Genomic DNA, 115,202 nt, shown 5'->3' with positions numbered 1-115,202 from the left:
CCTTGCGCCCCTCAGTACCATCACCTTGACCTTCAGTTCATGGAACTTTACATGGTCATTCTGGCTCAGGACCTTTGCACAGGCTGTTCCCGCTGCGTGAAATCCTCTTCCCCCCCCCCCCGCCCCCCTTTCCCTACCTAACTGGACATAAACTTTTGCTACCTTCTCAAATGTTGCTTTCTCAGAGAGGCCTTCCTTTCACCCCAGCGTGCATCAGTCTGCTGTTATAAACTCATTCCACCCTTTTCCTCCCTATACTTATCCATTTATAATTACACATTTATTTTTATGATTTAAAGGATTAGGAGCTCTCGTAACTGATACCCTCTCAACAGATTCACTGGATTAAAGAAAGCTCTCCTTTCTAACTAGAAAACTGACAGCTACCCACAACATGCAAGGCCCGCTTCTTCTCCCGACAGTTCATCATTCATTCAACAAATACTCAATTCTAGATACTGAGGATACAGTACTGACAAGACAAAGCCATGCCCTCGTGGAGCATACATCCTGGTGGAGGGCAGACAGTAAGCAAATAAACGAGCTCTGTAGTGCTGAATGACACGCGACATGGACAAGACCGGAGCGGAGCAGGGAAGCAGGGAACGCAGGGAACAGGGGGGTGGGTTTTGTGCTTTCAGAGAGAGCCCTAGGGAAAGTCTCCCGTGAGGAAAAGCGTTGAGGCAGTGAGCTTTGTAAGTATCCGGAGGTACCTGGGAGCAGGGCAGTCCCGGGGAGGCACTGAGGCCGCGAGGAGGACCTGTCTGCCTTGCTCCAGGAAGAGAAGGTAGACTGTGCCTGGGGCTGAGCAGGCAGAGGCCACAGAACGTGCAGTGGGCCCGAGGCAGACTGCCCAGGACCTGTTTCGTGCCTTTTTGCTGAGTAAGATGGGTGGCCATTGGTAGATTTCGAACAAAGCAGTGACATGATCTGGCATTTTTAACATGCTCACTCTGGCTGATGCGCTGCAAATACACTAAATGAAGTGGGGAGACCAATTAGGAGACTTCCAAACTAGGAGGACAGGTAATGGGGGTTTGGAACAAGGGAATAGCTGTGAAGATAGCTGAGAAACACTAGGCACATTTCCCCGCCCCCTTGGTTCATTTCTTTAAAAGTAGAACTGGTAGGATTTTGGTAACGTTGAATATAAGGTGTGTGGAAAAGAAGATTTCGGCCTGAGGGATCTGGAAGGATAAGGCTGTCATTTCCTGGGATAAGAAAGGTTGGGAGGAGGAGACTGAGGCAGGTGTGGTAAGGAGCTGTTTTGAACATGCTAAGTTTGAGGACATTATTAGAAATCCAAGATCTGCCAATTTGCATAAACATCCCTTACATACTTATCATGAATCCATCGGTTTTGTTCTCAAACTTGATTATATCTATCAGTTGCATGTTACTGAAATTATATCAAGTAAACATTAGAAAAAGAAATATAAAAGCAAAGAGTTAGAGTGGGTACAAAATTATTAAAATCAAGGGGGAATCGGCACTCATTGCTTTCGAGCAAAATTTTTCTACTTTAAAAGGGAAACTGGAAATTCCAGATGATGATTTACAGATGCAGTTTGTGCAGCAGATACATCTCAGAAAACCAAGTGGATCCATAGTCCAAGTAAAGACCTTGACCCTACCTCAAAAGATTAGCCAAAGAATGCGCAGTTATTCCTTTAAAATTAAAATGTCTACACTATGTATAATTTATTATGATTCCTTGCTGTGGTATCCAGCCACCAAGATGACCTTGCCTCCTGGTATTAACACCCTTGTGTAATCTCCTCTCACCCTGTCAGGGCTGGTCTGTGTGACTAATAGAATATGGCACGAGTGACGGTATGTCCCTTCCAAGTCTACGCTATAAAATATACTGTCTCTTGCCTGAATATCTCTTGGGTTATTCACTCTGGGGAAAATCCGGCCGTCGTATTTTACAGATACTTAGGCAGCTCTGTTAAGAAGCTCACGTGGCAAGGACCTAAATCTCCCTGACAACAGCCACTGGAGTGAGCACATCTTGGAAACAAATCCTTCAGCCCTAGTCAAATTTTCAAATAATTTCAATCTCAGGAGAGACTCTAAGTTAGAACCACCAAACCCAGCCATTTCTGGATTCACAACCCTCAGAAACTGTGAGATGGTTTGTTTCAAGCTGCTAAATTTGGGGATAACTTGTTATGCAGCAATAGATGACGAACACACCTGCTTTAACCTATTTTTAAAATTATCCATCTTCTATCACATTAAGCACTCAGTCCTCTTTAGAGTCCCTGGGCCTATTATCTCAGAAAATGTTACTAAGTAAAATAATTAGCAAAGTTGTGAAAGTCATATACTTCAAGTGCTTTCAAATGTCAGAGTGCTTCTCTAGAGTCAAGTATTATTTCAAATACAGCAAATTATAAAAGTTCTAGAATTTCCTAAATATAAACGTCCATTGTGAAAGGCTTTGCGACACACATGAGACAGTTCAAAGCAAAACACTGAGGTGGTTTTTGATGTACCAGTTGCTTTGCTGTGGCTTTCAAGTAAAAAATAAAAAGTGTCATACATAGAAGAAAAGTTTGCTTTTTTTTTTTATGTACTGAAATCAAGTCCTTTCCTGCTCAAATGATGAAGGATACCTAAGGGTTTTCACTGTTTGGGTGTAGAAAAAAAAAAAAAAGAACCTCAGCAAAAGAGCTGTGCAGCCTGATCAAAGACATCAGTAGCATAAGGAGAGAAAGAGATTAAAGCAGAAGTGGCAGGGTAAAGTATTACAGAATACAGGGTATAGGAAGAAACACTGCGTAAAAAATAGAAGTCAAAAGTGGCATAAGAACAGTAAGAACGACAGTGGATAAACCAAGTGAGTTCAGAAAGATTTCCAGCAAAGCCCTACAAATAGTATAACAATAGGACACTGAGATGCTTGTAGAGAAGTATTTTAAACATACAGAGAGAGATGTTTAAAGTGCAAAATATTAAGTTCATGTCATGGAATCAAAGAGGATGGCATGAAACAACAGAGTATGGCAGATCACAAAAAACAAAACAAACGCCCAGAAGACGAGATTGCGATTCTGATCTGGCATCTTGTTCTATCTCCAGCCCTATGTCCTAGCTAGGAAGAGATTCCACTAATATTTGTATGGTTTCCTTATTATATACTTCAGTTTGTTTAATGTAATAGTTTAAAAAATATAACTATATGCATTTATCTATACTGTACATATTTAATTATCCTAAAATAAACCTCTTTTTAAAAATATGTTTTTTACTGATTTTAGAGAGAGGAAGGGAGAGGGAGAAAGAGAGAGAGAAACACCTATGAGAGAGAGAAACATTGTATTCCCTCCCCTTGGCTAAACATGTCTGAATACTAACCAAGATGTGCTGGGAAAGGGAGAAGTCTGAGTAGGGACGGACGCATGTAACATCATCAATAGGATAAATTTATACTGTGTTGGATGGCATTATTAATCGAAATACTTTGAATTATTAATTAAAATGCCAAGTACTTTGACTTTATTCATTATAAAGCTGTCTTTTCTCCCAGTTAGTACATAAAGAAAACTTTTACACTTGATTTCAATGTTTCTACTGTTGTCTGTGTTCTCTATGCCTGTATATGCGAGGTCTTATGGAAACTGAAGTGTGACCTTGTAAATACATAAGCATTGTATAAAATATTCAATACACCGGCAAGATATACCATCATTTTTTATTTGGCAATAGTAGAAATACATCCACGTTATAGTGCTTATTTTGGCTAAAGATCCAGTGCTATTTTTTTCTGCTACTGTAGTGTTTCACTTCTACATAAATTAGTCACTGCAGTCCTTACATTTAGCAAATAGACACATTTACTGATATTAGCCAAGTAAAGCTAATACAAGGTTGTTCTCAAACTAAGCAAAACAATAACACAATCATTAGGAACAAAAAAAAGATACCCTTATTTCTGTTAATCACAGATTATACAAATTCCTACATCTCACATACAGAGAAATTTCTAAATTTGATTAATCCAAGCAAATAACCAATAATTTGAATTCAGCCTAACTCATATAATCACTTTGAAATGTATAATCCAAATAATTTCCTAATGTGTTCATATTACAATAAAAGCAAATTGTGTTATGAACATAATTTAAAATTTCCAATTATGAAAGATCACAGAGAAGTATATTAAATGTTACTTTGGCATTCCTATTTCATTTGTTTAAAGGAAAGATAGTTTTCTTTTATAATGCAAATAATCATTCCTTCAGTAAGCATTTAAGTAGAAAATGTTACATCTTAAGGCAAGAAAAAGTTTGTGTTTTTTTTATCAAGTCAGTTAATTCAACAAATTATTCTAATCATAGTAAATGGGTGCAAATAAAGAATATCACTTTACGAGAGAAAGTTCTTTGTAGCTGACTATAACAGTATGAAAAACATCTTCTTTCTAAAAAGATCTCATTTTGACATTTAATAAACATATTGTAAGTCTTAGAGAAAAAATAACCAGCCTTTTAGTTTAACAAAAATGTAGAAACCAAAATATAAAAAAAAAGTATAAGTCACCTGAACACATCATTTTTCTTCCAGAAAAGAGAAGGGAAAAGAATTCATTTTCTTAGGAAAATTCAAGGTCCTCTTATAATTTACATGGGGTAGTGGGTAGTAGGGCTCATGTGGCAGTGGCAATTTTCTGATAACACTACCACAGGATTCATCCTAAAAGGTTTCAAACTAGTTTAAGTCATCTTCATTTTTAAAAATATTACTTTAACTCTTTAACCCAATGTCAAGGCAAACTGAAATTGGTACATTATGTCTTAAGTACTCTTCTGTGGTCAAAAACATCTTTGAGATGTTTCTTTTAAAAGGTCAAGTTTCTTCTCTTACAATACAGGTTTTTCCCCTATACTTATTACCCTGAAATTCTGTTTGGTCGCTCTTGACTCTTTTGTTAAAGGCCACAAAGAAAGCATCGTACTCAAGTAGTAACTACTGAACTGACCAAACACTAATCAAACTCAAGCCCTTAATTAGACAAACCAATCTCTTGAATATGGGCAACTTTTTGTTAAAGGTGAAATATAAAAGAGAGAGAGAGAAAAAAACCTTCTTGAAAGCCATTCATATTACCTGATGAAATAAATTCCTCAGTTACCTTACGTAGTAGCAGCTTTATTAAATAGTGCAATTCTTCAAAATAGATTTCAGACAATATCTTCCTCAAATAAAAGAGTAATCAAGTTTACTTATAGCTTTGTTTATAAAACCACAGCTTAAAACATTCAGCCCCCAAAACAGGAAACTTAATATAAGCAGTAACTGCCCAGCCTACATGCTAATGAGAATGTGTGCGTGCACCTATGTGTGTACGTGTGTGAATCATTCCAGGCTAGTGGTACCTCAACAAGATAAAAATACAAGATATAAGTTTAAAAATAAAACATTACATAATGGAATGTTTAGCTTTGATACTTCTATTGATACTCCTGCCTCAATAATAAGAATTATAAATAGCCAATTCTTAAATTACAAATATATGTAAGAAAAGTCAAAGAGATATATACTCAAAAATTATGAGAGCAATATTTTGTATTGTTTAATGTTATAACCTGTACATTATGGAACACAGTACATGCAAACAGAATGAAGATGCTGGATCTCATATTTTGTAACTACTGTTACCTAAACATGGCACATACATAAATTTAAAACCTTAAAAGTTTATACTCCCCATCCCCCCACTTTTCATTTTCTATTCATTAATCAGAAACTAGGCACTTTAATCTAAAAATGCATTCTAAAAAAATATATTTAAATCCTTCTGGGTAACTCACTCCCAAAACAAATAAAGCCCACTTTAAAAGCAAAATCAGCAAATCTAATCCACTGATATACTAAGTCAGCCACTCCAAATAAGTGGTATGTGATTTAGACACAAAATTAATACAACTCTAAAAGTATCTAATATACTCTAAAGAATCTTATTTATATGAACAACCCATTTGTTCATACATTTATCATAAAGGACATGAAATATACTTCCATACCATTAAAATATTTTGTTCTATATCCACGGGGAGGGGGGGCCTTTTTTAAAACCTCACTAAGGTTCAAAGTATGTATATTTTTAAAATGTGGATATAATATGACAAAATGTGCTAAGTTCTCCGTGCACATTTTAGAAGAACTAAAAGCCAGTTTTACAGAAGGAGAAAGGAGAAATGACTTTACTGTATCAAGATTAATAACTTCAGATGTTGGGAGATAGTCTCGACACTGCACAGGAAACATTTTAATTGCCTATCATAATTAATAAATGCTATATTTTTAACAATATTCATTTAAGAGAAAAATGCTCTAATCTATAAAAGGATAAAAGAAATGTTTTTAGTCTATTGTAACCTATAGGACCAACATTAATATATTTTGGAAACTGCAGAAAATCTAATATAAACTTGTAACATAAATTTCTCAGTGTCAATTCATTTAAATGTTTTGTAATGATAGTCAGCCATTACAATTTCTTTGATTCAAATACATAAGCAAATGCACAAGCAATAGTGTAAGCAGTACATAGTAAACACCACTACTGTCTAAACTTGATTAAACAAAGGAACAACCTTACAACTGAAAATACATTTTCAGGCAAACTTAAGTTTGTGAACACTAGGAGTAATATATTCTTGTATGTATAGGCCACACAGCTCTTAGCTAAAGTGTGTGATTTCAAGGTGCAAAGCATAAAAACAGAGCTTTTGAGAATGATACTGGACATTTCAGACAACTTCAAGACGACATATCAATCAACTCCCAAGTACCGGCATCAATTCAAGCAAAATATGCTCTGTAAGATATGCAACGGTTCATGAGATAAATTATTACCTAAAGACTGTGAAAAGCTGCTTTGGATACACTACACGGGGGTTCAATGACAGAACTTGTGTGTAAGTACAGTACAGTCACTCACTCTTGACTAGATTTCTTTCCCTCCCTGAGTCCATATCTACCAATTCTGTGTAATATATGTTACAGAATCAATAGTTATCTTAAAATATTTCATAGCACACTCAAATTGTCTGATTTGGTGGTACTCATTGCACTTTGGCTTCCACCAGGCTACTGGACATAACGTGACCATGATTACTTATACAACTACTTGTATGCCTCAGCGCATCGGCTCCAAGGTAGGCCATTAGAAGTTCAGTGCGGCCAATAAGTAACTGCATGAGGTCTTCGGCCAAAGTCTCTATACTGGAATAGCGTACTTTCTCGAAGTCAAAAATGTCTTTGAGAAAGAAAAGAACCTGATTCTGGAAAATAAACACAAAATAAATTGACACATATTAGACAAAAATTATATTAAATCTAAATAGTTACTAATGTTGTAACATGCATTGAATTAGGAGTCAGAAGGCCTGAGTTCCAGTGCTAGTTTCATATCTCATTGGAAAAGGGGCATTGAACAAGTGATTAAACCTCTTTGGGGTCTCATTTTCTTTTTTTGTAAAGTAAGGGGCAATAGTTCTTGTCATATTTTACTACTCAGGGCTGATGTTATGATAAAAGTCTATAGAAAATGTCTATAAACCAAAAGCACTGCATAAAGGCTAGGGGCTATTACCAGTCCTTGTCCAATAACTGAAGTTTTCAATGTTACCTATGAGCACTGCACTGCACTGGTACTACTTTAAGAGAGAACAGCAAACTATTTCCAATAATTACAACTTTGTATATCTTTCTGTACATAAAAAGCTTAGGACACATGTAAAATAAAAATAATTTCGGGTCTCAAACCAGTGGAAGACTAAAGAATATTTCACTGCAGTAAGTTAATACTTATGCTGAAACTCATTTTAAGCAAGTTGTGTACTACTAAGTCTTAAGCCTCGGGCTGTTGTGCCATCATGAAAATAAAAGTAATTCCAAAGAGTAAAAAATGGGAATATTTAATTTCTATCCTATAGAAATCAAATGTTAAGAAGTACTAAGAAGGCACGCCTCTTAGACTCACTGGATGCTGTAACTGGAAGGGTCAACGGCGATCAACCTGTCAAACCCCCTCATTTTATCATGAAGAGGAGGGAAACGCATGATTTGCCCAGAATCAGACTGCTCACTAGTGACAGACTTAATTCCAGTCCCAATTTTCCCCACTAAACACAAACCTTAACTTACACTGGCGAGGTCAAGTAAACTAGTCAAAAAATAATGAGTTTTAAATGATAGTAAAATAAACATTTCCTAAACCATTTACATAAGCGCTACATTAACAGCATGTAAACATAATTTTATTTTTTTAATGAAGGGTATAGTGAAACATCTACACTTTCAACCATCAAAAACTTTCCACTTCATACTTGGTTATATTTACTTTTTTATTTGCTCCTTGAAACTCAGCCTAAACTGAAGGCTATTAAAATCGTGAGGCTTATCTTGGCACTGTGCCAAGCAGAAACTTCTGCAGTGAGCTGTATAACTTGTGTTTTGGCAAACTTAAACTGCTGACGTTGGGGTATGACTTTAAACTCTCATGCTATTTCTCACAACTGGGATTTTATTATTCATGTTACCTTGAACCAAAACTTCTTTCTAAATTGCCACATGAGCAATAAAGACATGTATTATTTATTTTCTAGATTTCAGAAGCATCCAGGCATGAGGAACAAACTGCCTTCAGCAATTTGACTGTAACACTGTAACTCCGTCCAAGAACATGCATCCATCACAGAGGGAACCGACAAGGCGATGGACTTGTATCTACTCCAGGATGAAGTACCGTATCTGTATAATACTGATCTACGGGCATTTAAACACTGAATTTAGGTGACTTTTATAACTTTACCTTTAACATTCTTTCTTCTACAAATGCAAAAAACAAAACAGAATATATCTTATCAGATTTTTTATTTAGAGGGAAAAAATGGTTCAATGATTGGACATACCTTAAAGAAGCAACATAAATCATAGAGAGAATTTCTAGGACCCAAAAAGCCCCAGGCTAGGACAGGGCTGATGTGCTCACAAATGGCATAGAAATGGGCAAAAAATCCATCTGGGATCTGTTGGGAAGTAAAGGTGAATCGAGTTATTTTTACCGTTTTGAATCTTTCTCTTTAGAAACTTAAATTGCTATCCATCACATGACCAGCTCTTTTGAGGGAAAAGCAAGGGTCACTAATGAGCCAGCCTCATAAGAAAACTAATAAACTTACAAGTAATTTTTAGTCACAGAATGTTTTCTGTAGATTTCATAACTGAGCCAACAGTTTCAAATATGCTGAGAAACAGTATTTCTTAAAGGCATTTTCACTTCATAAAAAAGCAATCATATCAGTGTTGTAACTGAGTAAAAACAAGAATGGCATGGTGTTCCTTAGCAGTATAATTTTTAGGATTAATGAGACCGCCATGGTTTCAGCTATTAAAAAATTCTACTCAATTACTTAATTAGGTTATCTGAAAAAGACTAAAACAAACTTTAAATGATTAAGTACAAATTTGTGCTCACTAGAATCCTAACTTTTAGTAAAGGAACCAGATATTGAAGCATTTAATTGCCTCTTCTTGTGAAACAGTAAAACATAGAGTTGTGATTTAGGAAACTCTAAGTTTATTAATAACTTTCTGAATGTCCCTGGTTAAATAAGATCCTATGGGATCTGTCACACAGCATCCACCGGGGATAACTATGCCTTAAGATTCTGTCTCCTGGAGGGGTTACTTTCTATTTTACAGGCTCTAAGACACCTTCTAAACCTCAATTTAAGAACTATAGCAGCAATTACCATTTAATGAGTACTCATTATATTCCAGATAATGTGCTAGGTTCTATTTAATTTAATAAAATGTTCCTGAAAAAGTAGGTCATGTCAACATTTTAATATGTAAAAAGTGATACTTCAGAGGGATTAAATAACCTGTCCTAAATCACACAGGGCTAGCTAGCAAAGGCCTGCAAGTTATGAGGAATGCACTGAAGTTACTACTCTAGTATAAAAGATGTTCTGCATAAACTGAAATTCTAAACCCTATACAGACTCTAACTGTATTAGGCATCCAGACAGGTAAGAAGTTAGCATGGGCTGAAGTAGAAAAGAAATGCTTCACCAAGGAATAATTGTTGAGCTGAACTCAACAGCAGGTAAGATGTATTTAAGTACAGAGAACAGAGTATGGCATTCCAGGCACAGGAAATAGTTCTCCAAGAAGTGAGTTATATAGGTTTCTGTGGATACAGAAAGAAGACTAAGGCACAAGATTCATGCTAAGAAAAAATAAAGTTAGATCTAATGATAATAATTATGGAAACTGCCACTTATTAAACTTTTTAATATTTGTTCTTCTTTAACAAAATAAATTCCTTATGGATTTTACTTATGTATTTATTTTTTAAATATGTCTCCATTGATTTCAGAGAGAGGAAGGGACAGGGAGAGAGGGAGATAGAAACATCAGTGATGACGGAGTTGTCAATGATCAGCTGCCTCCTGCACACCCCCGACTGGGGATTGAGCCCGCAACTCAGGCATGTGCCCTAACCGGGAATTGAACCTCAGTCTCCTGAATCCTAGGTCGATGCTCAACTGCTGAGCCACACCAGCCGGGCTTTAATATTTATTCTTAATTTTATGTTTAAATTAAGCTTGTTGATACTATCTCATTTCATCCTTACATCAACCCTATGAAGTAGGCATCATACAGTTGTGATTTAGGAAACAAAGTTTATTAATAACTTTCTGAATGACCCCGGTTAAATAATATCCTGTGGGATTTGTCATCTTGCAAACAGTGAAACTAGATATTGGCTGAGAGTAACTTGCCCATCATCATTCTGGCTGTGTGAGAATCAAACCCAGTCTACAAGTCTGTTCCCTAGCCCTAAACCAGTGGTTCTCAAACATTATAGTTTATAATCATCATTTAGGGAACTTGTTTAAAACACTGGGTCTCTGGAATCATCTTAAATAAGAATTACTCAAATATATGGTCTCCAGAATTATTTTTAATAAGCACCTTCTGAAGATGCTATGGGAACTGAACTTCGGAAACACTGCACTTGGCAATACCATCCCAAAGTTATGAGGGTCAGACTGAGAAATATGGATATGATAAAATACTACTGGTCAGTATGCAAATAATAATGACCAACACTTGCAAGATGCACTATGCCAAATACTGTTCTGAGCACTATACATTTACTCCTCAAAAACCCCATGTGGTAGATATTATACTCTTTTTGAGAGATGAGGAAACTAAGGCACAAAGAAGTTAAGCACCTTACTAGAAGTCATGGCTAGTAAATGGCATTTGAAACCAGGCAGTCTCACTCCAGAGTCCACGCTGTTCACCACAGTAGTGAATGGTGAGAGCAGTATGCAGTGGGTGAGATGGGCTGAAGGGTGTACAACATGCAGGCAGGATATAAACTTTGAGACTTTTTTCATGGAGCCTCTTTGAATAAAACAACTATTAGAATCAAACCATTATTTCCCAGTTGGATTACATAAAGTGGAAACCACTATATTAAACAAGTTTTTAAAATCTTAAAACATCATTAAGCAACAAAACAAAAACTGTATCAGAGCTGTTTCTAATCCTAACCCCTCTCCCACTTAGTAGAAATCCCATGCAGGCCTCAATACTTGTTGCTATACTGAACTCCACAGAAAATTAAGAAAGAGGGAGAAAGAATTCAAAAAAGGAGAAGCCAACCATGTACCAATAAGTCACTCATCTGGCTTTAGGGACAGTCCTTATGACCTGCCATTCCCACTTGAGAACACCCTCAGATTTTCTTTGACAGGAGCCTCGAATGACTTAAGAAAGAAGTCCAAGATAGTTTACCTTCATCTGCTGCCTTTTCTGTTTCAGCACCGACCAACAACTTGAAGTCACAGCCTAAATATATGCAGAGGAGAAAAAACAAGACTTAAATTTATAACTATATAAACTTTCCATTTAGAAAAAAGCAATTTTTATTAGAAATTCAAAGTTGATGGGTCAAAAATGTTCAAAACATTAACTACTACTAAGAAGCAGTTCCTTCTATTATTTGTAAATATTAATGAAAAAGCGTTTTGTTTTTATAAATTTTAGAATTAAATAAATACAAAGTCTCCAAAGAAAAAAAGGCTGAACTCTGGTACCAATGACCTTGGCAATTATAATTCAACTCTCAGAGTTCTTAAATTCTGCTCCTGTGGGAAAAGAGTGAAAATATGTATGCACAGATACAATAAATGTTTTATACATAACAATGAAGACAAAGTACTGTTTTTTTCAAGAACAGTACTGCTGGAAATAATTGTGGGTAAAGCCAACAGTTTTATTCAAATAAAGAACTAAAAAATACAACCATAATGATAGGGACAAAACACCCAAGTGGATCCTGAAGAAATCTGACCCTACTCTGGCATGTCTCAACTTTGACCAAGGTCAATTTACCAAAGTAGTTATGGAAATGGAGATAACATATACCTTTTATGGTTAAAACATACTTTGAAGGAAAAGTGGATTTATTAAAACTGTTTTAAAATTCAGTATCAGGAATTTGCAAAACAATTGTGAAATAGCCCATTGGAACATTTTTTTAAAGGCATTCAAATGTATTCTATCCTATCTACATACTTAGAGCCCAACAGAAAACAATGTCAAATACAGATTTGAGTACAAAACAACAGAAACTAAAATCATTCAAAGAATAGAATATAATTAAACCTGGTTGTGTGTTTTTTTTGGGGGGGGGGCACATATTTATTTTTTTTCTCTCCTAATTTTTTATAGTATTTAGGAACATGAATCCCTATATTTTTCTCTAAAAATATATATATTGTCTTTTGACTGTAACTGCTCTATTTCAGTTTAGTCACAGAGCCATTTCAGTTACAGACAATTTTTTGTTAGGCCTGAACTAGCCTGAAGCCTGATGTAGTTTTTCTTGTTTTTGCTTTTAGATCTAAAGAGATAATGAATATTTCAGGTCAAGGCAAGAACTGATAGAAAAGCCAGAAAGGAAATTTCATCTGAAGACGTTATATATTCACCACATCTGATCCCAAATTCAAAGGATGAACTCAGTGTCCACACTACTTATTCTATAGGAGATATACATGTAAATCTTATTAATCTTCCCAGTTCTGACCATTTTTCATTAAATTTACATGGTTAAGAAAGATAAACCACCACTTACAGTTTCTTTGAAGGATGAGTTTAGCCAGCGATTATTTACTACATTCTGTATGGACGCGGGTGGGTTTTCTAAATCTTCAAAGGAATCCATTAATATAAAATCCAGAACAACATCATAAAAATTTAGATTTTTCACCTGCATTAAATTATGAGTTAAAACAGAAATTATTATTACATAGAGCTAAAATAAAGTCTGAGCCAAGGCTCCATACTTTATAATAATTTGGTGTGTTTAGTTGAATCAGATTATTGTATGTCTAACAAAAAGAGAGGAGAGACAAATATGAAAACAACTCAACCCCAGAAATGACAATTCATGTGATAGCTGTTCCTTCCTAGGTCCCATCAGGTGAAATTAATCTTTCCCTTCACTCTATGCTAGGAGTCCTTTGTTTGTGCTTTTATTATGGTATCCACAAAGCTCGTTCTGCCCTGTCATTGAGTTACTAGTATATCTGTTTGTCTTCCTCACAACACCATGAGCCTCTTGCTCTTTCGTTCATTCATGCATACTGTATTGTCCTACACGCTGTACCAGGTGCTCAGACTTCTAGGGTAAGCAAACCAGACGCTTAGTTTAGTGGGGAAAACAGACAGCAACAATTAATCCCACAAATATAGTTACAAACTGATAAGCACAGTAAAGGAAAAAGTACATGGTACTATGAGAGCTTCTGGTGGAACTCTAGACTGGATGTCACAGACGGCTTTCTTCAGGGAGGCATCCAGGTACAGGAAGTACCTTGTCAAGGACTTTAAGGTAAGAAGGAACACAGTGATGCTGTGTCAAAGAAAACCGTGGCAAGTGTGCTGTAGCTCCCTACAGCAGAGAGCACAGAGGCAGGACAAGGAGGGGACAGTTCCTGCAGAGTTTATGACCCATGTTGATGATTTGGGGTTTTATCTTCACAGTAGTTTAGGGAGGTAGTGGTGAAAGGGAGGTGGATGATCAGATTTGTATTTTTTTTTTAAAGACTATTTGGCAGTGCCCAGCCGGCATGGCTCAGTGGTTGAGCATTGAGCTATGATCCAGGAGATCGTGATTCAATTCCTGGTCAGGGCACATGCCCAGGTTGCGGGCTCGATCCCCAGTATGGGATGCGCAGGAGGCAGCCGATCAATGACTCTCTCATCACTGATGTTTCTCTCTCTCCCTTCCTCTCTTCGAAATCAATAAAGATATATATTTAAAATATAAATATTAAAAATAATAATAATAAAGACCGTTTGGCAGCAATGTGGAGAGTGGATTGGAAAGGACTGAGAGTGAATGCCAGGAGTGGAAGAGTAGGCAGGGAATCAGGGAATGTGAAGACTCTGAGGTAGTCCAGGGAAAGACAATAGTTACTCAGACTAGAGTGGGGCTGGCAGGAATAGAGAAAAGCTGAAGAAATTGAAAGATATTTAGAAGTTAAATTGACAAACTTAAGAGAGGAATACGATAAAGTAGGTGAGGACCAGGGAGGTGCGAAGGAAGAGTCCCAGGTTTCTGGCCTGCACAGCTGAATGCACAATGGAGAACACTGAGGCAACACTGGAGAAGGAAACCTTATGCCTCTGTGTCTTGGAACTACTGTTTTCTCTGCCTAGAAAGCCTTTTAGCCCCTTGCAAACTCATTCTTTAAGCTTCTGTTAAACAAAGTGTTCCAGGCTCATTATGTACTCTCCCTATTCCAGTGCTGAAATCAGCCATTTTTCCAGGGTCCTGCTTCCTTTCAGTGGAGACTGGTGCTTAGAAGCCAAGATCTGTGTGCCCTTGAGGAGTCATTTCTTTTGAGGCGTTGCTGCTCCCAGACCCCCTCAGTGAACAGAGCTGCGGAGTACATGTATGTTTATGTACATGTAAGTTATTATATTTATTTCTATAGCTATCTATATCTATTATATACTGTGAATTCACCCTGAAAGCTCCAAATTCCATCCTAGCTTTTCTATACCTCCCTCTCCAAAAGCAAGAAGACTGGCTCCAATTATTCTCAATACATTTGTTTGTCTGATTCTGTATATACAGCCAAAATCCTGGCCCCAGTGAGCTGCCTCTCGGAAACCATCTCTGAATAGGCCATTACTGCCCTGCTGGGGTCTACTCCTGACTTTCAGAAGGAGGGAAAGAAAGAAGGAAGGGAAGGAGGGAGGAAAGAGAAAGGCTTTTTAAAAAACAATTCTTCTCAACAGTTGCCCCAATGTATAAAGCCTGTGGTTGCTATTGTTCATGACTGTCATAACCACCACCACACAATTGGTTTTACTGTCATTACAATGACAAAAAAATAGTGGCCTCAAATTATGCAAATATTATGTGTAAATATCTAAGGGGAATAATATATTGTAAAAAAATTCAAACTTACTCCTTTAGCAGCAAGTTCCATTTCAGTACTATCCCAGTGATCGGTCTGCTCTAAAAAACAGATCATTTCATCAAAAACGTCTTCAAACTTCTTTGGATTCTGCAGAAGAAAATACACTTTAATCCTAAACTCAACCTCATGACAAGGCTCAAGCCTGCAAAGTACATGAGTTATTCTTCAAGTTCATTTGCTAGATCTTCATTTGATTAGATCACTGAGTTAAAATACACTTTCAAGGTATGCCATATTCATTTGGTTTAATATTCTGTTGTTCCAACATTTTGAAGAAGCCCAGACTAAGAACGCTGTAAAATGTCATAAGCAAAGTGCCTACTACTCAAATACATATGCTTATTTAGGTAAGTCCTTAAGATGAAAACTTAGTTGCAGAAGATACCATCTGATGCTTTTAATGCAGTTCTGCTCCTTTAGGAAGGACTGTTGTTCAAACCACTGGGTTTATCTGCCATGGGAAGGCCAAGAAAGCAACATAAAATTAACATTGGGAATTGCAAGTAAATAGCACCTTTTATTTATTTTGCACTTTGTAAAAAATTTGCTTTCCCATTTATCATTTATTTAATCATAAGAACCCTCTGAAATAGTATACCATATATACTTTTATTATTCAAATGATAGGGTTGAGATTCAAATAGATTGGGTCTGAAAACCAGGTGTTCAAATGGCTCAAGGAAAGCCTGTTTTATTTTGGTTTTCCTTATCTGGACACACCGTGTACATAAAAAAGTGGCTCTTATAGTCTTAATTAAATTATTTTTATTGCTTCTGCCTCATTCAGTCCCATGAAGATGGGTAAGAGTAAGAAGGCAGCTCAATTTGTATTTCCAGATTTCTGAGATCTGTACTATTCCCTGGAGCCTTCTTACTGAACACGATTAAAGGAAGTAAGAGAAGAGGTATTAGAAATAATAATAGTGGTGATTGTTAGCAGATATAATGATAATTCTCACCATGACATTCACAGAATGACTTTATGGTAAATTGGGAATAATTTATGAGAGACAACTGGATCAAAACAGAGTGGGATTTATACACAGAAAATAGTCCAATCCAAGCAGAAATCAATGCTCTTGGGGTTATTTATATTATGTAAATCTTTTCAACTATCTACAAAAATTGTTTCTTCTATTAAAAATGTAATGTACTGTAATTTTAAGTTCAATGGAAACAACAATAAAAAAAAAACAACTTGCCAACAAAACAAGTTAGTTACCTTTCGTGCTTTCACAATTAACGCTGATAAAATTTTCCTTCCACTCTCAGCAAGGAATATCCTGTTGGCTGTTTCTGAGAGAATAACCTAAAAAAAATACCACCCCAAACAAAGAAAACAGAGCCCTGTAATAAATGTGAATGCACATTTGACTGTACAGTACATCTATGCACAAATAACCCTAATGCAGTCAATGTGTTGTATGTGGCACTATTTCAGCAGGCAGACCACAGAGAAAGTTCTAATTTACCAAAATAAAATGAGTTCTTGAAACCTATAATCAGAAAAGATTAAAGGGAGATAAATCTGAATTTAAATTCTGTTCACTTTAATATTAGAAAGTCCAAAATAAAGGATACATAGCCCAAAATATAAGAAAATAGAATTTTGTTGTATTGTTTAATGACCTTATTTCATTTTAGAAAAATCAATGACTTTACAATTGATTCAAATAAAAAACAATCTAGAACACATACTGATTGATAATAAATTAAAAAGTAGGATTTTTATTTTAAGCAGCCATTTGCATACATATCTAGCATCAAAATATCCTGTTTTGACCAAGTGTGGCGGACCTGGGAAGCCATGGGAGAGTACAAGGACAAATGAATCCAAATGAAGGGAAATGGCAGGCAGGACACATAAACTTGGTAGACTTTCTATTTGCCATTAGGAATAAGAACAGCAAGAGCAAAGAGCTGTACTGTTTATATGCAGCTGGACTCTACAGCATGAGGGTGGGGATGAATAGCCGGGTAAAGTCACTTAATGTTTAAAAAAATACCTGAAAAGCCTGTCGTATACAGTGAAGTTTGGCAAGAAAATCGCTGTCTCCTAGGCACTCCAGCATTTCAGTTCTATGTAATAAACAGGGGAGACAACTGTTACACTGCATTCAAGAGCAAGTCTACTACAAATTTGGACTCAAACAAGGCTTAATCCAGTACCTTAATATAAAACACATGTCTTTTCAATACTGACAAAACATATAAAATTTTTTTTAAGCCTAAAAATATGCTTTCCCCTATTCTCATGAACATTTTAAATAAATATCATATAAGCACAGCAATAACACCTCAGTATTTTTCATAAACGTAAGCAAAACTGAAATGGTACCTAAGCACTCTTGAGTAAATTTTTCCTTCTTCAACTAAATGCATGGCTTCTTCATAAAAAGGGCAGTGGCAAAGAGACTCCAGACTGTAAGATTGCCGGACTTCTCTGTGTTCTGCAAGCTAAGCATTACAGTGGGTTAGAACAGACTACAATGATGTAAGAAAAAAACTATAAAAGATAGAAAATCAGATCTCACTAACATCAAAATATACTCAATTTGATTAAACCATAATAACCATTCAATAGGATTTTATAGCTAGTAAGATCTGAATTCATTTTATTTCAAAATTCAGCTGTAAAAAAAGAGTAAAACTTTATTACAAGCTTAAGTTCATTTCGAATTCAACTACTTAAATCCACAGGGTGCACAAAAAGCAGTTTAATCTTACACTTCACCAACAAAAATAACTGAAGATGAAGCATTAGAGAAAAAAAAGAGGATTTTATCATTCAAAGAATGCTTAAAAGTATTTTAACTCACAATTGTAAATGAAGTAAAACTTTCTACAAAAACACTGATATAATCTCAATTTGGCTAATTCTAAGGAATTTTTCTAATGTGCAGCTTTGAGTCATCTTTATATAACTGAAAAATAGTCATGTACCTACGGCTACTGTAATAGCTCTTCTGACAGTTCATTAAAAAACAACTGCGAACACTATAGAGCAGTCAGCTAAGCAAGAAATTATTTTTCAATACCACATGATCCATTAAATGGCACACTGTAGGGTTTTAATTTTTTTTAATAACAACTTTGAGATATAATTCACATACCATAAAATTCACCCTTTTATGTGTACAATCCAGTGGTTTTTAGTACAGTAGTCTCCCCTTATCCACGGTTTCACTTTCCACGGTTTCAGTTACCTGTGATCAACTGTGGTCCAAAAATATTAAGTAGAAAATTCCAGAAACAAACATTTCATAAGTTTTAAATTGCATGCTGTTCCGAGTAGCATGATGAAATAACACTGTCCCACTCCATCATCTCCAGACTAGAATCATCCCTTTGTCCAGTGTATCCATACTGTATGAACTACCTGCCCATTAGTCACGTAGTAGCCATCGTTACCATATAGACTGTCACAGAATCTCCGCATTTACGTTCAAGCAACCATTATTTTACTTAATAATGGCCCCAAAGCATAACAGTAGTGATACTGGCAATTCAGATATGCCAAAGAGAAGCTGTAAAGTGCTTCCTTTAAGTGAACAGGTATCTATGTATGGGGAAAAAGATGGTTATATAGGTTTTGGTATTATCCATGGCTTCAGGCATCCACTGGGGGTTGGGGAGTGTCTTGAAAGATATCCCCTCCAAGTAAGGGGGACTACTGTATATTCATTGGGTTGGGTAATCTGCACCACTTTCGAATTCCAAAATATTTTTATCAGTCCAACAAAAAACCCCTACCATTAGCAGTCACTCCCCACTCCCCTTCTCCTTTCTCTCTAGCCCCTGGAAACCACTAATCTACTTTTAGTCACTATGGAATTTCCTACTTCGGAAAATTCATACAAATGGAATATGTGGTTTCTTGTGTTTGATTTCTTTCATTAGCATAATGTTTTCAGGGTTCATCTATGATGTAGCATGTATCACTTCTTCACTCTTTTTTATGGCTGAATTGTATGGATATACCACATTTTGTTTACTCCTCATTGACAAATATTTGGGTTGTTTCCACCTTTAGGCTATCATGAATAAGGCTGCTTTTAGCATTTGTGTACAACTTTTTTATGTTTTCAATTCTCTTGAGTATATACAATGGTCAGGCGTAACTCCATATTTATCTTTTTGAGGAGCTGTCAAACTGTACAGCAAAGTGGCCATACTATTTTCTATTCCTAACAACAATGTACAATGAATCAAATCTTTCCATACCATTGCCTACAATTATTGTCCATCTTTTTTATTACAGGCACCCTGGTGTATATAAAGTTGTTTAATTTCACTAAAGACTAGTCATGTTGAACATCTTTCCTCTCCTTATTGGCCTTTGTATATCTTCTTTACAGAAATGGCTATTCAAATCCTTAGCTCATTTTTAAATTGGGTTGTCTATTGTTGAGTTGTAACCATTCTTTATATATTCTGGAAATAAGTCCTTTAACAAATACACAATTTACAAATGTTTTTTCCCAATCTGCTGTCTCTTTCGCTTTCTTGTCCTCTGGTGTCCTTTGAAGCACAAAAGTTCTTACTTTGGCCAAATTTCAATTAATCATTTTTTCCTTTTGTCTCCTTAACTTTTACTTCCTGCTTGTGGACAACATCAAGACATCAAGGTCAGATGGCTTCCAATCAAGATGGCAGATAGGTGAACGTGGTACTTAATCCTCCCACAACCACATCAAAATTACAACTACACTACAGAACCACTATGACTGTTAACCACCTGAAATCTAGCTGAACAGAAGTCCTACAACTAAGGATAAAAGAAGCTACGGTGAGACTGGTAGGAGACATGGAACGAGCTGGTCCCACACCCACAACAAGGATGGACCTAGAGGGTACTATGTTGAGTGAAATAAGATAGACAGAGAAAGACAAACGACAGACAATTTCACTTATATGTGGAATCTATAAAACAAACAAGCAGAACAAATACAGAATCACAGGTACAGAGAACATTCTGACTGTTTTAAGAAGGGAGGGGGTTTGGGGGAATGGGTGTGAAAGGTGAAGGGATTTAGAAGTACAAATTGGTAGTTACAAATAGGGATGTGAAGTATAGCACAAGGAATATAGTTAATAATATTGTGATAACTATGTATGCTGTCAGATGGGTACTAGATTTATTGCGGTGATCACTTCATAAGTTATATAAATGTCTAATCACTATATTGTACACCTAAAACTAATGTAATATTGCACATCAACTATAATTTAAAAATTTTTTTGAATTATTTAAAAAGAAAAGAACATCAAGGTCAGCCCAGAAGTAAGAAGTTAGGGACTTCTAAGACTTTTCCTGCACATATGCACAGCCCTGCCATGTCTGGGGCTTTCTAGACTCCCAGGAATATGGTGGAGCCTTTCAAAGACCCCTATAAACATCTCATTGCCCCATTTTCCCTTTTAATTTTTTTTTTTTAATCCTCACCAGGGGATACTTTTTCCATTGATTTTTTTTTTTTTTTTTTTTTTTTTTTTTTTTTTTTTTAAGAGAGAGTGGAAGGGAGGGAGGGGGAAGAGAGAGAAACATGGATATGAGAGAGACACATTGATTAGTTGCCTCCTGCACTGGACTGGGGCCAGGGATCGAATCTACAACTGGGGACGGGGATCGAATCTACAACCCAGGTACGTTCCCTTGACAGGAAATCAAACCTGAGGCCCTTTGGTGCATGGGCCAACACTCTAACCACTGAGAAACACAGGCCAGGCCCCTTTTATGGTTTTTTGTCAGCCTCTTGTTAGCCCCAGCTGGTATCACCACCTCAGTCAGCAGCAATGTTAAACAATTACCACTGATTGTTTCCAACAAAGGCCCAAGGAATAGAACTCTTTGTACAGAGCAACTCTAAATCAGGTCAAATAAAGACAAGTCCTGAGAATGGAGTTTTGCAGGTGAAATAGTACAATTCTCTAGGGATGAGGCTTTTGAGAAGCTCCAAAGCTACTAAGTTTCTTTTAGTGGCTGCTGGGCCTCTGGTTTTCAAAGTTACCAGAGTTGTGAGACTGCTGGTTTTTACTATGCTATTCTGAAGTGTTTCTCCATGCTATAGTTCTGGCACTTCATATGCACTCATTGCTATGCTAAATGCTTTAACTTGATTATCTCATTTACTCTTAACAACAACTCATAAAGTATATACTATTATCATCCACATTTCACAGATAAAGAAACAGATATTTAGATTAGCAGGAACATGCCCCAAGTCCCACAACTAAGTAGTGGAAGTTAAATTAAGCCCAGGCATTTAATTTAAAGCTTATATTCTTTTATCCTGTTTAAGATTTTTTATCGATTTTTAGAGAGAGAGGAAGGGAGAGGGAGAGAGAAAAAAAACATTGATGTGGAACACTGATCAACTGCCTCTTGCATGACCCCTACTGGAAATCAAGCCCAAAATCTGGGCATGTGCCCTGACAGGGAATTGAACCAGCAACCTTTCAGTGCACTGGATGCTGCCCAACCAACTGAGCCACACCGGCCAAGGCTATACTCTTAAATATCAAATTGTACTCTCCTAACAGCCTTATCTATCCAGAGAGCCAAGGAAGAAGTTTAATCATTGGTAATATTTAATATAGTATAAATATGTCTATTAGACCAGAAGTAAAAGGAAAAAAAAGTAAATGGAAATAACAATACCTGACATCGTATATTTTCTGCTTTAAGTAGTTCCCCTCATAGTTTAAGGAAAATATATTATGCTAATGGAAAGTGTCTGAGGTTAAATAAAACCCAACCTAACAGTTTTAAAAAAATAACTTAAAATGGAAATTCTTTAGATATTAAATAGTTTAAAGTTTTGAACCATTGTCAAAACAAATAGTATCTATGTACACCTACCAGTAGGAAAAATCCTAAGGAGGAAACTGGAGCTCCAATTAAACTCTCTACATAAAATAATTTATACTAATAAGTGAACAAGTCCAACAATGAGAGATTCCAGAGTCAAGTCCTGATTTACAGGTCTACCTTGCTTATTTGTTGGTTTGGCTCTGAGGTGATCATTTAACTAGGTCTCTTAAAACAGGCTTGCAGCTGTGAAAATACATCATATTGAAGATTTGACACTGGCTAACATTATCATCAACTCTTCCTAAGAGACAATGACAACTCAGAAACATTTATTTAAATCATGAATCTTAAGTTTTTTACAGCAAAAAGCAAATCACTAAAATAATGGCTTAAATTCTCATTTTAGAATATAGTTTCTAGGAAGAATTTTTTGACAAAATTTCCCAAAACTTTTTAAAAGGTTTGAGAAAAAGATTAACATTTTATAAGAGCTGAGACGTGACTTCAGAAGCAGAGGTCAGTAACAGTAAAATCCCAACATATGAAAATGGGCAATTTACCATGAAAAAGGGTTTTCTTTTTTACCTTTTTTTTTTGCTAGCTGAAACTTTTGAAATGTCCTTTATTTCTAAACCATTCTTCCCCAAAAACCGTAGATTTCAAAAATTCATTTTAAAATTTTCAAACAGAAACGTAACACTAAATTGGTTTCCACCAAAGCACTATCCCACCTTATTAGTTATCGCCCATAGTTTACAAGTACCATAAAAATGACCAGGTAAGAAATCAAACAAGTCAATAACAACAATAGCAACAATAAAAACAGACAAAATAAGTAAAACCCAAAGGTGTACCAACCAGTAAAAACAATGTTTTGGGATTAGCTGAAAATTTCAAACATCCTAAATTACTTCTCCCTGCCTTCCATGAGGTACAAGAGGGGCTGAACCTTATCTTCCCTGGCAAGCAATGATTGCGCTGAATGTAAGGTAATATTTTTTAAAGCCTTAATTTTTTTTATATCTTTATTGATTTCAGAGAGAGGAAGGGAGAGAAAGAGGGATAGAAACATCAATGATGAGAGAGTCACTGATCAGCTGCCTCCTACATGCCCCGGACTGGGGATTGAGCCCGCAACCTGGACATGTGACCTGACTGGGAATCGAACAGCAATCTCCTGGATCCTAGGTCAATGCTCAACTGCTGAGCCACGCCTGGCCAGGCTAACACCTTAATATTTTTAAAGGCCTCTGAACTATGATGAAAGAAATGTCGAAAAAGTCTCAAAACTAATATAAGCTGGGTTATGAAATAGGCGTAGTTCCATTTTAATATGGACTATTTTTTACATGTTTACATTTTCCTTTCAGATCAACCACCTAAAATTACAAATAGAACTTACAGTTAAAGAAAGCAGACTGATTGTATACCATATTTCACTAATAGAAAAGTAATAAAAAAGGAAACCACCCTCCAAAATGGCCTGCAATGATTCTCTCTTCCTGGTAATATCTCATTCCATGCTGCACAGAACTAACATGTGTAGCCAATAGGATATTGTAGAAATAGTGGAGTGTGATTTCTGAGGCTAGATCCCAATAGTCATTGCTTCAATCTCACTCTCTTTTGGGTCACTTCTGCTGGAGGAAGCTAGGTGCCATGTTGTGAAGATACTCAAGCAGTCCTACAGAAAAGTCCATGTGGTGAGCAAGTTAGGTTTTCTGCCATAGGCTGCACCAACATGCCATTCATGAAAGTGAGATATCTTGGGAGCAGATTCTCCAGCTCCAGTCAAGCCTTCAGATGAGTGTAGCCCCAGCCAATATACTCGACTACAACTTCACTAAAGACCTCAAGCCAGAACCACTCAGATATGCCACTTACAAATTTTTGACCCTCAGAAATGGTGAGATAATAAGTGTTTATTCTTGTCATCGCTATTGTTTTTGAATGGGAATAGAACTTTTGTTTGGGGAAGTGGGTAGGTCCAGTCTCAGAACTTCTGGAACTGCTTCTTGGTGCTATTGGCCTTGGTGGCCTTGAACACAGCAAAGCTAACAGTTTTGCTCAGGGGCCAGCACTCACCAACCATGATTAATATCACCCATTGGATATCCCTGAAACAGGGGGACACGTGCATGTTTTTAATGGCACCTCTCCAAGTTGTTGTACTTTTGGATGTAGGGCAGTCCCCACAGATGACAATGGTCCTCTGCAGCTTCATCTTGGTGAACATACCAGGCAGGATCCACCATCAAATGCAAACATTACCAGTAAAGTAGCATTTCTTCTCAGTGTAGGTACCCTCAATGGCCTCCTTAGGCATCTTGAAGATTAGACCAATGTTCTTATGGTACTGTAGGAGCCTTTTCTTGACAGTTTCTCCAAGCAAGCCCCTCTTCTTACTTTGAAAGATGGTGGGCTGCTTTCGGTAGGCACATTCAGCCTAGGAGGAGTCACTCCTTATCTAATTAACATATGCGACTTCAGAATTAAATACCTAAACAACAGGGCTCCCTGGATTAGCCCTTAGGACTCAGTTCTCATAGGACTAACTGTAAGGCCCAAGATCCAGAAAACCACCCCCAAACTTACATTTTAAGACAGTTAACACCTAAAACACTTCAGCCCCCATTAAACTCCAAGCATGGGGGCCCCAGGATCTGATCTGATCTGATCTAATCTAATCTAATCTAATCTAATCTGATCTAGATTAATGCAAAGATATGTACCTCTGCTTAACAATCTCCAAACAGGGGCACAGTATCTCACTCTCAAGGACGCACCCATGAGGTCTGGGGCAGGCTCCTCAACCTCAGCACCAGCCCCAAGCCCGAAACCTGAATTTTATTATTGTTTTAAGACACTAAATTTTGGGTAATTTATTATACAGCAACAAATAACTAATAGTGGAAACCATACTAAGGGCAACAAAAAGACACATGAACTTCCCAAAACTGGAAAGCAAATGAAGTGTGTGGACAGATGAAACAGACGAGGAAGCCATAGTCCAGAATAAATTCAGGAGGGAATATATTTGTCAGAAGTACACATTTGCTAAGCAGCAGCCTTAAAAAGCCCAGGCATGGCCCAGCTGGAGTTGCTCAGTGGTTGAGCATCGACCTATGACCCAGGAGATTGATGTTCGATTCCGGGTCAGGGCACAAGCCCGGGTTGTGGGTTCAATCCCCAGTAGGGGGCATGCAGGAGGCAGCCGATCAATGACTCTCTCATCACTGATGTTTCTATCTCTCTCTCCCTCTCCCTTCCTCTCTCTGAAATCAATAAAGATATATTTAAAAGAAGAAAAAAAAGCACCAGGCCTAGAGTTGGCAGGTATGAGAGTAGGATTGAAGAAGAGGGGTTGAAAATGGGAGGTTAATGAAAGTCTGTGTCCAAACACCTATAGTAGTCCCACATCTCATTCTACTCCCTGCCCCTTTCCCTCCATCCCTGAATAGGAAGACAGCTTATAAAAGAAATAAAAATTTAAAAAGTCAACCAGAGGACAATTCTTTTTAAAAGTTATTAAAACTGCCCAAAGAGAGTAAATGGACAAGGGTGAATGATGGGCCTCCCAGAATAAGGCCCTCTTCATTCTGTATCCAGGTGTGCCCAGCCTGCTAGGCAATTTCCAGAACATTAATCCTAAAGAAAAGTCTGCCAATCAACACACCTCAAAGAAGTAAATGAGCCGAGTTTGCTCTGCTTATTACCTTTTCGTGGGAGAAAGAAACATAAAACACTGCAAACCCACACAATCCACCTAAGAAAATCAATCCAGAAACCAATTACACTTTCAAATTTGAGGGGCAAAAAATCAGCATAAGAATGAAAGTCTTAAACAGATAAAACTGACTCCAGAGGAAATAAGATAATTCAAGAAACTGACAGTTTCAATGGCAGATATAACCTTTCAGATTATGATTATTCTAAATGTTTATCCTTGTCACTTTGTATATTATTGTTAGTGTGTTGTTTTGAATTGCTATAAACAAGTGCTAGCAAGTCAGAGGTGGGATAGCAAAAGCTTTCCAAGCTTGAACAATAGTAGATGTATCTGAATAATAAAAAATAAAATTTTCTCTATAAAGAGCACCCTACAATTTATATATTAAACACATACATACCTTAAGGAGGGGTAATTCTAAGAAAAACGAAATCTAAGGCAAAAAATTGCTCTCTCTGTAATATTAGTTTCTACCTATTAAATCACAATCTCTTTAACAGATGGTAGAGTTAGGGAAGTACTTAATGCAGTGGTATCCTAACATTGAAAAGACTTTTCAGAATTTGAAAACATGCTAAGTAAAAGAATGTCAAACACAAAAGATCACATATTGTATAATTCTATTTACATGAACTGTCCAGAATAGGCTAATTCATGGAGACAGAAGGTAGATTAGTAGTTGCCAAGGGCTGGGGGGTAGGTGAGAAAAGGGAGTGATTACTAATAGTTTCTTTTTCTTTTTAGACTGATAAAAATATTCTGGAATCAGAAAGTGGTACTAGTTGTACAACTTTGTGAATACATTAAAAACCACTGAATTGTATACTTTAAAAGAGTGAATTTTATAGTATCAGAATTATATCTCAATAAAGCTATTATTAAAAAAAGACTTTTCAGAGGGAAAAAAGGCTGTTTCCAAATCAATATTTGGCAAAGCTTACATAGGAAAATCCTGTTAATCACTTTCACAAATGACTGACCTGGCTTAGAGAAAAGCCTATGCTAGGACTTGTTTTAACCTAAGAAGTCAAGAACTCTTTCTGGTAATTCTAATTTATATGCATAACCCATGGACAGGGGAAATAGGGCGGTGAAGGCCTGGGGAGGGGACGGGAGTGGGGAGGAGGGGTCAATGCAGGGGAAAAAAGGGAAGATCTGTAATACTTTCAACAATAAAGATAAATTTAAAAAAAAAAAGCTTCCAAATGATCACAAACTTTAACTTCCCTAGCAGTTCTGACCTTATTTTCTTAATAACTTTCTTCACTGAAATAGTTTTCCCTAATTTAAGAGCTTGGCCTACAGTAAAGGCAATTAAAAATAATTTAACAAACTTTTCTTAGATAAGAATTTATCTTGGCACACTCACACTCTGAGATCATATATTTATACCCTGGAAGCATTCCTAGAATTTTTCTCAGATATTGAGCCCTCCTTGTGGTATTCATGCATTTTGTTTTCCATAAGGATTTTTTAAAAATATACCAAACCTTTTGTGACTTACAACAAATTCAAAGTGAATAGAATGAACACTTGGCAGAAGACTTTTTTAAGATGCACATTATAAAGAAATGTTAGAGCAGTTAGGGTATGTTGTCCTTCACGGTGGAAAAACAGCAACGTGACTAGCAACCTTCTCCATATAAACCATCTGGGACATAAAAGCATTGACCAAACATAAAGATAGAAAGCATCTGACAAAATATAACATCCTTTTTTGATAAAAACTCTCAACAAATTGGGTGTGGAAGGAATGTACCTCAACACAATAAAAGCCACAAGGACTAGCCCACAGCTAACATCAAGACTCAATGGTGTAAACAAAAATTAAATTTTTAAAAAGAGGGCTCAATGGTGAAAGGTTGAAAGCTTTCCCCCTAAGAACAGGAACAAGACAAGGGTGTCCACTCTCACCACTCCTATTCAACATAGTAATTGGGAGTCTTAGAGGAATTAGGTAAGAACAACAAAAAAGGCGTTCAAATTAAAAAGAAAGAAGTAAAACTCTCTGTTTGCACATGATATGATCTTATATATAGAAAATCCGAAAGATTCCACCAAAAGACTGCTAGAACTAATAAGTAAATTCAGTAAAGTTGCACAATACAAAATCAATATACAAAAATCAGATGAATTTCTATACACTAACAACAATCAGAAAGAGAAATTAAGAAAACAAGCCCATTGATAATAGCATCAAAAAAGAATAAAATACTTAGAAATAAATTTAACCAAGGAGGTGGAAAATCTGTACACTGAAAAGCGTTAAGATGAAAAAACTGAAAAAGACACAGGTAAATGGAAGGGTCTCATGTGTTCATGGGTCGGAATAATTAATATTGTCAAAATATCCATATTACCTAAAGCCATCTATAAATTCACTGCAATCCTTATCAAAATTCCAATGGCATTTTTCACAGAAAGAGAAAAAATAATACTAAAATTTATATGGAGCCACAAAAGACCTCAGAGGCAAAGCATCCTGAGACAGAACAAAACTTGAGGCATCACACTTATAAGTGAGACTACTTATAGTATGTATACAATGAAATATTATTCATCCATGAAAAAGAAGAAAATCTTGCCATGTGCGAAAATATGGATGAAACATGAAGGCATTATGCTAAGTAAAATAAATGAGACAGGGAAAGACAAATATTATACAGCATCATTTACATGTGAAATGTAAAAAGGCCAGACCCATAGAAACAGAGAGTAGAATGGTGGTTGCGAGGGGCTGAGGGGTGGGGGAAATGTAGAGAGATGTTGGTCAAAGGGTATAAAACTCCAGTGAGCAGATAAATAAGTTCTGGGGATCTAACGAACAGTATGGCAACTATAGCTAATAATACTGTATTACATATATACTTAAAAGTTGCTAAAAGAGTAGATAGTTCTTAAATGTTCTCACAATATATGTGTATCAAATCATCACACTGTACACCTTACACTTGAACAATGTTATATGTCAATTATATCTCAATAAAGCTGGAAAAAACACCAAAAAAAAAAAAAAAAAAGAGCATGTAACAGATGATCATATTTCAGAGGAAAGAGGGAAGGGGGGGGTGGAGGGTGAGAAGAGATCAACCAAAGAAGTTATACGCATTAACCCATGGACACAGTTAATAATGAGGTGAAGGCCTGGGGAGGGGGAGGGAGTGAAGTGGAGGGGGTCATTTGGGGGGGGAAATGGGACACCTGTAATACTCTCAACAATAAAGATAAATTTAAAAAAAAAGAACAGAAAGATAAGCCTGTCAAATAGTAAAGGAAGAGGAAATAACTTTTCCATAAAGCAAGTTGATATATTTTGTCTATTGCGAACTTACAACTAAAAAAAAAAAAAGAAAAAATGTAAATAATTCAGGAGATGATACTGTAAGCAGCAGCTAAAATATACATATAAAAAAGAATCTCAAGAGGATGAAATATTAGGGTCAGTAGAGCTTTAAAAAAGGCAGAATCAAGGCTTAGGGCCTAGGGTATTAGAGTAGCTAAAGTTTTCCACACTACAGCATGAATTCACACATCAATTACAGATGTGTGATACTATTTATATTTTTTTAAAAAAACAGTATTAATATCCAAATTCTACTGTAAAAATGAAATTATTCTAAGATAAAATTGGCCATATGTGATATAAAAACCGGTTTTAAGTAGAACAAAATTATAAAAAGATGACCACTTTGAAAGAATTCTCTTTTGATACAAATTTAAATCTCAGTAGGAAACAAATTACCCATAAATTTATAATTCAGTGATCACCACTGTTTATACATTAGTGTATTTATATCTAGCCTTTTTCTCCGCCTAAACAATTATATACCACACACATTTTCCTTTCTTTTTCTGTTACAAAATCACAATCATACTCTCTATATAAGCTTCAGATACACTACCCTTTTCATTTAACCCATGTTCCCATGTCATTAAAAATGATTAGAAACATGTTTATGGCATTATAATATTTTAAATTATGGATGTACCATGATTTGGCATTAGACTGATTCCAGCTTTTCATTATTATTAAAGTGGTAAAATGAGTATTTTTATATATGAATCTTTGAATCTGATCACTTTGGAAGTATTTCTGAGCTAAAAAATCTGCACAATTTTAAGACTCTTGATATAAGGTCAACTGCTTTCCATTAAGATATGTATATGCCTCACCTGTAACCCACAGTATATAAAAATGCCCATTTAAAGTATGTGCTTACATGTTCACCTCCCTACAGAGACATGAGCCCCTGTGAGAACTTATATTCATGTTATATTCATCTTTGCATCCTGGTATCTACCACATGCTAAATAAATGGCTACTAAACTAAATTACAGTACAGTGGCAACTACTGTCCAGCTGAAAAAGAATGGGGAGCACTCATTAGGAACATGCATGTCCTACCTCTGCTGCTGAAGCAAAGGAATCGGTTGAGGCAATGCTCAAGGTGTCTCTCAGGCCAAAGTCGTCCACATTCCCCTTCACAGTGATATCCGTATCTTTATCTTAAAAAAAGAAAAGTTTAAAGACTGATATTCCTTGTCACTACCAAATTTTATACTCTAAATATGTTTTTCTTTTTCTTTTTTTACTCCAGTCTTTCTTTAGGTAGACTGCTGGGATCTAAAAGTAAAAGGACACAAATCAATGGGGCATAATCTGAGAAGACTCTCGAGCGTAGTCCTTGTTGAACTGAGTGCGAAACACTGCCAAGCAGAGAACAAAGTGCTATAAAGTAGTCATTTTTGCTTTAAAAAGGGATTAAACTTAATTCTGGATTTAAAAAGCTTTTGAGTATATAATAACTTAAGTTGGTATATAATAACTGGAATTAGATAATCTACCATACATGGTAAAATCAGCACATACCAAAGACAGTTTGAAACAGAGCAATTTAGTTGCAAGTGGCTTGCTCATATTGAAAGAACTTGTAGGTTCATTTAAATTAAATAAATTATTAACATAAAATGTTGTCTGGTTTATCAGTTGTGATAAGATTGCCAATTATAACAATTCAAGAAGATATCTCTTAGTTCTTCTGGTCTTTAAGGCCACCTGAAAACACTGGAAGGCCAAAAATGATGAGATCTAGGTCTCTCACACTTACTGTGCTTATCTGAGGGTCAAATATAATTGCTCCAATGATTTTAAAGGGCTTAAACACATTTGCACATAGTTAATCTGTCTTGACAGGCTTAGCAATACACAACATGTGGGTGCCAGTATCTTCACATACTATCATCAGGAATCTGTTAACATTAAATTTTCAAATACTGTATTTGCTTACAGATGTGACAACACTGTAGCATATAAATGATTTGCTTCAAAATTTATCACAAGTATGAAAAAGAAAACAACAAAATATTTTTAGATTTTTCTTATTTTGATTCTCAATCTGTTAACTTTGTCATATACTTTACCTTCTTTTAAAAAAACACCAGAACTCTCTTTGGCTTTCATTCATCCAAATTTCTATTCCATCATTTTTCCTAAAATAAAATTCATTACCTTTACTAGAAATTTCCCAAATCCTATTTAAAACCAACCCCCAAGTGCCAGAAAACACAGACATTTTGTGATTCTATACAGGAAGTGTAAAGTTTCAAAAAATCCAAACCAACCATTAATTTAGTTTAAACTCAGAAAGTTTTGCAACCAATTAATATTCCAAGATCTAAACCAATCATAAAAGCAAATAAGCCTTAATTGGTACAATGTTGATTCCTATTAAGTATCAAAAATAACCATACACATAGCATATTATTTTTACTACTTTTTATTTGATGAGACCATAGTTAACATTTTAACCATTTATATTCTAAGTTTAAATTGTTTTCAAATGAAGTTTACATCAATTCTTTTATTTTTTTATTTTTATTTTTTTAAATATATCTTTATTGATTTCAGAGAGAGGAAAGGAGAGGGAAAGACAGAGACAGGAACATCAATGATGAGAAAGTCATTGATCGAGCCCACAACCCCGGGCATATGCTCTGATAGGAAATCGAACCCTGATCGCCTGGATCCTAGGTCGAAGCTCAACCGCTGAGCCACGCCTGGCCGGGCTACAGCAATCCTTTTAAAGTAACTAACCTGTAAGGTTAAAATCCTTCTACTACTAAATGACTATTTAATGGAATAAAATCTGAGGTTAAATCATTCTGTTTTCAAAAATACATGTTCTTTTAGAAATTTAAAATTTTCATCAAACTTGGTATTTTTAGAAACTCAATTATCCAGAAAATTTTCAATCATTCTCTGTTTAGTGCATATATGATTTTTTCAAATGCACACACAAACTGAGAGATTATTTATAAAACAGAACTGGCATTTACAACTTTCAAGCCTTTATCTTCTTAATTGTTTTCTATTGTTAGTATTAACTGCAAAAAGAAATTACAATACAATTTTCTTTTTGTGAAAGCACTTTTAAAGCAGGATTAAATTACTAGTTAATTAAGTTAAACCTTGGTTCCATATGCCTTTGCTATTTTCAGAATGGAACATAGACATTTATCTCATGTCACTTTACCTTTCAGACATTACCCACAAGCCGTTAAAAGTCTGTTTTACTTCACTCAACAGAAACCAGCTACTCAGTGACATCCAGATCAGTTACCATGATTGTACTTTATTTAAAATAATAATAATAATCTAACAAAAAAAATGGCTCAGAAGAACTGGAAAGATTTATTCATTAAATCCAGCTTTGTAAACCACAGACCATACCTCTCATTTCAGTAACTGTAGTGATTCCTGGAATGACAGCTTAATAATTATGAAGAGAAATAATACAGCTGTTTTTCAGATAAGCCAATAAAAAGTATATAAGAAAGATTATTGGGCAATATCTCAAAGTAACTGCTTTCATGTATCCAATTAAAATTTAAAATACTTTTTAAACTAATACAAAATAATATTGAATGTTAACTATAATTGAAAAATAAAATTTAAAAAAAATTTACATACTTTCTAAAAAGTATCAACTCTTCATTCTGGTATTTAAAGACATGGACAGCGTGGAAAATTAGAAACAAAAGACTTCATCTTAGTCAATATTTGTAGAAATATTTTCTTACCAAATTTTTCTTAGTAGGAAAAAAAATGCTAAAGTCACAATGAGGTATCATTACACACCTATCAGAATTATTGAACTTGGAGAAAATGGCCATTTTTTTGTGAAGGATGTACAGCAATGGAAACTCTCACATGCCACTGGTAGAAATGTCAATTGGTAGAACCATGGTGTAAATTTTGTCATTATCTATTAAAGTTCAAGACTACCTTCTCTGTGACCTAGCAATTCTATCCTTGGGTGTGTTTTACAGAAAGGTATGCTTATGTGCATAAGAATGTTCATAACAGCATTTTAATAGCTCCAAAATGGAAAAAGAAACAATGTCCATATACCATAGAACACACAAACTGTGATATGTTCATACAATGAAATACCATTCAACAATAAAAGTGAATGAATTGCTGCTACATGCAAGAACATGGGTGAATCTCACATGTTGAGTGAAGAATTATAGGTATGGTTTCATTCACATTAAAATTCAGAAAGAGCTTGCCCGGGGTGGCTCAGCAGTTGAGCATGGACCTATGATCCAGGAGATGGCGATTTGATTCCTGGTCAGAGTACATGTCCAGGTTGCTGCTTGATCCCCAGTAGGGGGCATGCAGGAGGCGGCGGATCAATGACTCTCTCATCATTGCTGTTTCTTTCTCTCTCCCTCTCCCTTCCTCTATCTGAAATCAATAAAGACATATTTTTAAAAATTTCAGAAACAGCCCAGGCGAGTGTGGCTCAGTTGGTTGGAGCGTCATCCCATGCACCAAAGGGTTGTGGGTTTGATTTCCAGTCAGGGCACACACCCAGGTTTTGGGTTTGATACCGAGTCAGGGTGCTTACTGTAGGTAACCAACTGATGTTTCTTACATTAAGTTTCTCTCTCTCTCCCTTCCTCTCTCTCTCTAAAAAAATCATAAAAACATATCCTCAGGTGAAGATTTAAAAAAAAATTGGAAACAGGCAAAACTAAACAGGCCTACACACTTAGCTGGTAAAATGAAAAAGAAAAGCCAGGAAGTAATTAGCATTAGCAACAGAACAGTGGTTAATTTGGGGGATAAGTGGAAGAGGTACTGATTGGGAGGGGGTACAAGGGGACCATTTAGGAATTTGGCAATGCTTTATTTTTTTATCTATATGATAGTTACACAAGAGGGTATGATAAATCACTGTATTTTTTCATTTTGTGCACTTTCCTCTAGGGTTTAGAAGGAAAACCACCAATAAAGCTATATATTTTGGCCCCAAATGGCTGAAAGCAGAAAAGACAATGAAGTACTTTCAATATTTCGATGTTGGCGGTAAAGTTGCAAATTATTATTAGACATGAATTTTATTCCCTGGTAGAGAAAGCATCTATAATGATGCTAGGTTAAAAGTGAAAAGATCTGCCATGGCCGGTTTGGCTTAATGGTCAGAGCACCGGCCCAAGGACTGAAGGGTTGCAGGTCAATTCCCAGTTCAGGGCATGTACTTCGGTTGCAGGTTCCATCCCTAGCCCAGGCAGGGGCGTGCAAGGGAGGCAACCAGTCAGTATGTCTCTTTCACATCAATGTTTCTCTCTCCCTCTCTCTCTCCCCCTTCTCTCTCCTTTCCACTCTCTCTAAAAAAAAAAAAAAAAAAAAAAATCAATGGAAAAAATATCCTAGGGTGAGGATTTAAAAAAAAGTTGAAAAGAGCTGAGGACTCTGTTAAGTATAACAACAAATTGAAAACAATTTATCTGCCCCCTACAGGGGAATACCAGTAGTAGTAGAGTCTGATGCCACATATAGCACTCACAACCTTTTTTCTCCTAGCTTATCAATCTTTCTTTGCTATTTAGTGATTGGTTTAGAATTTTAAATGGGAATGTTTGGGTGAGGATAATCAACTATTTGCAGAAAGAAGACATGGAAAATAAGAGATGTTTGCTATTTAACAACAATAGAAGTGTGATGAAATTAATAAACATTTATTTTGCACTTACTACTTGTCAGAAACTAAGTTTTATGCTTTACATATATTACTTCATAATTCTCACAATAATCCTTTGAGGTAGGTGATATTATTTTTTTCATTTTATGTATCAAGAAGCTAAGGTATAGGAAGGTTAAGTAACTGGTCCATACTCACACAGTTAAGAAACGGAATGGCAGGATTCAAACCCAGGTCATCTGACACTAGATTCCATGCTATGACACTATCAAGCACATGAAATGTGGCTAGTCAGAACTGAGATGTGCTGTAAGTGTAAAATGCACAGTGGCTTTTGAAAACTTCATACCAAAAGATGTAAAACATCTTATTATTAAATACTGGGCTTAAGAAAATATATTATTAAAATTAATTTCACTACTTTTCATTTTACTTTTTCATGTGACTACTAGAATTTAAAGTTACATTTGTGGATCACATTGTATTTCTATTAGACAGCACTATTACAGCATTCCTTTCTCATATCTTATCTTCAGTGCAAAGAGCTTACAAGTTCTTTAGAGGATTCAGATTCAACTCATATTTTTTGAGTGACTACTATGTGCACAAGACATTCTGCTAAGTGCTTTCACAGACTATTTACTTCCTTTAATATAGGCAGTTGTTAGACTAGCCAAATTATGTACAAGAATGCCTTATTGTAACTAGAACATAAAAGGCCATTTCCTAATCAAAATCTTCAATGGCTCCTTGTCTGGTTTTCAAAGCTTTCCATAATCTCTGTCCACCCTATCTATCTAATCTTGTTTTCTACTAAGTACTAAAAGATCCCTCAGCTTTATCTGAGTACATTTATTATACTCCTACTTGCCATAGAGCAATGTAATGGTCAAAAGCTTAGGCTTTGGAGTTAGCCAGCAAACGTTTGGATTCCAATCCCAGCTTTGCTATTTACTACCTGGGTAAACTGAGGATAACAACATTGATTTCACAGAGTTGTCATAGAATTAAATGGGAGGTTTGTGGAGGCACAATCCTTACTACATATTAAGTGCTAAATAACTTTTCACTACTATTATTATTGCCATATGCATCCTTTACTCAAGCTTTTGGATCCTCCTGCACCTTCAACATACAAATTTCTCTCCTTCCGATCCTTTGCCCCATGCTACCCAGGGACACATATTGCTTTATAATTTGCAGCTCAAGTACTATCTCCTGGAAGTATCCTCCAAAAATTAGCTAATTTTTTAATTCTTTGTGAGGTAGTACAGCAAAAGTGTTAAATCATGGGTCTGGAGCCATACAGGTTAGATTCAAATTCTGATGCTACTTACTAGCTGTGTAACCTTGGGTAAGCTTATCTTTTCAGTTCCTCAGTGTCCTCATTTATAAAATGGGGGTGGGGGGGTTTCCTACCTCATAGAGTTATGTGAGGATTAAACAAGTTAATGTATGTAAAATAAGCACTCAATACCTGTTAGTTATATTCTTACGCAAAAGATAAGTATGTGCCATTTAATATACTATCTGAATTTTTATTTAACTATTGCCTGAATATACAGTCTGTCTGTCCAGCTAGACTAACACAACTTAAATGGATGAACTCTCCCAGATTCTCTTTTTTTCTTTCATTTTTTTTCCTGATGATTCCTACAGTTCTCAATAGAGCATGAAACACATTATAAACACTTAAATATTTGTTCATAAAAACTAAATAAAACGTGTTATTATAAACTGACCATCCCCAAGACATGGAAATCCCTAATTTAAAAAGCCTCTCATGTATTTCCTCTGGGTCATTTTGCCTGTTATATGGCTTTGACTTGTTTTCAGAGCCCCATTAAAATTCTTATGTTTTTAATATCTAGACCTAAATTAATTAAACTTATGCTACTATCTTCTAAACCTAAAATATGCAGCTTAAGCCTCTAATGACTCATCATTAACATTCAATTGCCTAAAAAAAGCTTTCCACATAATTGGGTGATTAAATATAAAAAATGTGCCATAAGTTACCACACTGACACTTAGCAGGGTAGCTTCCCCCCCCGCCCAAACTTTAAAAATAGTAAATCTAAAATTTTTTCAGGAACACTTACCGGTGTCAACCACCTAGAACTTTTAAAACATTCATGCCTAGACATAAACTATGTTTTTCTTTGGAAGAACACTGAAAGTATGTTTACTTTTAACTAAATAGTTAGATATTTCAGGCCAAAAATCTGACTGGATTCAAGCCTTCCTCCTTCTTTCACAATCTCCTAATTCACATATTACTTAAGTTTTTTCTGAAGCAGAATTTGCTCGAAAGTCAAAAAAAAAAAAGGAAAAGAAAAAACTAGAAGACGCTTGAACCTTGGAACTTCATGCCTAGGTCTATTTCTTTAAACCAGTGCAAGTGGGTTTTCTGCGTGCCTCACTTTGGCCATCACTGGGCACATTCTATTTTCTGTCCCTTAGAAGGCATCAGGTCTATTTTAACCTCAGCAGATTCTAGCGGAGATTCCAAAGATGCCACTCTTCTTTTAAAAGCTAGGCTGTCCACTGTGGGTTTTGTAACACCAGCAAGAAGAGGAAGCCTGCCAAATGTCTCAATATCATCTGACTTCTATGTCAGCAGCTAGTCTCCAGATGATTTTTAGCAATTTGAATATGATTTGGAACCTTGTCTTTTTGAAAAATGGAAATGTTCCTGCTGCCGACAAGATAAACTATTTTCCAAACAGAGTCTGGTACAATCTGTTAAAATAATGAACAAATCTAAAAAACTATTGCTGCCCTTGTATATTTTGCATGACTATTGCCCACCCATATTGTGGACAATTTTTTTAATTCCGATTTGTTTTAAAATGCTACAGCACAGTTTGAGAGAAAAAAAGTTGAATATAAAAATAAAAAACAACACAATTTCAGAAAGTAAAAGAGCTAAGGTATATTTTCTTGATGTCCCTCTCAATGTACCTTAATACTGAAAAGAGTAACAATGAAATCCCTGAAATAAAAGAAGTGATCAGTTCTTGACGTGTTATGACTTATACAGTTTTATGCATGTGAAATAATACCCGTAAAAAAACAGCCTGCTACTATGGCACTACTCAAAAGGAGCTTGCCACAATTTATCACAACTTTGTATATGCCATGATTGGCCAACATAACAACTATGATTCCTAACTGGGAATTACAGCTGCCAATGCAAAATGAGTAATAGAAGGAAAAAGAAAGGAATAAGAGCATGTTCTACCTTTTATAAGAAGAAAAAAGTGACAGGATAACCCAAAGTGTAGCAAAAAGTGATCAAGGTTAGGTCTGCAATTACAGAGACTATAACAGGGCTACTCGGAACAGTTGGTCACTCCATACACTACACAAAGGCCCCTGGCCAATGTGCGAAGTGGCAGCAGAAATCCCGCCCATCTCCTGGGCCTGCATCTTTCTGAAAGGTGAACCTTTTTCTTATCACAAAGGTGCCCTTCCCAAGGGGCTACATGGGCCTTTTTCTAAATCACACAAAGGCCTTGTATGGGTGAGTGAAGGTCCTGTACTTGGAAAACCAAGCTGGTAAAATGTAACTTAAATACAAAAGAGGCAAAGGCAAGCAGCAGGCTTTTCTCTTGTTTCTGACACCCTGTCAATTTTCATACTGCTTTCATCTCTGAACTTATTTTGACTTGTATGTAATACCAGTTAGACTTCACTCTGTAGTATTATTAAATACTCTGAAATTAAGATTATAAACTTTAATGCATAAGAGGAAATTACTAGGCCAAATTTCTCATGTTCTACAACTTGCACTCTGTATATTTAGAGGTCTGAGTATACAAGTTAAGCCTGTAATTCATGTCACTGCCTAAAAATAAACCCTCAGGAGTTCACCCTCTGACCACAGTGACTGTGCACCAAAGGAGAAGGACACGGTCTTACAGCGTCCACTCTGGGCTCCTGGCATCTGACTCAAGATGGCAGGAGGAGGCATTTGCTCTTGCTGCCAAGCCCTTCCAATACTGATAGATGTTCTCTCTGGCTGCTTACCAAAAAAGAGTGTCTCTCCCGGGGTCAGGAGGTCCCACTTCACAGCTTTTCCTTGTCTATGCCAGAGAATTTGTGAAATCACTACTGGACTGGAAAAATCTCTAATTTCCCTCAGATGTCTCACTATCCCTATGAAATCCTCTCCATAAAAGAACAGAAAAAAGGATGGATAAAATGTTTAAATGGCACCGGCCAACCCTTCCATGATCTCCTGGAAACACATAAATTTGATTATGACTTATAATTCTCAGTGGCTCCCTTTTGCCTAAAGGTACAAAACAAGGACCTTCATGATTTATCTCCTGCCCACCTTTCTAGATTTCTTTCCCACCACTCTCCTACATGTATTGCATTCCTAAGACATATCTGATCAATACTGTTGTAATTAGCTAGTTATTAACAACAGGAAAGGAGAAAAGGAAAGGCCAGACACTATAGGCACATTCCCTGCAAAACACTGGGGAAATGGTAATGGACAAAGGGGAGACAGACGCATGCCCAGTAAAGTTGGGATGATATAGGTAAGGTACTTGTCTATCAATCACACCTGGGGACAGGGCCACTTGGCCAGAATGGGTGTGGCCAGTGCAAGCCCAGGAAGATTTGGGATACTTAAGCTCCTAAACAAAGAAGCTCACTCTCTCATGCTCTTGGCTTTCTTGGTTCCTCTTGGCATGCTCGGCTCATGGCTCAGGCTTGGCTTCCTGGCATTCTCCTGTATGGCCATGTGGACTCCACACAAAATGGATAATGGGCTGCAACTAGCCTGATGCTCTACTAGACCTGTCTCCAACATGGAAAGGAAGCTCTGGACACTGGCTTTGCTTCTAGCTCTACTGAAACCCCAGGTACACTTCTTCTATGACTGGACTAAGGGAAATAGGACTTTAGAAACACAGGGATTTAATTCTATGCAAATAAAAACCACTTGTTCTCCTGTGTGAACCTCAGAAAATTCTTTTTCTCGGGATATCAGAAGTCTATCCCCAGCAGCACCCAGTGAGGAAGAGGACCCCACACTTTGTCTGATATCAAAACAACTTATAGTTTCCTAAACAAGCTATAGTATATACCTTCATGTGGTTCACTCTGCTTGGAATGGCCTTTTCTCAATCGTATTCCCGGTGGACCTTTCTTCAAGTGTTACACCTCTGAAGCCTTCCTTGAGCCCCCCATGAATAATCATATGCTTTTCTTTGACATTTCCATAGCACTTTCTAAACAAATTATTATAGCACTGACTCCACTGAGCTATATAACTTTTTAATGCCTATCTCCAAAACTGCTCTGCATTGCCTAAAAGCAAGGAAGAAATCGTCTTCATCCCTGTCTCCAGTGTCTATGCCAGTTTGATATATACTAGGCAATCAAATGTTTGCTAAGTTATCCAGACCCAAGAGTCTATGAATTCATTCTGTTAAAAAATAGATTATAAAGAGGCCTAAACACATATCTGAAATGTTGTTAAGCTATGAAAATTCCTGGTTTGTTTTTAAGGGCTAAATTTGTTCCTACACATCAGTATAAAAGAATTTCAGAGTCCTTTTCTTCAGCCAGAAAAATAAGATTTATTAAAGTTATGCCTTAAGAGTTTCCTACTAATACTGTTGTTTCAAATATATACTACTCTTTATAGAAAATGTAAGCATACAAACTATGAAGGCCAATTAATTTTAGAGGAAATCTAATTAAACTTTATTTGTACAAACCATAGCAACTAAATAATATCCCCAAGAAACTGTGAGCAAGCTTCATTTGTAGTTAATCAGGTTTATTTTTACACTGGTATTAAATTAAGCAACTTGGTCCTGCCCTAGTAGCCTAACCAAAGCGAGTAAAGAATAATCTTAATTTATGAATGTACTAATATTGAAATAAATTACCAAACCACGTAATGATGCATATCCTGCAGGATATAATGATAACAGACATCTTCTAGAGAATAAATCATTTCTTGGTGTTAGGTTTTAATCCATTTTTCTACCAACCTCTCACTACTGTTTATAACCAAAAAAAAAGTCTAATTTTTACCAAAATAACTCAGATAACACAAATTTCCATCTAATATGAAAAATAAATATACTTTGTATAATATTTGATATGTGCAAACATTACATATATACCATAGATGTGTATTTTGAATCACAATACTAAAACAAACATTTGTGAATCTACCACCAATTTATAGCCACCTTTCAAAGTTTACAAACTTATGTACTTAAAAGGAAAAATAATATAATCATGCAGAAAACAGTGCTTACTGTACTTATCGTCTTCTTACCTGATACCCATGATATGTGAATCTCCATACAAAGTATAAGAAGTCACAGATAGTCATATATTTCAGCAAAAAACATTAGCAGATAACCAAAGATTAGCCACGTCTCAAACCAGATCTGTTACTTTTAAGTTCTGGTCTTTTAAACAGGCTGAGGGCACTTCAGGTAGGAAGTATAGGAAAGAATGGGGGTGGGAAGGAAAGTTAAAAGGAGGATCTTCTACTTTGTGGAGGGAGCTTAGGCTCTGAGTCGCATGAGGTACATGCTAACCTATATTGCTTTCTGACTGCTTCAAAAAAGTAAGTTTTAACTGGCCAATCAGAGCAGAAGTAACCTACAGAAAGGGTTTTAGCCCTTATTTCATCACATGTAAGGCACACAGTGTGATGGGGGTAAGGAAAGAGAGTGAGGAAGCATAAAGGTTGAAAAAGAAATAAAAAATAAACATGTTACCCACAAATATGTGGTCTAGATAAAAATTCCAAAAGAACCTATGATAAATTACTGGTGGCAGAACTAATAAGCATTCAGAAGGGTTGCTAATATTCAAAACAAATATCAACATCTTAGATACCAGCAACAAAAATTACAAAATGTAAATTTTAAAAAGATACCATGACAACAAAACTATAAGGGACCTAGGAATAAAGATATGTACGACTTCCATGGAGAAAATTATAAAAAATTATGGAAGACATAAAAGATTTAAGTAAATGAAGAACCACACCATGTTCATAGATGGAAACATTAATATTATAAAAATCTAAATTCTCCCACAAGCTCACCTATAAATGCAGTATAACAGTTAAAATCCCAAGAGAGATATTCATGAAACTTGGCAAGCTGCCCTAAACTTCACATGGAAAAGCAAGGGCAGAGAAGAGCCAAGGCAATTCTTAAAAAAGAAAGCAGTGAATGAACTCACCCTGCCAGGTGTCAAGACTCATAAAACTATATAAAGCTACAGTAATTAAGACACTGCGAAGCCAATGCAGGAACAGACTAAAGATGCACATATAAGACAACTTGACATATGACAGGGCATTTCAAACCAGTGAGAACAGGACATATTATTCAATAAATAGTGCTGAGGAAACCAGTTATCTAAATGTTTTAAAAAATAGTAATAATAATATACATTTTAAAAACTAGCTCTTGGCAGATTAAAAACCTAAATATGAAAAGCAAAACTTTCTAAAGAAAATACAAAAGAATTCTCTTTATACCTTCTAAACAATACATAAAAAGAGCAAACCATAAAAGAAAGATTGATAAATGTGGTAACATTAAAATTAAAAATCTTGGTACAATCAGACAGACGTTAAACAAAATGAAGACATGAGAACGAACTCTCATACACTGCTGGTGGAAGTTTAAGTTGGTATAAGTACTTTAGAGAGTAATTTGGTGCTATCTGCTAAAGCTAAAGACAAGCATAATTGATAATCCATTAATTCCACATCTATAGCAGTGTTCACTACATGGTTCCCAGTGTACACTGGCATTCTCTCTCTCCCCTCTTCTCTCTCTCTCCTTCCAGAAAAAGGTCTAGGTCTGCAAGCCTGTCACTTTTGGGCTAGATCTCCCTCTACTGAGCTGGACAAGTGTTGGAAGTGACCATAAGGCAGGCAGAGAATCCTTATGCAACTGGCAGGATAAGTGTACTAGGAATTTGCTCTGCATTCTCTCCTCTTCTCCAAAGAATTGTTTTGAGGGTAAGGGAGAAGGTGCAGGAAGCCTTAACACATTGTCTAATACAACCATTAGTAAAAAAAGGTTGAAAATGAAGTTAATAGTATTTTATAACCAACTTCTGGCTCTTTTTGTGTTCTTAATTTATTCAGAGAGATTGATGAATCTTTAAATGCCATTATTATGGAACAGAGAAAGATATGAGAGGTTTTCTCTGTCTTGAAAAGCAAAGAATGCACAGAGGAAGTAACTTTGAAGAGAATCGTGTTCTATAAGCAAAAAAAAAAAAAGGTTCAGAGCATGTTGAATTATGCAATGAAACAGCATCAGCAAAAGAATGCAAAAAGAAACACGAGAAAAAAATTACTGAAAATTTAGTTATATAGTTGAATATATAACTAAAGTCTTAGAAAATTTCAGTTCTGGAAAGGACCTTATTTAGACTGGCTAGATTATATGGGGAAAAGTAAAACAAACAGGTCAGAAAAGTGGCCTGAGAAGCTGGCAGTAACAAGATGAGAGCTCTGTACCAAGAAGGTAACTCCAAAACAAGGTATAGATGTACCAGTGGGGAGTGAGACTGGAAGCAGGAACCCAATTAGAAGATCATTAAACCCAAGCAAAACATAATGAGGTTGCAGAGGAAAGGGAATGAATGAGAGCTAAATTATGGAGGCAGAATCAACAGAATTTGCTGAATAATTGGATGTGCTGGCAAGGAGTATACCCATTATCATTTTTGTTTTCCTCCTATCCATATTGCAAGACCAGGGGTTAAGGAAAGCCAATAATCTTAGCTACATCTAGAATAAATACTTTTACAAAGTATCTGTCCTTCAGATGATGATTTTCTTTTGTAACACAGAGAAAAGTGGATTTATAAAAAGCATCCTATTTACTTTCTTGAAAAAAAACAACTTTAAACATGGCTTAAATACTTTATTTCAGGAGATGCAAATATATCTTACTACTATAATATGAGAAAAATCAACAAACTCCCAGAAAAAAATGAATGTTTCTACAGTATATGATTAAATAATATCACTGTAAAACAAGTTATGAACATGTATCATCCACCTACCTATAATCATGCAATTTAAAAATAATCTTAGAACAGGCCTCATAAAAATTCTAGAATATAACTACAATATAGAGAACAAGTGTTTACTATATGCCAATACTAAAATAAGATACACATGTTATCTCATTTAATCTTCATAATTCTATAAAGTTGATCCTAATATGGTCCTGCATCTTATAGCTAAAGAAGCTAAGTCTAAGAAAGGTCAAGGCTTGCTTAGATTTCATACCTAGTAAGAGTGGTAGAGCCAGGATCTGAACCCATGTTTGTTTAATTCTAAAGGCCATTTCTTAACCACTATACATACTGTCTATAACTGAAATCATATTGGAGTTTTTTGGTTGAGCCTTCAAAAATTACAATAACAAAATCATAAATTAGCAATTGTAATTTAACAATTTACTGAAAAACAGAAACTACAAGTAAGCATAACACTTCTTGATACTGTTAGCTAGAAGGACTTGCACACTAATGGAAATTCACACCAACAATATGTCAAGTCTGTGTACATAACCTCCACTCTCTGTCTGAGTTACAGTAGCAGGTGTATACAAAACATGCCAGAAAAAGAGTGGTGACCTAAATTTAACCTGCAATGCTTGGAGCAGCACAGAATGGTATTTATGAGTCACAGGAATCTAATATGTAGATAAAATGTGCTGCCCTCTAGTGATTTCAACACCTCCCATTTAACACTACACAGTCTCATAAGTGAAAAAGAAAAAAATTATTATTAGAGAACTAATTCAAATCTTCATTTCATTTTATGATAAGATAAATAGAATAAATAACTATTGTTTAAGCCAAAACTAAACTTTTGGTGTGTAAGACCAAGTATAGAAATATATCTAATACTAATTACTCACTAATTCAGAATGGTTAAGGAAATACCAGTACAGAACACATGAAAGACAAATTAAAGTATACAGTGTGGTTACATTTTATGCAAGGGATTTATGCCTTAAAACACAATTCAAACCCTGCTACTTCAAAGCTTTTTTTCCTACAGGAATAAGTGTAAAGACAGATTGAAGTACATTACAAGTATTTTACTGTATTTCTTTTTCAAGGATAGTTTTAAAGCACAATAAATGACTATAATAAAATCTGTTTTTAAGAATGCTTTAAAAACATAAAGTATTTGCAGTAAGGTGTCTTCTATCACTATCACTTACTTCCCAAATATCAAAAATATTTCCTATTTTAACACAAATGATAGCTTGGTTAGAAGTGCACTAGAATGGTTGTGATTTTAGAGCCAGGATGATAGAATATTCTAAATTTAACAATAAAAGAAAAAATAACAGCAAAATAATCACCAAAACCACACGCAGAAGTTCCCATGCATGTAAACAACAGTATGGTTCACAGGATATTGACAAAGGATGCTCAGTATTTCTGGTTACCAGCTAAAGTGGTACCACCTAGAGCAACCACGGTTTATAATTCACCAGGCTTACCAGCTCTGAAACTAAGTGATTCTTGATGAATTTTTTTTTTTAATTTTTGGGATTTGCATTATTTAAAATTTTTAAATCATGAAAATTTGCTTACTTAAAATTAGCTTAACAGAAACCTACTCTATTTTTAACAGCTTTTTTTTTTTCTGGTAGAAAACATTACCTTTCACTTTGTTTTGTTTTTTTAATACCTCTACTGAAATATAATTTACATACCATAAAATTCCCTTTCATAAGTGTAAATTCAATGAGTTTTAGTATAGAGTTGTGGAACCATCCTATAATTCAGTGTTAGAATATGATTTTTAAAGTGTTATTAACTTCACCTATCCCAAATAACTTGTTATAACTAACAACTCAAGTTTTTTGACTCTGTTATTTCTTAAAATATGGTTTTATTGCCCAGCCAGGTGTGGCTCAGCGGTTGAGTATCGACCCAGCAACCAGGCGATCGGGGTTTGATTCCCGGTCAGGGCACATGCCTGGGTTTCGGGATAGGCAGCGGATCAATGACTCTCTCATCATTGATGTTTCTATCTCTCTCTCCCCCTCCTTTCCTCTCTCTGAAATCAATAAAGATATGTTTAAAAATATATTTGAAGGGAGAGAGGGGGAGATAGAGAAGAAAAAAAAGAGAGAGAGACATTGATGTGAGAGCGAAACATTGATTGGCTGCCTCCCATATGTACCCCGACCAGGAATTGCTCGGGATCTAACCCGCAACCTGGGCATGTGCCCTGACCAGAAATTGAACCAGTGACCTTTCGGTGCAAGGGACAATGCTCAACCAACTGAGCCACACCAGCCAGGGAGGCTTTGTTATTTTTTAATAAGAGAATAGATATATTCTCTTTCAATAAACACACTGTTATCTAAAAAAAGTGCTAAGACTATTTTAAACATATTAAAAGAATCATGCTGAGGAAAATTTAAACTGTCCTCCTATAATCTTGTCCGCAATGTAACTTGGTAAACTACTGTAGACAGTACAAATGTAAAATTAAGTATACTGTTTATATATATTTTTTATTGATTGATTGATATCAGGGCGAGAGGGAGAGAGGGATGGGGAGGGGGAGGGGGAAGGAGAGGGAGACAGGAGGAGAAGGAGGGGGGAGAGAGAGAAACATCGATTTGTTGTTCCACTGATTTATGCATTCATTGGTTGATTCTTGTATGTGCCATGTGCCCAACCAGGGATCGAACCTGCAACCTTGGCGTATCAGGACAATTCTCTAACCAACTGAGCTACCTGGCCAGGGCCTATACTGTTTATATTTTGAATTCCAAATTCGTGAAATAAGTTTTGCTGAGGCTCTACCCTTGTCAATAAAACCGGACCCATGTGCCTTCCAAAACTAAGATGATTGCAAGGGATTGTAAAACCAGCTATGAACACTTAGGGCAAATACCTACCTGCAAAAAAGCTCAGTACTGGCAATATTTCCAAAGAAAATGTGAATTTATATTAACCTCTTTTTCAAAAAAAAATTTACATTTTCCTAAATTACTAGTTAAGTAGATAAATATACATACATTTTAGTATGATATATAATAAAGTATCCCATGATATCTTTATGATCAAGATAAAAAAATGTGAAAGTAGAATCAGTTGAATTTATAGCTGGTTGAACAACAAAGTATCTTAATAATTCTCGGTGAAACTAATATAATATTGTTGTCAACTGTAATTGAAAATTTTTAAAAAAATTTTTAAATAATGATTCTTCAGACCTAAGGTAACTTGAAAGTGCCATGCCTCAAATATCTGACTCTGGTCCCGTCCACTTTCAGATGGATGATGTGATATAATAAATAATATATATTTATCAGGTTCCTGATACAGAGCTCCTAAAACTCTTAGAATTTCCTGAGTGATGAGGGTGACCGGAGCATCTTTTTCTATTTATAATAAGCCCCTTTCAACCATAACTGAGTTTATGCTAATTAGGGGACTTCAAGGATGGTGGCTGCTTGCCAAGGGAACCAATCATGTGACTAGAAGGTTGGAACTTTAAGCTCCAACCCTGACCCCAGAGGGGAGTGAGGCTGGAGAGTAAGTTAATTACCAATGGTAAATGGTTTAATCAATGGCGCCTACTTAGTGAAGCCTCCATAAGAATGCTAAACTACAGGGTTCAGAGAGCTTCCAGGTTGGTGAACACATCCAGGTGCTGGGAAGGTGGTGTGTCTGGAAAGGGCATGAAAGCTCCATGTGGGTTTTTTAAAATCGATTTGAGAGAGAGAGGCAGGGTGTGTGTGTGTGAGAGAGAGAGTAACATCAATTGGTTGCCTCCTATACCCACCAAGACTCAGGATTGAACTGGAAACCTAGGTAAGCGCCCTGACAGGAAACTGAACCTGTGACCTTTTGGTGTACAGGACGACACTCCAACAAATTGAGCCACATCGGCCCAGGCTTGAATTTTACATCTTAAAGGCATTAAGTTCACTTGAAAAATACAACTGAAAGAAAAAAAATAAATATGATAGAATATTTTTGCTCTTTGCTATTTCATAAAAAATATGTAACTATATTAATACACTTAAATGATTACAATATAAAAAAAGAAAATCATACATTTAATAAAAACCATGTAAAATATCCATCTTACCAACATCATTAGCAAGAGAATTAGGATCAGATGCCCCCAGCGTAGCTTCAAACTCCTCTTGGAGACGATATGCTCTTTGCAGCAGAGATTCAAGTTTATGGATAAATTCAGTACTAATAATGTCCTACAAAGAGAGAAAAAGTACACACAGCAACATTATATCCTAATGTTAAACTTCGAAACATTTTCCACTTTTAAATGAAAGGCAGAGAAGTAAGGGATATAAAAAACTACTGCTGGGTGGTGAGAGGGCTGTGACAGGAGTCAGGAGGCCTGGGTTCTAGCTGCACTTCTGGCTAAATCATCTCAGTTCTCAGGGTTTGTTTCTGTGAATCTGAGTTGGACTAGATCAGGGATTCCCTAAGTAAGGTCCCTGGACCAGCAGCATCAATATTATCTGGGAACTTGTTAGCAATGCAAATTCCCAGAACCTACCTCAGCCCCACTGAATTAAAACCCTGGGGGTGGGGTCCTTAAACCTGTGTTCTGATGCATGCCCGAATTTAAGAATCACTAGCCCAGGTGATCAGTAAGTACCAGTCCAGCTTAATTCTATGTGATTTCTATGAGTATAATAGAACTTAATTAATCCCAAAACACTAAATAGACTTTTATAAATTCCTTTAGAAATCATATCTGCTTAATTCCATACATTCTTAGAAAATCGGGAAACTTGATGATAAATTGCCAATTTGGAATTTAACAACTAACTGAAAAGAAAAGCCCAATAAGAAATAGCCCCAAATAATCCCAGGGGAGAAAATAAACAGTTCTATTAAATGCCACAGAAAGCAAGTGCACTGAATCAACACTAAAAATAGTTTGATTCCTCTGGTACTATAAAGACCACTCTCAAATCACCCTTAACTTACATCTATACTTTCTTCAGCAATGGCATCTCCTGCACCCAATTTAATGGAACTACAGGCTTCATCCTCAGCTTGTCTATTTCGAAAGGTGAGAGCTTGTTCCCATCGACGCAAAGCCTCTTCAAATAATTCCATACCTGAAAATTAAGAACAGAATAATTGTAAGTAAGCAAATCAATACCAAAATAAAATCATTTGGGGTCTGAAGTGTTTTTCATACCGTTATCATCAATGGCAAACACAGTCTGACTGTGATTTTGGCACTAAAGGATAATTTTATGCTCACATCATTTCATAGTATAATCTTAATTTCCCAATGTATTCCAGTAGTTCCAGTCAACCAAAAATCAGAGAGAAATAACTAGTGTTTCCGTTTTAAAAAAATGTAACTCAAATGCATCTAGTGCTTGGAATTTTTCTGCAACAGTACCATGAATTCATCGAAGTCCAACAATAATGGCTAATTTTTAAGTCACACAACTATCTTTCAAAATAACTCCCTAAGTCAAAATGAAAACTGTTAGGTAAATAAAAGAAACTAGTTGATAAGAAGCTATCAGGTTTATAAAGGTCCTCAGAAGGAAAGAGTAAAGTTAAGAGGGAAGATAATAGCATAGAAGTTCGAATATAGTATTTTCTATCCTGTATTCCATTCAAAGGTGTCTTAAATGAGTATGATACCAACTTGCTGATCTGGATGGAAAAATCACTGGGCCAGAGTTAAAAAAACCTGACTATGGGAAGAACCCATAAGGGATAGTTCAAGTAGGAATTTCATATCCCTGCTGATGTGGAAAAAGAGGTGAATATGTGGCCTCTTTTTCTTTATATTAAAAAAAAAAAAGGCTTGCCAAAACAAAAATTTTTCAAAACTTTAATTTTTTTAGATATTTAAAAGAAAAAGATCTTTAAAAGCTGCTTAAGAATTTGTGCAAGTCATTCTCAAGATGTAAGATTCGATAGTAAAAGAATACCTCTCCTCTGAAAACATTTCTTCAATTACCTGGAGGTCCTACAATTCTAAAAAGATAAAATGTTCTTTTAATATAATTTAGGTCTTTCCTTCTTGTTTTATTTTTTGTAGCAAAGAATCACTACCTAGACCTTCCTTCTAAAAATTTTAAGCACTTAAAAGACAATGACTGTATATCACTTTCTACTCTCGTTTCTCCAAACTACACAATTCTAATTTCTCCAGCCTTTCCTCACTTTATCCACTTTCTATCCATCTGATTACTTTGGCTGAACATAGGAAGAATTATCTATCAGCAGAGTTGTCTCTCGAGAAGTACTGGGTCTTACCTCACTGAGGAACGTGCAAAAACTATCGAATATCATCAGTTTTGTAACAGAAATTCAAACTATGTCACGAATCTTTTTTCATGTCGTCAATCTTGTAAAGGAATTGAAACAACAGGTGGGTGACCAGGTGATCCACAGAGCTCTTAACAATCCTGATTCTATGATACTCAGGCTCCTAGCAGCTTCTCTAGTTTTGCTCTATTTCTCTTCAATATTCCAAAAGAATCTGTGAGGTAGGTTTACTAGACATAGTTAGAGTAATCTAGAAGCACAGTGAACTTAATTCTCTGAAGACCTTTGGAAATGGTGGCAAAAGAACTACTCTTCCATCTCTCCCCACTGGCAGGAGTACCACTGGAGATGATCAGGCTCCAGCGATCCTAGACTGTGGGAACGCATTCAGAGGCACGCAGCCCTCTGCCGAATCATCCTCCCCTTGACTGCTCATTGTCTGGGAGCTACATCAAGGTTTTCTGAGTTTGTTTTTAACTAGTAGGAATTTCCTTTCATTAAAAGGAATATAGCCTGAAATGGAGTAGAGAAGAAAAGTGAAAAGCATCTGAAAAAGTATTTGATCTGACTCGGTGTTACGTTCTCTGGTTCGCTCTTCTGATTTCCAGTGAGACTTTCTAGACATGCTCATGGTCAAGCCAAGAGGAACACTGAGATGTAAACACAGACCTCTTTCTATTTAAAATCTTCTCTGAATATAAGAAGAAAACAAATGACAGCTAGATAAAACAGAGTAAGTAAAGTGGGTTCTGACAGATTCGTTGGATGAGCGCCAACAGATTAGGTTAGGTGAGTGTCATAAATAGACTGAATAATGGCCACCCAAAGGTATCAGGTCCTAGTCTCTGGATCTTATAAATGTTATCTTATAAGGAGAAGGGGTCTTTGCAGCTGTGATTAAATTAAGGCTTGTAATATGGAGAGAGAGATTACCTGGTGGGCACTAAATTCAATCACAACTTGTAAGAGAGAGGCAGAGGGAGATTAGATATACACAGAGGAGAAGGTTAAACAAAGAGAAAGGCAGAAACTGAAATTAGGAGGCCACAAGCCAGAAGCCACTGGAAGCTAGAAGAGGCAAGAAACCAATTCTCTACTAAGCCTCCAGAGGGAGCATGGTCCTAATGACACCTGGATTTCAACCTAGCAATAAAGATTTCAGACTTCTTGCCTCCAGAATTCTGAAAGAATAAATTTCTGCTGTTTTAAGCCACTAAGTGGAAATTTGTGACAGCATCCTTAGAAAACTAATACAGTAGGTTGAGTTATGTACACTAGATTCAGCAGATATAAGAACATTTTAAAATTATAGTAGTTTCCCTTAAAACAATCCATAATTTTCAGTTTCACATTAAATGTGAATATAAAATCTTAAAACCTTATTATGTTATTCCTACCCATCAAGTATAAGTTCTCAGGAGTAGTCACAGGAATATTAACAAGTTTAATATCATCTTCATCTGCTTTGTCCCAGGAATTAGAATTGCCACAAGCATAGCTATGACAAGAATTGACACTCTGCACCTAAAATGAAAATGGACAAAAGTTACTTCAAAATATTTTTTTATAGTATTTTTTGACCTTTTATATTTATAAATTATTTATATAAATCCTATTTCTGGTAAAAACAACTCATGTTATTTCTACCTGAAGAAATAAATTTGATTATGTTCCATCAAATTTAGGAGTCATAAGAACCTAAAAATTTTGAGCCTTAGTTGCTCAAAAATACACAAGTGAAACAGTATTTTTGAACATAAATCAGTTATTTCTATAAAAAATCAAACTATTTTTAAAAAATAGTTTACTGTTTTATTAAGTATTATAAATTTTATCCACACCTACTTTGATTTGAGGTAGTGTTAACCTAAAAATAAAAGGCTAAAGTGAAAGGCAACAAGCATTTATTTGTGATCCAGAAGAATAGCTATTCAAGCATCACTGATTCAGGCAGAAGTCCCAACAGTCCCTTTCCTGAGTAGGAAAGGAAGGCAAGGGGTATTTATGAGAAAGAGGAGGGGACCAATTACTCAATGAAGAAAGGAATTTCTGTACGTGCAGATAAATTAACATAGTGACGCTAATTCTAAAGAATGTTTTTAATTTTCAACCTGATAGTCATAAGTCTGGTAGTCATATCTGATTACTTGTTATCTTTGCATTTATTTGGGGTACAATGCTGCTTTAAAGTGGCTCCATTTACATTATTTTTAAAACTAGCTTATTTTCCTTTTAAAATTTATCACAATGCTCATTCTCTGCTAATTGATAACCAAAATTAAAAACCTCTATCATCTTCCCTTCTCTAACAAGGTCCACTGAGCCAATCATTTCAGTCACCTCTGTGCGGATAACTCCCAAACCTGTAACTCCAGTTCTGTCCTCTTTTGAGAAATCTAAACCCACATTTCCATCTGCCTATTTGGTGACTCCACCTGGCTCTTCTGCTGGCATTGCAAATAGATTATATGAAAAAAGTACAACAAAAACTCTTCTTTCTCCCAAGTTTAATAACAGTACAAACTTCCATCCCATAATTTCTCAAACTAGAAAACAAAAAGACATCTTTAACTTCTCTTCCCACACCTCTCATATCCAGTTACCAAGTTTTGTAGACCCTGTCCCCTCCATTCCACTCCTCTTGCCATGACGCTCATTTAGGCATTCATTAAAGAGCAGAAATCTGGGTTCACAGACTGGCAGTGGCCTCACTATGTCAGCTGAGACAAGTAGAGTAAAATGATTCTAAAGACAAGTTACTCACAATATTACCATGAAACTCCCCTTTTCTACCTTCTTGTCAAGAATAGTTTCAACTTCTGCTGAGAAAATTCAAAGCAGAGGCACTTCTCTGACACAGAAGAAGTCCGTATTATAGAATGGCCACACACTTCATTATCCTGCACTGTCTCACAGAGGAATCGAGAGCCTGTGGGCCTTTGACCTAGTTGTTCCTGACATAGAATAGCCTTTAAAAGTCTATTATATTTTTAGGCATTTAAGAATGGGGCAGCTATATATTCCAACAAAATACAGAACTTACAGAACAAAATATGGTGTTCTATAAACTTTTTAAAGAATGAATATACATGATGGTAGAGGGATGCATATATGTAAGAAATATACGTATTTCTGGGAAAATATACATAAGAAACGGTCAGTGTTTGTCTCAAGGAGGGGAACTGAGAGGATCAGGAACACATCTTTCACTGTACATTTTCTTGCTTCTTTATTTAGTAACAAGTGCATATCCTACCTATTTTTTAAAATAATTTTTAAACTCTATTAGATTTTTAAAAAATAGTAACTTCATTCCTCACTTGTCAATCAATAATGCTCCAAAGAAAGAGGTAGGAACTCCATACTTGGCTTTAGCAAGCCAAACATTTTTGCCTAAGCAGACTCATCGAGTGAGTTTTGTGGCCTAGTACAAAGTCTGGATGCATCTTCCAGTTTTTTGCAAAACATGTAGTTTTGAAGTAACATTTCCATATCACCACCATTTTCATAGGACCCCAAGAGCCATATCATTCACTCAAAAAACCTGGAAGCAAACTGGCTGAATATTTAGCAAAAGGATAATTTTACTTGCTTAAAGAAAATCAGATTTCTTAAGGTTCTTTCCATATTAAGAGCCACCTGTAATTGTATAACATTTAAACCAATAGGTAACAATAGATAAATAAACTTAAAAGGATAATAAATTTTGTTCTTTACTTACAGAGGCCAAACTCTGTGCAGAACCCGAGTATTTACTGAAAAGTCCTCCATTAGCATAGTTACAAGACTGAGATCCTTTGTCTTTGACAGAACTTAAAGATAATGTCAAATTCTGTCTACTACTGGAACAACTTGAACCTACCAAACAAACATATAAATATTACAAATATCAATAAGTCCAATGATAAATTCCAAGTAAAATCTCCAAGTTTATGTTATATTCATTCAGAAAGCTGATCTTAAAATGCATTTCGCTCAATTTGTAAATTATTAAATGTACACCACTATTAAAATCTATATTTCTATACAATGTTTTTAATATTGCTAATATTTGCTTCTGAAATGAAGAACAGAACATTCATCTAATTAATCAGGATGGAATTTGATGGTCTATCATAATCAGTATAAAAATACTGACAATCATGAACTGCTCTGGCCAGGTGGCTCAGTTGGTTGGAGCGCTGTCCTGTACACCAGAAGGTTGTGGGTTTGATTCCCAGTCAGGGCACATCCCTAGGCTGCGGGTTCAATCCCTGGTCAGGACATGTACAGGAGGCAACGGATCAACGTTTCTCTCTCTCTCTCTCTCCCCCTCCCTCTTTCTCTTAAAAAAAAAAAAAAATATATATATATATATATATATATATATATCAATAAAAACATATCCTCAGGTGAGGATTAAAAATCAACCACCACTGACAACTATGAGTCTTTAACTTATAAATTTAACAATATAAGCACTGCCTTTCCTGAATTACATCTAAACCTTATCCATATCACATTACATTGTAGTTATTTTTTTATACGTCTGTCTCCCTTAACCATCGATCCATTCATCTAGGGCAGACATTGTGTCTTAGTTTATCTTAATACAGCAGTTAAGACACTCGTAAATTCAAATGCTACCATTTATAAGTTACATGAGCTTTTTCCACTTATGTTTTCTGTATGTATAAAATGGGAACAATAGCATAAGTTATAATCCTAATTCACAGGATTGCTATCAAGGTTAAGTAACACAGTAAATATATAGCAGTTAGAACTGCACCTGAAATCTAATAAAATCTTAGTAGGAGCCATCATTACTGTTGTAATGTTCACTGAATTTGGTATAAAATAGTCACTCAATTATTTGCTGTGCAAATAAATCACAAAAACATATCATACACTAAATCATAAATTTAAAAATAATTTTAAAATTAGGAAAATAAGAAATCCAGCATGCTCAAGAAATTATTTTTATTGATACAATTTAGCAATATGTACTATATCACCAACAAAAACTCTATATATCCTCTAAATGTATTCTACTTCTAGAACTTTATGTACTAAGGAAAGAGTCAGAAAAGTATATGCAAAGCAAGAAAACATCCTAAAGGGAACAATAGGGAATTGATTAAATAAATTAGGGTTTATTTGTACAAAATTAACACTAAGTACATATTAAAAATGGTAGCACATATGTCAATTATTTTCAATAAAACTGAAAATTAATAAACACATAAAAATGAAAGTTACAGCATAAAGATATATTTATTGACGCGGAAGGACAGTCTTACATATTGTTAAATATTTTAAGAGCATGTTACAAGAGGTATGATCAGAATTTTACCTAAAATATAGAAATCATTTCCTTGTATATAATACAGTAGTCTCCCCTATCTGCCAGGAATACATTCCAAGATGCCCAGTGGATTCCTGAAACCACGAACAGTAGTGACCCTACGTATACTGTTTTTCGCTATACATACATACTTTATGGTTTCTCTTTGACATATCCAAATTGTCAGCTTCATTACTCTTGTGCTTTGGGGCCATTATTAAGTGAAACAAGGGTGACTTGAACACAAGCACTGTGATACCGTCACAGGCAATGTGATAACTGGAATGGCTGCCAAGTGATCAGCGGGCAGGTAGCGTACAGTGTGGATGTGCTGGACAAAGGGATGACTTCAGACCAGGCCGGATGAAACAGGGCAGCATGAGATGTCATCGCACTACTCAGATCAGCATACAATTTAAAACTTATGAATTGTTTACTTCTGGAACTTTCCATTTAATGTTTTCTGATGGTTAGCCAAAGTTAATTGAAACCACAGAAAGCAAAACCGTGTATAGGGGAGACTCCTGTATAAAATTTTGTGTCCCAATATGATCTTTAAATGGAAATAATAATGGACAGACATACGCCAAAATATTATCAGTAGTTATTTCCAGGGTAGCAAAGTTTCTAGCGATTTTCATTTTTTCTGCTTGCTCACCCGTATTTTCTAATTTTTCTAAAATTAATCTGCATTACTTGTGAGTTAAATATTAAGGAAGGAAATTTTGGAGACTAAACCACTGAAATCACTGCATTCCAGTTATGATTTACATATAAAATGTCTTTTGTAGACTTAATTTAGCTATTTCTACATACCTTTGTCTGATGCTGCTCTTTTAGTGTATTCAAGTATGATGTGCTCTGGTTCCCATGGTAATATTTTTCCTTTCTTCTTTCCACGTCTTCTTTTAAAGTGATGGGCCAGAAAAATTACAGATACGGCAGTCACTGCAGTTACCACAAACAACTTTTTAGCTACTGGAGAAAATCTGATCTGGAAAAGATGCAGTTAGATTGAAAAAAAAACATCTTTTCACTTAAAATAAAGACATAAAAACTAAAATTATTCTTAAGCTAATCTAGTGGTAAATGCTACCCAGATAATATTATTTTATTCATGCAATGCAGCTAGTTAATTTGAACCAACATCCCTCCACCCCCCAAGAAAGGAACTGTAGTAATTTATTACCCACTGCTCTAAAGTTCTCAGGTAAATAATATTACCCAAGGAATCAAGAGGAGCATAAAATAATTCAACCTCATTAATATTTGTTGAACTAATGATTAATTCGTGCAACTAAATCTTCTGTCTGAATCATAGCAAGATTTTTAATTATTGGAATGATTAAATCAGACATTCTCAATAAATCAATTTTTTTTTAACCACCTGGAAATTTGAATAAACATACATTAACTCAACTTCTAAATACCATCTGAATAAGTCCTTTTATTTGTGAATTAATCAAATTCTCAGCATCTTACAATGTACCAGGACTGTGCTATGAAAATGAAAATATGTAACTGTACCAATTATGTTCCATAAGCATTTAGGGAATGCCTTCCATTGATCAGGAAGCACTGGGAATACAGAAGATATCAATCTTGCTTGTCTCAAGCAGTGTGCTAACTAACAGTAGAGACAGATATATTAACAAATAACCATAGTATAATGTGATGAATACAGTGATATAAGCATGTATTTAGTACTAATATCAGAGCAAGAGATAATTAACTCTGTCTTGGGGGACTGACACTATTAATCACCTAAAATGCAGAAGAACTCTAAAATAAAGCTATAGGGTTGGGGGTGTATACAAGCTGTAAAGAGTGTCTCTTCCAACCTTACAACAATAAAAAAGGGAGCGGAATGGCAAGTTCTCATTTTTTCTCAAACCCATCAGAACGCTGTGGTCAGAGGGCAATCAACTGGCCCCCAAACTAAGGAGACACAGGTATTTGCAGAGAGAGGGATAAAACATGCACCCTGGCACACGGCAACAAGACACAGCATTAACATAAGTGATAAGTGTTCAGCTAGGATGGTTGGTAAATTGGTGGAGACTGAGTGTGCACTGGCAAGAGAGGGTGGAGCACCCCCTGGGGGGTAACGTGTGCTGCACACTTTTTGCAGCTTTTATCATCAGAATCCCACCAGGCACGCAGAAAAGACTACAAGAGTCCTAAGAAAGTCTCCCTAATGGTGCAGAACTGGAAAAGGGAAACAGTAGTCTCTGTGGAGGGGCATGAATTGCATCAGTTCCCTTCGTCTCTATTGCCACAAAGAAACAAAAGCCTCAACCTGTGGAATGCAGCCTTACCTTTAGAAGGAAATTTAAATGTCTATGTTAAGAAAAGAAGAAAGGCATCAAATCTGTAATTTGAGTTTCACCTTCAGAAACTAGAAAAAGAAGAGCAAACCCAACCCAAACCAAGAAGACAGGAAGGAATAAAGACGAAACAGAAATCGATGCAGTGGAAAACCAAACGGATAAAATCATGAGCTGGGTTTTTTAATCAATAAAACCTCTAGCCAGTCTGATTTTTAAAAAGACACGTTGCCAAAAGTAGAAATGGAAGATGGGCCATTACTACAGACCTCATAGTATGAAAAGGGTAAGAAAGGATGACTGTGAACAACCCTACGCCCATAAATTCAACCACTCAGATGAAATGGACCAAATTCCTTGAAAGACTGAAACCATCAAAATTTACTCACAAAGAAACAACAATTACTATCTACTAAAGAAACTGGCTATGTAGTTAAAATCTTCTAACAAAGAAAACTATAAGACAATTTCTACCAAATATTTAAGGAAGAAATATCAATTCCATTGAAAGAGGGGATGTTTCCCAAACATTTTATGAGGCCAGCATTACTATGAATATCAAAGCCAAAAAACTAGACTATGTGTTGATAGGTACTGAGGCTGGATGCCAGGTATAGGGGGATTCATTATGCTATTCTATTCTGTATATGCTTAAAATTTTTGGAAATAAAATTATTTTTATTTGAAACTCACAAAAAGCTACTAGAATAAGTGAGCTTAATAAAGTTGGTTAGAGCGTCGTCCCAATACGCCGAGGTTGCAGGTTTGATCCCCAGTCAGGGCACACACGAGAAGCCACCAATGAATGCATGGATGGGTGGAGCAGCAAATCAACATTTCTCTTTCTATTTCTCTCCCTCTCGCTAATCAATTTTTAAAAGAAAGAGAGAGACTATAGACTTTATTCTGATTTCACCAGTTTTTCCACTACTGTTCCTTACTATTCCAGGACCAAATCAGGATACCACACTGCATTTAGATAGATTTTTATTTTTAAGTGCTTAGTTAATTCTTAGACTCTCTCACTCAACACTCTGAATTTGGACAATCAACTAAACTACTTATCCCTTCATGTGGTGATTTCCAACTGAAAAATAGAGTGTGTTTGCATTAACATGATACATTGTAATATTCCAAAATAATCTTTAAGAAAACCACAGAAGCTAGAGTCAAGTATTTTGTTTAGAGTGTGTATTCATTAAATGAAAGAGAAAATACTTGGAAAATGTATTACTCCTTAAATAAATGGCACAGGGAGGGAGGGAGGGAGAAAGAGAAACATCGATGGGTTACCTCCCAAACTCGCACCAACCAGGGATCAAACCCGCAACCTAGGTATGAGCCCTGACTGGGCATCGAACCCATGACCTTCTTTGTGTACAGGATGAGAATCCACAACCAACCGAGCCACCCAGCAGGGGCAAAATGGGAAGGTTTTTTAAGGGTTATGACTGTGATAATAAAAAACACAGGAAATAAAACCAAGTAAGTTTTAAACTACTTTAATAAACATTTCTACTGGACCATTTAAAACTTCAATTAAAATTTAAACAGTGTAAACAAAGTATGCTCTGAGCAATAAACCTGTCATTCAACGTCATGTTAGTTTCATTATTTTTTTACCTGGGAGAGGGAATAGTACCAAGACAGAGGACGGTCAAACACTCTCAGTGCTGCTGTCTTCAAGGAAAAGTGTGATTCTCTTACTGTTTCTTCTGACATGACTCCTCTTCTAATCTCCATCAGATGAAACATAAAAACATATTAACCACAACGATTTCAGGATGTTACATTTGCCTGAAGAAAATAACATTCTGAGCCAAATTTACCTGAGTTAAATGTTTACTTATTAATCACCAAAGCAGCCAAAAAGAAAATGAGTTAGATTTGAACTCTGAGTTCAGATAGTAAATTTTCCTTAGAAAGCTGCAGGTTCTAGATTCTCCCTTTTCCAACTTTTACATAATACTTTAAAATCTCATTTTCCCCACTTATTTCCTTCAAATAACAGGGTGGGTGGGTGGGGGAGTACTGAAAGGAATCTGATTGGAATCACAATTCCTGGAGCTGCTCAGAATTCACTGTCCTACTAAAGATCTTCAAAAAAGCACCATATAGCCCAGCCAGTGTGGCTCAGTGGTTGAGCATTGACCTATGATCCAGGAGATTGTGGTTCAATTCCCGGTCAGGGCACATCACAGGTTTCGGGCTCAATTCCCAGTGGGGGGCATGCAGGAGGCAGCTGCTCAGTGACTCTCTTTCATCGTTGATGATTCTCTTTCTCTCTCCCTCTCCCTTCCTCTGTCTGAAATCAATAAAAACATATATATTTTTAAAAAGTGCCATATACATTTATTATATGGGCCAGGTACAGAAATCCAGGTACAGAAACCAGGGTGCAGAGACTCACCAAGAAAGCCCCGGATGCCTAGCAAGGGGCAAAACTGGGAAAACAAGAACCTTGTCCCCAGGGTAACCTATCCTCCCCCAGCATATCACTGGTCCTGTGGTTTAGATCCCCTGGGGGTTTCCTCCCCAAAGATAACACCCAGGCCTCAGTTATATTTCAGCTCCAGGCCCAGAAAAGCAGCAAAACCAGACAAGTGGTGCACTGCGGCTGCCTCAGGACCAGCTACATTGACTAATGACCCCCGGCCCTGACACCGACCAATCAGTGGAGGCTACGACCCTGAGAGAGCACCCCTGGAAAGCTGATGGATATTCTATCGAGACACTCCCTTGAGACCGCCCCTAAGATTTCCACCTGCAAGAAAGAGACAAATGCTCTCAGGACAAAGGAACCAGCACACCATCCCCACCAGGGGAGCTCGCCAGGGCCATCTCCTTCCCCCCCTTCCCTCCGAGGGGACCCCACGAGACTTGCAACCAGGGGAGCAATAGGCAGCAGCAGTTCATCCTGGGCTTACCCCTGAACCTGTCTCCAAGGCCCCCTCCTCTCTCTCTGACTTCTCAGTGAGCCAGAGCAGCCCAGCCGAGGCTCTCCTGTTACTTCCTCTATGCACCCTCCTTGTTTCACTGTCCCAAGGATATTTTTGCTGCCATCATGGACCCAATACCCTTTGACTCAGTGCTGTGTGGTCCTTCCCTTTGGGTATCTCCATCCCCCTTTCCTTAAATAAATTCAACTTTTCTTTATCCACCGTCTGAGATGGCTATTTAGCCAACCCAGGCACCACTGACGTTAACCTTTCATACATGCTATGAAATTTAGATATTGAAATTTAGATACCTATTTCTACAGAAACCAAAGAAAGAAAACTCAGATGTCAACAGATGAGGCAGCTGTCACTCACACAGACCCTAAAAGGTAGCAGGACCTTGACTAAAACAATGGTTCAGAGTCTGGGTCTATGGTTTGTAGAGACAGAAACCAGTTTTACCAGAGTACCCAGCTGGACACATACTAAACAAATTCACACAGTATTGCTGTATAAATTAATTTACAAATTTATTCATTTACAATAAGGAAATATACTATCCAGTGAAAGAACACTTATGCTATCAAAACATACCCTCTCTGAAATAAAATATTATAGGGAGCTGAGTTAACAATAAGCTAAAAAGGCTGCCTGGTAAGCACAAATTTAATGGGTCCTGAGGAATATTTCATCCAAGCCAAAAAAAGCCTGAGAACTGTCTCTGGTGCACCAGAAAGTAGGCTTCTCCAGTATGTTGATGCCTACCAAATTTAATATTCTTTTTCCTTGGATAGTACTATATAAATATTACCAAAGAGAAAAAACAAATTACCAAAACCCTATCTGTCATACTTTCTTTCAGTCCTTTATATTTCTGCATATATTTTCTCTGCTCTCTTCCTGGACTACAGCAGACTACTGCCTTCTGTTAATAACCCCCACCTCCCTTTTTAGACAAGTATCAAAATCACTGATAAGTAGTTTCCTTTCATATGAAACACAGTAATACTTTTAGGTTGGTTACTACTGCTACTACTAACATTTACCCTATTCCCCATTAGTGACACAATGTAAACTTAATCCCCCCTAATGCATATTCAAATTACAATGTTTAGGCTCAGTATAATTAGTTCTAACTGAAGTATACTACATTTATCCTAACCAAAAAACCTGATATAAACATTATAGAGAAATACAAAGGAAACCATGAACAAACAGTTAACCAAGTGGAAAACAGTCCTGAGTAATGAGACTAGGGGTATTAGGAGGGTGGACAGGGAACCACTGCTTTTCACTGCAATCTTCTACTATTTTTTAAAATAAGTGCCTACATGTATTACTTTTTAAGAATGCTACACTAAAAAGAAAGAAAAAAAAAGCACATTTATTCACCTACACCCCTACAACTGACTCTTTCTGGTAAAAGTTTTTAGTAATTAAATAGAAACTGGATCATTTAACCATCTATGCTACTGCATTAAAAAGGAAAAATACTGAGAGTAATTCACCCCACGTGGTTTTTTCCATAATAGGGGGTTCTAAATTTTTAAGCACATGGGAAAGAAAATATAAACACTTCCATTTGCTGCAGGAGCTTTCTTAAACGAATTCTGGCAAACCTGTAGTTCTGCATTCTAACTACCTCACTGCCTTTCATTTAAAATCACTGAGGAAGTGATTCCAAAGTTAATCATTAATAACTGAATAACTTTTAAAAACCAGTCACCAGTCATTTCAGTTGCTTTCATAATTATTAATTAAAATAAACATGAAGGCAGTTTCAGGATTATTCATTCACATTTGTAAAGGGGTCTAAAATATCACACACAAAATTACACTATGTAATACTACTCGCTTCTCTCCACTTTGGAGAGTTAAAAATAAGTGTCATAAATAGAGTTTGCTTCTTACACACCCTAAAATCCTATTCTACGACTTGGATTTGGAATCCGAGAAAGAAGGGAAGTGGCCTTTGGATGAGCGGCCGCTCCGTGGTTAGGGCCTCGGGCGGCGGGCCGAGGGGCCCCGGGTCGCTCGCGCCGCGGTCACGCGCGGGGCTGCAGGCTCCCCCGGCCCTCGTCAGCGTGCAGGCGGGGGCGGCCAATCCACGCGTCTCTCACACCCAGGTCTCTCTCCTCTCTCCCCCTTCCACTCTCGGAAAAGCAATGGGGGGAAAAAGGAATGACAGTCTGAAATCCCGCCCCCCCCCCCCCCCATTTTGAAGTGAAGCATAAATCTGTACAACCGAACTCTTCGGAGAAGATACACTGCAAAAATGCTTAGCGGCAATAACGACAAACTAAAAAGAAAAATAAAGATCTGTGCAAGCGCAGGAGTCGCCCTGTGTAAAATAAACGTTGAGCAACTTTAGTACAGAAGGGCCCCGACACGGCACTCCTGGGGCTGAAGCATCTCCACAGAGAGCGTCACCTTCCCAGCCAAAACCCCTCCCGGCTCGAGTCCCCGGCGCTCGGGCAGAAACTTGGACCGCACCAGCTGCCCCGCCCGCCGCGGCCGCCCCCGCCCCCGCCGGCTCCCTTCTCCCCTGACCGGTCGGACCCAGAAGGAGCTCGCCCCGGCTCCGCCGCCCTGACCCGGGTCGCAGCGAGGCAGAGCTCACGCCGAGGCAGCGCTCCCCGCCGGCCTCCCCCCGGCGCCCCGCTCCCCCACCCCGCACTGGGAGCGGAGGGCTAGGGCGGCGCTCCACCCGCACCCAGCCGCTCCGGTCCCGCGGGCGTCGCGACCCCACCCGCGTACCTGGCGCCGCAGGACAGGTGCAGCCGGCCCACGCCCGCCTCCCGCCGCCGCCGGGCGCTGAGCGGAGCAGCCTGGCCGCTGGGGCGGAGTCCTTCCGGGGTCAGGAGTGCGAAGGTGGAGAGAAGGTGCCGGCCCGCTAGCCTTTCTGCGTGAGGGGCGACGTGCGAAGCAGCTCCCGCCATTTTTGTTAAGGGAAGACCGCAGACAGACAGACACACACACACACACATATACACACACACACACCCTTTTCACCCACAACCCCCACCCCACCCCACCCACACACCCCCTTTGCCAGATGACTGTAGGACCTAGAAGAATTGCCTCCTTTTACAATGTTGTCAAGAGCTAGTCTGGTAGTTCATAACCTTTTGTGAGATCTACGACCATTCTGCCAACCTGGTGAAAACTACGGGGCTTTCCCTCAGAAAAATGCACATAGACACAAGCTTATACAGTATTAAAAGAAAAAAATATATATATAGTGTCCCTAAAATGCATACACACACTTTGAATAATTATAAAGGCAGTGTTAATTAAAATACATCTTATCTTCAAAATTGAGCTATCAGCTGTTAAAGTGTGTTTACATTTTGGGGGGACACCGTGTGTGTGTGGGGTGTGTGTGTGTGTGTGTGTGTGTAAAGCTCAGATGCCCAAAACCAACCCATAGGTCCCAGATTAAGAACGTCTACCGCCGCAGGCCCCCGGCCCCCGCGAATGGGTATCGCGAGCCAGGCTGACCCTGCACGGACAATGAAGCTCTTGATGTCAGTTCCCCTCTGCAGCCTTTCCCCACCTTTCCCCCTGAATCGGCTGCCGGGTAACGTGCGGACGTGGCCGCTAGGGGGCGCTAGGCCGCTGCTCGGCGCCCGCGGCTGTTCCCCCGCAGCGGCGGGGGGCGGGGCGGGGGGCGGGGCGGGGGGCACGGAACCGACGCCGCTCCCCGCGCGCCCGAGGCGGGACAGTGCATCTCAGCTGCAGGTGGGAGTTACCGCGGCCCCGGGCCGCAGGCCGAGTCCCCAGGAGGGGCTGCAGGAGCCGGAGGGTCAGTGAGTCTCAGCATTCACGTTCCTGTCGCTCTCTCCCTTCCTCTCTCCGAAATCAATTAAAAAAAAATTATTGGGGTGGAAAGCCAAAATAATTTTGTAAAGAGAGTTAAAACGTGAGAGCAAATGTTAACCTGGGATGAACAATTCTTTCTGTTTTCAAAATTCCCATTTAATCAAAATGGAAAGCAGGGAGCATGACAATACCAATGTGTGACGACGCTACTAGACGAATAAGTAAAAATGCACAGAGTGAGTTCTATGTGGAAATATTTCATACTTACAAAGTAGGTGGTTCTCTTGACAGATGAAGAACCTGGGATTTGTAAGTTTATTCCTCCATCCCCGCTCTTCTGCCTCCTCCCTATTTCCCACAGCTTCCCAACAGTCAGTCGGATGGAAAGAGCGGTGATAAAGAGGCCTGCCACTTAAAGCCACTTTTCTAAGAACGTACCCCCTTTAATTCCACAATAAACATTATGAGAGAGATATTACACACGGGGTGTCAATTTTACTCTTTGGCAGAATAAAAAAAAAAAAAATGCCATATTTTATTTATTTTTAAAATCAGTGTTGTTTGCTCCAAGCTTCCCTTCTCCTGGGTTGCCAGAAGATTGAATCTTAGTCATGACTGGGCATATCAGGATCCTGTTAGCTACATGCAAAAGAAAACCGAACAAACAGTGGCTTAAACCATAGGATAGAGTATTCTGCATGGATGCAGCCCCAGGTGGACACAGTCTCATATTCGAACTTGACATCTTCTGTTACCTGGCCTAGGGAAGAAAAAAAATGGGGCTTGGATTAAGTATAAAGGTTTGTCCCTCCCCCAGATAATGAAAGTCATCATGCAATGCTCACCAAACCAGGGAGTGGAGTTCATGGAGTAATATTAGTTGTTTCTACCATTCTAATACTGAGGTACTTGCTACATCAATCATTAATGAACTTGGAGGGTCCTATACGCATAGGGTCAAAACAGTGCTGTGGAGCCAGACTGCCGGAGTTTGAATCCTTTCTCTGTCACTGACCAAGTATGTGGTCTTAGGCAAGGTACTTAACTTCATTATGCCTCAGTTTCCTCATTGGGCTGTTGGGAAGAGAAATGTAATAATAATTGTAAAGCACAAAGGTGCTTATGTAAGTTTTTAACTTCTGTACCTCCACAGAAGCCAAGGATAAAACTCTACTTCTATATAATTGGTGTCCTTTGTAATCCTATATATTTTGTTTTATGCACAGAGAAACATTACTTTGAGAAGGAGGTCCATAGGCTTTACCAGAATGTCAAAGGGTTCCATGATACCAAAAAATGGTTAAGAACTTAGAACAATCCTGGCAAAGACTTTAAAGATAAATGGCATTTTAAGTGGGACTTTTTCTTGTCTTTTGGCAGAAGCTCTATAGTTGAGAAAAATAGATGCCAAGTGCCTTGAGCACTCTAAAAAAGGATGCTAGGCCATCGGCACAGGATATGCTAGGAGACTGTGAAGTCCATTTAGCAATCCTCGGTCCTCATGTACTTCCAGGAAATGAAATGGCAGAATTGATCAAAAAAGACTAGAGAGTGAAAATTCCCAGGAGGTAGTTTTCTGGAATGCTGTGCATTTTCCTTCCCCTTCCCCAAGAGTGGGGAGAGGAGAGTGCTTATCTCATCCCACCCCCACCTCAAGCCAAGTGAAGGAGGCTTAAGAAACTCAGACAACTTGACCTCTGTGTCCATTAGTTTATGTCACCTGGAAAAGTCTAAAGGTGATAGACTGTCCAAAGAGGCCTTTGATGGTATTAGCAGGTTTGCAAGGGAAGTTATCCTGTGAGCCAAATAAATGCCACCAAAGCTAGCCAGGCTTGAATTATCTTAAAAGGTTGTATTTCTAAACCCAAAGCTAAGTGGAGCATCTAAGTGGTTAGCCACAGATGATTTTTTCCCCCACTGTTAAGAAATGAAACAGAGAGGGGTCCCCAGCAAGGTGAGCAGTCATTGAGGAGCCCACAAAAAAGGCCCTGTAAGGAAAGAGCCAGCCAGCATTTTGGAGTGGGCCACAGCAGAAGGTGCCAAAGTCAGATTTAATTGCACTCATTGGGTGTATTTGATATTTTATTTAGGATATTTAGGATCACTGCTCACTACAGCTGAGACAATATATGGTCAATGTACTTCATGAATTATTGGTGGAAACAGCACTTATTAAGTAACAACATTAAGCCTGACCAAAGTCTAGCACTTTGAGACGTTAAAAACTATTACATCACCTAAGTAGATGAATTCTTTTAGGTAATTCCTATATCCAATTACTTTTTCCATTAACTGCTAAAACCTGGCAGAGTCCCCAGAAATAACGCAGAGCCTCCTTTCAAATTCACAATGCCATAGGGCTTATACTGGCTATTGTATCTCTGTTCTCATCACCCACCCACAAGTGTTTGACAGGACTACTGTAAGCCAATCAAGGCATCTAGAACTCAGAGTAGAGTTCTAGGTGCTAATTTAAAACATCTGTTCTATACACATCCAAATATTGCAGATTCAGTTCCTCAAAATGTTAAATATATGGCCAATCCCACTCCTAGATAACACCCAAAAGAAATGAGAACATACAGCTACATAAAATCTTGTACATGGATGTGCATAGTAGCATTATTCATAATAGCTAAAAAGTGAAAGCAACCCAAATGTTCATCAACTGATGAATTGATAAATAAAATGTGATATATTCATATATGGAAATTTATTTGGCCATAAAAAGGAGTGAAGTAGTGATTCATGCTACAACATGGGTGAAACTTGAAAACATACTAAGTTGAAAAGCCAGTCATAAAAGATTACATATTGTATGATTGTATTGATACATAATGTTCAGAATATGTAAATCTATAGAGATAAAAAGTAGGTTAGTGGTTGCCTCAGGCTGAAAGAGTCAGGAGGGAATGGAAGTAACTGCTAAAGAGTATGGGACTACTTTTTGGGGTGGTGAAATGTTCTAAACTTAGATTGTGGTGGTGGTTGTGCAAATCTGTGAATATGTTAAATTGTATACTTTAAATGTGCAAATTATAAAGTATGTGAATTATATCTCAATTAAGCTGTTAACCCCAAAATTATTATTGCCATTTCTTAGATCAAAAAAATCAAGGCTTAAAGAAATGATGAAAATGCTCTCCCTGCACAGTGTCAGTAGTTGTTAAAATGCTGTGTTGCTCCAATAACAGGCATGCATTCTATTGGGAGGCATTTGTATCAAAATATAAAATAAATAGTAAACAAAATACAAATGTTTTTCTAGTAAGAGCTTCGGTAAATAAATTTATTCTGAAGTTACTTTAACATAAGAACAATAACATTAAAATTAAACCACATGTAAACAAGATTTCCTATTTTGCACATTTAGAAAAAATGGTTCAAAACCATGTGCTATTTCTAAACTTAATAAAATGGAAAGAGCTGCCTGCATCTGCTGTCTATATATTTAAATGATGAACATTTTGAGACATAGAGGAAATTACTGTCTCCCCAAGTTAGAAAATATATTTTATATTTCTTTCATATTTTCATATTCACTCATCTTTTCAATAGCAGGTTTATTGATTTGTTCATTTACTACATTGTGCCATGTGCTGAATACTGGAAATACTAGGATGAGTAAGAAAAATCCCTGCCTACAATTTGGTTCAGGAGATGGAAACATGAACAAATTATTGCAATATATAATGTAGTTGGCCCTTGAACAACATGAGTTTCAACTGCAAGGTTACACTTAAATGTGGATTTTTTTTCAATACAGTTGACCCATCTCGTCCTTAGGTTTTGCATTCCCAGATTCAACCAACAGTATTTTCAGCCCACAGTTGGGAATCCATGTATGTGGAGAGACACCTATGTGCATTGTTTGATACATTAGTATCTGCAGATTCCCTACTCCCGCAGATTCCCTATTCCCACAGATGGGGGGGGGGGGGGGTTTGGGGAAGGTCCTGGAACCAATCCTCCTCAGATATTGAAAAATGACTGTAATTATGTTTTGGGTGAATCAAAAGTTATACATGGATTTTCAACTGCATAGGGGTGGGGAACCCTAATCCCTGTATTTTTCAAAGGTCAGCTGTAATGACATTACAGTGTATGATTTATTATTTTTTTCACCCCACAAGAAGCCATAACTTTATTAATGATAAGAAACACGACAAATTTCAAACCAAGCTGCAATTACTGTTTTGAAATGCCAAAAAAGTTCCTCCTTTTTGGATGGCTACATTGTTAATTCCATCATAACATTTACAATATTGTTACTGTTGTTCTTTAGGGCTTGGACTGCCTTTGCTCTGGACACATTTGCTTGTGACATGACCAATTCTATGTCCTTAACTTCTGCACCTGTCTCATCCACCTCTTCTTCACTCTCTTGCACAGTAGTCTGTGTGTCTTCTTGAATGTTTGAGAGAGCTTTACCTTGAACTTTGAATCTCTCAGCAGCTGCTAGCTGCACTTGCTGGGATAAACCTTTGATCTTGGTTTTCCCTCCTCCAGATATGTAGGTATCTGAAGCTGGGCTCTTGCAGACATCTGGTTTTGTGGTGACAAAGAAGATATTCTTAGATTTCTGGATAGTGCCCCTCGTAACCCCTGTAATCTGTTGGAGATGCAGTTTGGCCATAGCCTCTCGTGCCTTCGTTTCACTCCAGCTCTGTTTTGCTCTACTGACCGGGCCTTCATCGATTTCAGCTGGTGCCGGCAGCTGGGCTTGTGTGGTCGCCTGTGTGGAATCTTGTTCCTCCAGCTCTGGTACTGATTCATCACTGTCAGATTCTGTTCCAGCCTGGGGCTGTGGCAGCTCCTGCTCGGACGCTGGGGTGATTTCTGTGGCTTCGTGGGGCATTTCATGTGTGTGATGGTGGAGGAGGGGGACTTGGAACCAAGAAAGAGAGCTAGTGGGAGCATAGCCCGTACCTGTTGCAGAGGGTACACCGTATAATCAGCGGTATAACATCACTAGAAAATATGCCACAGAATACAAGGGAGGGCCCTCGTGTGCTGGAAGAGGTGAAGAAGGCTTCTCCAAAGCGGAGACTCTTGAGGGATGAGTGGAGTTCACCTTTGGGGGAAGGGGCAAAGGGCAAAAGGGCATTCTATTAATTTTTTTTTCCAAAAGGGCATTCTAAACTTAGGGTTAGGGTTAGGGTTACGGGAAGCAGCACTACATAGGAGAGCACAAGCAAATGTTTTCCCTTTCAGGCAAATGAGATGTAGGTTAGAATAACTTAAGGACAGGGTATTTGATTGGGCGTAAAAGAAGATGAGGTAGGAGGGGTACATTTGGGTCAAACTAAGTCATGAGGCACTAGGATGAAGCAAGCCGGTGCCTAGGGCACAGAATTTGCAGAGGTGCTCTCTGGTTTAGGCAAGTGCAAGATCCTTAGATATTGCACCCTAGGCAACCTGCCTGTCTCATCCTAGGTCCCAGGTGAGAAAAAGAAACACACACACACACACACACACACACACACACACAAGAAAACTGGGGCAACAAGGAGTCATTGAAGAGGTGCAAGATTGGATTTGTGCTTTAGAAAGAGTTGTATTGAGAAGCATGGCATTGGACTAGAATTAACTGAGGCTAGAGTCAAAAAGACATGATAGGAAACTACACACACACATACACACAAATCCAGGTAAGAATAAAGAGGATCTGTACAGAGGAAACTTCCTGGTTTCCATCCCCCACCTAATCAGTTGAAAGTCTACTGATTTTATCTCTTAAGTAGCTCTCATAGCCGTCTCCACCACTAGGCCCTTACCTTCCCTTGTCTGGATTCTGCAATAGCCTGACTATAATCTATGCCAGTCTTTGCTCTCCAAGTAATATTTAAATCTTACCATATTGCTTCCTTTCTCAAAATTCTTTTTGGGTCTCTAGAGGAAAAGGTTTACTTAGCAGACAAGATCACTCATGATCTGCCTTCTCTGTCAGGTCTACCCCCAATCCCCTGCCCTTGATCTCTGCTGCTGTAATACTGAACCCTTACAGGTTCCCACAGTTGGCATATTGTCTCTTGAGGATGTGCCTTTCCCTATGCCGTTTCATCTGCCTAAAAAATCCTTCCTCCTCTGGCCTATCAGAAATCTTTTTACTCAGCCTTTAAGCAGCCAATATCAATTTTTTATGATATTGGGTCGACCTGGCCATCTATTTTCTCTCTTGGAAACTTCCATTTCATCCATCCACATAATTGTTGTTGGAGCTTCTCTGTTCCTTCATGACTCTGATTCTCCTGCTGAATGCTCCTGGTGAAGACAATTCATGCTTTATTTGGGATATTTTAAAACGGGGAACTCTGCTCTTGGAGAAAACTGTAAGATGGCAATTTCAAGAGATCATATGGAGTCCTGGTAATGTTTGAGTCCCTGGTTCTAGCTATCCTTCCTTGGAGTCCATGAGCTGATAAATTTCCCTCTCTCTTTTTTTGCCTAAGAGTCTTTTAACTGGTATGTCTCAGCTCACTTATGTGCTTCATTGATGGGTTTACAGGTATGCCCAGATAATGATCCTGACTGGAAAATTCTAATTACAAGCATTCTTGTTTGTTAATCTTGGTATATTATCATTTTCTAAATGATCTGATCTGATAATCTGAAAAAACTTTGAGAAGCACCAGCCTAAGCTAGAGCAATGACTCTCAACAGGGGGTGATTTTGCCCCCAGGGGGACATTTACTAATGTATGAGGACATTTTTGTTGGTCTCTATTGAGAGGAGGTGCTACTGGCATCTGGTGGATAAAGGCTATGGATGCTGTTAAACATCCTACAATGCAAAGGAACCATACCCCACAACAAAGAATTATTCAGTCCAAATGTCAGTAGTGTCATTTTTGAGAAACCCTGAGCTAGAATAACCCAAACTCTTACCCTAACCTAAGAGTGAGCAGACGATAACTGAGATTCATGGCAGAGGCCCCCAAATTCGGTGCCAAATACCTCCAAGTCCAAATTAAGGCACCACCATGGGGGTGGAGAGGTAGATGCTTGTCTTTTATCTCAAGGCAAGTCTGAGGGGCTTTAAGAGGACCATTTTGAGAAGATGACATGTGTCCCCTGGCATCTTAGAGAGACAAGGGTTGGTAACTAATGCACATTTGGGAAGTCCTATGCCAAGAGACTAAGGCTGCCTACAAGCAGAAGATATGCACAGGGCTGATTGCGAAGAGCCTATCCTTCTGTGCAAGATACACATGTGATTTTTGTGGACGAAGTGAGGACTCTGTGTAAGAGAGCTGGACTGGTTCATCCTGAGAGGCTGTCCATCAGGACTGCGTACATGGGTGAGATGATTCCAACCTAGGGACAGATTCTGGAAACCAGAGCACTGAGGTGTATGTCCTAAGATACACCAGAAGATACATTGCTGAGCCGAGACTGTAGGTGAGGATTCTCCACTGATGTATCAACAAAGACACTCCATAAGATAAAGGGTCAGTTCAGACCTCAGCTATACCCAGAGGCACTGACATTAGGCTAAAACTGTTCCAGTCAAGAAAGATTCTTTCTGTCCCTGTCTCTCTAATCCTGGAGGGACCCGAAATGAAAAGCTAGCCAGGGAGAAGGTAGATCACTGCACAGCGTTGGGGTGGGGGGAATGGCAGAGAATTTTTGAACTGTGTGAGTTTGGGATTTTTGACATTGTACTAGACAGGATTTTTTACATGGGGAGGGGGGAAGGCCATTTGTTTATTAGAAAATGACTACAGGACTTTTTAATTTCTTGAGAATGACTGGAAAAGGGAAAGACCTTGCATAAGATTTTGTCCTAGGAGGAGAGAGGGATCCTCAGAGATTTTCAGAGACAATAATGAGAGCGAATAAAATTGTTTCCTGCTTGTCCCCTACAAAATCCAGCTTGTTTGTCTAACTTGATGAACAACAGTTTACTTTAGTTTCTGTCACTTACAACCAAACACATATTATAAAGCCTCAGTTTAAATTAGGCTTTCTCAACAGTGACACTAAAGAATATCCTGTCATGTTAATGCAAATAAATGTGACTAAATCTTTCTCCAGTCCTCAGGTATATTGCTAAATATCCACCATGTGGCAAATATTCACCACCCCTAGTTGAGAAACAATAGATACTTGAGTCCTCCAATGCTGGGCTTGAGAATATTGTGAATAAGACAAAATTAGTCACTGCTCTCACTAAACTTACAGTTCAGAGGTGATAGGCAAAAAATTAAGCACACACAAAAATATTAAAATAATTAAATTTTATAATACATTTTCTGAAAGAAACAAAAATGAGTGGAGAAGAGTGCTACTTTAAACAGAGAATGGGAGTTAGCCACGTGAGTGAGGGGTAGGAGTTTGGGGTGCCTGGTAAAAGTGTATCTGACTGAGGGAACAGCATTTGCAAAGGCTTATGCAGTGTCAGGTACATGAGCATGAAAATGTATGTTTTGTGTGTTGCTATTTTTACTTGCCATTACTCAGTAGCAAAAATGAGAAGATACTTGTTTTAATATGACCATTCAACTGTGTTCTTTCCCCTCCAACCCCCACCAACACTGCATTAGGAGAGCTTTCGGTGCCTGGCCTGATGAACAATTCCAGGGCCTACATTTCAAATCATATTTGACACAAGTGGCATCTCTGGAGCTCTACTCCAGAATCAGTGTGATTTACCTGGGTCTCTACGGAATGTATAATCTCTCCTCTCTGAGAGGGGAGTTGATAGGTTTCCCAATGATGACATTCTTCCTTGTAGCCTATTCAGATATTATTGAAGAAGAATAAGGGACTAAGGATTCTGGATTACGAGATAAAAAGATAAATGCAAACACCCCAGGGTGGGAATCCACGGAAGTTAAACGTAGGAGATATACTGTGTCGTCAGAGTGCATTTGCTTCATGAGGACTGGTCCACAGCAAGGACTTGACCTGGTGTCCACATGACGAGCACTTGCCTACTTTCATATAGTCATGAGCCACACCTGCCTTGAGCAGGCACATCATTTATCTTCTCTATGCTCTAGACCCCCTGAAGGAAAGATAAGCCCAAACGGACCTTGGTTACCCAGCAGGTTGGTAACCAAGGGGGGGACTTTGAGGTTGAACTAAATTTGCTCGAACACTGCAATAACAGAATGTCTGATACATTTTCAACACAGGAATTTCGGAAGCAATGACTTCTGCCTTTTTGTCTATTTGATGGTTTACTCTCCTCTCCGAGGAGGAGTCTTATTGATTTGTAGATATATATGTATTTATATAAGCTCTTTATCAGATATTTTAAATATCTTCCCTTATTTGCTGGCTTTTCATCTCTTAATGGTGTCTTTCGATGCAAAGATGAGTTTTTATAGCTGACACATAGTTTTTGGCAGCAAAGTTACTTAATAATGGAGAAAGTTCCAACCCCTCTTTGTCAAAATGCTCTCTTTATTGCACAGGTTTCTGTCTCACTCATTTTATTGAGCAGTTACTGTCTCACTCATTTTTAAAACATCACTTTTACTTTGAGACAGTAGGTTAAATGTACACATTAAAATTTTTTGTGTAGTTAGCATATTGATGAGAGCCACTTGTTATCACAGCAAAGGTCAGAAAATTTAAAACACTTGACTTTTCCCCGCCAAATAAACCTTCTTAAACTCTCCTTTAAGTCAAACAGTACTTTGCCACAAGATGTCAGGGAGCAAATGATTTTCTTAATCATTCTCTTATCTCTTTACAAAGGAGTATAAATATTTAAAACATTTGGATATTTGATTTTTTAAGCTAAAAATTAGCCACATTGCTGACATCCTGAAACATGAAAACTGCAATATTTGGAAATATACAGAAAATAAAGGGAAGAGTGGTGGCACCGCGTGCACTCTCCAAATTGTGAAAGTTCCATTCTTGCTCAGTAATCCCAGGACAGGTAACCATTTGTAGTGCAAACTGAATCTTTGGTGTTAACCCCTACACAGAATGTTGGCAAAGGTTCATTTATTACATTTTTACCATAAAAATAGAAGTAGAAGCTCCCATATTTTCTATTTCTCTCTCTTTCTCCCTCTCTCTCTTTCCTCCAAATCACCTTTAGCCCAGCCAGGTGGCTCAGTTGGTTGGAGCATCGTTCCCTTCACCAAAAGGTTGCGAGTTCGATTCCCAATCAGGGCACATGTCTAGGTTTTGGGTTCAATCCTTGGTTGGGACCTGTATGGGAGGCTGCTGATCAATATTTCTCACATCTGTGCTTCTCTCTCTCTCTCTCCTCTTTTCTAAAATCAATGGACATATCCTGGGGTGAGGATTAGAAAACAAAATCAGCTTTGTGGGTGAGAAATCGCTCATCACAACATTTATCAAATACAGGAAGCTTAAAAGTACCAACCATTCCCAGGCAAGAAAAAGTGAAGAGTTCACCAGCACCAAACCAGTATTACAGGAAATGTTAAAGGGTCTTTTTTAAGAAGAGAGGAAAAAAAAGAACAATAAAACAGCAGTAAATACATATCAGCAATTGGCTCTAAAAATAAAAATAAATGAACAAGCAGAACAGAAACAGACTCATAGATACAGGGAACATTTTGATGGTTGCTAGATGGGAGGGGGTCGGGGGATGGGTGAAAAAGATAAAGGGATTAAGAAGTACAAATTGGTAGTTACAGAATAGTCGCAGGGACGTAAAGTGCAGCACAGGGAATAGAGTCAATAATATTCTTCTCAGCCGGTGTGGCTCAGTGGTTGAGGATCCATCCATGCATCAAGAGGTCACTGGTTTAGTTCTGGGTCAGGGAACATGCCCAAGTTTCGGCTTGATCCCCAGTAGGGGGCTTGCAGGAGGCCGCCCATGGATGTTTCTCTATCATTGATGTTTCTATTTCTCCCTTCTCCCTTTCCCTTCCCCTCTCTCTAAGAATCAATGAAAACATATTAAAAAAAAATATTCTAATAAGTATGTGTGGTATCATATGGGTATGAGATTTATCAGAATGATGACTTAATAAGTTATAAGTTGTCTAATCACTGGGGTGTACACCTGAAACTAATACAATATTGTATGTCAAGTGTAATTGGAAAAAAAAAATCATTTATAAAAAGTACTAACAATACATATTTTCCATAAACAAAGGAACCTATTTGTTTCTGATGGAGACGGAGCATTTTACACAACTCTTGGCTATAATGCTCCCACTTTGGAGACCAAAAAGAGGTAATCAAATACATCGGAACTGGCCATTTTAACCATAATCTTGATTCATTTTAACTGTTTTTATTGTTTGCACATCAATCAATTGAATAAATTTCAACAGGTACATAAATTAGAATGCAGGTCTCTTCCAATGCTCTAGGCACTGAGCAGACACTCAGGTTTCAATAAATATTTTATTTGATCGTCTTGATTTTGGCCTCGGGGAAAATGGGAGAGATGCAATTCTGCTGTACAGATGTGCTAAAGGAAATACAGTCGCTCTCGGAGAGCCTCGGTCCTAGGACGCCGGGAAGGAAGGGGCGGGAGGGACAGCGGCGCTGAACGGAGCTGTCCGATACCCCCTCGCGCAGGGGCGGCCTGAGGCTCCCGGCGCCGCCCGCGTGCACCCCGCAGCGCGCGGAGCGGACCTGCCGAGGGCGCGGCGCTCGGGGCCGCCGCCCCCGTGGGCTCCCTCGCCGGGGGGCGCGGGCCGAGCCCCTCACCTGGGCCGCGCCGCGTGGCCACGCCCCCGGGCCGGCCGCCCCGCTCCCGGCCCCGCCTCTCCCCGCCCTCCCGCGACACCGGAGACGCCCGCGGCGGCGGCGGAGACGCCGGAAGGAGCCGAGGCGGCTGCGGGAAGTGGCCGGTACAGGAGGCGGGGATCCCGAGGGTTGCGGGGCTGAGCGGTTCTTCGGCCTCCCCGGCGCGCCGCCGCCCGCCTCCGAGGCCGGGGGATTTCAAAAGGCGCTTGCGGCGGGGCGGCCGCGGCCGCCGATGGCTGCGCTGGCGGGGCCCGTGGGCAAGGCCGTGGAGGTGAGCGCGGGGCCTTGGTGCCTCGCCTGTCGCCCGGCGCTGGCCTCAGCGCTCGCCCTGCGCGCCCGGGGCCGCTGCGGCCTTTTCCGAGCGCGGGGCGGTGGTGGGCGCGGGGGCGAGGAGACCCCGGCGAGCCCCAGGGCGCCGCGGTGCGGGGATGATCCGGTGGCCGCCCCCGTAGGGGGTCGGCGGAGGACGCGAGTCGGCGGTAGACGTGGGGAAGGGTCGCTAGGTGGCGCTCTCCTGGGAGCGGGGGCGCGGGCGGGGGCAGGAGCGAGGCCCGCGGGCTCCGGTTCCGGCTCGCCAGCCCCTCTCGGGAGCGCGGCGGCCGGGCGCTGCGGCCCGCGGGCTCCGGGTCTCGTCCGCCTTGCAGCCCCGAGGCCCCCGTTATTCATTGCTGTGGACCGGCAGACCTCGGTGCGACTGTCCCTGGGGTTTTCCTGCACTCGTGTTGGATCCATCCTGCTTCAGAGGCTGTCCCTTACGGCCCGTCTGCCCCCAGGTTTTGCTTGGGTTAAAATTTCAGAGTGTTTTCCAGACCTTTACTCTTGCAGACTGACCAACGATGAAACGCTCTGTATTTGACTATTTCCAGGGTGCAGGTTGAACTGTTGAATGAGATTCTTCTCGGTGCTTTACATTCAACTTAAGTATGTTTAGGGTTTACATCTCATGTAGTCAGTATTAGGCTGAAAAATTGGGCCCGTAGGGACTATCCTGGCAGAAGCATGGGCTCTAAACTGAGGATGAAATTCACCGCAAGGATTTCTAGACTCCTTGCTTAATAGATCCATAGAATTTTTCAGTTTAATCATTATTTTTCTTTAAGGAAAACCTGTTTCAAGAAATACTGAGGTTTCCTAGTTTCATTTCTGATGGAGACAATTGTATCTCTGGAAAGGTCTGACCAAATCAGATAATAGGCTTTGAACCTATACAAACAAGTATTGTTAGTGAATTCATACTATTAATATAAATAAGGGGGAAAGTAGAACTCTTATGGAAAGGCAATGCTAATTTTAAAGTTACGCCATGCCAGGAGCTTTATGTTATTTAATTTACTTTGGCAGGATTGGGGGAGGGGGGGAAAGCACAGTACAAAAAATACTCCAGGAATAAAATATTTGACTTTCTGCTGTAGGCAAGAGGAATAATCCACTTAAGATTGCTTTTTAGGTTTGATCTGGTTTATTGCCAACTTTCACTTTTTTGCTCTTCTGTGAGCTCTTGATAAACTACAAATAAATAACATAACAATGCAGTTGCATGGCATTATATTGTAGTAAGTAGTTTTTAAGAAATACTTGAAATTCTGAGTTGAGATAATTCTTGTATTACTGTTGGCATTTTTATTGACCTTTCACATACACAATCTTATTTGATCGTTATGCCAATCCTCTGAGTTAGGAATGCCGAGAAGTAAAGTCTCTTCCCATGACAAAAGCATTTTGAGGTTGCGTAAGGATCAGAATTTCTTTAAAGCTTAAAATGAGCTTGCTGAGTTCACCTTTGATACAAATTGGAATTCAGGTAAGATATTGGAGCACTGGGAACTATAGCAAATGACAGTGGACTTTTTGCAAGAAAATGGAAGTACGTAACTGGTGAAAGATTTTTGGTGAGAAATTTTAAATGTAGTCATTTCTGAAAATGAAAAGATTAAAAGTCTTTTTTAAGTGTAGTTTTAAAACTTTTTATTTTTAAAGTCCACGTGTGATTGCCGGAACATTTTGGTAAATAGAAGGGTTCTAAAGATTCCAAGATGAGTACAATGGTTTGTCTGTTTAAAGGAGCATGAGTTTTGTACAAAATAGTGTATATATTAAGAGAACTAATGTTTAGGAAGCAAGGGGTGTATAGTCCTGGCTGGTGTGGCTAAGTTAGCTGGAGTGTCGTTCTGTACGCCAGAAGGTGGTGGGTTTGATTTCCTCTCAGGGCACATACTCAGGTTGAGGGTTGGGTCCCTGGTTGGAGTATGTGCAGCAGGAAACCTATTGATGTTTCTCTTTCCCTCCCCTTCCTCCCCCCTCCCTTCTACTCCCTCTAAAAATCAATGGAAAAAATATCCTTGGTGAGGATTAATAAGTAAGTAAATGTCCCTTTAAAAAGTTACTTTGGAAGGCTAAGTAGGTAAATATCTGTAAAGGCTACCAGGGAAAGCCCTTTGGAAAATAAAAGGAATGAAACATGGTTTTTGTTTGTTTTAACACAACTACAGTGAGTGCCTTAAGTATAATCAGGAATTTAGGTGAGGGAGACATTACTTGTGATTGGGTCTTGGTAGAGATGGTATTTGAGATGAGTGAGCTTTGAAAGGTTTTCAACTGGTGAATATTGTAGGACATTTCTAAAATGAATAGATTATTGGGTTCCTGGAAAGTTACAAGTTATATCTGAAAAGGATCAGTAGAACATTTTGACTGATAATGGTGTGGTTTGCATGAGTTAGTAATAGGAGACGAAAAAGACAAATTATGAAAGACTTCATTGAAGGTGTTTGATCAGAAGAGGTATATGATCCACATGAATGCAGAATGAACTGCAGGGTGTTGAAGAGTGTTTGATCAAGTAGAACGTAGATGACCAGTCATTCAAGAGGGAAAAGTAAAGTGGAGATTTGAACAGTGCTGCCACCCCCACTAAATTTATGTCTGAGCCATCCTTGATTGTAAGCGTTTATTAAATTAGCCTCTGCATTCCCAGGGTCTAGCACAACCCTGAAATATGGTAATATGGTGAAAATATGAGACTGAATGTGCCATAACATAAGACCATTTTTAATAGTTTTTAATGATTTATAAAATTCCAAAGTAGGAATTTCTAATATTTTTAGTAGAAGCATTATTTAAATGAATACATTTTTAAAAAATCGCCACCTGGCCGGATGTGGCTCAGCAGTTGAGCATTGACCTAGGAACCAGGAGATCGAGGTTCCATTCCTGGTCAGGGCACATGCCTGGGTTTCGGGCTTGATCCCCAGTCGGGGGTGTGCAGGAGGCGGCTGATCAATGACAACTCTCTCATCATTGATGTTTCTTTCTCTCTCTCTTCCTCTCACTTCCTCTCTCTGAAATTAATAAAGATATATTTTTTAAAAATCACCAGTAGTCTTGTGAAAAAAATTGTTAAAAAATTTTTTGTTGTTGTTAATTCTCACTTAAGGACATTCCCCCCCCCCATTGCTTTTTTAGAGAGAGGAAGGGAGGGAGGTAGTGAGGTTTGGGGAGGGCAGGGACAGGACACCCATCCATCCAATCAGCTGTGCGCCCCCCAGTGGTTCTCATTTGAATATGGTGGTTGCATTTGTATTTCCATGTTTCTATATGATCTGCATAAGTATTTTTAATGATTGTCCTATAATGCTGATGTAGTATTATTTAATCGCCCCTTCATCTTTCTCAGAAGTGACTTAGAGTGAAAATGATCACTAGCTGGCTTGAGCTCTATTATGTTCATTTATTCTTGTTCTCCCTCTTTATTCCTTCCTCTCCCTCTCCTCTTCTTCTCTTCCCCTACCTAGTATTTGTCACAGTTATTTCAACTAGGTAAGGCTATGGTTGACTACTTTGCCATTATTGGACTCCCCCCCCCCTTTTTTGGATATGCTAATTAATGTTCACAAATCGCAAAGAATTTTATTTAGAGTGAGGGTTGCCAGATTGGGGTTATTATTTTGGATGATTTATTGTGGCAGTGTTAAGAGTAGATTCTAGAACAGATAGATTCCCAGTAGAGAAATCAAGAGATGATGTATTTCTCTTAATAGATTTAGTAAGGCTCTCTCATTAATTAGACTGTTAAGGGTCAAAGAGACATGTTTCTAAGAAAAGGAAATTAGAAGATTAGTACTAAAGTTCTATTTCTGTATTATGGTTTGAATGAAAATTAAGAATGATTAGGGTGGGAGTGAAGGGAGAATATATGGTGACGGGAGAATATTTTACTTTGGGTGGTGGGCACACAGTGCAATATGCAGATCTTGTAACATAGAAACCCACACCTGAAACCTATATGATCATACTGACCAATGTCACCCCAATAAATTTAATAATAAATAAAATAAAATAGGAATGATTAGGGGAAGATTTATAGAACTGTGAGAGCTGTGTGGTGATTTGAAGGAGTTCATGTTTGCCAGAATATTTGTTTAAAGAACAAGAAACAGTTTTTTAATTGCTCATCAGTAGGTTTCATAGGTTAAAAGTGCTCATGAACACTTAGTATGGATTGATTTAAGAATGAAATAAACTTTTCTGCTTATTATTGTGCTCTTTTCACTGATATTTCCATTCGTCATTTTTTTTTTGGCTTGCTATTTTGGGTAGCAAATTCTTCTTTGGTAAATATGGAAAAATTAGCTATATGCTTATTACAGAATTGCATTGTTGGAATTAAAATAATTCTAAAGCCTAATATTTTATTTATTTATTTATTTATTTATTTTTTAAATATATCTTTATTGATCTCAGAGAGAGGAAAGGAGAGGGAGAGAGAGAGAGAGAAACATCAGTGATGAGAGATTGATCAGCTGCCTCCTGCATGCCCCGGACTGGGGATCTAGCCCGCAACCCGGGCATGTGCCCTGACCGGGAATCAAACCCCTGTTGCCTGGATCCTAGGTCAATGGTCAACTGCTGACCACGCCCGGCTGGGCTAAAGCCTAATATTTAAAATGGTACTCTTGGATGAGCCAAATTAGTTATAGTGATGGAACAATAGTGGTTGAAACTATTGATAGATTTGTTTTTCTGTATTCAGAATTTTAGAATTGATTTTTTTTTAGTGCAAAATGCTGTCCTTTGAAACACCACGTCTGACACTTGGTCATCCAACCTCTCTGTGTAAAAGTGATGGGAAACATTCCACTTCCCAAGGCTCAACCTTCCATTTTTGTATAGCTCTTAATTGTTGAAAATCTTCACCATTGATTGGATTTGCTATTTCTAACTTTTCAAGTTAAATAAAAAAGAAAGGCTCTCTCTTACTTTGGTTGTTTTGTCAAATAATTGGAGCACATGTTCCAAGTGCTCCAGTTTTTGTCTTTTGCTGTCTAAGCATCCATACTTTCAATTATTCCTCATAATAGTGTGTGTGTGAATATATATATGTATATACCCTACAAAAACACCATGATGTAGATATTTGTAATTTTCTTGATTTTATAGATGAGGGAATTGAGACTGAGAAGTAACTTAAACCTGGTCACAAACCTAGGATATAGTGGAGCTTGGATTTGAACCCCACTAGCCTTGCTTTAGAAACTTTACTGTTAGCCACAGTGTTGTTTTAGATAGCTTTCAAATTATTTATTTTAAGGCTTTCTATGGGAGGCATTCTTATTCTGTAGCTTTACTATTCTTCATAAATAAAATATTTCAGATACTCTACTTAGTTTATGAGTACAATAACTGGCTGCTTTTAAAATTCTGTAACATACTGTTCTATTGAAAAATTGACTAAGAATTGCACTGTTGGTATATGAGTCTTCTAGTGTCTAGAATCTACCTGAAACTCTATTTTTGGCCTCACTTTAGACAATAGGTTCTTTGAACCCCAATATAAAATATTACATTCATCCTTGTTAATTTTAGTTCAATTTGCTAGTTAATTTTTTAAAGACTTATTTTTTATAATTAGATTTTACTAGCTTCCCTTCTGTGTCTTTATCTAGATTTTTGTTAAAAATGTTGAATAGTTCTACTACTTGTAAGTACAGATATCTGTCTTCATAGCAGTGACCCTGGAGGAACCAGACATGGTGCACACCAGAGCTGGGCAGATTCATCAGTAATGATGAATTGATCAGTAATGATGGGTTGGTTGGTCTTGGGTCGGAAGGGCCAGATGGTGGGGCAGCCTGACACTTTATAAATAAAAAAAATTACTCTTTGGAATATACTGAACAATGGAATATGGGCAGTTTCTCTATTAAAAGGCTTATTAGGTTACCAACTATATATCTTCATGTATAACAAATATTAATAACACAGGTCCCTATGTTTTTCCAATAAAATTTGAATATCTGCTCTTCTCTTATTAGGATGGCAGGGTCAGAATTTCGGGTCTGCAACTTGGAGATTGTACTGCTAAGATATCCCCCCCCCCAAAGTAATAACCTGAGAAGCAATTTGAATCAACAGATGGACAATTGAGCACTCAAAGTTGTACATCATAGAGCATGAGTGCAATTATTCCAATATGGAAAAATGTTCAGTTGGTATTATTACCATCATTATGGCCAAGAAAATTTAAAATAGCCCTGTTGGGGTAGATAGAGGAAAAAATTGCAGTTAAAGATTGCAAAGGTAAGGACAAATTGAGGTCAAATTATGGAAAGCCTTAATTTCCATGCAAAGCTTGAAATTTTCTGTGCTCCCTAGTGATTTCCAACCTGTGAGCCACAAGCTTCTAGAGGAGTCTTAGAGTTTTGTGGTGTCTGCAGCTATAAACTGAACAAATAGCATTTTCATATACAACCATTATTTTCACTGACTTCACGCTGTCTTCTAATGTCTAGTACCCATCTCCCCTGAACAAACTGTCAGACCAGAATAAAAGCATGTGTGCCTTCATTCTTTTGGTGTACACTTTGAGAAGAAATTGAAGGAGCTAAGAACCCCTGTTGTCTTACCCTCCTATAGCTGAATAAATCTTTATCAAAAGAAGGAATAAAAGAATGATTTTGTTACCTTAGTCAATTAACTGAGTAAAACTAGGTAACTAGAATATCAAGGGCCTTCTATTTTGATAGTGTTGTATTTAAGTGTAGGGAATCTAAGTAGCCATGGTACAAATTGTTAGCTTTTGTTTACATGCATTAATTCTCATTAAATTGTTTCGATACCAGAAAATTAATAGCCAAACAAAGCAAACTTATTTTACTCTTCCCTAGTCCCCATTTCTTTGCTCTGAGGTAACATTCAGAGTATATGACCTTCAAGTCTATGTCTTTATGCTTCTACAATGGATGTATATACATCCAGGCACAAATGTGCTATTATGCAGGTTTTACAAGTTTTTACTTCACTAGTATCATACACTATGTATCATTCTGCAGCTTCTTTTCCCCCCAGTCAACATTATATCCTTTAGATCTGTCCATGTTGATAAATTATCCATCAAATGCGTGCAGTTAAATTGTGTAGTGTTCAGTTATGAATGTACCATTTATATACTCATTCTTCTAATGATAGACTTAAAACATTTTAAAATCAAAAGTGAGATTATAGACTATCTAGAAAGCAATGAGGAGAATATTTCCATTTCATTGGGTAACATTGGTATTTAAAGGAAGATGTATAGTTTAAACACTTTTAAGTAAATAAAAATAAGAGAATTCAGAACTTATCTTTAGGGATTAAGAAAATAAAACCAAAACCAAGTAGGACAGGGGAATAAAGATAAAACTTAATTAATTAATTTGGAAACAAAAATAAAAATAGCAGAAAGGGTAAATTCCAAAGCTGGTTCTTGACAAAGACCAATAAATTAGATAAACCTCTTGGAGAAGGAAAAAAAAATTGGAGTAAAAATATACAAGATTAGGAATGAGAAAGTAAACACCATAAACACCCAGATAGAAGAGTGATTAATGGCATTTTATGCAAATCTTCTTGAGAATGTAATACTACGATGACAAAGTTGAAAATTGAGAGGAAATAGATGATTTTATAGCAAAATATAAATTAGTAGAATTGACCCAATAAGTGAAAAAACTTAAACTAATTCCCACTAAAGGATCAAAGAGATGACTGAAGATCTGTTCTTGAAAGAGGCAGCTGAGCAGATGGTTTCACAGCTGTTTCATTTAATTTATAAAGAACATACTATAATAAAAAAAATCCTATTGTGTGGTATAGAATATACAAAGCTACTCAATGCATTCTGTCAAGCATACATATTTTTATCCCCAATAAAAATACTACCCGAAAAGATTAATCTCAGTTATGTACAGAAATAAAAAATTTCTAAATATAGTATTAGGCGATAGAATCTAGATATGAAGCATCAGACTAATAGTACATTTACCCAATATAACACTAATGCAAGGGTCATTAGTATCAAATCTGTTAATATAATAGATTATATCATCAAATGAAGCAAGGAATATAGTAAGCTATCAGTAGCTGCTGAGAAGACGTTTGGTAAAGTTGATCAAGACCAATTCTACTTTTAAAAAACTAAGTAAATTAAGAGTAGAAGGATATTATAGTAGATGTCCTAAATGGCAGAACCATTAAAATAAGGACCCAATCATGGATGCCTATGATCACTTTTATATTGAAGATTGTTTTAGAAGTTCCAGTAAGTGCCTTAAAGCAATACGATTAAATAATTGTTATTAATATTGGAAAATAAGAGGTAAAAACTATCTTGTTTTCCATGTACTCAGAGAATAGCCAAGGGAACTCTGAAAAGAAATAGTGAAGAATCTTACAGTTATCAAAATATTCTATATAGCCTCTGTAATCAGATTAATATGGTATTGGCATAGACAGAGTAGTAGAACAAAAATGGAACATCCAGAAATACATTATGTGCAAATTTAATAAAGGGTAAAGATAATATTACAGTGTGGTGGGAAATGGGTAGATTATGTAATTAGTGGTGCTGGTACAATTGTCTGCCCAACTGGAAGAAAATAAAATTGGGTTTCTGTCTTAAGATAAACTCCAGATGGATTAAAGCCTTGTAAAAAAATATTTAAGGTTATTCTATAGCTTTAGCTGTATAAAAGATTAGAAACTTAGAAGCCATTATAAAATAAGAGAGGTGTTTGATTTTATAAAAATTAAAACCTGTAATGGTAAAGGATGCCGTAAGATAGTTAAATAACAGTATTGGCACTAAAAAAGACTATATAGATTAATGGAATAGCATAGAGAGCCCAGAAATAACCCTTGCATAGAATGGGGCAAAGTAGGTTTACAGTTGTGAGTATGAGAATATGAAAGTAATCTAGGTATATTTGAAAATATGCCCTTTTGTGTGTTTCTTATTTTATCTATTATTTTTAATATATTAGTGTTTTAAAATTAACATTTGGTCATTTTTTTTCCCATAGGTATTACCTCATTTTGAAAGCCTTGGGAAACAGGAAAAAATTTGTAACAAAATGCCAGTTTTTCGAAATCGTTGTTCACATTTGGACTCAGTTGGTGAAATAACGAAAGAAGAGTTAATACAAAAATCTCATGTAAGAAAAGAGGTGTTTCTTTTCCTTTCTTAAAAAACTCATATTCATTTTTCTCCTGAATATTTTTTTAAATAAATTACTATAATACTCTATGTTCAGGAGTCCAAATTTTTTATATATGATATTATTAGTGAATTGTATGTGTTTGGCTGTGTCAAGATAATGATAATGTTGTCCATGTGATTTTTGTTCCATAGAGTACTTGTCAGGATTGTAAAGTCAGAGGACCAAATCTTTGGGCGTGCCTGGAGGTATATATATGTTTCTTCTCAAATGTTTGATATTATAAAAATTTATATCTGAATAAGGATAACGAGAAGGGTTTTTTGACACTTAAAATATTTCAGAAATGAACATATATTTTTTTAGTCCAGTCCCCCCGTCATCTGAGGATATGTTTTTATTGATTTTGGGGGGGGGGGATGGAGGGAGGCAGTGAGAGAGAGAGAGAAAAAGAGAGAGAGAAAAACAATTGGTTACCTCCTATATTACCAGGAATGGAACCTGCAGCCCTTTGCAGCACGGGACGATGCCCTAACCAACTGAGCCACCCGGCCAGGGAAAATGAACATTATTGATGACAAAAATTAAACTTCTGACTTTGGGTTTTAACTTACAGTGCTTTCACAGAGTTTTAGTAAATCACTAAATATTTTACACTTGTTTTTTATTAGTTGTGACATAACTTTTTAGCTTAGAAATATTCTGGTTTTATTCTTCTGTGCCTATTACCTTTTCGTTAAAATATCTATGGCAAGACAGTTAATCATTAAGTTAAAAACATCATCAAAACTTAATTGTAAATGTAATTGCAATGCTGTTATTGTAATGTGACACTTGTTCTAAAATACTTTATTTTCCTTTTTGTATAATTATTTATAGAATAGATGTTCATATGTTGGCTGTGGTGAATCACAAGTAGATCACAGCACCATACATTCTCAGGTATGTATTTAGAAAAAATTCATGCAAGGCATTTTTTAAAGAAAGCCTGAAGGAGAGGGAAAGCAAATACAACATTATCAGTTGAAGTTATAATTTGAAATTTTGCCCTTTTTTATATAAGATGAATTAAAGCTTAGCTTATACACTTTAAAAAGAGGGGAGGGAAATTGCTAAGAAGATCAATATTAGAACGAGACTGTAATTAAGAGTAATGATTTAAGAAGTGTACCTCCTGATGTTATACCTCCTGATATGTGGAGGTGATAGCTGGGATATTACAAGGATATGGGGATTGAAGTCAAGATGGTTACCTTGGCTTATGACACTACCTGACTAACTTCAAGTTTCAATTCATATTACCTTTTCTTGCACATCCTCATAATTGGAGTTCCCATTCCACTTTACCTTAGTTTTTTGGTGCTCTTGTGTAATTCTGGTATGCCTCTTTTATAGTGTTAGGCAGAGCTCCCATCCTAAACTGTAAGTTTCTCTTGGATGAACCATCTTTTTTCCCATTGATATCTCTACAGCATCAACTGTTCTTAACCAGGGTTCCTCACATGAATTAATTAAGCCTGAATACCTCAAGACCCTCAGGCATTATTGTATTTAATTAATTTACTTTTCTTCTGTGCATCTAGAATGGTAGTGCTTTGTACCATTCTTGGAAGAAAGGAGAAAATAGTTAATCAAATCATTTTCCATAGGGCATAATTCTCTTACAGAAATCCAGTTGAGAAAGGCTAGAGTTTAGGGGGGAGGCGGGGTGAAGAGGGTCAAAGGGGGGGGAAAGGGGGACATATATAGTACTTTGAATAATAAAGATAAATTTAAAAACAAAAAAAAAGGTACTGAAAGTATTAACCATTGAAAAAATTGACCTTCAAAAAATATATACTATATTCACTATTGTTGGGCTGTTTTGTGTTTTAAGTCATGCCATGTTTATTGTTTTGCCGTTCTGATCTAGAATAGTTAGTGTGTTACTGTCAGTTATTTTCTTGTGTTACGCTCATTTGCTAACTGTAAAGCAGAGTCTTATACTGTTGTCTTTTACTTTTATAATGAAAAATGATGAGAAATAACAGTAGAATAACTTCTAGAGTAGACTGATAGTGTCGCTATTCACTGTACTTTAGCAGTTTATCGAAAGAATGTTTTTTGGTGTTTGAATTTAACTTTTCTCTTTTGAGTATATTGTTATTTATCAAGGGCCAGCAGTTTATCTTCTATGCGCTTTTGAAATGTTTTCAACTATGCCTAATTCTGGTTCCTCTTCTTTGTCCCTGTGAAATTATACAGGAAACAAAGCATTGTTTAACTGTGAACCTTACCACTCTTCGAGTATGGTGTTATGCTTGCAGCAAAGAAGTATTTTTGGATAGGAAATTAGGAACTCAGCCTCCATTGCCTCACATAAGACCGCTTCACCAAACACAAGAAAACAGTGTCCAGGTAATAATCTAAAGCCATTTAATTAAAATATCAGATATTTTCAGGTAATGATTTCAGAATTTGTCATGTAGTTGAAATTTAAAAGAACCCCACCAAACCTATACCTGTAAAAAATATCTATAATGTGCCTCTTTTTCTCAACTCAAACATGGAAGCTGGCTTTTGTTCTTTGTAGAGTGACAGGTTAGGGTGACACTGAACCCATCTCCCTGAAGATGGGAAAGCACCTGATATGTTTTAAAAACTTAAAAACAATAACTGGTTTAAATAGTGTTTATCTTTTTCTAGCAAGTCTGATTCTAGGAGAGGTGTTATTCCCTTCTTGGATAGGGAATAACAAATACTGACTCAGTTCCCCTTTCCTCATTTACTTCCCCTCTCCACCCTCATTTGTATTAGTGTGAACATTTACAATTTATTGAAAACCAGATAGCATATATTAAAGCTTAGCATGAATCTTCGGTTGCAAAATGTGTATAGGCTTGCCCAGTTGGTGTGGCTCAGCGGTTGAGCATCATCCTATGATCCAGGAGATCTAGGTTTGATTCCCGGTCAGGGCACCTGCCTGGGTCGTGGGCTTGGTCCCCAGTGGGGGGCGGGAGGGGGGGCGTGCAGGACGCAGCCCATCAGTGACTCTCATCGTTGATGTTTCTATCTCTCCTCCTCTCTTCCCCTCTCTGAAATCAATAAACATACATTTTAAAAATATATGTGTATGGATTTGCAAAGATTGGCCACTTAATTTTGAGAATTTTCCATAAAAGAATAGGAAGAGGGAATTGAAAAAATTAGAATAGTTGGCTTTTAACTTATTCTAGTCATTTGCTCTGTATGTTTTAATTAACACATTAGTGGGTTTTTCCCCTCATATGTGTTATTGTATTTCTATACTTGTCCTTGATACCAATTCTCTTAGATTTTTCTCTTGTATCTTTGTATTACATTCTGATAGTAGATATGTGTGATAATAAATTTGCTTGCCTTACACATTATATAACTTAAGATGACTAGGTTTTAGACAAGGTATACTTGTTGTATTTCTAGATTCACAGTTGAATGGCTCTAGTTAATAAATTATCACTATTACTGTTTCTCCCGTTGATACCAATTTATCATTCAGAAATATGTTTTTTGTCTTTTTTGAGTGTCCTGGTAGTTTGAGAATAAGTTTTCTTGAACACTCTTACATTATTAACAAAAATGTGATAACTAAAAGTTTAATCACATAAGGAACTGATAATTTTTATAAGGGCAGTATTCAAAAGGTGGCCGGAAGAGTAAGTGCAGATAGTTCACAAAGAAGTAGAAATAAAAACATTGAGCAAATAATCATCACTGACTAAAGAAAAGTAAGTTAAAATAGCCATCTGTTGCCATTTCTGTCAGAAGAGATTGCAGACTGGTGGTGAATGTTGAATCTGGTTGAATAAATGTACTCATACTTTTCTGATGGCTTCTAAATAATTCTCTGGTGAGTTATATTTACAATACATAAAAGACACTAATTTCATGCAACTTCTTGATGACCCGTTGAAGAAACTACTAAGGGGAAAAAGTTATTTGTACAAATTTTTTAGAGGTAAAAAATGTATAGGCTATTTGAACCCAATTTTATCAAGCATTAGTTATAAAATAACAGTATTGGAAACCATTCAAATATCATTAAGATTTTTCAAATAGAAACTTTTCTAGGAGGTAAGATGTTGAATAATTTTTTTAAAGCCTCTGCATTTCTCCATATTTAAGTACAACAAAATGAGAATATGGGGCATACTGGAATGTTCAGTATCTACAGATGCCAGGAAGATAAAATAGACATATAAAGCGGGTCTGTGTAAGGGAATATGTTTGCATTATATAGGTGAATATAGCCATAAGTTGGAGAACCAGAGCACATGCTGAGCATATGCTGCTATTCAGTTTCCTTCTCCAACTAAATGTACTTTGATCTTCTGCTATTATAAGAAAACTTGCAAAATCTGATTTTTTATGTGAGCTCTCCCAATTTGTAAAATATTAGCTCATAGTTTTGCATTTTTGTTGTTAAATAGTGTGGGCTAGCATTTGACCAACAGGTCACCAGTTGCAACCTCTGAGTTAAGCCAATTCTTGGGAATTAATATTGTAATATTTTATTTCTATTTGAAACAAATTAATTATTTCATATGCATAAAAGGATGCAAAATAAATATAGTAACAAGTATCAGGAGAGATTGTAGAAGTCTACAGATAAGTTAGTGTGTTATGACAGAAAAGCTGTAGTATTTTTTTCCTGTAAAAAGTTCGAAAAATCTGAAAAGACGATGTGTAGGATATGTACACTTAGGTCTTTTAACCTATAATGTGACCTAACTGAATTGGAGTGAATTGTGTTTAAATTCAGAAAAGTCACAGGTGGCTTTGTTATTCAAGTACATATGTTAATAAAGGTAGTGTAGATCCTTATTACTTTCAAAATATAAATTTTATTCTAATTGATAATACCTTGAATTCGTATTTAAAATACCATCTCCTAATTTTTAGACTGTAGAGATATATGAGATAAAATTTAAAAAAATTTAACCTAAGGATTTAAGTATGCTATTTTTTCTGTTATCAAGGATTTTAAAATCCCCAGTAACACAACATTAAAAACTCCTCTGGTTGCTGTATCTGATGATCTGGACATAGAAGTGGAAGACGAAGATGAACTTAAGGCAAGAGGTAAAATAATTCTCCTGTGTAATCCTCCTTTGTATGGTACTACCCTTTTCTTTAGTAAACTGTGTAATGTGAAAATTTTGAAATTTTCACATTACACAGTTGTGAAAGGAACTATACAGATGTAATTACAAAAAAAAGGAGTTTAAAATTTGGACTAGTAAAATTGTATTTTTAAAAAAAGCAAACTGACAACTTTGAGTAATGCCTGGTTTCTCTGGCATCACTTTACCAAAGCCCACAGCTTTTAGTATAAACTATCTATATAATTTAGTACAAATTTTCTGCTTTGTAATTGATATAAGGGAATTTTAATCCTTTAAGTGTATATTTAAATAGCTATCTGAAAATCAACACTTTGATATCAGTCTGACCTCTGAGTTGTTCAAGTTATCTTGTGTTTCCATAATGTATTTTCTTAGTGTGGTTTGGGATCCTTAATAACCACCATCCATAGTTACGTATTCAGTAAACACTTACAAAATTGAGTCATTTCATTATTGAATGATGACATAACTTATACTTTGTCTTAATAGGTCTTACAGGTTTGAAAAATATTGGCAATACTTGTTACATGAACGCAGCTTTGCAGGCTCTTTCTAATTGGTAAGTAGAGGAATTAATTTTGTTTTGTTTGTATAGCTTTTTAAGTTACTCTGAGCGGAAAACCGTGCTGCTGTAGTGTGATCAAGGAAAAAATCCCTGGCCGTACTTCTTCCCTCGTCTTCCTCAACACAGTTTTTTTTCCTCCCATTTTCTGAAATGCCCCCATTTAGAAAGTTATGTGGATTAACTAAAACTAAATATGTTAGTAGTCCTGAAAAGTTATTTCCTCTTTCTTGTTGAGTAATTCTGAAGGTAGAGTAGGCAAGAAACCGGGTTGGATGGAATGCTCTATGTGTCTGTTAGGGCCATCTGGTCTTACATGTAGCTTAAGTCCAATGTTTCCTTACTGATTTTTCTGACTGGATGATCTATCTGTTGTTGAAAATGGAGTATTGAAGCCCTCTGCTATTACTCTTTTGCTTTCTATTTCTCCCTTCAGATCTGTTATTTGCTTTATATATTTAGATGCTCCTGTATTGGCTACATACATATTTACAAATGTTATCTTCTTGATGAATTGACCCCTTTATCATTATATAATGACCTTCTTTATCCTTGGTACAGCTTTTGATCTATTTTTGTCTAAAATAAGTATAGCTACCCATATTCTCTTTGGTTCCACTTACATGGAATATTGTTTTACAGTAGCTAATTTATTGCAGGCCAGGATTTGATCCTTTGCCCAGGCAGTTTCCTATAAGTGAATAGATTCTTGGAGGTTTCCTCAAGTTAATCAAGCTCATTGCCTTATAAATTGGTGACTTGAGCCACTGGGTGTATAGCAGTACCATTTACTGGGATGTAGAAGCTTGGAGGAAGCTGATTCACTTAAAAGTTAAATTTTGATCATGTTAAATTTGATATGCCTAAGATAGCCATCTGTTTGGGCATTTGATGTAAATCTGGAGTTTAGATGAGATGTTTCACTTTTGTAAATTTGACTGTCATTGGCATATGTCTGAAAATTTAAGATCACCCAGGGAAAAGTATATGTAGGGAAGAGGAAAAGTTACAGGATCAAGTCCAGAGGAACCCTGATATTTATATAATCTAGTAAGAGCAGAAAGAACAATAAAGAGGGAAAAGAGTTGTCAGAGAGGTAAAGAAGAAAAGTAGAAAAGTACATTACATTGGTCAAGAGAAGGGTTGCTTAAGGATGAGGGGGTAAGCCACCTGTCATGAATGCTACTCAAAGGGAAGTGAAAGGTATTTACTGGGTCTGACAGCATTGAGGACTCTGATATGGTAGAGTCAAATCTGGTTTAAATGGGTTGAGCAAGAATATGATGAAGTGAATGTGAAGCTATAAAAAAACGGCAAAGAAATAATAGATGCAGGGCTCTATATACTGTCAGTTTATTGAATGATGAGAAGACAGTCAGTACTGAGCTTGATTATGCTCTAACATATTTCTCTTTTTCCAAATAAGCCCACCTTTGACACAGTTTTTTCTTGATTGTGGAGGACTAGTTCGAATAGATAAGAAACCAGCCATTTGTAAAAGTTATCTCAAACTGATGACAGAACTGTGGCATAAAAACAGGTATGTACTTAATATATTTGTTTTCTTTATTGTTCTTAAATGAATATCTTGCACTGACTCGGTAGCTCAGTTGGTTAGAGCATCATCCTGATACACCAAAGGTGCAGGTTTGATCTCTGGTCAGGCCACATATAGGAATCAACCACTGATGGCATTTTTATACACCAATAATGAACTCTCAGTAAATTAAGTATTTTTTAAACATATAGTAGAGTATGATCATTTCATTAGGGAAGAGAACAAGAAAATACACCCTAAATATCAGCAATAAGCTGTTCTGACAAGCCGATGAAACATAATACTGGGCAATTTTGAATGATTTTTTGAAACACAAACACTTTTCAATTTAATACCTTCAATTCTTGATTGCTAATTTCTACATAAACAAAAAAAATCACAGGTTTATCATTAAAAATGTTTTGTTCCTTAGGCCAGGATCTGTTGTGCCAACTAATCTGTTTCAAGGAATTAAAACTGTAAATCCAACATTTCGGGGATATTGTCAGCAGGTAAGTCTTAATTGCTTGTTATTCATAATATTCATCTTTAATAAATTTGCTGCATGCCACTATGCATTATGCTATTATGTAGTCATTTGTATTTCTTCTTATATGATTTATTTGTCCATTTATTTATTTTTACTACTTTTCTCTCCTTGTGTCTTTATTTACCAAGAATAATTTTTTATCTTATTTTTTGCTTTTATTTTTCTACCCTTAATTTTATACTTTTCTAGAAATTTAAAATTTTGGGGTGGGTAAATGTATCAGTATATTTCTTCTAGTGCTTTTAGTTTGGAAAAGTTCCACATCAGAGATAAATTTTCATCTGTTTTGTATATTTTATGCTTTCATTTAAAAAAAAGGTTAATTATTCAATACATGTTATTTATTTCATATTACAATGATCCAAATTTTATTTTTAATAAACAGCTAACAAATTGTACCAAACTATAAATTTAAGACTTCTAAAATATGATTTAAAAAATTTCTTTCTTACTGATTTTTGTGCTTACATTAATGTATAAAATAGGGTCTGTTTCTGGGCTTTCTAACCTATTTCATTGACCTGTATTTTTTTTGTACTAGTACCAATGGTAGTTTCAGTTATTGTAGTTTTATATAATATCTTTTAATATTTATACTTGGCCCTAACATATTTTTCTTTTTCAAAACAATACCTAGTCCCTGTTAATTTTTTCTCGTGCATATTCCTGGATCACCAGAAACTGTGATTTTTGTAGATGTGAGTTGGGGCCTACATGCTTATTTTTAATAAGCATTTCAGGTTGGTAAGGATTTCTCTTTGAGATATAGTGCAAGATTGCATAAAACTTTAATTTTAAGCTAAACTTATAAAATATTTGAATTTAGGACATCTCTCTGAATGGTCACATGAAGCAAATCCCTGTCTTCTTTACACCTTACTCCTGCACTTTTTAAAAATAGCAGCACTACTAAAAGCTGACCTCCATATCATCTTCAGTTTTATAATTACTTTTGTTTCATTTATATAACTTTTTAGAACTTAGTGCTTCCCATCCCTCCAATGCCTTATATTTTACAAAGTTGTATTTCCTCAGTATAATGCTACACATTTAGTTGATAACCACATTCTGTATATTTTTCCTTAAGTTTCTACACACATACAGATATTTTTAATGAAGTGGTAATATCTAATTTACTTTTATATTAGGATGCTCAGGAATTCCTTCGATGTTTAATGGATCTGCTTCATGAAGAACTGAAAGAACAGGTCATGGAAGTAGAAGAAGATCCTCAAACGATAACGACTGAGGAGACCATGGAAGAAGACAAGAGCCAATCAGATGTGGATTTTCAGTCCTGTGAATCTTGTGGCAGCAGCGATAAAGCTGAAAATGACAATGGCTCTAGAGGCTTCTCTGAAGATAATAACGAGACAACAATGTTAATTCAGGATGATGAGAACAATTCAGAAATGTCTAAAGATTGGCAGAAAGAGAAGATGTGTAATAAGATGAATAAAGTAAATTCTGAAGGAGAATTAGATAAAGATAAAGACTCTGTGTCTGAAACAGTTGATTTGAACAGCCAGGAAACGGTCAAAGTGCAAATACACAGCAGAGCTTCAGGTGACAGTTTTAATAATTTTAAAATGGTAGTGTTTCATTGGTACACAATGGGTGCAAAATGATATATTTGTATTTAAGATTATGTTGTAATTTCACTATTTTCAGATTTTCTGAGGAAAAATTAGCGTGGCATGTGACTAAAATCAAAACACTTCTAACTTACATGTTAATGCTCACAGTGTATATTTAGCATAGTAAAAATGAAATAGAGTGTTCAATAACTTTAGCTTAATATTTTGTGTGTAGTATATGACATTATAGTTTAACCATACTAATTTGAAGAAAAGAGGAATTAAATAGCTATGTTTGGGCTTTCTAACTAGTAGAGTTTAGCAGTGTATGCATGTGAGTGTTAAGTGTATGTCATTTTAAGCGGATTCTGTTAAGATCCTGGGAAAAAGCAGAGTAATTCAGTTGCAGTTTTATAACTTTATACACTGTTAGATTTAGATTGCTGTCATTGGAGTCACATCAGCTACGAAATATTTGGTATATGTTTTAGTGTAGGAGCTTAACTATAATGAATCTTGTACAATATATTCTAATATTAGTCCGTGTTCCTTTGAGAAAGAGCAAGGGGTCAAATGAAAGATATTGAGTTAGATTGTTTTGCATTTTACATCTATTTCTTCAAGAGTTAACTTATCTTGGCTTCATGTGGTATTTAGTACTCCAGAGCACATAAAATTAAACCATCAGAGGTTCAGATTTTCTGATCTTAAAATAAGTGGCAGACAAATAACAAAAATAGTTTATCGTCTTCTATAATTACGGATGAGTTGAGAACTACTAAACAAGTTTTTTAGGTATTTAAGTGAGCCTGAACCTGAAATTCTTCTTGACGAAAAGGCTATTTCCTTAACCAGAGGAATACTTGTGGTTCACCTGTGTACAGTGCATAAATGCCTTCTAGTCAGGAAAACGTGTTAGGCTCCTTAATTATACTGCCCTTATGTTTAGAAGTTTACATGTGTTTAGAAGTTGAATAGTTAATAAATACATGAAATGTCAGCATTGGAAGACTTAGCTTATACGCTGTCCAGCCCTTCCTTGTAGAAAGCCTGGTTAAGGAAAATACTCCTTCTTTATTGCTCTGTAGCAGGTTTGTTCTTATATGTAGTAACTAATCGATGACCTAGAACAGGGATCTGAGCTTTTACATTTTTTAAAGACCTGATTAAAAAATGTGACAAAGACCATATATGACACACAAAACCTACAATATTTACTATCTGATTCTATATAGGAAACATTTGCCAGTCCCTGGCCTATACCATATTAATTTTATTCCCTTCAGAAAGGCCTAGAGTAAGTCCCCTCCCTCCTGTCCCTCCAGAATTATGCAGTATGCTTTTAGTCATGGTGGCGATAATGAGAAATGCCTATGTGAAAGTAATTACTTTGTATTATTTGGAAAAATCCCTTAAATTATTCTGTTTCAGGGTCTCTTGTGGACAATTTTCCTTTCTTTACTTAAATTCCTGTTGAGCACAGTCTTTTGTCCCGAATGCATGTTATGTACTGAGACTCCAACAGCAAACTATCAAGATAGCACTTGTGGAGCTTATATACTTGTGATTCATAATTTAATTCCAAAAAAGACCCTTCCCTGACAAAGGAATCAATTTTCTTTTATCATAGTAAGAATAAAATAATTTATGATTATTATATGCCTAAATTTCTTCTTAGATTTTGATTATTATGTTTGGGAAGATAATCTTTTTCTCCCACATTGTCTGAAAAGCTTTAAAAAAACCTGTCCTAAATATTGTTTTTAAAAATATTAATTAGGACAAATATGATTCCCTTTGGCTTTATATTTCCACTGCTTACTTCCTGAATTGTCTACAACAGTAATGAGTTATAAACATTAATTGTATTCCTAGGGGGAAAATCGTTGTTACTTCCCTTAGCACTTTGTCAAGTATTTCACTTGACATTTATTAATGTGAATTGTGTTCAAAATCTCAAATGAAGAAACCTTCAACATAATTAACATTATTTGACAGGTGGAATAATTTTACTACTGAAGGTAATAACACAAATTTTAAATATTACAGAATATATTACTGATGTCCATTTGAATGACCTGTCTACACCACAGATCCTTCCATCAAATGAAGGTGTTAATCCACGTTTATCAGCAAGCCCTCCCAAATCAGGCAACTTATGGCCAGGATTGGCATCTACACAAAAAAAAGGTAGTTGTTTCAGTTAGGTTACTTTGTTTTGATCATTCAAAGTATTAATTATGAAATGTTATTCAGTCCTTTAAAATTGACAGCATAATTTTACACAACCATGATTTAAATTTTTTTGTAAGCGTGGCACAAATTCACATACAGTAGAATTCACTCTTGGTATAGAGTTCTGAGCTTTAACACATGCATAATTCTTGTTACCACCACCACAAACAGAACATAGAACAGTTTTAACATCCCAAAGAATTCCCTTTTACTGCTTATAATCAGACCATCCTCTTACCCCTTTCTAAGCACTATCCCCTTGCTCTGTTCTTTATTCTTACTGTTTTGACTTTTCCAGAATGTCATATAAATGGAATCATGCAGTATGTTCTTTTGAAACAGGCTTCTTTCACTTAGTGTAATGCATTTGCGATAATAGTCACGTTGCATGTCTGAATAGTTCCTTTTCACTACTCACTAGTATTTCATTGTATGACTCTACTACTGTTTATTCATTCACTCATTGAAGGACTTTTGAATTGTTTCCCTGTTTTGGCAATTGCGAATAATGCTGCTATAAACATATGTGTACAGGTCTCTCTATGAACATAAGTTTTCATTTGTCTATACTTAACACCTAGAAGTGGGATTATTAGGTTTTATATTAGTTTTATGCTTAATGTCGTATGAAATTGTTTTCAAGAGTGGCGGTATCATTTTTAATTCCTACTAGCTATGAATGAGAGTTCCAGTATTATAAAATGTACAACTATTAAACTCATCAAAAGCATGATCCATAAAAGAAAAAAACTTAAAACTTTGTTGGCAGAAGACACTGTTAAGAGAATGAAAAAAAGATGGGAAAAAATATTTGCAAATCACATAACTGACAAAGCACTTGTATCCCAAATATATAAAGAACTCTCAGAAGTTACAGAATCATTTCTTCAAATATAGCTTTAGTTGGAATCAAAAACAAACAAGCAAAAGTAAAACTGTTCTGATTGAAATCAAGATGGGGAGACTGAACCTCTTTTATTTCACTTGGCTTCTTTCTTTTATTTAAGCAATGCTCTTGAATGGTATTTTGACAAATTTCTTCAGCATCATAAATTTTACTGTTTAAGATTCCAGAGAAAAATGCTAAAGGAACTACTTTGATTTTTAAAAAAAATTTCAACACTTGTTTCTCAGTCCTAGCTCAATCTGCATCATCCCCAAAGAGAAAAAAACAGCACAAGAAATACCGAAGTGTTATTTCAGACGTATTTGATGGAACAATCATTAGTTCAGTGCAGTGTCTCACTTGTGACAGGGTGAGTATGAAGGAATTATAATACACGGGAATTTTTTGTCAAATGCTGATTTAAAAAAAAAAGCCTGACAAAATGGTATGAAAACTTAACTCCTCATCTGTAGCAAGGAGCTGCTGGTGAGTGTTTCTTGTGTTTACATTAGTATAATTGATTCTAGGAGTAGAATTGTTTTTTGGAAGTAATAGCAACATAGTTCTTAAAGGATAAGTCTTAACCCATCATTGGACAGGCATGCATTAACAGGAAGAACTAACTCCATTCTTTATCTCTGGCTACATAGAAAGGTAATAAATATGTTGCTCAGCAACAAGAACTGGTAGTACACATATTCTCGTGAGGCTGATTAAATTAATATGCTGGGCAACTGTTGCTGTATACAGTCACTAGACTGTGATTGCAGCTTCCACATTTGGTGTATGGCTTGTAAATATTTTCCCATATTAAGATTGGGGCCCAGATTCACACACAAGAACATACATTAAAATTACCGTGAGTTCTTTTATAACACCTCTAAGTCCCTGAGTTTTCTTTGAGCTTTTCTTAAGAGTAGTTTTACTTCAGTGCAGGAATGAATATAACTACTGAAATTAAAATGACATCTCTCAGAAAAAAACCCCAGAAAACAACAATGCAGAAGTAAGTTTTCAATTATTGTGTTAAAATCTTAAGTCAAACCTAAGGGCTTCCAATAGGGTCATTTTAATGTATGCTAATTTGGTACCAAATATTTAAATAGACTTATCCTGAAATGTTTTCATTTATTTAAAAATTACATGCTAGGTTTTACAACTTTTTAAAAAGAAAACATTTAAAAACTATCATGAAAGAGGTCATTTCCAAAAATAAATGCGGTAGCGCTTAAGAATTTGGACCTCACACTGCCGTGGCTGAATGTGAGGTATTCTCTATGCTGCAGTGTCGTTGACTAATGGGATGTTAGTAGTTATCTCATAAGGTTTATGTGAAGATTAAATTTAGAACAGCACTTGGTACAGAGCAAGTCTTTTGCTGTTGTTATTACTATTAAGCAGTTTGATGTTTTTGTTTATTATAACTTTTGATCTTTGCCATCTGAAATCTATCCTCATAAATGTTTGCACTGGCTTATTTTCATCCCATTTTTAAAACACAAAACAATTTTAGGTGTCTGTAACCCTGGAGACCTTTCAAGATCTATCCTTGCCAATTCCTGGCAAGGAAGACCTTGCTAAGCTGCATTCATCGAGTCATCCAACTTCCATAGTAAAAGCAGGGTCGTGTGGTGAAGCATACGCTCCCCAAGGGTGGATAGCTTTTTTCATGGAATATGTGAAGAGGTACGTATGCATTTAAAAAAAGTAACTGATTGTTAAAACTGCTGTTTCTGCTGTACTGGCAGAACACTTCCTTTTTTTTCCTATCAATAATGTTTCAGGTTTGTTGTCTCATGTGTCCCTAGCTGGTTTTGGGGTCCAATAGTAACCCTGCAAGATTGTCTTGCTGCCTTCTTCGCTAGAGATGAACTGAAAGGTAAGAGATATGAAACAGTTTTCATCTATGGCTAAATTGTTGTGGGTGATCTAAAATACTAGTAGGACTAAATATAAAATGTATTCATAAAAGCTAAGTTTTAAGGTGCATAATAGTACTTGCCCATATTGCCACAGTGTCAGTATCTACCATGGCGATATACATATAAATGCCACAAATCATATCCTGAAATACTGTACACAAGTTCGTATAAGACAGGTATGTGAGGTGTCTTAAAACTTCTCAGGGATTCAAAGAAGAGAAAATTCAACCAATATAAAAGACTTACTTAAATATCTAGACTGGTCTGTGAATTCCTCAATAATATTTAAGACCATTATTTCTCTATGTCTAGTACCTTGCTTGGACATATAACGGAGTCAGTAAATTTTGTTGAGTGAGTGAATGGAAAAGATGTTCTTTTTAAAAAAATATATCTTTATTGATTTCAGAGAAAGGAAAGGAGGGGGAGAGAGAAAGATAGAAACATCAATGATGAGAGAGTCATTGATCAGCTGCCTAGCCTGCAACCCGGGCATGTGCCCTGACCAGGAATTGAACCCCGATCTCCTGGATCCTAGGTTGATGCTCAACCGCTGAGCCACGCCCGGCCGGGCAGAAAAAAAGATGTTCTTTAAGATAGGCATTGAAGGTTGAAAAGAGAGGGAGGTCAAGGGTGCTTCAGGCAAGGTGCACATTATGAGCTGACTCTCGAGCAGAGACTGAAAAATATGAGCCTAACCCATGGACACAGACAGTAGTGTGGAGAAGGCCTCGGGGGAGATGGGCTAATGTCAGGTAGAGGGCATCAATGGGGGGAAAAAGGGGGACATCTGTAATACTTTCAACAATGAAGATAAATTAAAAAAAAAAAAAAGTGAGCCTGTGTTACTGTGCTGTAAGGTCAGCATGTGGCAAACTCAAAAGAATTGCAGAATCAAAAGAAAATACCTTGCTTTTAATTTGAGAGGAATGACCAGGTATGTTTTATTTTCAGGTGACAATATGTACAGTTGTGAAAAATGCAAAAAGTAAGTGTCATTGACAATGCTTTTAATAGCATGTTCTGTTTTGTTTTTGTTTTTTAGATATGTCTTTATTGGTTTCAGAGAGAGGAAGGGGGGGAGAGAGAGAGAGAGAGAGAGAGAGAAACATCAGTGATGAGAGAGTCATTGATTGGCTGCGTCCTGCATATCCCTGCTGTGGATTGAGCCTGTAACCTGGGCATGTGTTCTGACCGGAATGGAACCATGACCTCCTGGATCCTAGGTTGATGCTCAGCTGCTGAGCCACACCCACAGGGCACATGTTCTGTATTTTAAACGGTATTTTTTTGTTGTTGTTATTTGAATTGAGCATGTGGAATTAAAATTCCACTTTATTTAGAAAAATAAAGGCCAGTGAACTTTGTCTTAATAAAAATAAAGAGGCTGGTTGTTCTATAAAACAGCTTTGAGGCAAAAACTTAGGAAACTTAATATGCTTATCTAAGAAGTAAAAGTGTATTTCGAGATTTAAAATAAATATGTAATTTTGCATAAAACAGCTTCCAAATACATTATAAAAGATATACTGTGATATGTAACATACATTTTCATTACATAGATTAAGCTTTGTCATCATAAGTAAGGGATATTCTCTGTAAGTGTATGCAGTTTCAAATCTATGTAAAATTCAGAAGGGTTATACCAACCTTGATGTTACCTGTTGTGTGATGGCAGAATAGAAAGACAGTTAAGCAAAGTATAATTTCGTTTCTTTATATCTACCAGTAGTTGCCTTGTTCTGTTTTATAATAAATTCAGTCTTTTAAGGCTTCTTGATGGTAAATTAGAAAATTGGTGAATTGAAGGCAAATATGTTTGAGATACAGTGAACTGGCAAATATTTTTAAAATCTCTGTAAGAGAAAAATAATGGCCTCCTAATAATATCTAGAATGTTTATAATGCAAACTTCTGTCTGTTGTCAATAACCACAGAGAAATGTTGGTCTATGGCTATTGGCCCTCTTCGTGACAAAAAGAATGGTATATTTGGTCAATAAGGATGAAAGGCTGCTTTGTACTTTCTAGAAAAAATTATACTTTTAGAAAACTGGAAAGTACTATCAGTTTGTCCTTAAAGCCATATCTACCTGAAGGGGGTGTTGGCCTAGAGGAAGGGACCTGGTTTGAAAAAACTCGCCAATTAGGACAAAGGTAATACTAGTGAAGATGGAAAAGAACCTTGCATCTACCCCCAAATCCAAATTAGACATCTGTCATGTGTATATTAATATAGATTATTACTAATAATCAGCCTTTATTTCAAGTTGTTTCCACATTTAAGAATAAAGGTTATATTTGGGACAACATGGATGGGTGTTGAGAGTATCATGCTAAGCAAAATAAGTCAGATTGAAAAGGACAAGAACCATATAATTTTTCACTCATATGTGGGATATAAAAAGAAACCAAAATGTACAGACAAAACCAGCAAACAAACTCATGGGCACAACAGTGTGGTGGTTACCAGGGGAAGGAGCTCGTGGGAGAGGGTGAAGAGGGAAAAGGGGTCAAGTATACGGGGATAGGAGGGGATTGGACTGGTGGTGAGCACGTGATGTTTTATAGAATTGCACACTTGAAGCTTAGATAATTATTGGCCAATGTTAGCCCAATAGATTTAATTTTTTAAAAAAGAATAAAGGTTCACCTTTATAATATAATAAAGGTTGACCTTCATAATATATTGACCTTACCAACCAATTCTATAAAATTGGGATTTTATTTTACCCAGTTTTAGTTGATAATCTGGATGTTAATAAAGGTGTAAGCAGGCCATAGATAGTAGGACTTCTATTTTAAAAATTTAATTTAAAAAAAAAAATTCCAGTTGACATTTTAATATTATATTAGTTTCAGGTGTACAGCATAGTGGTTAAACAATTTATATAAATTACGAAGCGATAACCCTGATAAGTTAGTACCCATGTGACCCCATACAATATTATTGACTATATTCCCTATGCTATATTTTACATCCCCTTCACTATTCCGTAACTTCTAGTTGTGCTTCTCAGTCCCTTCACCGTCTTCACCTCGCCCCTTAACTAAGCCCCTCCCATCTGGCAGCCAGCATTTTGTTTCCTGTATCTATGAGTTTCTGTTTTGATTGTTTATAAAAATTAATTTACATCAAAGAATCACACAACTCCCTAAATTTTTATTACTGATATCTTAGTTTAAATAATTTTTTACAATAAGGGACTCCAGTGTTTTATTAATTAGTGTGTATTTTTTCATGTGTAGCATATAATTCAGTAGTGAGCATTTTTAGTCTGATGCCTTTTGTCTGTATTTTCTAAAATATTTTATTGAATATTTGAAAATACTAAAGCTTTTGTCAATTCATATGGCAAGTGGGTTTATTTTAATTGTTTGTGCCTTTTCTCCCCATAGGTTGAGGAATGGAGTCAAGTTTTGTAAAGTACAAAAATTTCCTGAGGTATGGGCTTAATTACAATTCAATTCATTTTACCTGGTAGGAACATAAATAATTAGTAGTACATTTTTTAGCATGGGTGAAGAATGGGCTGTTTCTGTTGACCAGGTGCTATATATGCCCTCTGAGGATTAGCCATTTTTAAAATACTGAGTTACATAGCAAATACCCTTACCAGTGAAACGGTGCTGAGCACAGCTTAATCAGACGTTGTAGGATCTTGCAGGTATAAAGCATAAAGTCAGAAAACCCAGTTACCTATAAACTTAGTAAGTACCATGTTTCATTCTTTCCACATTTTAACATCTCTGGCATCAGGTTATCATAATTGCAGAATAATGTTTAACCTTGACACTTCATTCAACATGTATATTTTATAGACTCCTTTAGCATATAAAGCAATAGAATCTTTTTTTTTTTTTTTAAGCAATAGAATCTTAATCTTGCCTTTCTTTTAGATTTTATGCATCCATCTTAAAAGATTCAGACATGAACTGATGTTTTCCACCAAAATCAGTACCCATGTTTCATTTCCACTGGAAGGGCTGGATCTTCAGCCATTTCTTGCTAAAGATAGTCTAGCTCAGATTGTTACCTATGATCTTCTGTCAGTCATTTGTCATCATGGAACTGCAAGTAGTAAGTATTCAGGCTTGGCATATGTTCTTAGATTAAATTAAAAATAGCAGACATCTGAGTTGATCTTTTAAGTAAGACTTGATTGAATGAAAGGAAAAATTGTAAAAACAGATTTTTATTATTTATTTTCATTTTATTTTGGTTATTAAAAAACATAAAAAGTTTTAGGAAATTGAATAATTTTACTCTGAAGTTGGAAATACTGGAAAATTATATTTTGTATAAAATTAAATAATAAGACTTTTAACATGATCATTTTTACCCTGTTTTTTTTTAAGAGTACATTTTCTATCCTTATTTACGTTTTCTCAAGTGGTGGTGCTGAGGATACATATATACTGGGGGAAAAAACTAGCATAGTTCTTGCTATATCTCAGTCTCTGCTAAGAACTTGGAATATTCAAGTAGTTTATCTTCCATTCTTGTGTTAATTGGTATTACGGAAATGATTTAAATTTTTTTCCCCTTAAATTCAGGCGGACACTATATTGCTTACTGCCGAAACAATTTAAATAATCACTGGTATGAATTTGACGATCAGAGTGTCACTGAAGTTTCAGAATCTACTGTACAAAATGCAGAAGCTTATGTTCTGTTTTATAGGTAAGGAAGTAACTCACAGATGGACTATTTTAACAAATATGAAATTACATCTTACTTTGGGGTTATTGGTGACTTCTAAGACTTTCACAATGGATTGCTGAGTAAAGATCTGAAATTGTTTTACTCTCATTTGATTATCTGAGTAAAATAAAGTGAAAGGTTGCATGTAGAATGATCCTTTAAGAAAATGTTAAATCATTTAATTGAATGGAAAAGGAATATACAGTTGACCCTTGAGCAACATGGGTTTAAACTTTGTGGGTCTGCTTATATGTGGATTGTTTTCAGTACTGTACCATTTGTACTGTTTTCAATCTGAGGTTGGGAGTCTGTGGATGTGGAGGGCTGACTGTATGCATTGATCTATGCCATTTTATGTAGGACACTTGAGCATTCAGATTTTGTTATCTGCGGGGGGGGGGGGGAGGGCTGGAGTCAATACTCTGTGGATGCCAAGGGACAGCTAAGTTTTTGTGGATTCAGAAGTTATACATGAATTTCTGAATGCACAGGGGAGGGGGTGGTGTCAGGTGCCTTATCCTCCTGCATTGTTCAGTGGCCGTCTGTATTTTCTTTTAGGAATATTAGTTCTAATAAAAAAAAATTAGGCACTAATGGTAGGAATTAAGTACAAAATTTTCTCCTAAAATAGCTAATAAACAAGGTATTACTATAACAGTAAATCGTATACTAAAAAAATATCAACTTTATAAAAGATTAAGTGCTAGCTACTGAAACAGCAAACAGATTAACTACATTGATTTTATTAAGAAACATTTGTTAATAAATGTTTATGTGGATACCAGTAGTTAAGATACAATATTGCTTCTAGAGCTGTATAATGTAGTATTGGGGGTTGATACACAGTATATTTCTCTTGAATAATTTCCAAGATCTAGTAAGATTTACAATATTAATGTGTATGCTGAGTTTAATAAGGAAGAGGAAGAATCCACTTGCCAGTTTAATGGAATAAAATGCACACTGAATTTAAAGAATCATTGTTCTTAATAGGAAGAGCAGTGAAGAGGCACAAAAAGAGAGACGGAGGATATCAAATTTGTTGAACATAACGGAACCAAGTCTCCTTCAGTTTTATATTTCTCGGCAGTGGCTAAATAAATTTAAGACCTTCGCCGAACCTGGCCCTATTTCAAATAATGATTTTCTCTGTATTCATGGAGGTAAGAAATTCTGTAATGGAAAGTAGTGCTAAGGGTTTGCTGTTAAATAGTTTACATATTAGGAAAGACCCAAGACTTTTTCATCTTCCATTTATTTCTGATTCCCCATCTGCAGTCCAGCTTAAATGTGTTTAATTCACTGGGCTTCAGAATTTGGGCTTTTTCCTTCTAATTGTAACAGTCTGTAGCCTCTTCCTAGAACAGATATTTATTGAATACCTGTTCCAAATCCTGTGCTAGAGTCTGAGAATAGCAAAGACACTATTTCTGTTCTCAAAGCTCTAATTTCATAGTAGAGACAGATACATAAACAACCAATTATGGTACAGTGAGCACTTATATTACATATCATTTTTCTCAGCCAAGAGGTACCCAGCTACCAACTGTATCTGTGGCTCCTGTTCCTTTTGTCTAAATGAAAGGCTGGCTCTTCTCCTAAGTATAAAAATGTATGTAGAATTTAACAAAAAACCTCATATAGTTATTTGCTAAGTATATCTTATGCCTTTGTGATTGGCTATGTTAGTGTTTGTTTCCACGAAAAATAACACTTTAGTGTGACACCTTGATTACATTTCATGGTTGAAGAATTGATATTCTTATTAATTATTTTTTCAGTGAAACTAAAAGAGATAGGAATATCCTGTGTTGGATGTAGAAATCTAAACCTTGAAAATATATCTGTATGTGAATTTTTCTCTCATTTCCCAACTTGAACTACTAACATAAGGCTCCTCCTGTTCTAAATCTCCCCATGAACCTTTTATGCCATTTGTCTGGGCCTGCCTTCCATTACATTTATTGATGTAAGTGCTTCATTTCTTCTGCTACCATAAAGCTCCATGAAGGAAAGCTTGTTTCCTATTTATCTCTGATTTCCCCCATACATAGTCAAGGCTTAGTAAAGATTTATGTAAGTTAAATTCTTGAAATCCTGGTTTACTGATTTTCTCTATTTCAAGAAATACACTCATCTTTAGGAGCATAATCACCAAAAACGCTGATACTTACTTAATTTTTAACCTTTTTAAGAGGGGTTTCAAGAATAATGATTGAAAAATGTCAATGGTTAATCAGTTAAGAAATGAGTTTAACCTTTGAAAGCAATATAAAGCAACTTAGGAATAAGATATACCCATCTAAACTTTTTTTTAGGTATTCCTCCGCGAAAAGCTAGTTATATTGAAGACCTGGTTTTGATGCTGCCTCAGAACATTTGGGATAACCTGTATAGCAGGTTTGTTTTTTAAATCAGACAATATGCTATCGTGAAAATCAGTTTGTGAAACTTGTTTAAAGGGGGTTGGGTTATTTTATATGTGCTGCTTGTGCTTTATGTTGCTTAACTAGAATATCCCCTTTTTCCTTCATTTACTCAGAGTGTGAATCAGTAGACTTTGTAGCCTAGATAATTAATACTAATTTTTATGTTCTGATTATCTGCATCTGTAAAAATATTCTGTGATATTTAACTCTTAAATTTTAAAGTTTAAAATTTTATTTTAAAGCATTTCACACATAATTTCCTTATCTTTTCTTTAGTGAAATATTGAAAATAATTCATTTCATAAATTCTTACTTGAGAAGCGAGAGGAAGCCCCTTTCTGATTAAAAGTTGCTGAAGAGTATGGCTCTGTAACTAAGATTTGTATGTTGTTTGCTAACTTTTGAAAGCGACTTCTTTTACTTTGTGTTGTTGCTTCAAACCGATTTTGTAGCAGAAGTAATTATAAGGGAAAGTTGAAATATAGGTAAAGCAGATTAGTTAATAAACTGATAAAGTCATTTACCCTGATAAACATAAAATCAAGCCCTTATGATGATTTGATTTGTACATTAGTTTAAATATGACTGAGAATTTTTCTGTGAGGATTTATTTACTAGGGACTTAGCCATTCACTAAAAGTGGGAGACACATTTTCTAGAGCATCAGCTGTCTTCAAGATAGTCATCATTACTAAATTTTTATGCTTTAGGTATGGAGGAGGGCCAGCTGTCAACCATCTGTACATTTGTCACACTTGCCAAATTGAAGCAGAGAAAATTGAAAAAAGAAGAAAAACTGAATTGGAAATTTTTATTCGGGTAAAAAAAGTGATGCTTTTCAAATTATAAATATGCTCTAGGATAAAGAACTGACAGCAGAACTGTATTATGTTAATGAAATGATTGGATGAAAGAGTTGCAAAAGATTTTAAGTGCTCTGAGTATATAAGAGTGTAGGCCACAACAGTGTAGTGAGTTAAGTTCTCTTTTTGTGGGTTTTTGTTTTCATGGATTGGTAATACAGTTTGTTTTATGGATTGGCACTGGTAAGAAATCTCCTCGTTGAAGTCATAAATTATAGGTTTTCTTAAGTTAGTGTTTTTCTGTAAGCATTTAACCAGACTGCATTCTCAAGTTCCATCCCTTTGGGAAATATAATATTGTTTTGTGAGTCTCTACATATAAAATATACCTAGTTTCCACAAAGTGAGTTTATTATGGTATATTCCTTGATTGCAAGCAACAGAAAGTCTGATAATAGAATCAGCAGGGAGAGCTGAACAACTAGGTTTTATGGACAAGGCCTAGCATAGTTCCATTTACCCAGGTTGTCAGAAGTCAGTCTCCTCAAAGTGCTGCCGTCAGGAAGTAACACAGCTCCAACTATTTACTTATGATCCAAATTCATCTTATTCCACATACCCTCTCCTCCTTTTAACAAAGCAGTGTGTTGGCATAAAAAATAACATGAGTACAAAACTAGGTTCCTTTGGTGGACTGGAGATTAAGTGGAATTTCTGAAAAACTATAAAAGCAAATAGGATCAAATTGAAAAAGTAAACCAAAGGCCACAGGAAGTAACCACATAGGCTTCAGTCTTGGAAGGGGCAGATAAATAATGACCTCAGCATCTCCTCTGCCCCCACGCCCCACCCCCCACTGTATAAGGCAGCAGGCATAAAGGTGTCTGCTTGGATAGAGCAGTGAATGTGGACACTTGTGTCAGAGAGGGCATGAGCTTAGATAGCTTGTAATACCTAGAAAGAACTGTGGTTTCCTAAATTACACATAAAATAAATACTGATTCTCATAGAGATGCATAAGGATGTTGTATCCTGAAAACAGAACTCTATAAATGGATTGATTGAATGGCAGAATAAATACTGCTGGAGAGCAAATTAGTGTACTGAAAGACCTAGCAAAGGGTTTCTCAGAAGTGCCAGGATAAACAGATGGAAAACAAAGTTTCAACATTCAACATGGATAGGTATAGAATCCAATGTTTTTTTCAATAGAAATTTTAGAAGAGAATAGAGGGCAGGAACTACTTTTAGAGCAACATTTTAGAGAATTTCTCAGAACTGGAGATAAACAAATGCTTTTTAATTAATGGGGTGATTATACTTAACTAAAATTTAAAAAGTCCCCACCTAGCCCAGCTGGTGTGGCTCAGCAGTTGAGCATCAACCTATGATCCAGGCTGTTGCTGTTGGATTCCGGGTCATGGCACATGCCCAGGTTGCAGGCTCAATCCCCAGTGGGGGGTGTGCAGGAGGCAGCTGATCAATGACTCTCTCTCTCATCATTGGTGTTTCTCTCTCTCTCTCTCTCTGAAATCAATAAAGATATATTAAAAAAAAGAAGAAATTCCTAATACCAGAGAGAAAGTCCTAAAAGTGTCCAAACCTGGTAATGCTATGCATTAAATGGATTCATCTGGCAGAATTAGTCTGACATTACATTTCAGAAGTCTCAATTCTCTAGGGATAAGTTGTACATTACAGAAAGTCCTAACTTTAATGTTATACCTTGAGACAAACATGCTTTGCTTTCTTTGTTATCCATCAGGGACAGCCACATTTTTCATTGCCTTTCGTTGTTCTATGGAAGCAGCCACCTCATGTCCCAGAAAGATCCTTGACCTCAAAGAGCTTACATTTAATAAATAACTAGTACATTATATATTAAAAGGTGGTGAGTTGTATGGAAATTGAAAGTACCTAAAAGAGTAAGAGAGATCAGGAATACAGTGATGGGGGGAGAGTGAGGTGCAATTTTAAGTGGGGAGATAAAGATAGGTCATCTTGAAAAGGTGACATTTAAGCAGGGACTTGAAGGAGGTGAGGGAGATACTTAGATATCTGCAAAAGGAAGGGATAGCCATGCAAAAACTTTTGAGTGGCAGGAATGTATCTGCTTGGTTCTGGGAGTAACAAAGGTCCATGTGACCACAGTCAATAAATGAGGAAGAGAGTATTAGAAGATGAGTGAAATAATGGGGCAGATCATGGAGGTACTTCTAGGTTATTATAAAGGTCTTTTGGGGACAGTGGCAGGGTTTTGACTAGATTTGATTATAGGAGAGACATGATCTGAACTTGATGTCTTTGTGCACCAGTGGTATATACTGTGGGCATTTAGTTACCCATCATGAAATATTATTAGGCATCTCACTGTCTTTTCACACTATTAGATAAATTCCAAATATCATTCATTTTCCTCAGGCACTGTTGCTTCTACCTCCTCTTTCTATACCAGTTTTTCTGTCAACTGGGTTTCTTTAGTTGAAAGCAGTAGAAGCCAGAATGGCTAACTTAAGCTGAAAAGAAATTTATTTAAAAAAAAAATTGAATAGCCACACCTCCAGAAACTCAGGAATCAAGGTATTCCTAGTCTATAGCTAACAAAATTGACATTGGAATGACCCCTTTTAACCATTAGGTCACTTCTCTGAAGATTTCCATTTCTAATAGAGTTTTGCCTTGGTTGAGTCACATACCCATTCCTTAGGCTAGAGGAAGGAGTAGAACATTTTCAGCGACTGTCCCACCACTTTTGAGAATTTAATCCAATACATATATGTATATTACCTATGAAATGACATATATAAGATTATTCATTGCAGCATTGTGTTTGTAATAGCAACATGTCCACAGGTAGTATATAGACAGTGGATATGGTATGTTTAAATAAGATTTATGCATCAGATTTTTAATAAATATGTATTGTTTTGAAGATGTTGTCTTGACTATCTTCACTTATCCAATCTTATGTCCCTTCCATGTGTACTTGCTAAAATTTAAGACATAGCATAGAATTGTTTTTTAATATATGTTATCACGTATGCTAGTACTCAGTTAACTTAGCATCAATGTACATCACATTCTTTGTGTATGAGAAACTGGCCTTATCAGATGCTGAAGTAGGATGCTTGTATTGTTCTGCTACAAAGCAAGTTCTGAATATTAAGTGACTGAATTTTCCCCTCCCTATAGCTCAACAGAGCGTTCCAAGAGGAGGACTCTCCAGCTACTTTTTATTGCATCAGTATGCAATGGTTTAGAGAATGGGAAAGTTTTGTGAAGGGTAAAGATGGAGGTAAGTGGTTAACTGAAAAATAAAATTCTTTGCAGATTTTTTTGTTTATTTAACAAGTGTTTTTTGGATATCTATATACACTTGGGGATTATTACATCAGTGAATAGGAAAGAAAAAGATCCCAGCCCTCGGGGGGTCTTATATTGTAGTTTATATTCTGGTTCTGGGAATTTTTCATTTTTTTAAAACTAGTTTCATCAGTTATATTCATAGAAGGAATAAAGGAACTAAACAAAATTCCTCTGTGACCTTAATATTTAAGTTTAAAAAAATCCACCAAACAATAAGATTGGTTAAATTATGGTTTATCCATTACAATGGGATACTATGTGGACTTTATAAATAATTTTTGTGATAGTATTTAGTATTGATATGTAAAAAACATTGCAATACAATATAAATAGTTTGAACCTTTTGTATTAAAGAATAGGCAAACATATGCAAAAGCAAAAAGACCACACAGATACTAAAACAGTTTGCTTATCTTTTTATAGCAGTATTACAGTGTATTTTCTTCCTTGTACCTTTTTTTTTTTACAGCTTTTGATAATGAACATGCACTGTACTTTTGTATTCAATGGGAAAACAAATCGTGTTTTCTTAAATTAAAAAACAATACATTTTGGCTGGGTGAAAAAGGTGAAGGGATTAAGCAAAAAAAAGTAAAAATAAGCAAAAAAGTATTTATATAACACATAGACACAGACAACAGTGCAGTGATAGCCAGAGGGAAGGGGTGTCAGGAGAAGGTAAACGGGGGGTGGTAAATGGGGATGGAAAGAGACTTTACTTTGGGTGATGGGTGCATGATGCAGTGTGCAGATGATGTTTTGTTGAGTTGTACACTTGAAACCTGTAGAGTTTTGTTAATGTCACCCCAATAAATTCAATTAAAAAATTAAAATTAAAAAAAGTGCATTACAACATTTTATTTTATAATGCTTTTATTGTTTTTAGTTTAATGACAATCTGAAACATTAAGAATCACATAATTTCTTTTTTAATTACAAAGGAATTATTCTTTTATATCATTAAAAGTGCATTTTAACCTGTAATCCTTAAATGGATAGCTAAGAAATAATTTCTGTTAGATTTTGCATTGTAGTAGGAGAGCTTCTCTCACTCTTCCCTGGTTCTGTTTTGGGGGAACTAAGATGCAAGAAGGAAGAAGCTCAGAAGACAGTTAAGAATTGACTATAACAATCTGACTAAAAATATAATCTAATTATACAGTTACATCCTTCAGTTATTTCAGGCACAGAAATATGCAATCCTTTGGTGCATTTATTTGAAAACTATGCATTTTGATCACTTGTTTTTCCTTTTAACTTAGATCCACCAGGTCCTATTGATAACACTAAAATCGCAGTCACTAAATGTGGCAGTGTGATGCTCAGGCAAGGTAAGTTTGACTAACATTTAAGTCCTTACTTGTTAGTAATTTGTCACTATTAAGAACATAGCGTCACTAGCCACCTATGCCACTTTTGAACCCAGTTTAATGATATAATTCATTCACGAAGCAGCACAAATGGTGGAAAAGCTGCCAGTCTTTAATTTTTCTGAGGAAAGGTTTTAAGGCTGTTGGTAGGAGCTAGAAAAAGAGGATCTCCAACTTTTTAAGACAGACCATAAAGTTGCAGCTTGTAACAATACGGGCCAGTAATTGGAAGATTCATGTTCCAAAAGTTCTTAATTATCCCTAAAGGATTCATGCTTACAAGGCTGGGCAGGGGCGTGGGTGTGTGTGTTGTTACATTATGAAAGCTTTTGCACTATGAATTTGTAGATTTGTAAATATTATTCTTTCTTTATACACTTAATTTAGGAGCAGATTCTGGTCAAATTTCTGAAGAAACGTGGAATTTTCTACAGTCTATATATGGTGGAGGGCCTGAAGTTATCCTACGACCTCCAGTTGTTCATGTTGACCCAGATGTAATACAAGCAGAAGAAAAAATTGAAGTAGAAACTCGGTCTTTGTAATTTTGAGGATATAGAGTGTTCTAATGAGAAATCATTTTCACTTCCCTTGTCATATATACATGCAGAAACATTCCTAAAAGCATGTTTATTTTCTTGATTTTTAATATTTTCTCTCTCATTCCTTTTTACTGGGCATTATGGAAAAATGTGTTAAATGTTTAATATACTACAGGTTGGTATATTTAATGCTTTAACTTACCATAGTCTTTCAGTGTAATATTTTTGAAAGAGAGGAACAGTTGTGATCATTTGGTAATCAGTAGGTTATCTTTGATCTTTATACTACGTGCAAATCCACAGTATCCTTTGTAGTTTTGTAAATAATTTTGCTTTGAAAACTTTTTCATTACCCTAAACCTCCATAACTCTGACCAATCTTTTCAGTTCTCCAAAAACCTAATTTAATTGTGTAGTTTTGACATGGCTTCGTTTAATGAAGAGCCTATTTTAAATTGAGAGTTGTAGTCAGAAAAACGTTAATTTCCTAAAGCTCAGGAAACGTTAGGGTGTCACTTCTTTTGCACTGCAGCACATAAACTATCATATTAATATTTACAAAATGTCTTTTTGAATGTATCAAGGATGTATTTAGTTTGAGTGGAATTTGTGTCAGCAGATATCAGTAACTTATTGCCTCTTATACTGTAAAATATTAAACTTCAATTCCTATCTATAACCCTGGATAGTAGTCATTATTATCAGTAAAAAGCTTAGTTTTAGAGCACTTTATTTTGAGAGCATGAAGTATGGAATGTGTCAATGAGATTGTTTATAAAGCTGAAGTCACTTGCAAAATGATTTTTTAAATGAAATGCATAAAGTCATTGATTAATATAGTATGCACTGCTATTTGCTTGATTATGTGATGTCAAAAGTTTAACTATATTCCAAATGCAGAACCAAACTGGATAACTTTAAATATATTGAATAGCATTCATGATGGCTTTGTTTTGGTTGGGGGCATCTGCCATCCACTAAAACAGTGTTATTTAAATTAGTTCAATAAAAGTGATTTTAAAATATAGAACTTGAATGTTGAGTTTATTTGATAGATATTAATAGTGAAGGGTTTAAAGTGTTAATACTAATGTCCTTCTGTTACTTCTTAATCAGAAGTATGCAAAATAAGTCATTCATTGTAAAGTTTTGATGTTTAATGAAATAATGAGTGTATTTGTCAGCCATTAAGTCTATTTGAATTTTTCTTTATTATTATTTTTTCTTTGTTTTTTAGGCGTCTTTTTTTCCTTTCTTTTCCTTGTTTTTGAATTTTTAAAAATTTATATTGTTTTTAGTTTTCTTTATAATTGTACTATGATCCTCCTCAAGGACTGCATGTTATTGATCTGACTCTGAATCACCAGAGTTTAGTGAAACTCCTGACATTTGGGAGATAATCAAAAAATGTTTTTAATAGTGCTTGCCATTTACTGAGTATTGATGATGTTTCGGCCATTCTACTAAAGTGCTAAATTACATGTAGTCCTCATTACACCCTATGATTTAGGCACAGTGGCTTGCCCTCTGTCACATAGCAAAGGAATGGCAGCCGCTGTGAGACTCCTGCTTTCAAGTCTGTGTAAGTTCAT

General features: G+C 36.5%; 2 protein-coding genes and 2 pseudogenes across 3 annotated transcripts; 1 reads left to right on the top strand and 3 right to left on the bottom strand.

Annotated features, from left to right (window-relative positions):
• Window positions 1–3,682: 3,682 nt before the first annotated feature.
• On the bottom strand, window positions 3,683–60,901 carry MIGA1 (mitoguardin 1). The gene is made up of 15 exons (XM_087820536.1): window positions 59,683–60,901; window positions 56,549–56,726; window positions 54,131–54,267; window positions 51,807–51,933; window positions 49,099–49,232; window positions 48,227–48,350; window positions 30,483–30,583; window positions 17,872–17,990; window positions 17,540–17,612; window positions 16,756–16,842; window positions 15,522–15,620; window positions 13,175–13,309; window positions 11,830–11,883; window positions 8,928–9,044; window positions 3,683–7,295 (listed from the first exon to the last, which is right to left on the bottom strand). Exons 1-15 carry the CDS (start codon window positions 59,812–59,814, stop codon window positions 7,077–7,079), a joined length of 1,836 nt encoding a protein of 611 aa, XP_087676662.1. The 5' UTR covers window positions 59,815–60,901; the 3' UTR covers window positions 3,683–7,076.
• LOC107540077 (small ribosomal subunit protein uS17 pseudogene) lies at window positions 24,341–25,137 on the bottom strand (annotated as a pseudogene).
• An 8,150-nt stretch (window positions 60,902–69,051) lies between the features above and the next one.
• On the bottom strand, window positions 69,052–69,678 carry LOC107540100 (nascent polypeptide-associated complex subunit alpha pseudogene; annotated as a pseudogene).
• Window positions 69,679–76,709: 7,031 nt separating this feature from the next.
• Window positions 76,710–114,640, top strand: USP33 (ubiquitin specific peptidase 33). 2 transcript variants are annotated; one of them, XM_087820535.1, is made up of 24 exons: window positions 76,710–76,784; window positions 85,849–85,980; window positions 86,178–86,231; window positions 86,863–86,925; window positions 88,228–88,380; window positions 90,981–91,083; window positions 91,617–91,686; window positions 93,116–93,229; window positions 93,660–93,738; window positions 94,925–95,342; window positions 97,403–97,543; window positions 98,723–98,844; window positions 99,988–100,160; window positions 100,283–100,353; window positions 101,351–101,384; window positions 103,795–103,840; window positions 104,296–104,476; window positions 104,953–105,079; window positions 106,094–106,263; window positions 107,419–107,500; window positions 108,240–108,348; window positions 111,525–111,627; window positions 112,961–113,029; window positions 113,456–114,640. In XM_087820535.1, exons 1-24 carry the CDS (start codon window positions 76,746–76,748, stop codon window positions 113,611–113,613), a joined length of 2,811 nt encoding a protein of 936 aa, XP_087676661.1. In that variant the 5' UTR covers window positions 76,710–76,745; the 3' UTR covers window positions 113,614–114,640. The 2 variants fall into 2 exon arrangements, with proteins under 2 accessions (XP_087676661.1, XP_087676660.1); XM_087820534.1 differs by having other exon boundaries at window positions 100,259–100,353.
• Window positions 114,641–115,202: the final 562 nt, after the last annotated feature.

The sequence above is a fragment of the Miniopterus natalensis genome, chromosome 9 (genome assembly GCF_054644295.1).
Source record: "Miniopterus natalensis isolate mMinNat1 chromosome 9, mMinNat1.hap1, whole genome shotgun sequence".
Classification (NCBI taxonomy): domain Eukaryota; kingdom Metazoa; phylum Chordata; class Mammalia; order Chiroptera; family Miniopteridae; genus Miniopterus; species Miniopterus natalensis.
Note: the sequence above shows the minus strand (reverse complement) of the source record. Positions and strands in the feature narration are given on the sequence as shown.

Coding starts and splice junctions, on each gene's coding strand:
- MIGA1 (XM_087820536.1), bottom strand. CDS start 59,814: ATGTTTCATCTGATGGAGATTAGAAGAGGAGTCATGTCAGAAGAAACA. Junction 15,621..16,755: donor TAATTGTGAAAGCACGAAAG/GTAACTAACTTG, acceptor TTTCTTCTGCAG/AATCCAAAGAAGTTTGAAGA. Junction 9,045..11,829: donor AGAAAAGGCAGCAGATGAAG/GTAAACTATCTT, acceptor ACTTCCCAACAG/ATCCCAGATGGATTTTTTGC.
- USP33 (XM_087820534.1), top strand. CDS start 76,746: ATGGCTGCGCTGGCGGGGCCCGTGGGCAAGGCCGTGGAG. Junction 88,381..90,980: donor CACAAGAAAACAGTGTCCAG/GTAATAATCTAA, acceptor TCTGTTATCAAG/GATTTTAAAATCCCCAGTAA. Junction 113,030..113,455: donor CAGTGTGATGCTCAGGCAAG/GTAAGTTTGACT, acceptor CACTTAATTTAG/GAGCAGATTCTGGTCAAATT.